General features: G+C 42.6%; 2 protein-coding genes and 1 non-coding gene across 13 annotated transcripts; 1 reads left to right on the top strand and 2 right to left on the bottom strand.

Moving 5' to 3' along the window:
• Nucleotides 1-29,576: 29,576 nt before the first annotated feature.
• Nucleotides 29,577-81,903, bottom strand: nubpl (nucleotide binding protein-like). Of its 10 annotated transcripts, XR_013500014.1 has the most exons (12): nucleotides 81,657-81,897; nucleotides 76,021-76,168; nucleotides 71,913-71,947; nucleotides 66,163-66,247; nucleotides 64,585-64,624; nucleotides 64,361-64,451; nucleotides 61,867-61,960; nucleotides 50,965-51,050; nucleotides 36,678-36,798; nucleotides 35,692-35,774; nucleotides 31,140-31,709; nucleotides 29,577-31,058 (listed from the first exon to the last, which is right to left on the bottom strand). XR_013500014.1 is itself a non-coding variant. In XM_078233712.1 (11 exons), the coding sequence occupies exons 1-11, from the start codon at nucleotides 81,718-81,720 to the stop codon at nucleotides 31,647-31,649; spliced, it is 903 nt and encodes a 300-aa protein (XP_078089838.1). In that variant the 5' UTR covers nucleotides 81,721-81,903; the 3' UTR covers nucleotides 30,628-31,646. The 10 variants fall into 10 exon arrangements, 9 of the variants coding, with proteins under 9 accessions (XP_078089838.1, XP_078089836.1, XP_078089842.1 ...); XM_078233712.1 differs by having other exon boundaries at nucleotides 30,628-31,709; nucleotides 76,021-76,161; nucleotides 81,657-81,903; XM_078233710.1 differs by having other exon boundaries at nucleotides 30,628-31,709.
• On the bottom strand, nucleotides 40,659-40,857 carry LOC144507372 (U2 spliceosomal RNA). Its single transcript, XR_013500075.1, has one exon. It is a non-coding gene; the product is annotated as a U2 spliceosomal RNA (small nuclear RNA).
• Nucleotides 81,904-82,058: 155 nt separating the features above from the next.
• LOC144507060 (myb/SANT-like DNA-binding domain-containing protein 2) lies at nucleotides 82,059-114,754 on the top strand. 2 transcript variants are annotated; one of them, XM_078233722.1, is made up of 3 exons: nucleotides 82,059-82,694; nucleotides 105,714-105,774; nucleotides 110,946-111,201. In XM_078233722.1, exons 1-3 carry the CDS (start codon nucleotides 82,166-82,168, stop codon nucleotides 111,061-111,063), a joined length of 708 nt encoding a protein of 235 aa, XP_078089848.1. In that variant the 5' UTR covers nucleotides 82,059-82,165; the 3' UTR covers nucleotides 111,064-111,201. The 2 variants fall into 2 exon arrangements, with proteins under 2 accessions (XP_078089848.1, XP_078089846.1); XM_078233720.1 differs by lacking the exon at nucleotides 105,714-105,774 and having other exon boundaries at nucleotides 110,946-114,754.
• The last annotated feature ends 756 nt before the right edge of the window (nucleotides 114,755-115,510 follow it).

The following is a 115,510-nucleotide window of genomic DNA, read 5'->3' as shown; positions in this document are numbered from 1 at the left end:
TATTTTAATATATAAAATGTATTGTTCATCACAGTCAAAAAGAGCAAATGCTGCAAAGTATAATGGTAAGATCAAAAGGTTAGAGCTGTAAGCTGGGAATCCATTACTCTGCAAAGTAAGCATTAGAAAGTTACAAGTTTTTGGGACAAATGTTGTAATGTTATAGCGGCATTGTCCAGACATAAGATAATGCATTTCTCGGGCCCAGAAATCACGTATCTTTCTGTCTTTTTTTAAATCCAGTTCAATCAAATCAAGTCCAATTCGGAGTCTCAACAAGTTGAGACATTCCCGATCCAAGCTGACAAGACAGGGCTCTCACCTCCTGTCTTGGGCTTGATCTACATGATCCAAGCTGATTGGAGTAGGCATTGCACCTCCTCCAAGGCTTGATCTCATTTGCATCTTAGCCAAAAGACCAAGATGCCGCTTTTAAAAGTTGCTTCAAATGAAGCTAAAATGTAACCTAATGACTTCAACCAAGTACAGCATGTCGATACTACACTTGATCTTAGCCAAAAGGCCGAATATCTTTCTGTCTTGGCAGTGTGCCTGTGGGAAAGGTTCATCTATGGAAAGTGCCCAGTTACATAGCAACCAGGAAGTGGGTTTAGCCAAAATGGGAAGATGTCCGGATTGAATGGACCAATGAGACATCATTGTACTGAGTGACAGATTGCAATTGACTGAGGTACTTGTCAAAAACTGGACTGACATGTGAACACTAAATGAAATTGATTTTAAGCTAAGGAAGAGGCGTATTTTAGATAACACAAGTTATAATTATTCTGTATTTTGGGTGAGTGCCTCAGATCTTTGGAGAGGTTTCACAGCCCTAAAGCAGCTGTTTAACCCTTTAGAACATAGAACATAGAAAAGCTACAGCACAAACAGGCCCTTCGGCCCACACGTTGCGCCGAACATGTCCCACCTACTAGGCGTACCAATAACCCTCTATCTTACTAACTTCCATGAACTTATCCAAAAGTCTCTTAAAAGACCCTATCGAATCCGCCTCCACCACCACTACCGGCAGCCGATTCCATGCACCCACCACCCTCTGAGTGAAAAACTTTCCCCTAACATCTCCTCTGTACCTACTCCCCAGCACCCTAAACCTGTGACCTCTTATGGCAACCATTTCAGCCCTGGGTAAAAGCCTCTGAGAATCCACTCTATCAATACCTGTCAACATCTTATACACCTCTATCAGGTCACCTCTCATCCTTCGCCTCTCCAAGGAGAAAAGACCGAGCTCTCTCAACCTATCCTCATAAGGCATGCCACCTAATCCAGGCAACATCCTTGTAAATCTCCTCTGCACCCTTTGTATGGCTTCCACATCCTTTCTGTAATGAGGCAACCAGAACTGGGCACAGTACTCCAGGTGGGGTCTGACCAGGTCGTATACAGCTGCAGCATTATCTCCCGATTTCTAAACTCAATTCCTCTATTGATGAAGGCCAGCATTCCATACGCCTTCTGAACCACAGCCTCTAGCTGCGATGCTGCTTTGAGCGTCCTATGAACCCGGACTCCAAGATCCTTCTGATCTTCCACACTGCCAAGCGTCTTACCCTTAATATTAGATTCTTCCATCCTATTCGACCTGCCAAAATGAACCACCACACACTTATCTGGGTTGAAGTCCATCTGCCACTTCTCCACCCAGTCTTGCATCTTATCTATGTCTCGTTGCAATTGCTGACATCCCTCTACACTATCCACAACACCACCAACCTTTGTGTCATCAGCATACTTGCCAACCCATCCTTCCACTTCCTCATCCAGGTCATTTATAAAAATCACAAAGAGCAAGGGTCCCAGAACAGATCCCTGGGGCACTCCACTGGTGACCGACCTCCATGCTGAAAAAGACCCATCTACAACCACTCTTTGCCTTCTGTGGGCAAGCCAGTTCTGAATCCACAAAGCAATGTCCCCTTGTATCCCATGCCCCTTCACTTTCTCAATAAGCCTTGCATGGAGCACCTTATCAAACGCCTTGCTGAAATCCATATAAACTACATCTACCGCTCTTCCCGCATCTATGTGTCTAGTTACATCTTTAAAAAATTCAATTAGGCTCGTAAGGCATGATCTGCCTTGGACAAAGCCGTGCTGGCTATTTCTGATCATACTATTCCTCTCCAGATGTTCATAAATCCTGCCTCTCAGGATCTTCTCCATCAACTTACCAACCACTGAGGTTAGACTCACTGGTCTATAATTTCCCGGGCTATCGTGGGCCGAAGGGCCTGTTCTGTGCTGTACTGTTCTATGTTCTATCTCTTCTCCCTTTCTTGAATAATGGAACCACATCCGCAATCCTCCAATCCTCCGGTACCTCTCCCGTCTCCATTGATGACGCAAAGATCATCGCCAGAGGCTCAGCAATCTCTTCCCTCGCCTCCCATAGTAACCTGGGGTACATCCCATCCAGTCCCGGCGATTTACCTAACTTGATGCTTTTCAAAAGCTCCAACACATCCTCTTTCCTAATGTCCACATGCTCAATCTTCTCAGTCCACTGCAAGTCTGCACTGCAACTACCAAGATCCTTTTCCACTGTGAATACTGAAGCAAAGTATTCAGTGAGTACCTCTGCCATTTCTACCGGTTTTATACAGACTTTCCCACTGTCACATTTGATAGGTCCTACTCCTTCACATCTTATCTTGCTCTCAACATACTTGTAGAATGCCTTGGGGTTTTCTTTTATCCTGTCTGCCAAGGCCTTCTCATGACCCCTTCTTGCTCTTCTAATTTCCCTTTTAAGTTCCTTCCTACTAGTCGTATACTCTTCTAGATTTCTAACATTACCTAACTCCCTGAGCCTTCTGTAGGCTTTTCTTTTCTTCTTGACTAAGTTCGTTACAGCTTTCATGCACCATGGTTCCTGCAACCTTTGGAGATCTCTAAATGGCCGTACATTAATGTATTGTTTGTCCTGTTTGATTTTTGTGTTTTTAAATTTTGTACGTCTTTTGAACAGAGATTTTGCCTTTTGCAAGTTTTCGAGTAGAATCTAAGTTGTTAGACATTGGCCACTTTTTAAAAAAATACCCCACTACACGGGGATCTGGCCTTGGTGGGATTGTGGTCGGTGCAGACTCGATATGTCAAATGGCCTCCTTCTGCACTGTAGGGATTCTATGATAACTCATCTGCCTTGATCATCAGACTCCTTGCATTAAAATCAATACCATCCAATCTTGCCACCTTTCTTGTGCCTTAACTGGCCTCTAAGCTTAATGCCTCACTGACTCACTTGCTGTCTCTTCTAATTTTGGCTGCTCATCTCCCTCTGCCAAGTTAGTTTAAACCCTCCCCAACAGCACTAGCAAACCTCCATGCAAAGTCCCATTTCAATTCAGTTGTAACCCGTCTGCCTTGTTCAGGTCCCACTGTCTCAGAAATCCAAAGCCCACCGTTCTGCACCATCTCTCCAGCCATGCATTCATCTGGAGTAACCCTTCTAATTCTAAACTCACCAGCACGTTGCACTGGAAGTAATTACTACCGACTGGATCCTGTTTTTTTAATCTATTTCCTCGCTCCCTAAATTCTGCTTGCCAAACCTTGTGCCTTTTTCTACCTATATCATTGATACCAATATGTACCATGATCTCTGTTTGCTTGCCCTCCCTCTTCAGAATGCCGAGCAGCCATTCAATGATATCCCTGGCCCTGGCACCAAAGAGGCAACATGCCACCTTGGAGTCTCTTTTGCAGCTGCAGAAATGCCTGTCAGTTTGCCTTACAATTGAATCCCCTACCACTATAGCCCTGCTGTTTTTCCTCCTCCCCTCTTGTGCAACACACTCACCCATAGTGCATGAAATTGGTTGCCTCTGCTTTTCCCTGCAGAGTCATCTCCCACAAGAGTATCCATATCTGTTAGAAAGGGGGATGGCCATAGGGTCTCCTGCACTACTTGTCTTCTTGAACTACTTGTTCATGTGGTCACCCATGAACTTTCTGCCTGTTCAGTCTTCACCTGCGGTGTGACTACCTCAGATAATGTGTTGTCCATGATATGCTCAGTATTGCAGATGCTCCATAGTGAATCCACCCTCAGCTCCAGCTCTGAAATGTGGTTAGCCAGTAGCTTCAGTTGGACATACTTCCTGCACACATGGTCACCAGAACAACTGAAGCTTCCATGGTTTGCCACATAGCACAGGAGGAGCATATCATAGGTTGGAGCTCTCCTACCATGGAGGCACAATGGTTAGCACTGCTGCCTCACAGCGCCAGGGACCTGGGATCGATTCCCGGCTTGGTCACTGTCTGCGCGGAGTTGGCACATTCTCCCCATGTCTGTGTGGGTTTCCTCTGGCCGCCCCAGTTTCCTCCCACAGTCTGAAAGATGTGTTGGTTAGGAGCATTGGCCATGCTAAATTTTCCCTCTGTACCTGAACAGGCGCCGAAGTGTGGTGACTAGGGGATTTTCACAGTAACTTCATTGCAGTATTAATGTAAACCTACTTGCGACAGTATTAAATAAACTTTAAAAGTTTACTCTTAAGCCCCTTTTTTAAAACAAAAATAAATGCTTATTTAAGAATGCTATCAATTTACCTCCCTTAGACTAACTTTACTTCCCTTGCCCTATTTGCTTACTCATATTACTTTATTATAATGACCCTGACTTTACTTACTTGTGTTGTTTCTCAGTTAATCCCTCCTTCCAAAAAAGAAAAACACACCTCCCTCCTCTCTTCACATAACTCCCACACTTACCAAGCTGCCACTCTCTTTGCTCATAGCACTCTTTGTCCAGGTCTTGCTGACCTTATGATGGAAGGAAGTTCATTGATGAAGCAGCTGAAGATGGTTGGGCCAAAGACACATTTGTTCCCTGAGGAACTCTTGCAGGGAGTTCCCTGAGGAACTCCTGCACGGTAGCACAGTGGTTAGCACTGCTGCTTCGCAGCTCCAGGGACCTGGGTTCAATTCCCTGCTTGGGTCACTGTCTGTGTGGAGTTTGCACATTCTCCTCGTGTCTGCGTGGGTTTCCTCCGGGTGCTCCAGTTTCCTCCCACAGTCCAAAGATGTGTGGGTTAGGTTGATTGGCCATGCTAAAATTGCCTCTTAGTGTCCTAAGATGAGTAGGTTAGAGGGATTAGTGGGTAAATATGTAGGGATATGGGGGTAAAGCCTGGGTGGGATTGTGGTCGGTGCAGACTCGATGGGCCGAATGGCCTCTTTCTGTACTGTAGGGTTTCTATGATTTCTATGAGGGATGTCCTGGAACTGAGATTAGTGACCTCCAACAACCACAGCCATCTTTTTTGCTAGGTATGACTCCAACTAGCAGAGAGATTCCCCCCGCAATTCCCAATGACTCCAGTTTTGCGAGGGCTCCTTAAAACTACACTCAGTCAACTGCTGACTTGATGTCAAGGGCAGTCACTCTCACCTCACCTCTGGAGTTCAGCTCTCTTGTCCGTGTTTGAAACAAAGTTGTAATGAGGTCAGGAACGAGTGACCTTGGCAGAACCCAAACTGAATGTCAGTGAGCAGGTTATTGCTAAGCAAGTGCCACATGATAACGTAGATGAGCCTGTAATTAGCTGGGTTTATTTGTGTTCATATTATGTGTACAGGACATACTTGGGCAATCTTCCACATTGCCAGGTGGATGCCCGCGTAATAGTATATAATAATAGCAAACCTAAGGATTGGGAGGATTTTAGAATACAGCAAAGGAGGACCAAGAAACTGGAAAAACAATGGATGATAGGACATGAATGTAAACTGGCAAAAACACATAAAAATGAACTGTACAAACTTCTATACATATGTTAAAAGGCACATTAAATGGAAATGTTTGGCTAAGACAAATTACAGGCAGAGTCAGGAGAATTCATAGTGGGGAGTAGAGAAATGGCAGAGAAGTTAAATGATTACTTTCTGTCTGTCTTCACTGAGGGAAGATACAAGAAATCTCGCAGAATTAGAGATTCAGAGGATGAGAGAGAATGAGGAATTGAAGGAAATTAGTATTCGTGAGAAGGTTGGATTGGAAAAGGTAATGGGACTGAATGTTGATAAGCCTCCTGGACCAATATTCTACATCCCAGAGTGTTGAAAGAGGCAACTATGGATGCATTGGTGATCATCTTTCAAAATTCTATAGCTTCTATAGATGGTCCCTGCAGATTGTAAGTTGGCAAATATCACCCCACTATTTAAGTGAGGAAAAGAGTAAACAGGGAACTACAGACCCTGTGGTCGTTCCCCTTAGCAACAAGTATTCCGCCTTGGATACGGTTGGGGGGGATGACATACTAGTGGTGAGCCGCAGTGAGAGGATCTCCAGCACTGTGTCCGTCTCTGTGGCTCGGGAGGGTAAGGGGGAGAGCGGGAGGGCAATAGTTATTGGGGACTCGTTAGTTAGAGGGATAGATAGGAGGTTCTGTGGCAGCAAAAGAGACTCGAGGATGGTATGTTGCCTACCGGATGCCAGGGTCTGTGACATCTCGGACCGTGTCTTCCAGATTCTTAAGGGGGAGGGGAAACAGTCACAAGTCGTGGTACACATTGGTAGCAACGACATAGGTAAGAGAAGGGACAGGGATTTAAAACAGGAATTTCAGGAGCTGGACTGGAAGCTGAGAGCCAAGACAAAACATGTGGTCATCTCTGGTACGTTACCGGTGCCACGTGATAGCGAGTTGAGGAACAGGGAGAGAGTGCAGTTAAACATGTGGTTGCAGGGATGGGGTAGGAGGGAGGGTTTCAGATACGTGGATAATTGGAACACATTCTGGGGAAGGTGGGACCTGTACAAACAGGATGGGGTGCACCTGAACCAGAGGGGCACCAATATCCTGGGAGGGAAATTTGCTACGGCTCTTCAGGGGGGTTTAAACTAATTTGTCAGGGGAGTAGGAAAAGGAGTTGTAGTCCAGAAGTCAGTGTTGAGGGTGGTGAGGTATTGGGGAAGGTATCAAGGTCAAGGGTGGGTACCGGTAGACAGGAAGGTGGGTTGAAGTGTGTCTACTTCAATGCAAGGAGCATCCGGAACAAAGTAGATGAACTTGGGGCGTGGATTGGTACTTGGGACTACGATGTTGTGGCCATTACGGAGACGTGGGTAGAACAAGGACAGGAATGGTTGTTGGACATTCCGGGGTATAGATGTTTCAGTAAGTGTAGGGAAGCTGGTAAAAGAGGTGGAGGAGTGGCATTGTTAATCAAGGATAGTCTAACGGCTGCGGAAAGGCACTTCGAGGGGGATCTGCACACTGAGGTAATATGGGCTGAAGTTAGAAATAGGAAAGGAGCAGTCACGTTGTTAGGAGTTTACTATAGGCCCCCAAATAGTAATAGAGATGTGGAGGAAGAAATTGCTAAGCAGATTATGGATATGTGTGGGGGTCACAGGGTAGTTGTCATGGGGGACTTTAACTTTCCAAATATTGATTGGAACCTTTGTAGGTCGAATAGTTCGGATGGGGCAGTTTTTGTGCAGTGTGTGCAGGAGGGTTTCCTGACACAATATGTGGATAGGCCGACAAGAGGTGAGGCCACATTGGATTTGGTACTGGGAAATGAACCGGGCCAAGTGTTAGATTTGGTTGTGGGAGAGCACTTTGGAGATAGTGACCACAATTCGGTGTCTTTTGTTATTGCAATGGAGAGGGATAGGGCCGTACGGCAGGGCAAGGTTTACAATTGGGGGAGAGGTAATTATGATGCGATTAGGCAAGAATTAGGGGGCATAAGATGGGAACAGAAACTGTCAGGGAAAGGCACTAATGAAAAGTGGAACTTTTTCAAGGAACAAATACTGGGTGTCCTTGATAGGTATGTCCCTGTCAGGCAGGGAGGAAATGGCCGAGTGAGGGAACCATGGTTCACGAAAGAGGTGGAATGTCTTGTGAAAAGGAAGAGGGAAGCTTATGTAGGGATGAGGAAACAAGCTTCAGATGGCTCGATTGAGGGTTACAAGTTAGCAAGGAATGAGCTGAAAAAGGGGCTTAGGAGAGCTAGGAGGGGACATGAGAAGTCCTTGGCGGGTCGGATCAAGGAAAACCCCAAGGCTTTTTACTCTTATGTGAGGAATAAAAGAATGACCAGGGTGAGGTTAGGGCCGGTCAAGGACAGTAGTGGGAACTTGTGTATGGAGTCAGTAGAGATAGGAGAGGTGATGAATGAATACTTTTCTTCAGTGTTCACCAAGGAGAGGGGCCATGTTTTTGAGGAAGAGAAGGTGTTACAGGCTAATAGGCTGGAGGAAATAGTTGTTCCGAGGGAGGATGTACTGGCAGTTTTGAATAAACTGAAGGTCGATAAGTCCCCTGGGCCTGATGAAATATATCCGAGGATTCTTTGGGAGGCAAGGGATGAGATTGCAGAGCTTTGGCTTTGATCTTTGGGTCCTCACTGTCCACGGGGATGGTGCCAGAGGACTGGAGAGTGGCGAATGTTGTTCCTCTGTTTAAGAAAGGGAATAGAAATGACCCTGGTAATTATAGACCGGTTAGTCTTGCTTCGGTGGTTGGAAAATTGATGGAAAAGGTCCTTAGGGATGGGATTTACGACCATTTAGAAAGATGCGGATTAATCCGGGATAGTCAGCACGGATTCATGAAGGGCAAGTCGTGCCTCACAAATTTGATCGAATTTTTTGAGGAGGTAACTAAGTGTGTTGATGAAGGTAGGGCAGTTGATGTCATATACATGGATTTTAGTAAGGCGTTTGATGGTCGGCTTATGATGAAAGTAAGGAGGTGTGGGATAGAGGGAAAGTTGGCAGATTGGATAGGTAATTGGCTATCTGATCGAAGACAGAGGGTGGTGGTGGATGGAAAATTTTCGGACTGGAGGCAGGTTGCTAGCGGAGTGCCACAGGGATCAGTGCTTGGTCCTCTGCTCTTTGTGATTTTTATTAATGACTTGGAGGAGGGGGCTGAAGGGTGGATCAGTAAATTTGCTGATGACACCAAGATTGGTGGAGTAGTGGATGAGGTGGAGGGCTGTTGTAGGCTGCAAAGAGACATAGATAGGATGCAAAGCTGGGCTGAAAAATGGCAAATGGAGTTTAACCCTGATAAATGTGAGGTGATTCATTTTGGTAGGACAAATTTAAATGTGGATTACAGGGTCAAAGGTAGGGTTCTGAAGACTCTGGAGGAACAGAGAGATCTTGGGGTCCATATCCACAGATCTCCAAAGGTTGCCACTCAAGTGGATAGAGCTGTGAAGAAGGCCTATGGTGTGTTGGCTTTTATTAACAGGGGGTTGGAGTTTAAGAGCCGTGGGGTTATGCTGCAACTGTACAGGACATTGGTGAGACCACATTTGGAATATTGTGTGCAGTTCTGGTCACCTCACTATAAGAAGGATGTGGAAGTGCTGGAAAGAGTGCAGAGGAGATTTACCAGGATGTTGCCTGGTTTGGAGGGTAGGTCTTATGAGGAAAGGTTGAGGGAGCTAGGGCTGTTCTCTCTGGAGTGGAGGAGGCTGAGGGGAGACTTAATAGAGGTTTATAAAATGATGAAGGGGACAGATAGAGTGAATGTTCAAAGGCTATTTCCTCGGGTGGATGGAGCTATTACAAGGGGGCATAACTATAGGGTTCATGGTGGGAGATATAGGTAGGATATCAGAGGTAGGTTCTTTACGCAGAGAGTGGTTGGGGTGTGGAATGGACTGCCTGCAGTGATAGTGGAGTCAGACACTTTAGGAACATTTAAGCGGTTATTGGATAGGCACATGGAGCACACCAGGATGATAGGGAGTGGGATAGCTTGATCTTGGTTTCAGATAAAGCTTGGCACAACATCGTGGGCCGAAGGGCCTGTTCTGTGCTGTACTGTTCTATGTTTCTATTCTATGTTAGCCTTGCATCAGTAATAGGGAAATGCTAGAATCTATTCTAAAGGATGTGATAGATAGGCACTTGGATAATAATCTGATTGCACATACTCATTATAGATTAATGAATGGAAAATCACGTTTGACAAATCTGTTGGAGTTTTTTGAGGATGTTACTAATAGCAGTGTTTGTGGATGTACTGTACTTGGATTTTCAGAAGTCTTTTGATAAAGTCCCCCAAAGGAGGTTGATTAGCAAAATTAACACACAAGGGATAGGAGGAAATATTCTGGCATCGATTAAAGATTGGCTAACAGGCAGAAAACTGAGAATAAATGGGTCATTCTCATGTTGGCAATCTGTGACTAGGGTACTAGTAGGACAGCCCCAGCTGGCACAAAGGTGGGAATGTGCATTGTGAGGAAGATGCAAAGCGGCATCAAGGAGATTAGGACAGACTTAGTGAGTGGGCAAAAATATAATGTGGCAAAATACGAGGTTATCCACTTTGGTAGGAACAGATGTGCAGGGTATTTCTTAAATAGAAAGAGATTAGAAAGTATCGATGCACAAAGGGACCTGGGTGTCCTCGTCAATAAGTCACTGAAACCTAACATGCAGGTACAGCAAGGAATCATGAAGGCTAATGGTATGTTAGTCTTTCTCACAAGAGGATTTGAGTACAGAAGTAGTAAAGTCTTGCTTCAATTGTATAGAACTTTGGTTCGACCGCACCTGGGGGATTTTGTGCAGCTTTGGTCCTCTTTAATTTAGGAAGGATATTATTGCGATAGAGGGAGTGCAACAAATGTTCACCACATTGTTTCCGGGATGATGGGACCGTCCTACAAAGGGAGTTTGGTAGATGCAGGTAAGATGCTTCCCCTTAGTGGGGAGTCTCGAACCAGGAGACACAATTTCAAAACAAGCAGGAAGCTATTTGGGACCATATGACAATTTGTTTTACTGGAGAGTTGTGAATTTTTGGAATTCTTTGCTCCAGAGAGCTATGGAATCTCAATCATTCAGAATGTTTAAACAGATTTTTAAATACCAATGACATAAAGAGATATCGGGATAATATGAAGTGGATGATCAGTCATGATCACATTGAATGGGGAAGCAGGCTTGATGAGCTACTCCTGCTCCTTTGTTCTGTGCAAACACAGTTCATATGAATAGGACATGCTTTCACTGGACATGATGTAACTTCACTTCTTCAAATGCTTTCTGATGCTCCACAGACAACTCCAAGCTATCTAATCTTTGAGCAGTTGATGCAATGAAGCAAATGTGTCAACTAAGTCATGGATGAGCTTAGAATAATACACAACAATCCCTATGTTCTAAGGGCGGCACGGTAGCACAGTGGTTAGCACTGCTGCTTCACAGCTCCAGGGTCCTGGGTTCGATTCCCGGCTTGGGTCACTGTCTGTGTGGAGTTTGCACATTCTCCTCGTGTCTGCGTGGGTTTCCTCCGGGTGCTCCGGTTTCCTCCCACAGTCCAAAGATGTGCGGGTTAGGTTGATTGGCCAGGTTAAAAAATTGCCCCTTAGAGTCCTGGGATGTGTAGGTTAGAGGGATTAGCAGGTAAAATATGTGGGGATAGGGCCTGGGTGGGATAGTGGTCGGTGCAGACTCGATGGGCCGAATGGCCTCCTTCTGCACTGTAGGGTTTCTATGATTCTATGATTCTTCTTTGTTCTCTGACCCCTTTTCTTAAAATCCCCTCTACCTTTTCCTGTGTTGGGTGGATAATATCACTATCTATTTGATGATACAGGTGTTTACACTTGACACCATGGGCGGGATTTTCCAGCCGCACTCATCCCAAGACTGAAAAATCCCGCCCGATGTCAATGGACCTTTGCATGGTCCTGTCCTGCTCGCTATGATTCCTGAGCTTTTTAGCTCTCTTGCCATACTTTTGAAGTCCATCTAGAACTTTGTTCAGCCTAACAATGTGTTCTTCCTCAATTACTTCTAATTAGGTTGTCATCTAAGAAGGAGCATACTCTTTTCATTCCACTTAGTATCTGATCCACGATGGTCTAGGACACTGCAGGAGCAGTGAGCACACCAAATGGTGACCTATGAATGACACACAGTCCCTTGCTTTTGCCAGTTAATTCTAATTGCAGATACGCATTTGACAAATTTATCTTGCTGAACAACTTTCCATTGACTAAGTTAGTAAGCAAGGGTAAGAATCAGTCTCAGCCACCTTATTTGTCATTTGCTTACGATCTCTCCAAATGGAAGCATCTGTGCTTTGCACTACCACAATTGATGCAGCCTATTCACTTCCCTTCACCTTCTTAATTGCCCCAGTTCTTTCTAAGCTTTTTAGTTATTTGCTTACTGCTTCTATCTGTGCATAAGACACTGGCCTAGTCTTGCAAAATGTCAACCAAACTTTGATCTTGACTTCAATCTTACGGTGCCGCATTCTATCATTTGGTCCTCCACATTCAGAGACCACTCTACTCTTTCGCCAAGTCAAATATTCTTACTGATCCCATCTATAAATAACTCAGCCTAGTTTAATTGTACTTCGTCAGCCAATTACTTCCCATCAAGGAGAATTTGTTCCCCCCTTCTATTACTAATGGCAAGTAACTTGACATGGCACTGGAATATTGTTATTAGAATAACTAGTCAGTTTCACACCAGTTTTGTGTAATGGCATGTGACCTATACTTTACTCTCCAGGATAACTAACACTTCTGCAGCTGTATCAACCTTGAAAGTGTATTGTCAATCTCCAACTTTCATTTTTACTGTGAACGCTGGATGATATTTTCAGCTCATTTACTTTCATCTTCCTTTTGCTGATTTTCTTGCTTTCTGACTGAGTACAACTCTCCATACTCCTGCTCTGGTTGATCATCTTCTGTTTTCACACCTCTCATATGCACATTTGAGGATTTTCCAGGCTCCTGAACAAGCTTTAGATCTATCACAACCTCAACCTGGTGCATGACTGCGCCTGGTGCTTTACCATGACCTGAAGCATTACTGTTTTCTCTACTACTGGAAAAGATCAACTTTCCCACAGATTAAGCACTTTTGACTGGAAATGAGGGCATTTATAATATTGATCATCACAAGCCTCCTTCCACATCAATTTATTGCCTTTGTTCAAATGCTTGTCCTGGTTTTATTCTTCTTTAGCCCTCCTATGAACATGTCTTTAAGGTTAATTTCTAAGTTCCTATCTTATCCACAGTGACAAGATAGCTTCTTTAATTTGAAAATGTAATCTGCACTAATCTCACTTGGCAACTGCTTTGTTTCACAGAATGCACCTCTGTGTAATATTGTTCTTGATTTTGATGCTGTAATATGAGTCCAGAATTTAATTAAATTTAGCATATTCCATAGTACTTGTGGCTAATACTGGTTTGGCACTACCTCAAAAGCATCTGACCACATCATGGTAAGAACAACATTTACATTATCCTCATCGCCTATTTTATTCACTTTCAGCTAAATGTATAACCTTTCTTTGTAATTGTACCAGTCATCTTCATTATGGTTGAATTCCTCCACTGTGCCTTCAGTACCAATTTCTTTCAGTTACATACCCTGCTGACTCACTGTGTACCTGAACACAATGTGCGAACGTAGAAATCTTTCAAATTGCTCAAACACAATGTTCTTCTGTCCTTCTGTCCAACAGCATTACCCATTTCAAACGAAAATGTCTTTCCTTATGTATCCATTGCTTCTTTGCTAATTACCTTAAATCTATGCCCTCTGGTTCTATGTTCTCCATTCTTCCACCACTGGGAGCAGTTTCTCCCAATCTACTCTTCCCAGACCCATCATGATTTTGAATATTTCTGTCAAATCACCTTTCAATCTTTTCCAAGGAGAACAGTTCCAAATTCTCCAGTCTTGCCTCATCCCTAGAACCAGTTTTGAAACTTTTCTGCACCTATTCCAATGACTTTACATCCTTCCTAAAATGTGGTGTCCAGACTGGATGCAATACTCCAATTGAAGCCAAATTAGTGTTTTATCCTGATTTAACGTAGCTGTCTTGCTTTTACACTCTATGCCCAATTGATAAAGCTCAGGATATCTTATGCATCCCTAAGCAGGCTCTCAATCTGTCCTGTTGACTTCAATGATTTATGCACATATACACATCTCTTGTTCCCCCTTTAGAATTATACCCATTATTTTACAGTTTGTCTCTGCATTCTTCCTACAAAAGTGAATCAGTTCATACTTCTCTGCATTGAATTTCATCTGCCACTTGTCCACCCACTCCATCAACCTGTCTATGCTCTTTTGAAGTTTCACACTATCTTCCTCATGGTTCATAGTATTTGCAAGTTTTGTATTATCCTCAAATTTTGAAATTGTGCCATATACACCAAGATCTAAGTCATCAATATCCATCAGGAAGAGCAGGTGCCCTAACACTGATCCCTGAAGAAGTCCTCTATAATCCTTCTTCCAGTCTGAAGGAAAACTGGTCACCATTACTTTGTTTCCTGAGACTCAGCCAATTTTGTATCCCTGTTGCTACTGTCCCATTTATCCTATGACTTTTCTCACAAGTCAGTTGTGTGACACTTTATCTAATGGCTTTTGCAAGTCCACATACACCAAAGCAACACCATTACCCTCATCAGTACACTCTGTTACTCAAGGAAGTTAGTTAAACACAATTTCCCCTCAACAAATCCATGCTTGCTTTTCTTGGTTTTGGCCCAAATTATAATTTCTAGAAGCTTCCCCATCACCAAGGGAAAACTGGTCAAGATTTGCTAGGCTTATCTTTACACGCTTTTTGAACAAGAGTGTACCATTCACAGTTCTCCAGTCCTTTGGCACCACCCGAGTCCAAAGAAGATTGGAAAATTATGGCCAGTGCTTCTGCAATTTCCACTGTCAATTCCCTCAGTGTCCTTGGATGTATCTCATCTGGTCCTGGTGCCTGATCAACTTTAAGTAGAAACAACCTATTCAGGATAGCCTATCCAATATATCCTCCTTATTAATTGTAAACACGTCAAGTTTTTTTCACCACGGCGTGGGCAGTATTTTGTCCTGAGTAAAGACCGATGCAAAAGATTCAACTAATGCAAAAATAGAAAATTCTGTAAAATCTCAGCAAGTTTTTGATCTGATTTGATTTATTATTGTCAATGTATGAGTATACAGTGAAAAGTATTGTTTCTTGCATGCTACACAAAGCATACTGTTCATAGAGAAGGAAACGAGAGAGTGCAGAAGGTAGTTTTACAGTCATAGCTGGGATGTAGAGAAAGATCAACTTAATATGAGGTAGGTCCATTCAGAAGCCCGATGGCAGCAGGGAAGAAGCTGTTCTTGAGTCGGTTGGTATGTCACCTCAGACTTTTGTACCTTTTCTCAATGGAAGAATGTGGGAGACAGTATGTCCGTGGGTTCCTTGATTATGGTGGTTGCTTTTCCGAGACACCAGAAAATGTAGACATAGAGTCAATGGATAGGAAACTGGTTTGCATGATGGACTGGGCTTTGTTCAACACTTTTTATAGTTTCTTGCAGTCTTGGACAGAGCAGGAACCATACCAAGCTGTGATACATCCGGAAAGGGTGATTTCTATAGTGCATCTGTAAAAGTTGGTAAGAGTCATAGTGGACATGCCGAATTTCCTTAGCCTCCTGAGAAAGTAGAGGCAGTGGTGGACTTTCTTAAATAAAGTGTCGGCATGGAGGGACCAGGATGGGTTATTGGTGATCTGGACACCCAGAAACTTGAAGCTGTTGACCATTTTCACTTCATCCCCGTTGATGTAGACAGGAGCATGTCCTCCACTACACTTCCTGAAGTCGGTCACTATCTCCTTCATTTTACTGACATTGAGGGGCAGATTATTGTTGCTGCACCATTCACCAGATTCTCTATTTCTTTTCTGTACTCCATCTCACCATTGTTTGAGATCCAATCCACTATGGTGGTGTCATTAGCAAACTTGAAAATCGAGTTGGAGGGGAATTTGGCCACACAGTCATATGTGTATAAGGCGTGAGGGTTATTAAGGGGCTGAGGACACAGCCTTGCGGGATACGGGTGTTGAGGATAATCATGGAGGAGGTGTTGTTGCCTATTCTTACTGATCTGACAGCATCTGTGGAGAGAGAACAGAGCTAATGCTTTGGAGTCTGGATGACCCTTCATTGAAACATTTGCAGCATTTTCTGTAGTTATTTCAGATTCCAGCATTTGCAGTAATTTGCTTTTATCTATTCATTTAATAGTTCACCTCTGTTCCCTGTCTGCAGCAACACCATATGCTGCTCAAGATCCAAAGCTCAGGTCTTTTTTGTTATGAAAGATTGCCTTTTGGAATAACATTGCACCAGCCCTATCCCAAAGACCAATGGATCATCAAAACATGGAAACTAGAAGCAGGTGTAGGCTCTTCGAGCTTGCTCCACCGTTAATCTTGATCATGGCTGATCATCGAATTCAATATCTTGATCCCCCCTTCCTTCCATATCCCTTGATCGCTTTAGTCCCAAGAGCTATATCTAATTTCTTCTTGAAATCAGACAACATTTTGGCCTCAACTACTTTCTGTGGTAGTGAACGCCAAAGATTCACCACCCACTGGGTGAAAAAATTTCTCCTCCGGATTTTAAGTGATCTCTCTGGTGTACAATGTTATTTGGATAATATTCTAATTACAGGGTCCAGTGAATAAGAGCAATTGAATAATTTAGATGGAACATTGGAATGTCTTCAAGCACATGGTCTGAATATTGAGAAAGAAAAGTGTGACTTTTTCCAGACATTGATCCAGTATTTGGATCATGTTATGATGGTAAAGACTTACATAAAGCATCAAAAAAGATGGAAACGAATTTACAAGCACCCCGTCAGACAAATGTGGCACAGTTGAGGTCCAACTTTACATTATGGAGATGGGGGGGAGGAGAGGGTGAAGAGGGGAGGGGAGAGAGGCTGGAGAGGGAAGAGGGGGAGGGGGCTGGGCAAATGAGGAAGAGGAGGGGCTGTGTGGAAGGGGTGGGGCACAGGAGGAAGAGGGGGTTGGGAGGAGGATGACACAAAGATTGGAGGAACTGCAGATAGGAGATTTTCCAAAGGATACAGCAGGACATAGTTAGGCTAGAGACTTGGGCAAAGAAATGGCAAATGGAATTTAATCCAGACAAGTGTGAGGTGGTGCATTCTGGACTGTCTAATGCAGGAGGGAAGTGTACAGTAAATGGCAGAACCCTTAACAGCATTAACATACAGAGGGATTAGACATATATGTCCACCGTTACCAAAAAGTGGCAACATAAGTGTATAAGGCAGTCAAAGAGGCGAATGGCATCAGTCAGGGCATCGAGTATAATACAGGCAGTAAAGAAGGCAAATGGTATGTTGGCCTTCAAAGCGAGAGGATTTGAGTATAGGGATAGGGATGTTTTGCTGCAATTGGTGAGGCCACACCTGGAGTACTGTGTGCTGTTTTGGTGTCCTTACCTGATGAAGGATGTCCTTGCTGCAGAGGAAGTACAGTGAAGGTTTACCAGGCTGATTTCCTGGGATGGCAGGTCTGTCATATGAGGAGAGATGAAATTGGTAAGGATTATATTCACTGGAGTTTAGAAGAGTGAGAGGGGATCTCAAAGAAACTTATAAAATTCTAACAGGGTTAGACAGGGTAGATTCAGAAAGAATGTTCCCAATGGTGTAGGAGTCCAGAACTAGGAGTCATAGTTTGGAGATAAGGGGTAAACCTTTTAGAATTGAGGTGAGGAGAAATTTCTTCACCCAGAGGGTGGTGAATGTGTGGAATTCACTACCACAGAATGTAGTTGAAGCCAAAACATTGTCTGATTTCAAGAAGAAATTAGATATAGCTCTTGGGGCTAAAGGGATCAAGGGATATGGGGGGAAGACAGGATCAGGATATTGAATTCGAAGATCAGCTATGATCAAAATGAATGGTGGAGCAGGCTTGAATGGCTGAATGGTCTACTCCTGCGTCTAGTTTCTATGTAACTCATTGTTGGGTCCATTCATTCATTTGAATAGACGAGGGGACAGCACTGATACGAGTTTTTAAATGATTTTCTTTTATTGAACAGAACTCAAAAGAGAAATTAACATGATAAATCGAAAAGAGCGAGCAAAGTTGGAGAATGGCTTCTACTGCCAGCCGCTGTACTTAACTTGAACACATTGACTGGATCTCGAAAACAAGCTGAAACAACACAGACTAAAATCAAACAATATTTCAACCGTTCTCTCGTTATTGAAAATGATTTCCACAGGCTGTCTCCATCTTGGAAAAACAATTCTTGCAGCTGCCGCTATGCTGCTGTATGCCTGCACTGTGTACCCTTCAGGAATGCCGTCAATTTCGAGCTAACCTTTAACCTTCTGATTCTACATGTAGTCAAGTTAGCCGTCAATTATTAAGCTTTGCAGAGTTAGTTGCACAGGCAGCAATATCTTAAAATGAAGTATTTGCATAAACTGAAGCAAACAGGGCTAAGCATACATAGGATCTCTCACTCACCCTCAGCCCATTTATTAGTCTTGGCATATACAGGTGTCCATACTATTGGAGTAAGCAGAAATAACAATTTATGAGGGACATATGCAATGAATGGAACCAAACGAATTGACCTGGCTTGGCGTAACACAATTCGCGCACATCCCTAAATGCAGAGTAGGTAATTTCCCATAGCTGAATAATAATGTTTGTTATTGCAGCATTTGCTCTCTTGAACCAGCTGCAATTGGATTCCAGGCACTTGAGGTGGTAAACTGGAGGGCTACCATGAAAAGACATTCCAATCTGTAGAAAGGAAAGCAAAAGATCCAAAATAGAGCTGCATTGACACTATAATAGCCACATGCCTTCACTTGGTGTGGCGAAACTCATCATGTAGCTGTTAGGTTTGGCAAAACAGATGCGGAGGAATTTCTTCTCTCAGAGTGTTGTGAATCTGTGGAATTCTTTATTGCAGTGGGCAATAGAGGCTGGATTGTTAAGTATGTTCAAGGCTGAGATAGATTTTTAATCAGTAAGGGAATCAAGGGCTATGGGAAAAAGGCAGGAAAGTGGAGTTGAGAATTATCATGAGATCAGTCATGAACTCATTGAATGGCGGGAGCAGACTCAAAGGACCAAATGGCCGCCTTCTGCTCCTATGTTTTATGGTCTAATTTTAATTTACTATGACTTCTCAGCAGATCCAGTAATAATACAAATAATGTATCTTTCTGAGTAAATGAAAAAAAACACCTAACAACTGCATAAGTATCTGCTTATGGGAATAAAAACTGAATTAGCTTTAGCCACACAAGTGCACATAACTATCGCACAAATGGTTTCTTCAAGTGTATAGGATAAATACATAACAAGGGCTAATTAGATGAAATTGTAAACAAATTAAGATAACAGACAGAAGGAAAAAATAAACCCTCCAATGTCTCTAACAAGAAGGGAAACCGCGGGGAAGAATTGGGGAACCTTTAAAAACAAGTGTTCAAAAAAGGCAATGAGACAATTCAAAATGAACATCATTGTAGAAGGCAAATGCAATGTTCAATTTTTCTACAATAAACAGCAAAAGTGTTAGCAAGAATTGAGATGGAAAGTTCATCAGGACTGAAACATGACAATTTGCTCTTTTGACTGTCATCACAAAAGACACCAACAATCACTGGAAGATCTACAATTAACCTAAATAACAGATACCAAGGACTCAAACCAAAAGCCACAAGAATAAATACCAGGGGCTTGTTTTGCAAATCAGGATCAGGAACCCAATGGCTGGATAATATTTGGCTCCCAGGGTGGAAGAGTCAATTACTAGGGGGCATAGGTTGAAGGTGCAAGGGGCAAGGTTTAAAGGAGATGTACAAGGCAAGTCTTTTTACAGAGGGTGGTGGATGCCTGGAACCTGCTGCTGGGGGAGGTGGTGGAAGCAGATACGTTAGTGACTTTTAAAGGGCGTCTGGACAAATACATGAATAGGATGGGAATGGAGGGATACCGTCTCCAGCAGGGTAGGGGGTTTTAGTTCAGTCGGGCAGCATGGTCGGTGCAGGCTTGGAGGACTGAAGGGCCGGTTCCTGTGCTGACATTTTCTTTGTTCTTTGTTCATACCACAACTGCATTGCTCAGACAAAGCAGTCTTAATGTAAATGCCCTAATTGGGCAGAGTGAGTTCAGCACCCAATTAGTAGTGCCGGGTGTAACCTGGACTAACATGCACTAGGAATGTTCGAGGTCAGTGATTTCAACCTTGACAACTCCCTTCTTGCCCTGCCCAGCCTATTACCAATGGGCCATTAATTGGAGGTGAACCTATTCCCTGTTCTGCAACCTCCCTTTAGAAACTGTGTTTTGGAGGCTGCAGAATTTAATGCCACCCTATGGGAACATGATTTTCAAATTGTGCCCACTAGGCAACTGAAAATCTCAGCCTATATATCCAGCCTATATATGCTAAGCCAACAAACAAAATCTATGATTATGGTAGCAATTCTCAGGGTAGTCAATTGAATATGGGTGGGTCCCACTGAACTGCAAACAAGTGAAAAATCCATGTATTTTAAAGGCAATAAAACAAACAATGGTAAATACATAGCCAGCTATTCATCTTGCATTGGTAGACATTCCTTCACTGTCTTCATTCTGAACTTTTGCTCTGACGAAGGGTCATCCAGACTTGAAATGTCAACTCTGTTCTCTCTCCAGATGGTGTCAGACCTGCAAAGATTTTCCAGCATTTTCTGTTTTCGTTCCTTCTCTGTAGCTGGGTCAAAATCCTGGAATTCCCTAATAGCACTGATTTGATTTATTATTGTCACATATATTAGTATACAATGAAAAGTATTGTTTCTTGTGCGCTATACCGACAAAGCCTACATACATACATACATACAGAAGGAAAGGAGAGAGAGTGCAGAATATAGTGTTACAGTCATAGCTCGGGTGTAGAGAAAAATCAACTTAACATAAGGTAGGTCCATTCAAAAGTCTGATGGCAGCAAGGAAGGAGCTGTTCTTGAGTCAGTTGGTACGTGGTCTCAGACTTTTGTATCTTTTTCCCAAAAAAAGGTGAGAGTATGTCCGAGGTGGGTGGGGTCCTTAATTATGCTGGCTGCTTTTCTGAGGCAGCGGGAAATGAAGACAATGGCAATGGGTGGGAGGCTGGTTTGAGTGATGAACTGGGCTTCATTCATTCATTCACAACCCATTGTAGTTTCTTGCGATCTTGAACAGAGCAGGAGCTGTACCAAGCTGTGATACATGGTGCATCTGTAAAAGTTGGTGAGAGTTGTAGCTGACATGCCAAATTTCCTTAGTCTTCTGAGAAGACTTCTGGTGGGCTTTCCTAACGATAGCATTGGCATGAAGGGAGCAGGGCAGGTTGTTGGTGATCTGGACACGTAAAAACTTGAAGCTCTCATTTCTACTTCGTCCCCGTTGATGTAGAGAGGGGCAGGTCCTATGCTTCCTGAAGTTAATGACTATCTCCTTCGTTTTGTTGACATTGAGGGATGAGATTATTGTCTTCGCACCAGTCCACCAGATTCTCTGTCTGTTTCCGGTACTCGATCTCATCATTGTTTGAGATCCGACCCACTACGGTTGTGTCATCAGCAAACTTGAAAATCGAGTTGGAGAGGAATTTGGCCACACAGTCATAGGTGTATAAGGAGTATAGTCGTAAGGGGCTGAGGACACAGCCTTGTGGGGCACCGGTGATGAGGAACTATGCGGGAACAAGATTCTGTCAACGGTATCTAAAATTGCAAGGATATCCAGGAAAGAAGGATAGGTTGACATATTCTAGGACTTTGCAGACAAAAAGATGTGAAATCACTAACTGCTTGGGGAGTCAAGGGAAGACGTTTAAGGGTAGATATGCCTGATAGAGTCATAGAGGTTTACAGCATGAAAACAGGCCTTTTGGCCCAACTTGTCCATGCCATCCCCTTTTTTTTAAACCACTAAGCTAGTCCCAATTGCTCGTGTTTGGCCAATATTCCTCTTTCCCCATCTTACCTATGCAACTGTCTAAACACTTTTTAAAAGGCAAAATTGTACCTGCCTCTACTACTACCTCTGGCAGCTTGTTCCAGAGACTTACCACCGTGTGTGGAAAAAATTGTCCCCCTGGACCTTTTCGTATCTCTCTCCTCTCACCTTAAACCTATGCCCTCTAGTTTTAGACTCCCCAACCTTTGTGAAAAGATATTGACGAGCTGATTTATGCCCCTCATTTTACAGACCTCTATAAGATCACCCCTCAGCCTTCTACGCTCCAGAGAAAAAAAGTCCCAGTCTATCCAGCCTCTCCTTATAACTCAAACCATCAAGTCCGAGAAGTATCCTAGTAAATATTTTCTGCACTCTTTCTAGTTTAATAATATCCTTTCTATAATAGGGTGACCAGAGCTGTACACAGTATTTCAAGTGTGGCCTTACCAATGTCTTGTACAACTTCAACAAGACATCCCAACTCCTGCATTCAATGTTCTTACCAATGAAACCAAGCATGTCGAATGCTTTCTTCACCACTTTGTTCACCTATGACTCCACTTTCAAGGAGCTATGAACCTGTACCCCTAGATCTCTTTGTTCTCTAACTCTCCCCAATGCCCTACCATTAACTGAGTAAGTCCTGCCCTGGTTCGATCTACCAAAATGCATCACCTCACATTTATCTAAATTAAACTCCATCTGCCATTCGTCAGCCCGCTTGCCCAATTGATCAAGATCCTAGATAACCTTCTTCGCTGTCCACTATGCCACCAATCTTGATGTCATCTGCAAACTTACTAACCATGCTTCCTAAATTCTCATCCAAATCATTAATATAAATGACATAACAGTGGACCCAGCACCAATCCTTGAGGCACACTGCTAGTCACAGGCCTCCCGTTTGAAAAACAACCCTCTACAATCACTCTCTGTCTTCTGTCATCATAGAAATCATAGAAATCCTACAGTACAGAAAGAGGCCATTCGGCCCATCGAGTCTGCACCAACCACAATCCCACCCAGGCCCTACCCCCATATCCCTACATATTTTACCCGCTAATCCCTCTAATCTACACATCCCAGGACACTAAGGGACAATTTTAGCATGGCCAATCAACCGAACCCGCACATCTTTGGACTGTGGGAGGAAACCGGAGCACCCGGAGGAAACCCACGCAGACACGAGGAGAATGTGCAAACTGAGAGACTGAAATCCCACTCACCTGATGAAGGAGCAGCGCTCCGAAAGCGAGTGGCTTGTGCTACCAAATAAACCTGTTGGACTTTAACCTGGTGTTGTGAGACTTCTTAATGTGTCAGCAAGCCAATTTTGTATCCATTTGGCTACCTCACCCTGGATCCTGAGAGATTGAACCTTATGCAACATGTGGTACCTTGTCAAAGACCTTGCTAAAACCCATGTAGACAACATCAACTGCACTGCCCTCATCTACTTTCTTGGTTACCCCTTCAGAAAACTCAATCAAATTTGAGAGACACAAGTTTCCACTCACAAAGCTATGCTGACTGTCCCCAATCAATCCTTGCCTCTCTAATTGCCTGCAGATCTTCTCTCAGAATACCTTACAACAACTAACCCAGTACAGATGTGAGGCTCACTGGCCAGTTGTTCCCAGGCTTTTCCCTGCTGCCCTTTTTAAACAAAGGCGCAACATTTGCCACTCTTCAATCTTCAGGCACCTCTCCTGTGGCTGTTGATGATTCAAATATCTCCGTTAGGGGACTCGCAATTTTCTCCCTAGCCTCCCACGACGTCCTGGGGTACACTTCATCAGGTCCCAGGGATTTATCTACCTTGATGCGCTTTAACACTTCCAGCACCTCCTTCTCTGTTATATGTACACTCAAGACATGGCTATTTATTTCCCCACGTTCCCTAACATCTATGCCTCTCTCAACAGTAAATACTGATGAGAAATATTCATTTAGGATCTCACCCACCTCTTCTGGATGTGCACATAGATGACCTTGTTGATTTTTAAGAGGTCCTACTCTCTCCCTCGTTACTCTTTTGCCCTTTATGATATTGGAAAGCACTGAGCAGTAATAATTTAGTGATAAGTATCTGGATTTTGAGAGGTAGTAGTTAAACGAAGTGCTTGCCTTTATAGGACGGGGCATAGAGTATAAAAGTTGGGGTCTGATGTTGCAGATGTATAGAACGTTGGTTCAGCCGCATTTGGAATACTGCGTCCAGTTCTGGTCGCCACACTACCAGAAGGACGTGGAGGCTTTGGAGAGAGTACAGAGGAGGTTTACCAGGATGTTGCCTGGTATGGAGGGGCTTGGTTATGAGGAGAGATTGGGGAAACTGGGGTTGTTCTCCTTGGAAAGACGGAGGATGAGGGGAGACTTAATAGAGGTGTATAAAATTATGAAAGGCATAGATAGGGTGAACGGTGGGAAGCTTTTCCCCAGTTCGGTGGTGACGTTCACGAGGGGTCATAGGTTCAAGGTGAAGGGGGGGAGGTTTAACACAGATACCAGAAGGACATATTTTACACAGAGGGTTGTGGGGGCCTGGAATGTGTTGCCGGGCAAGGTGGTGGAGGCAGACACACTGGGAACGTTTAAGACTTATCTAGACAGCTATATGAACGGAGTGGGAATGGAGGGATACAAAAGAGTGGTCTAGTTTGGACCAGGGAGCGGCGCGGGCTAATTGTTCTTTGCCTCTCGTTTCAAGGCTTCATTCTATGATCATCTTGCTGGTGCCAGTACAGAGCGAGACTGCGATAGTTGGGAACCTGTCTCGGGGGCAGGGAATTCAGATGGTGTTCGTAAAGCAGAAGTGAAAATGAATAGGGTTGGGAAGCATTTTCTGATCAGGGCCAGTGTGATCTCCTGGACTCGTTTCGATCGCCACAGGGGGTCGGAGAGGAATTTCCCAGATTTTTTTTTCCCCCATATTGGCCCTGGGGTTTTCACTCTGGGTTTTCGCCTCTCCCTGGAGATCACATGGTCTGGAATGGGGGGGGGGTGGGGGTGAGTTAATAGGTTGTGATGAACAAAGCATCGTAGCTGTGAGGGACAGCTCGGTGGATAGGATATTAGGATGTAGATAGGCTGAAAATTGGGCGGGGATCCTGGATTCAGGATTCAATCCTGGACCGGGGAGCGGCGCGGGCTTGGAGGGCCGAAGGGCCTGTTCCTGTGCTGTATTGTTCTTTGTTTGTTGTTTCAAAATAAAAATAAATCAGGTGAAGTCTGGAGCTGTTGAATTATCGGTTGAAACTGTGGATAGTGTCTCCAAATGGGGATTGGACTGAGTGGCTGGAGTGATTTGAGGCCAAGGCAGCTCATTGAAAAAGAGCCTCAATTTCTGAGACTAAGACTTCAATCAGGTGTCAGAGGCAACAGGAAAAGAAGTAAATTGCAAGAGGCAGTTTTTAAACAAGGAAGGAGTTTGAGATGAAGACAGTCTGGAGTACTAGGATGTTTGTTTGTGTTAAAATTATCACCACACTCTTGACAAGATACCTCTGAGACACTGTGTCCAATATAATGAACTTGTATTTATTTATTTTTCATACTTTCATGCCATTCCAAAGTATTTTTAACTAATTACTTTTGAAGTGTTGCTTACAACTTTGCTCCCTTCCTGCTACTCCATCCTCACTTACTTTGATAATCTTAATCTTTTCCCCAGACTTTGCCAAATTTATTTCATCCTGATATTTAGGGAAACTGGAGCCAATTTGCACACAACCAGTTAGTTATGTTTTCCATGGTATTTGTCGAGAGAAGAATGTTGACCAGACACTGAAAATCCAGTTACTATCTTGGGAGCTCATCTTCACCTGAAAGACGAGAGCTTTGATTCAAATTTTTTTGAAAAATATTGCACTTTTTCGAAAAATATTGCACTTTTTCAACAGTCCACTGAAATGTGAGCTTTGATTGTATGCCCAAGTTCTGGAATGAAACCGGAATCCACAACATTGCAAAGAATGTAAAACAAGTATGATAACTATAGCATAGATTCGTAACACCAAAACCATTGTCTTAATCCATGTAAATTTAGTGGAATAAAGGGACATGGTATTATTCAATTTTGGTCAATTATAATGACAAATGAAAATCAACTACACAGCTTGGTTTTGTGAAGGGAAGGTCATGCCTCACTAGATCGAGTTTTTCGAGGAAGTGACGAAGATGATAGATGAGGGAAAGGCAGTGGACGTTGTCTCCATGAACTTCAGTAAAGCCTATGGTCGACTGGTACGAAAGATGAAGTCACATGAGATCAGAGGAGAGCTGGGAAGGTGGATACAGAACTGGCTTGGCCATAGAAGACAGAGGGTAGCAGTAGAGGGATGCTTTTCAGAATGGAAGGCTGTGACGAGCGGTGTTCCACAGGAATCAGTTCTGGGACCTTTGTTGTTCGTAGAATATATAAGTGATTTGGAGGAAAATGTAGCCGGTCTCATTAGTAAGTTTGCAGACAACACAAAAATTGGAGTTGTTTCAGATAGTGAAGAGGATTGTCAGAGGATACAGCAAGATAGAGACCGGTTGGAGACTTGGGCAGGGAAATGGCAGATGAAGTTTAATCCGGACAAGTGTGAGGTAATGCATTTTTGGAAGGTCCAATGCATGTAGGAATTATACAGTAAATTATTTCATTTACTTTATTCGTCACAAGTAAGGCTTACATTAACACTGCAATGAAGTTACTGTGAAATTCCCTTAATCGCCACACGAGGGCGCCTGTTTAGGTCAATGCACCTAACCTGCATGTCTTTCAGACTGTGGGAGGAAACCCATGCAGACACGGGGAGAATTCCCCACAGAGAGCGACCCAAGCCGGGAATCAAACCTAGGACCCTGGCGCTGTGAGGCAGCAGCGCTAACCACTGTGCCACCGTGAACCCTGAGGAGAGATCTGGGCGTACGTGTCCACCGATCACTGAAAGTGGCAACGCAGGTGAATAAGGTAGTCAAGAAGACATACAGCATGCTTGCCTTCATCAGTTGCGGCACTGAGTATAAAATTCGCAGGTCATGCTGCAGCTGTACAGAACCTTAATTAGGCCTCATTTAGAATATTGCATACAATTCTGTTCACCACACTACCAGAAGGATGTGGATGCTTTGGGGAGGATACAGAAGAGGTTTACCAGGATGTTGCCTGGTCTGGAGGCTATTAGCTCTGAGGAGAGGTTGGATAAACTCGGTTTGTTCTCATTGGAATGACGGAGGTTGAGGGTGACCTGATAGAGGTTTATAAGATTATGAGTGACACGGACAGAGTGGATAGTCAGATGCTCTTTCCAAGGATAGAAAAGTCAAGTACTATGGGACATAGGTTTAAGATGTGTGGGGAAACGTTTACAGGAATGTGAGATGCAAGGTTTTTTTTTACACAGAGGGTGGTGTGTCTGGAACGCATTGCCCGAGGAGGAGGTGGGAGCAGGTACGATTGCGACATTTAAGGGGCAATGAGACGAATACATGAATAGGATGGGAACGGAAGGATATGGACTCAGTAAGTGCATACGGTTTTAGTTTAGGTAGGCATCATGATTGGTGCGAGCTTGTTCCTGTGCTGCACTGTTAAACTTGGGTTTATTCTCAATTCTGCTGCAACGGACCTGGGATGTTTTTGCCCTCTCCCATCTCCAAAATTCAAAGAACAAAGAAAATTTCAGCACAGGAACAGGCCCTTCGACCCTCCACCGACCATGCTGCCCGACTTAACTAAAACCCCCGACCCTTCCGGGGACCATATCCCTCTATTCCCATCTCATTCATGTACTTGTCAAGACGCCCCTTAAAAGTCACTACCGTATCCGCTTCCACTACCTCCCCCGGCAACGAGTTCCAGGCACCCACCACCCTCTGTGTAAAATATCTGCCTCGTACATTTCTTTTAAAACTTGCCCCTTGCACCTTAAACCTGTGCCCCCTAGTAATTGACTCTTCCACCCTGGGAAAAAGCTTCTGACTATCCACTCTGTCCATGCCTCTCATAATCTTGTAGACTTCTATCAGGTCTCCCCTCAACCTCCGTCACTCCAGTGAGAACAAACCAAGTTTCTCCAATCACTCCTCATAGCAAATGCCCTCCATACCAGGCAACATCCTGGTAAATCTTTTCTGTACCCTCTCCAAAGCCTCCACATCCTTCTGGTAGTGCGGCGACCAGAATTGAACACTATATTCCAAGTGCAGTCTCACTAAGGTTCTATAAAGCGTCAAAATGACTTGCCAATTTTTAAACTCAATGCCCCGGCCAATGAAGGCAAGCATGCCGTATGCCTTCTTGATTACCTTCTCCACCTGCATTGCCACTTTTAGTGATCTGTGTCCCTGTACACCCAGATCCCTTTGCCTATCAATACTCCTAAGGGTTCTGCCATTTACTGTATATTTCCTATCTGTATTAGATCTTCCAAAATGCATTACCTCACATTTGTACCGAGTTTTAAAAATGTTGTAGATTCAACTTATATCGGAAATTGTTTGGAGTTTGAAGGCAATCAAAAATGGTGTACAAATACAGCATATGGTGTTTCTTTTAAAATTCAAGTACTGAAGTCACATGATTGTGACTTGAAATTTAAAATGACAGACAAAAGCACCCTGGAACATGGTGGGGCTAGAACCAAAAATTTTATTTTAAAACTTAAATTCACTGTTTATTGGTTCAAGGTTTCCCAGGATATGTCAGAATCAAAGGACTATAAAAGGGACCTGAAGAATAATCATACGGACTCTTCGAACCATTAATCAGAATCAGGATCAGAAGGACCTTGGGGTCCGGGTCCATAGGACTCTGAAATTGGCCCCGCAGGTGGAGGAGGTGGTTAAGAAGGCGTATGGTGTGCTGGCCTTTATCAATCGAGGGATTGAGTTTAGGAGTCCGGGGATAATGATGCAGCTATATAAGACCCTCGTCAGACCCCACTTGGAGTACTGTGCTCAGTTCTGGTCGCCTCACTATAGGAAGGATGTGGAAAAGATTGAAAGGGTGCAGAGGAGATTTACAAGGATGTTGCCTGGATTGAGTGGCATGCCTTATGAGGATAGGCTGAGGGAGCTCGGTCTTTTCTCCTTGGAGACATGAAGGATGAGAGGAGACCTAATAGAGGTGTATAAGATGTTGAGAGGCATAGATCGAGTGGACTCTCAGAGGCTTTTTCCCAGGGTGGAAATGTCTGCTACGAGAGGACACAGGTTTAAGGTGCTGGGGGGTAGGTACAGGGGAGATGTTAGGGGTAAGTTTTTCACACACAGGGTGGTGGGCGAGTGGAATCGGCTGCAGTCAGGGGTGGTGGAGGCGAACTCAATAGGGTCTTTTAAGAGACTCCTGGATGCGTACATGGAGCTTAATAGGATGGAGGGTTATAGGTAGGTCTAGAAGGTAGTGTAGTGGGATCCCTCTTTTTAACTCCACTGGGCTTATTTTAGGTTTGGTTCTCCGTTACCCAAACCCCACCAATGCCCGAGTGATTTTCTCTCTCGCCGATGGAACAACAGCCACCTTGAGTCTACTTCACTCGAGTCGCGCTCCCAAGAGAGAGAAAAGGAAACTGCTGCCTATCCACTATCTGGCAGCCTTTCCTGAGTGGGCGGTTTCGAAGCTCCCAGGGTACCCTCAGTTCTAGACTCCGGAATTATGGTACGGAATATTTAATATTGTGACTTAGTCAGAGATCGTTGGTGAGAAATTGAAAAGATCAAAACGGACTCCAATGGAAGTCAAAGATATATATATATTAAAACATCAAGGTCAAAGGTCACCAAACACCAGGAAAACAACACACAATGCCTTATGCTCTATAAGACTATAGCTATGGAAGGAATACTAAAACGGACACAACGGAATTCTTACTTTATACAAGTTTACCACGTCTTAAACTATGAAAGGTACATGCAAAACCCCCCCCCCCTTTCCCCAAAGCCTTATCCACTATGATGATCTCGGGAACTTCCCGAATTACCGGAGAGTACTCACAATCCTAGTTTAAATTGCTCAGTGGGCTTCAGGCTGCATGCTGGAGACGACCGAGAGGCAGGAACAGGAGGAGAGTGGAGAGTGCTGTCATGCTGGTCCGAAGAAAAAAGAGAGAAATGGCCGGCCTGACCATCCTTTTATATTGTAAAACTTGAATTCTTTTCCTGCCAACTCCCCCCCTTCCAACCGGCAGTTCCACAGACAAAGGCTTGCTAGTGTTATCTGCAGCTGCGATCTTACAGTCCATAGAGACCAGATGGTCCCATCCCAGGTGATAGGTCTCTTGCTGTCCTTTATTGTTCCATCGGAGATCGTTTAATTGTTTTCTCATTAGGGAAATGGGCTTCTCCTCGCTCTGGGACCTGTATCACCTGTTCATTAGACCAGGTGTATTGTCTTGCTGCCGGCCTAGGCTGGTGAGGTCGTCAGGTCCGTTTTGTGCTGCTGATAACCTAATCAGCAGTCTGTCTGGTTTCTGGCAAGACTGGGCCCTCTCTCACACACACACACCACACACACACACCACACACACACACACCACACACACATATGCTGCGCTCCCTGGGACATTTTTGGTCAAGTCCTGCAGCCAAGTGTGGCCACTTTCACAGTTCTTTAGGGTTCAAGTCCTTTTCCCAGCTCATAAAAAAGGCCTGAGTTGCCCGAAAAACTTACAGTAGGGATGTGTTCGGCACAACTTGTGGGCCGAAGGGCCTGTTTGTGCTGTAGTTTTTCTATGTTTCTATGTTTCTTAACTCTGTTCATCGCTCCACAGATATTCCAGACCTGCTGAGCTTTTCCAACATTTGTTTTTATTTAAAAAGCATCATATGTTGTTCATGAAAAATATTTTCAAAACCTTTAATAATTAAACCACTGGAAAAATGTAATAGCTCAGGTTACATAAGAACATAAGAACTAGGAGCAGGAGTAGGCCATCTGGCCCCTCGAGTCTGCTCTGCCATTCAGTAAGATCATGGCTGATCTTTTCGTGGACTCAGCTCCACTTACGCGCCTGCTCACCATAATCCTGAATTCCTTTACTGTTCAAAAAATCTATCTTTGCCTTAAAATCATTCAACGAGGTAGCCTCAACTGCTTCACTGGGAAGGAGGGTTGTAGTGTCAAAGTTATTAAAGGCATAAAAAAAAACAGTTGGATCAAAACAGAAAACGCTGGAAAATCTCAGTAGGTCTGCCTCATCTGTGGAGAGAGAACAGAGCTAATGCTTTGAATCTGGATGACTCTTTGAATCCAGACTCAAAGCGTTGGCTCTGTTCTCTCTCCATCGATGCTGTCAGACCTGTTGAGATTTTCCAGCATTTCCTGTTTCTGTTTCAGATTCCAGCATCTGCGGTAATTTGCTTTTAAAAACAGTTGGATGTTTGGCTGAGTGCCGCAATAGAAGGTTTAGTGGAATGAAGTGACTTTTCCTATCCTTTCTTCATCAGTTCTGGATAACAGAAAACAAAATACTGCAAATATACAGGAATGACTTGCATTTGATCACTGCAAAACTGCACCCTTTGTATATCTGGTTGCCTTTTATTATCAATACAACAAAATACAAGTTCAATATCAGTCAGTAAATACTTCTCACCACATTACAAAGAGCAGTTCACCTTCTTGATGCCAAATATAAAATCAGATATTTCTCCATACGATCATAACGTTTTCCACAGTCATCATATGTTCCATCTAAATGTTCTGCTTCAGCAGCTTTTTTCACAGTGAGTCTTGAAACTGCCTACTCGAGGCGAAGTATAATTGCAAACAGACCTGGATGCTGTATATTGGAACTACCCTCTGCTCATCCATGAGGTGCTGGCAGTCTTTTCATCACCTCTGCAGTAAGTCTCAGGTAGGCCTTAGCCTGTAATACAAACAGAAAAGCTACAAAGATAACTTATCTGGTCCAGTTAGGAAATGTTGAGGAGATTCATACACCTTTTAAACAAAAAAGGCAAAATGTAAATCTTACATCTTATAGAGATGAACTAAATGGTAGTTCCCAGCGAAACAGTTTTAGTGAGGCTTTAGTTGCAGATAAATACTTTTGTCATTGGGGAAATGTTCCTAAAATTTACTCCCTCTGATAAGATTTGTTTTTTTATTTCCTATGATAATAGTTGGTCACTCGTCAGTTATAAAGATAGTAAAGCAGAAAATACAGTAAAAGACATATGTTGGATTGTTGTAACGTAGTTTCTCTCAGGAAATTCAATTCTCATTTCTTTTTCTGCAACTGATATTCATTTAATGTTGAAATCTAGTAAATTTTGCAGAGGAATAAAACTGATAGCATATAGTTAAATCACCGTACATCACTCAGCTCATGACAAACTCAAGAGTCCTGTATCCAATTTCTTACATTTACATTACTAATTATCCTGAAGGATAAACAGGATTATAATTGCATCTTTAAGACATAGCTAACTTAAACATAGTCCCACATTCAGCCCGAGATATTAAGCATCCACGTGCTTGTGGTCAGGTGAATATTATGTACTTAAGTTTCTTAATAGACTGCACTATCCGGGCATGATGGAACACTGAAAGGGAAGATGTAACTTTAAGATCAAGCAAGACCAAATCTTTTGAGACGGTAAAAATGTCCCAAAGGCTTTTGCCTCAGACTTCAAAGTGGCTGTTTTAACATTCCTAACTTTAGATTATTGAAAAAGAATTTTCATTTATACCGCATCCCTTCACTCCTTATGGTATTGACACCTTGAGGAAATAGTTTCATAGACATCAACGATCTTAATGATGTAACTAAATTTATGAAAAGGCTTGGGCATTCAATGGCAGAAGACCATTTTTGTTTATTCATTCGTGGTATATGGGTGCTCGCTGGTCAGCATTTATTGCCCATCCCTAATTGCCCGAGAGTCAAGCACATTGCTTTGGCTCTGGAGTCACATGTTGGCCAGATCAGGTAAGGGTGGAAGATTTCCAACAATTGACAATGGTTTCATGGTCATCAGTAAATTCTTAATTCCAGATTTGTTTTGTTGAATTCTAATTCCAGCATCTGCTGTGGCAGGATTTGAATCCAGGTCCCCAGAACATTCGCTGAATTTCTTGATTAATAGTCTAGCAATAATACCAGTAGGACATCGCTTCCCCACAGGCAGTATCACAACCCTGTCTTCACCAGGCATACATATATTTTCCAGATCTAATTTGAATCAATCGCTAAATGGCATCAAAACATATTTTTCAATAAACCATTTTATGAAAAATTGAAATTCAAGCACAAAAGGACTAAAAGCTATTCCACACACCTGACAAGCAATTCTTTCATATTTCAGGGACAGAAGCCAACTGAAGTGCTCCAATTTCTAACCAAGGTGGAATTAACTAACTCAGTGCAGAAATTGGTTTTGGCTTTCCAAAATTTCCTGGATTCAGTGAAGGTGCCACGAGATTGGAAAATAAGAAATGTAATTCCTTTATTCAAAAAGGGTGAGAGGCAGAAAGCAGGAAACTTGCGGCCACTTAGCTTAACATCTGTATGACGATACTGTGGAATTGAGATATTTTATGTTTAAAAGTTCAATTTTTTCCTGCAGGCAGTGTGTCTGGAAAACAGACAGCTGAGAGGCTGGGAAAGCAGGATAATTACTCATTTTAGCCATGTAGTGTTTACTCAGGAGAGGGCTAACAAGAAGGCTCTTGTTTCAAAAGAAAAGGTCCCCTGAGAGTTCTTTGATTAAAGAAATGCAAGGTGGGTTTAGGTATATAGGATCATGTGATGATGTGGTTAATGGGAGGAGCTATGTCTGCAGCAAGGATTTTTGTGCTGGTTTAGTTTAGTTTAGAGTTCCGTTTCGGCTGGGGTTGTTTAAAGACAGAGCAACCTGCTCTGAAAATCAAAAGCCTCAGGATATTCTCTGAAAGCCTTAAGGCTGTTAATGCAATTTACAGCAAGTATGCCTGGGTTTGCTGACTGTATTTAAAGTGTCTAAGATGATTGATGTTTATTTAGAACTGAAGTTAGAAATTAGAGTGGTTTCCTTTCATTTTTTAACTATTATTCAACCGTTAAACGTTAAGCTGCTTCATTTTGTTAGTTATATTTAACTTGTGTTAAGAATAAAGCTTGTTTTGATAAAAGATTCTTAATTTGTCAGTAGAATTGTTCCTGATGAAGCATCCTATCCACACATATGACAAAATAGAAAAAATGTTGGGGTCAGGTCTGGCTTCATAGTATACCTTTGGGTTCAGGTCCAGGATCCTAACATCTATCATAGGGAAAATGTTGGAAGCTATCATTAAAGTTTTTGTGACAGGGCACTTAGAATAAAATTCACGGCAATCAAGCAGAGTCAACATGGCTTTAACCAATTTATCGGAGTTCTTTGGATATACATGTGCTGTGGATAAAGGGGACAGGTGTGGATGTACTGTACCTAGATTTCCAGAATGCATTTAATAAGGTGTCATATCAAAGGTTATCGTGGAAAATAAAAGCACATGGTGTCAGGGGTAACATATTGGCATGGATGGAAGATTGGCAAGCTAGCAGGAAATAGGGTAACAGAGGGTCCTTTGCTGGTTGGTGTGGAAATGAGTGGTGTGCCACTGCGATCAGTGCTGAGGCTTCAACCTTTTGCAATTTATAAAAATATCTTGAATGAAGGAGCCAAAGATGAAATTTATGGACATGACAAAAATATGTTGTGACGAGGACATAAGGAGGCTGCAGTGACATTGATAGATTAAGTGAGTGGACAAAGATCTGGCAAATGAAGTATAGTATGGGCAAATGTGAAACTGTCCATTTTGGCAGCCAGGAAAAAAAAAAAGATCTAAATGGTGAGATTGCAGAGCTCAGTTTCAGAAGGATCTGTGTGACCTAGTGTATGAATCACAAAAGGCTAGCATGCAGTTACAGCAAGCAATTAGGAAAGTTAATAGAATGTTGTATTTTGTGAGGAGAACTGATTACAAAAGTAGGGAGGTCAGGCTTCAGTTATACAGGGCACTGGTGAGACCAAATCTGGAGTTCTGTATACAGTATTCATCTCCTTATTTAAGAAAAGATGTAATTATGTTACGAGCAGTTCAGGGATTTATTCAACTAATACCAGGAAAGGGCAAGTTGTCTCATGAGGAAAGGTTGAACAGGTGAGGTTTGTATACATTGGAGTTTAGAAGAGTGAGAGGTGACTTGATTGAAACCTTTAAGATCCTGAGAGTCATGACAGGATGGATATGGAAAAGATGTTTCCCATTACAGGTGAAGCTGAAATTAGGGGTCACGGTTTAAAAATAGATTGTTGCCCATTTAAGACAAAGATTAGGAGAATATTTTTCTCTCAAAGGGTCATGAGTCTTTGGAACTCTCTTCCTCAAAAGGCAGTGGAAGCAGAGTTTTTAAACATTTTTAAGACAGAGCTACATAGACTCTTTAGAAATAAGCAGGTGAAATCAGGGGTAGGCGGGAGGTTACAGCCAGATCAACCATGATCTTACTGAATGGTGGAGCAGGGCTTGAGGGGCTGAGTCTACTCCTACTCCTTACGTTTGTATGTAATTCAATCTGGAGCTTTACTGATTGATACAGATCAGGACCACTCCAAACCAGTCAAAAGTTTAAAAGACTGGAGCTGTTTTTACATTTCCTTAAAACATTCGCTCTTTTGTGTTAGCTTTCAGTTTTTAAAGATATATTGAAGTGCATTAAATGACATATTCCGTCCAGTGCGATGTTTGCCTACTTTAAAAACACTATGCAGACATTATATTAAGTACGGAGTTAATTGTTAGCATCTATTAGATAAGGAGGAACTAAAATCTGAAAATGATTTAAAAAACCAATTGTCAAAAGTCAAAACGCAACATACCTCTGGACTGTCTGGATGAGATACAACAATTGGTTGGCCTTTATCTGATGTTTCTCTTATATTTAAATGTAATGGGATATCACCTATAAAAGATAAATCAGAATGGTTTTTCCAGTTTTACAGTCTGACAACAAAAATAAACCATTTTATTCTTTCATGGGATGTGGACATCGCTTGGACCAGGTTTTATTTCTATAGACTTTGTATTAGTTTGATACAGTTTAACTCAGTGCCTTGCTAGGCCATTTCCGAGGGCATTTAAGAGTTGGCCACATTGCTGTGGGCCTTAAGAACCATGTAGGCCAGACCAGTAAAAAACATAGAAACATAGTTAATAGGAGCAGGAGTAGGCCATTTAGCCCTTGGAGCCTGCTCTGTCATTCAACATGATCATGGCTCAATCTCAACACTATACTCCTGTTCCAGAACTCTCCCCTACTTGAGACCTTTAGAGTCTATAACTATTTCCTTCTTAAATATATTCAGTGATTTGGCCTCCACTACCTTCTGTGGCAGAGAATTCCATAGCTTCACCACCCTCTGAGTGAAGAAATCTCTCCTCATCTCGGTCCTAACTGGCATACCCCATACCCTGAGACTGTGACCCATTGTTGTGCAAACTCTAGCCAAATAAAACAACAGGACAGTAGATTTCTTTCCCCAAATTGCATTAGTGAAACTGATGAGTTTTTATGACAATCGTTTCATGGTCACTATTACCAAGACTAGCTTTTTAGTTACAGGTTTCTAAACTGAATTTAAATTCCACGAGCTGCAATTATGGGATTTGAACCCATGTTCCCAAAGCATTGGCCTGGGCCTCTGGATTACTAGTCCAATGACATTACCACTATACTACAGCCTCCCCCAACCTACAGACAAAATAAGGTTACATTGTATTGTTGCAACAAAAAATATATAAAAGTTAGTATATTACTTTCAATATACAGTCAACTTAATAAAGATCTCTCAAGTTTGATCCCTACCTAGGACATCTAGTCCAAGTTTTGTTGCCAACGCTATTGCTCCATCAGCCCCAAAGATGTGAATCTCATATTTGCACTTGGGGCACTGGAAGACGCTCATGTTTTGAACAATGCCGAGAACCTGCCAAAAGAGAGCTGTTAAGTTCAAAGATGGAAACATACCAAGAAAAAATGTAGTTCAAGCACAAAAAGGGAAGATAATTGAATCAGAGTTGTCAATTTCCACACGTTTATCAATTAAAGTTTGGCACTAGAAATAGACATATAGTTATGTTCATTTGTAGCCAAGTTAACACTTTTAGTTGGGTCTATTGACATTGTGGCAAAATTATTTAGATATTAGATATTATTTAGATATTTAGATATACCTGACAAATCAGATTACAGTAAATCATTTATAGTTACTGCAAGCTCTCTTTCAACTTCTATGGGGATCTATTGCAATTTTCAATTGCACTTGGAATTAAATAAAATGTTTTCTCACAGCTTTCAAGTTACAATCTAGCTTAGTGTCCTTTCTTGGACAGCTGTTTCCTCTCATTACCATAAACAGAAATGTTGTAAGTAAATTTAAAAATCCGTACAGTAAGATAGTTGGGGAAACAGGAAAAGCTTTGTGAAGAAACAAAATTGTTTTACTGTTTTATGACCTAGTTCATTTGAACCTTGAGCTGAAGCTGTCTTAACGGCCAAAATACAATTAGGTGTTTGTTATCAAATTAGTTCGAAGGAAAAGCAGCCTGAACTTAAGATGACATTGGCCAGAATTTTATCGGCAGGTCCGCCCCAGAGGCGGACGAGGCAGTAAAATTCTGGCTACTATGTTTAAACAAACCATGCATTACTTTAATTGATCTGTACCAGAGAGAAAACCTTTATTCTCTGATATTATAATAGGAAGTGGTCTTAACCATTAATTTTAACAGTTTTAAAAGTTTTAGTGTGGGGCTTGGGTTAAGATACGTTGGCAAGAGAATGTGACATTTATGGCTTCGCTCAATCTCGGAGGAAATGGGCATTTGTTTGTGATGGAAAATAAACTTCTGGAGTTAATGACCCATAAAGCAAGAGTTGTTGCAGAGGTGGGATGACACTGGATGATTTGCATCCTACAGACAATAGGAGAAGTGAACTTAGACCATCTCCAAGAAAGGAAGGTGGAATGGGAGATTTGGGGATAAAGTTGAGAAACTGTAATTCTTGTTGGCACAGTGATACCATAGCTTCTGGGGTTTGACTCTTCTGGACCCTGTTCGACATCACTTCAGAGACATTGTGCTGACAACATCAAGAGCTCCTGGGACCTTGAGAGATGAGAAACCTCTATGTTGTCTTTACTGCTTGTTAAGTACATGTAAAATTTTGATTAATACATTCTACTTACTTTATAAATACTAGTTATTTATAATCTTGTCGGCCAAACACAACTAAGGAATTAAAAATTCAGACCTTGGAGTTTTTTTTTAAATTAGAAGGGTTTTATGACTCAAAACCCCAAACCTTACACGAATGACAGACTACTTAATATCTTGGGCAACCAGCCTCCATCTTGGATAATACAGAAAATAGATTAACATGCTAAATTCAGTCCAGGTTAGAGTCAGTTTAGATGATCTTACAAAAAATCCACACTGTTTGCATAGTCTCAATCCTCTGCCTGCCAACACCACTCTTGCAGCCAATTTCATGTGCCAAGAGTTCCGATTTTTTTTGTCTCCGAGATAGAGAATACATTTGAAGCTACTGCTGTCAAATCTATCGCTGTCAACTGCTGAGGAACAATCTTTTGAAGCATCTCCTCACTTTATTTCACTCACCTTTCAGGAGATCAATTCATTTTGTGACTGCCAAACCACCGAATTTCCACTTCATTCTAACAGACTCTTAATGATTCTCTCCTCAGGTGCTGGCCTTCTCCTTTTCAAAACCATGACCACTCCCACCCTCCACCCCCAATCTCACTCGTAATCCATCCACGCTCACCGCTGTTAAAAGAACAAATAAAATTACAGCACAGGAACAGGCCCTTCAGCCCTCCAAGCCTGCACCGATCAAGCTGCTTGACTGAACTAAAACCCCCGAGCTTTCCCGGGATCATATCCCTCCATTCCCATCCTATTCATGTATTTGTCAAGACACCCCTTAAAAGTCACCATCGTATCTGCTTCCTCTACCTCCCCCGGCAACAAGTTCCAGGCACCCACCACCTTCTGTGTAAAACACTTGCCTCGTACATCTCTTTTAAACCTTGCCCCTCGTACCTTAATCCTATGCCCCCGAGTAATTGACTCTTCCACCCTGGGAAAAAACTTCTGACAATCCACTCTATTCATGCCGCCCATAATCTTGTAGACTTCTATCAGGTCGGCCCTCAACCTCTGTCGTTCCAGTGAGAACAAACCAAGTTTCTCCAACCTCTCCTCATTGCTAATGCCCTCCATACCAGACAACATACTGGTAAATCTTTTCTGTACCCTTTAAAAAGCCTCCACATCCTTCTGGTAATGTGGCGACCAGAATTGAACACTATATTCCAAGTGCAGCCTAACTAAGGTTCTATAAAGCTGCAACATGACTTGCCAATTTTTAAATTCAATGCTCTGGCCGATGAAGGCAAGCATATGCCGCCTTGACTACCTTCTCCATCTGCGTTGCCATTTTCAGTACCTGTACACCCAGATCCCTTTGCCTATCAATACTCTTAAGGGTTCTGCCATTTACTGTATATTTCCTATCTGTATTAGACCTTCCAAAATGCATTACCTTACATTTGTGCAGATTAAACTCCATCTGCCAGCTTTCCGCCCAAGTCTCCAACTGATCTATATCCTGCTGTATCCTCTGGTGGTCCTCATCGCTATCCGCAAATCCACCAACCTTTGTGTCGTCCACAAACTTACTAATCAAACCATTTACATTTTCCTCCAAATCATTTATATATATTACAAACAGCAAAGGTCCCAGCACTGATCCCTGAGGAACACCACTTGTCACAGCCCTCCATTCAGAAACACACCCTTCCACTGCTACCCTCTGTCTTCTATGACCGAGCCAGTTCTGTATCCATCTTGCCAGCTCACCTCTGATCCCGTGCGACTTCACCTTCTGCACTAGTCTGCCATGAGACACCTTGTCAAAGGCCTTACTAAAGTCCATGTAGGACATCTACTGTCCTACCTTCATCAATCATCTTCGTAACCTCGTTGAAAAATTCGATCAAGTTAGTGAAACACAACCTCCCCATCATAAAACCATGTTGCCTCTTGCTAATACGTCCACTTTATTTCCAAGTGGGAGTAAATGCTGTCTCGAAGAATCCTCTCCAATAATTTCCCGACCACTGACCTAAGGCTCACCGGTTTATAATTACTTGGATTATCCTTGCTCCCCTTCTTATACAAAGGAACAACATTGGCCATTCTCCAATCTTCTGGGACCTCCCCTTTAGCCAGTAAGGATGTACCCTTTCTCTCAAGGCCCCAGCAATTTCTTCCCTTGCTTCTTTCAGTATTCTGAGGTATATCCCATCAGGTCCTGCGGACTTGTCTACCTTAATGTTTCTCAAGAATCCCAATACCTCCTCCTTTTTGATCTCAATATGATCAAAACTATCAACACACCCTTCCCCAGATTCATCATCCACCAATTCCTTCGCTTTGATGAATACTGACGCAAAGTACTCATTTAATACCTTGCCCATTTCCTCTGTCCTTGAGTGGACTAACCCTCTCCCTGGCTACTCTTTATATATGTATAAAAAGCCTTGGGATTTGACTTAATCCTGCTGGCCAATAACTTTTCGTGACCTCTTTTAGCCTTCCTTACTCCTTGCTTAAGTTTCTTTCTACTTTCTTTGTATTCCACGCTTTTTTTTGTTTATATATCCAATTCAATCCAATCAAAGTCCAATTCAGAGTCTCAGCAAGTGAGACATTCCAGATCCAAGCTGACAAGACAGGCCTCTCACTTCCTGTCTTGGGCTTGATCTACATGATCCAAGCTGATTGGAGCAGGCATTTAACCTCCTCCAAGGCTTGATCTCATTTGCATCTTAGCCAAAAGGCCAAGATGCCGCTTTAAAAAATTGCTTCAAATGAAACCTCAGTGTAACCTCATGACTTCAAACAAGTGCAGCACATCGATACTACACTGGATCTTAGCCAAAAGACCGAGAAGCTTTGTGTGTTTCCAGCCTCCTAGCCTTGACAAATGCTTCCTTTTCACTCCTTGATACCAGTTCTTCCGCTTCCCACTTCTTAGTAGATGTTGCTGGGCCGACTTCTCTCAGAATGCACCAGTGAAGTCCCTCAGCCCTCTCTACCAGATGTCCAATGTTGCCCAATCTTGAACTGTCTTTACTGTATAAAAGACATGAGACGTGAGCACTCGGGTAGTGCACTAGAAAGCTTTAGATTGGCTAAGAGGGAGTTGAAGAGCGAGCTTAGAAGGGCTAAAAGGGGACATGAGAAGACTTTGGCGGATAGGGTTAAAGAGAATCCTAAGGCGTTCTATAGGTATGTCAAGAACAGAAGGTTGGTTAGGGCAAGTTTAGGGCCAGTTATAGATGGCAGAGGGAAGTTATGTGTGGAACCGGAGGAGATTGGTGAAGCATTGAACCAATATTTCTCTTCGGTGTTCACGCAAGGGGACATGAATATAGCTGAGGAGGACACTGGGTTGCAAGGGAGTAGAATAGACAGTATTACAGTTGATAAGGAGGATGTGCAGGATATTCTGGAGGGTCTGAAAATAGATAAATCCCCTGGTCCGGATGGGATTTATCCAAGGATTCTCTGGGAGGCAAGAGAAGTGATTGCAGAGCCTCTGGCTCTGATCTTCAGGTCGTCGTTGGCCTCTGGTATAGTACCAGAAGATTGGAGGTTAGCGAATGTTGTCCCATTGTTTAAGAAGGGGAACAGAGACTTCCCCGGGAATTATAGACCGGTGAGTCTCACTTCTGTTGTCGGCAAGATGTTGGAAAAAATTATAAGGGATAGGATTTATAGTTATTTGGAGAGTAATGAATTGATAGGTGATAGTCAGCATGGTTTTGTGGCAGGTAGGTCGTGCCTTACTAACCTTATTGAGTTTTTTGAGAAAGTGACCAAGGAGGTGGATGGGGGCAAGGCAGTGGACGTGGTATATATGGATTTTAGTAAGGCGTTTGATAAGGTTCACCATGGTAGGCTTCTGCAGAAAATGCAGATGTATGGGATTGGGGGTGATCTAGGAAATTGGATCAGGAATTGGCTAGCGGATAGGAAACAGAGGGTGGTGGTTGATAGTAAATATTCATCATGGAGTGCGGTTACAAGTGGTGTACCTCAGGGATCTGTTTTGGGGCCACTGCTGTTTGTAATATTTATTAATGATCTGGATGAGGGTATAGTTGGGTGGATTAGCAAATTTGCTGATGACACCAAAGTCGGTGGTGTGGTAGACAGTGAGGAAGGGTGTCGTAGTTTGCAGGAAGACTTAGACAGGTTGCAAAGTTGGGCCGAGAGGTGGCGGATGGAGTTTAATGCGGAGAAGTGTGAGGTAATTCACTTTGGTAGGAATAACAGATGTGTTGAGTATAGGGCTAACGGGAGGACTTTGAATAGTGTGGAGGAGCAGAGGGATCTAGGTGTATGTGTGCATAGATCCCTGAAAGTTGGGAATCAAGTAGATAAGGTTGTTAAGAAGGCATATGGTGTCTTGGCGTTTATTGGTAGGGGGATTGAATTTAGGAGTCGTAGCGTTATGTTGCAACTGTACACAACTCTGGTGCGGCCGCACTTGGAGTACTGTGTGCAGTTCTGGTCCCCACATTACAGGAAGGATGTGGAGGCTTTGGAGAGGGTGCAGAGGAGGTTTACCAGGATGTTGCCTGGTATGGAGGGGAGATCCTATGAGGAGAGGCTGAGGGATTTGGGATTGTTTTCGCTGGAAAGGCGGCGGCTAAGAGGGGATCTTATTGAAACATATAAGATGATTAGAGGTTTAGATAGGGTGGATAGTGATAGCCTTTTTCCTCTGATGGAGAAATCCAGCACGAGGGGGCATGGCTTTAAATTGAGGGGGGGTAGTTATAGAACCGATGTCAGGGGTAGGTTCTTTACCCAGAGGGTGGTGAGGGATTGGAATGCCCTGCCAGCATCAGTAGTAAATGCGCCTAGTTTGGGGGCGTTTAAGAGATCCGTAGATAGGTTCATGGACGAAAAGAAATTGGTTTAGGTTGGAGGGTCACAGTTTTTTTTTAACTGGTCGGTGCAACATCGTGGGCCGAAGGGCCTGTTCTGCGCTGTAATGTTCTATGTTCTATGTTCTAAGGTCGAGAAGCATTGTTGCCTCTCAGCTCCATGCCTATTTCTTTATTCAAATCCCTGTAACCTAGCTTCTGCCTTGGCCATAGAACAGAGTCCAAGGCAAAAATCATAAACTGCATTCTTGATGATTGTTACAAAAGTATTTTCTCCATCCTTGAGCTCTGCACATCACCACCACTCCTATCCCCCACCTAGCAACATATCATCCTCTCTATCAACCTTCCTCTGCTGGGGTCACAAGAATATCTTCGAAAGGTTTTATTCATAGAATCTAAAAGTTCTTCAAGCATCTTCAGCAATCTGAATGCCAAATTCCATCAATACTCCAGAATCCCTTCAAGGATCGAAATTTGGTGGTCACTATTAAAGAAATGGCTGTATAAAATCTTAAGAAATGTATTGGATATTATAGAAGTCTTATGAAGGAACTTCCAAAGAAGTTTGCTGGCTTCAAAACACAGGACAGGCCTGTTATCTCTGCCAAGATGTGGAGATGCCGGGGTTGGACTGGGGTAAACACAGTAAGGATTCTAACAACACCAAGTTAAAGTCCAACAGGTTTATTTGGTAGCAAACGCCACTAGCTTTCGGAGCGCTGCTCCTTCGTCCGGGTCTGCCAAGGGCAAGCTTCTAGCACAGATCCTGATAAAATTGGACTTCATGACCCATACATAAACCCTATATAAGCCCCACCTATGTGTAAACCCAGAGAAAAAAGGTTAAAATCAGCTCTCCAGTGGCAAAAAAAAATCACTTCAGACAGAATTTTTCAAAGTGATCGATGCTGGCCAATTTTCTTTAAATGGAGGAAGATTGAGAGGGAGAGCTTCCTAGCACCTTGGGATTAGCTCAAGAAGACAGAATAAAAAGGAATGATGGCTGCAAACAGAACAGAGGGGGACTGCCCTCCCCAGCTGCAGAAATCAGTTTCATCCATTTGTTCACCTTTCTGATGTGGAGATGCCGGCGTTGGACTGGGGTAAACACAGTAAGAAGTTTAACAACACCAGGTTAAAGTCCAACAGGTTTATTTGGTAGCAAAAGCCACACAAGCTTTCGAGGCTCTGAGCCCCTTCTTCAGGTGAGTGGGAATTCTGTTCACAAACAGAACTTATAAAGACACAGACTCAATTTACATGAATAATGGTTGGAATGCGAATACTTACAACTAATCCAGTCTTTAAGAAACAAAACAATGGGAGTGGAGAGAGCATCAAGACAGGCTAAAAAGATGTGTATTGTCTCCAGACAAGACAGCCAGTGAGACTCTGCAGGTCCAGGCAACTGTGGGAGTTACAAATAGTGTGACATAAACCCAATATCCCGGTTGAGGCCGTCCTTGTGTGTGCGGAACTTGGCTATCAGTTTCTGCTCAGCGACTCTGCGCTGTCGTGTGTCGCGAAGGCCGCCTTGGAGAACGCTTACCCGAATATCAGAGGCCGAATGCCCGTGACCGCTGAAGTGCTCCCCAACAGGAAGAGAACAGTCTTGCCTGGTGATTGTCGAGCGGTGTTCATTCATCCGTTGTCGCAGCGTCTGCATAGTTTCCCCAATGTACCATGCCTCGGGACATCCTTTCTTGCAGCGTATCAGGTAGACAACGTTGGCCGAGTTGCAAGAGTATGTACCGTGTACCTGGTGGATGGTGTTCTCACGTGAGATGATGGCATCTGTGTCGATGATCCGGCACGTCTTGCAGAGGTTGCTGTGGCAGGGTTGTGTGGTGTCTTGGTCACTGTTCTCCTGAAGGCTGGGTAGTTTGCTGCGGACAATGGTCTGTTTGAGGTTGTGCGGTTGTTTGAAGGCAAGAAGTGGGGGTGTGGGGATGGCCTTGGCGAGATGTTCGTCTTCAGCAATGACATGTTGAAGGCTCCGGAGGAGATGCCGTAGCTTCTCTGCTCCGGGGAAGTACTGGACAACGAAGGGTACTCTGTCCACTGTGTCCCGTGTTTGTCTTCTGAGGAGGTCGGTGCGGTTTTTCGCTGTGGCGCATTGGAACTGTTGATCAATGAGTCTAGCGCCATATCCTGTTCTTATGAGGGCATCTTTCAGCGTCTGGAGGTGTCTGTTGCGATCCTCCTCATCCGAGCAGATCCTGTGTATACGGAGGGCTTGTCCGTAGGGGATGGCTTCTTTAACGTGTTTAGGGTGGAAGCTGGAGAAGTGGAGCATCGTGAGGTTATTCGTGGGCTTGCGGTACAGTGAGGTGCTGAGGTGACCATCCTTAATGGAGATGTGCGTGTCCAAGAATGCAACCGATTCCGGAGAGTAGTCTATGGTGAGCCTGATGGTGGGATGGAACTTGTTGATGTCATCATAGAGTTGTTTCAGTGATTGTTCACCATGAGTCCAAAGGAAGAAAATGTCATCGATGTATCTAGTGTATAGCATCGGTTGAAGGTCCCGTGCGGTGAAGAAGTCTTGTTCGAACCTGTGCATGAAGATGTTGGCATATTGAGGTGCAAATTTGGTCCCCATGGCTGTTCCGTGTGTCTGGATGAAGAACTGGTTGTTGAAGGTGAAGATATTGTGGTCCAGGATGAAGCGGATGAGATGTAAAATTGCATCTGGAAACTGGCAGTTGTTGGCGCTGAGCACTGAGGCCGTTGCAGCAATGCCATCGTCATGGGGGATGCTGGTGTAGAGTGCTGAGACATCCATTGTGACGAGGAGCGCTCCTGGTTCAACTGCTCCATGTGTGCCGAGTTTCTGTAGGAAGTCCGTCGTGTCGCGACAAAAGCTGGGGGTTCTTTGTACAATGGGTTTCAGAATGCCCTCGACATAGCCGGAGAGGTTCTCGCACAGGGTCCCATTGCCCGATACGATGGGACGGCCGGGTGTGTTTGCCTTGTGTATCTTCGGGAGGCAGTAGAGATCTCCAACGCGGGGAGTACGTGGGATGAGAGCACGGAGGGTGTTCTGAAGGTCCGGATCAAAGGTCTTGATCAGAGTGTTGAGTTGACGGGTGTGTTCTTTGGTCGGATCTGCAGGTAACTGTCTGTAGTGTTCCTCGTTGTTGAGTTGTCGGTACACTTCTTTGCAGTAATCCGTTCTGTTCAGTATGACGATGGCCCCTCCTTTGTCTGCTGGTTTGATGACAATGTTGCGGTTGGTCTTGAGAGCGTGGATGGCGTTACGTTGTGCTTGGGTGATGTTCGGGGCTGTCTTGTGAGTGCGGCTGATGAATTTGGTGTTGACGCACCTCCTGACGGCTTGGGCATACATGTCGCTGAGCAGAAACTGATAGCCAAGTTCCGCACACACAAGGACGGCCTCAACCGGGATATTGGGTTTATGTCACACTATTTGTAACTCCCACAGTTGCGTGGACCTGCAGAGTTTCACTGGCTGTCTTGTCTGGAGACAATACACATCTTTTTAGCCTGTCTTGATGCTCTCTCCACTCCCATTGTTTTGTTTCTTAAAGACTGGATTAGTTGTAAGTATTCGCATTCCAACCATTATTCATGTAAATTGAGTCTGTGTCTTTATAAGTTCTGTTTGTGAACAGAATTCCCACTCACCTGAAGAAGGGGCTCAGAGCCTCGAAAACTTCTTACCACCTTTCTGATCCCATGGCCACTGCAAAGCTGTCAGACAATTACTCTCCCATCAAGTTAAATTTGTCAACTTCCTTCAACTGAACACCAGGAAGTCCAAAGCCATCGTAAGCAACCAGCACTATCAAGTCTACTGCTCTGACACCAACTCCAGTTGCTTAGGTGACCCAGTTTGTGAAACACTGGCATCCTTTAAATCAAAAACAGAGTTCCAAATCCAACATCTCGGCTAAGGCTTCTTGCAAACAACTTTGCAAATATATCCAAGAAACTCTATTCCAGACTCATCACCACAAACCTTTACAAAAATGTTGATCATTTCTCAATTTCACAGTCTACGAGAATGCAATTTGTAATTTTTTTGCCTAGGACTCTATTCGAGGACCAGGGCAGAAGTTGGATCACAGCAAACTGAACACAGAAGTTTGATAACTTGTTAAAAACTCAACAGCCTATATCTCATCCTGGACTGAAGTCCACCTCAGCAAGTACTCATTCTCACCAAAATACTAAACTCTATGTCGCCCAATACACACAATTTTCAATTCAAAATCCTTCCACTAACTCCACTCTCCTCAGCAGCTTCCATCGATTCCTATCCCCTCTCATTCTAATTCACTCCCATTAGTATTAAATGCTCTGGCCCTGATCTCAAGTGCTCCACATAAAGCACCTTCTCATTTATCTCCCTCGTGGTCTTTTATATAGAAACAAAACTATTCAAAACTTAGCTTTTCAATCAGGCTTTTGGTTAGAGTTCTTAAATTCTCCCTCATAGCTTGGCATCTAGCCCATTGTATATTTGAAGCAGTTGAAAGAAAGCTTAATGTGCTACATAAATGCGCATATTGTTCTCGGCATGAACACAGCTCAAAATTAGCTTTAATGTGGAATTATTTGTCATCTTACTGGAGAATGCACAGGGAAGCTGGTATAAAATGTTATGATGTGGAGATGTGGCATTGGACTGGGGTAAACACAGTAAGAAGTCTCACAACACCAGGTTAAAATCCAACAGGTTTATTTGGTAGCAAAAGCCACGAGCTTTCGGAGCGCTGCTCCTTCGTCAGGTAAGTGGGAGTTCTGTTCACAAACAGGGCATATAAAGACACAAACTCAATTTACAAAATAATGGTTGGAATGTGAGTCTTTACCGGACCTGTAAAGACTCCCACTCACCTGATGAAGGGGCAGCGCACCGAAAGCGAGTGGCTTTTGCTACCAAATAAACCTGTTGGACTTTAACCTGGTGTTGTTAGACTTCTTACCATAAAATGTTATACCAGTGATTTTTTTAAAAAGACCTGCATTTACATAGCACTTTTCACAACCACTGAACATTCCAAAACCTTTACAATCAATTTGTGTACAGCAAGCCCCACAGACAGCAAGGACCAGTTTTGTATTCTTGATTGAAGACACTGGGGACAACACCGCTCCTCTGGGAAAATAGCGCCATAGGATCTTTTACATACACCTGCCTGAGGGGGCAGACAAGGCCTCTGTTTAATGTCTCAGAGGAAAGATGACACCTCTTGGGTGCAGCACTCCTCAGTACTTTACTGACTGTCAGCTTTAATTTTTGTGCTAAAGTCTTGGAGTGGGACTTGAACCCACAACCTTCTGATCGAGAGGTGAGCATGCTACCAAATGAGTCATAGTTGACACTTGACAATTGTTGCAGTAATGGACGTTGTTCTGTGGTAGAGTAAAAGGGCATTTTATGATGTTATAACATGTTAAAATTGACTAGAATGTGTTCCATGCTGATGCAGGGTGTTTAAAATGGAAATCATTCTATCCCACAGCACCAACGTCACTGTTTGATAAGCTCAAGTAAACGAACAGTATTTAGTGCAATGTTTTTAAAATCAAAGGCTCATGTATTCAGCAAGATAGACAAACACACTGGAGATTAATGATGGAATAGCTTGCTCACTGCACAACAAAAATACATGCCTTGTGTGTATGATGAATCAGTCCAAAAAAGCATGTTTAGCATATGAATGAAGTAGACATCCACAACTAGTTTAAATAATAGACTACTCCTATTCAGTCAAATATCCTGATTCTAACATTTTTAAAAAGAAAATGTTGTTCTATTTTTGCATACATTACTGCAATATTCTTACTCAAACAGATCTACTGGCAAATAACTTTGCTGGCCGCAGATCTGCATCACAGTGTGGAATAACAAGCACACTTTATCAGCTCTCAAAATTTGCAGAATTACCCAGTGGTTACGCTCCATTCAGCCTACTGTTTGTTTAGAAAACTGACCTTTGCATAAACTAGTGGTCTGAAATCAAGAACTCACTGGAGTGGGAGAAAATCAGTGTTGTTACCTTTGTGCAGTCTTTAAAATTTTAGAAAGCCAGTTTATTTTTTTGCTGCGTGCCACAGAACAGTACAGAATATGCCTCATAACAGCAAGATAAATTATTGCATTTTTACATTCTACAATAATGATTGAACCAATATATAAATGCAGTAATATATCTCCCTCAGTCAGCAAATCCAACGACATGCTTACGACAAAGACATTGAAACAAACTCTTTTTTCTTGTAATACACAATACCCTAAGTGTCACAGGTACTGGATGCTTGAACATTCATGATGTGGAGATGCCGGCATTGGACTGGGGTAAGCACAGTAATAAGTCTCAACACCAGGTTAAAGTCCAACAGGTTTATTTGGTAGCACAAGCTTTCGGAGCGTTGCTCCTTCTTCAGGTGAGCTGAAGCTGTTGGACTTTAACCTGGTGTTGTGAGATTTCTTCCTGTGCTTGAACATTCCCCAGTACGGCTCACTCCCCTAATACTGCCACGTTTACTTCCAGCTGCATCTCAGAAAATATAGGTAATTTTTATAGTCTGTCTACACTTAAATAGAAGATAAAGTATTTTTAAACCCGACTGCAACTGATTCTATCTATAATATAGTTACAATAGTCTCATCACCACTGGGCTTTGATTAATCAGCTAAAGAAGCTTTTTGAAAGAGTTTTCAGCCAAAGGACAATTTTCCTTCAGACAGTACTCTGACATCTGACGTATTGTCACAAGACAAATGGGCAAGCTCATTTTTTGAAAATGAGAGCTTTCCTGATTTAGTGAGTTTTTCAGCTATAGAAACCGGAAATGTTCCAGGTTTAATCTGTGGAGATAGCTGGTTGGTGGAAATACAAGCCAAAGCAGTTCATTTAATCTACCCAAATGCTGGCTCCAAATAGAAAGAGATCATGTTAAATTTGTATAGAACACTGGTTCAGCCTCAGCTTTTTTTTCTTTATTCTATCATGGAATGTTGGCAATGACTGCATCTGTTGCCCACCCCCATTTGTCCGAGTGGCATACTAGGCCATTTCAGAGTGCAATTTAGAGTCAACCATATTGCTGTGGATCTAGAGTCACATATAGGCCAAACCAGGTAAGGACAACAGATTTCCTTCTCTAAAGGGCATTAGTGAACCAGATGAGTTTTTATGACAATCAATAATAGTTTCATCGTCATCATTACAGAGACTAGCTTTATATTTCAGGTTTAACTTCTACCATCTGCCATGTTATGTATTGTGTTCAATTCTGGGTACCACACATCAGGAAAGATATGAAGGCATGAGACAAAGTGAGGAAAAGATTCATGAGACTAGTTCTAGGGATGAGTAACTTCAATTATATAGACAGATTAGAGAAGTTGAGACTGTTTTCCTTGGAGAAGAGAAGGTTGAAAGGAGATGAGATCGAGGTATTTAAAACCATGAGGGATCTGGTTAAGAACAAAGGAAAAAGGAAAGTATAGCACAGGAACAGGCTCTTCGGTCCTCCAAGCCTATGCCGATCATGATGCCATACTCAGTTCGTTTCCCTCTATTCCCTTCCTATTCATGTACCCATCCAAATGCCTTTTAAATTAGAGAATTAACTCAGAGAAGATAGGGAAAAACTATTCCCATTGGTGGAAAGATCATGAACAAGATGAGCGCACAGACATAAGTTAATTGACAAAAGAAGCAATGGCGACATGAGGAGGAGCAAGTGGTTAAGATCTGGAATGCACTGCCTGAGTGTGCGGAGGCAGGTTCAATTGAGGCATTGAAGAGGGAATTGAAGGGGGCGGGGGGGGGGGGGGGGGGGGGGGGGGGTGAAATGGCACTAAGTGCACTGTTAATTCAGAGAGCCAGTGCAGACACAAAGGCCTGAATGGCCTTCTTTGTACGGTAACAGTTCTCGGATTCTTTGAGTTAGTAACAGAGAATTCCCCATTGTAACTATTCTCTACGAAAATAAATAATTCAATTTTTTATTGCTGCAGGAAACCAACATCATTGTGTAGTAGTACGAGTATAGTTTACTCCTGTCTCCATTTCATTTTATATCATTAAGAGACAAAGCATTACTTCTATGAATTGTACTCACAGGAACATTAACTTTTCGAAACATTTCTGCTGCTCTCTGCGCATCCAACAAAGCAATGTCCTGGGGAGTAGAAACAATAACTGCTCCTAGAGGAAAGTACAATCAACTACCATTAGAGCACCATCTTTTTGGAGCCATCTGAAAAACATGTTTGAAAATGCAGCCAATGAGTGATGTACCAGTAAGCATGAGTTTTGCATCATATCCATGAAGTGCATCAATTCCAGTTATCCCTTGTGATTAATTACTGAATCTGAAAAGTGAGGTTTGTTTCATTTACATTGCTTTAAAAAGTAAGTTTGAGAGTCTCATTCACTTATTTCATCCCAGCCTCCTCTATCTCCATTCCCTCCCTTGCATTCTCTCTCTCTTTCACCTCTTCCCCATTGCTATAAACTCCCTTGTCCACAATTCCTCCCCAATTTGATATACTTTTATCTCCATTTCCACCTCATTCCCTCCTCCTCTATAGCCCGTATTCTTTTACATTAGTTTGTGGATGGCGCAGTAGCACAGTGGTTAGCACTGCTGCCTCAAAGTGCCAGGGACCCGGGTTCAATTCTGGCCTTGAGTGACTGACTGTGTAGAATCTGCATGTTCTCCCGTGCCTGCATGGGTTTCCTCCAGATGTTCCAGTTTCCTCCCACAGCCCAAAGATGCGCAGGTTAGGTTGATTGGCCATGCTAAATTGCCCCTTAAGTGTCCGAAGGTTTGGGCGGATTATTGGGGTAAATATGTGGGATTATGGGAATACAGCCTAGGTGGCATGCTGTAGGAGAGTCGGTGCAGACTCGAGGGGCTGAAAGGCCTCCATCTGCACTGTAGGAATTCTATGATTCATGGGATGGTACCATCACTGGCTAAACCAGCAATTTTGCCCATCCCCAGTTGTCCTTCAGAAGGTGGTTGTGAGCTGCCTTCTTGAACCGCGGCAGTCCCTGAGGTGTAGGTATATCCACCATGCTGCTAGAGAGAGTGTGCCTGGATTTTGACCCAGCGAAAATGAAGGAACAGCAATATATTTCCAAGTCAGGGTGATGAGTGACTTGGGGGAAGAACCTCCAGGTGGTGGTGTTCCCACGTATCTGCTGTTCATGTCCTTCTCAATGGTATGAATTTTTAAAAAAAGAAAATTACAGCACAGGAACAGTCTCTTCAGCCCTCCAAGCTGGCATCGACCATGCTGCCCAACTGAACTGAAACCCCCTACCCTTCCAGGGACCAGTGGTTGTGGGTTTGGAAGGTGCTCTCTAAGGAAGCTTGTGAGTTCCTGCAGGGCATTTTATAGAGCGTACACACTGCCACTGTCCGTTGGTGGAGGAGGGATTGAATGTTTGTGGAAGGGGTAGCAATCAAGCTGTCCGCTTTGTCCTGGATGGTACCAAGCTTGAGTGTTGTTGGAGCTGCACTCATTCAGGCAAGTGGGGAGTATTCCTTTACATTGGTGACGTGTGCTTTGTAGATGAAGGACAGGCTTTGGGGAGTCAGGTGGCGAGTTACTCGCTGCGGTTACTCCTTTGACCTGCTCTGATAGCCACTGTATTTATATTCAGAGTCCAGTTCAATTTCTAGTGAATGGTAACCCCCAGGATGTTGATAGTGGGGAATTCAGCGATGATAATGCCATTGAATGTCAAGGGGCGTGGTTATATCCTCACTTGTTGGGGATAGTTATTCTCTGGCATTTATGAGACATGAATGTTACTTGTCATTTGTCAGTTCAAGCCTGGATATTGTCCAGGTCTTGCTACATTTGGACATGGATTGCTTCAGTATCCAAGAAGTCGAGAATGATTCTGAACATTATGACTCTATGACTGCACAGGGGTTTACAGCATGGAAACAGGCCCTTCGGCCCAACTTGTCTATGCCGCCCAGTTTTTTAACCCCTTAGCTAGTCCCAATTGCCCACGTTTGGCACATATCCCTCTATACCCATCTTACCCATGTAACTGTCCAAAGCTTTTTAAAAGACAAAATTGTATCTGCCTCTACGACTATCTCTGGCAGCTTGTTCCAGACACTCACCAATCTGTCTGTGAAAAAATTGCCCCTCTGGACCCTTTTGTATCTCTCTCCTCTCATCTTCAACCTATGTCCTAGTTTTAGACTCCCCACTTCTGACCTTATGATGGAAGGTCATTGATGAAGCGGCTGAAGATGGTTGGGCCTAGGACACTACATTGAGATACTCAATGTAGTGTCCAAAGATGTGCGGGTTAGGTTGATTGGCTGTGCTAAAAAAAAATTGCCCCTTAGTGTCTTGAGATGCGTAGGTTAGAGGGATTAGCGGGTAAATATGTAGGGATATGGGGGTTGGGCCTGGGTGGGATTGTGGTCGGTGTAGACTCGATGGGCCGAATGGCCTCTTTCTACACTGTAGGGTTTCTATGATTCTTTCTATGATACTCCTTTGGTGACATCCTGGAGCGGAGATGATTGACCTCCAATCACAACCATCGTCCTTTGAGCCAGGTATGATTCCAAACAGTGGAGGATTTCACCCCTCCCACAGATTCCCAGTAACTCCAGTTTTGCTAGGGCTCCTTGATGCCATACTCAGTCAAATGCTGCCTTGTTGTCATGCGCAGTCACTTGCCTCTGACATTCAGCTCTTTTGTCCATGTTTGAACCAAGGCTGCAATGAGGTCAGGAGCCAAGTGACCCTGGCAGAACCCAAACTGACCATCTGTGAGTAGGTTGTTACTAAGTGCCACTTGATAGTGCTGTTGACCCCTTCCATCACTTAATTTGATTTATTTTTGTCACATGTATTAGTATACAGTGAGATGTATTGTTTCTTGCGCACTATACAGGCAAAGCATACTGTTCATGAAGGAGGAAAGGAGAGGGTGCAAAATGTAGTGTTACAGTCATAGCTAGGGTGTAGAGAAAGATCAATTTAATAAGGTAGGTCCATTCAAAAGTCTAATGGTAGCAGGGAAGGAGCTGTTCTTGAGTCGGTTGGTACATGTTGTCAGAGCTTTTTACCGACAGAAGGTGGAAGAGAGTACATCTGGGGTGTGTAGGGTCTTTGATTATGCTGGCTACCTTTCTGAGCAATGGGAAGTGATGATCAAGAGTAGACTGATGGGGCTGTAACTGGCCGGGTTAGATTTGTCTTGTTTCTTGTGTACAGGACAAATGTGGGCAATTTTCACATTGCTGGGTAGATGCCAGTGTTATAGCTATACTAAACAGCTCAGCTATGAGTGTGGAAAGTTCTGGAGCACAAGCCTTCAGTACTATTATTGGAATATTATTAGGGCCAATAGAATTTGCAGTAACCAATGCCTTCAGCCACTTCTTGATGTCACGTGGAGTGAATCGAATTTGCTAGAGACTGACATCTGTGATGCTGGGGACCTCCGGAGGAGCCCGAGATGGATCATGCAACAATCTTCAGCCAGAAATGCTGAGTGTAAGTGTTGCACTGATGTGCTGGGCTCCTCCATCATAAAGGATGGGGATAGTTGTGGAGCCTCCTCCTCCAGTGAGTTGTTTAATTGTCCACTACTATTCATGCTGGTGGTGGCAGGACTGCAGAGCTTAGATCTGATCTGTTAGTTATGGGATTGCTTAGCTCTATCAATTACTTGCTGCTTATGCTGTTTGGCATGCAAGTAGTGCGTTGTAGCTTCACCAGGTTGACACTTCATTTTAAGTATGCGCAGTTTTGAGTTGCGAGATCTGTTTGAAGTCTATCCCATTAGATAGTGCCACACAACACAAAAGGAGAATTGATACAAATACTTTGAAAAACAGAATCCTTACAGTGCAGGAGCCATATGGCCCATCAAGTGTGCGCTAGCTATCTAGTCCCACTCTCTGCCCTATGCCTGTAACCTTGCACCTTCTTTCTTTTCAGATGCCACTGCTAACCATTCTCTGCTATTTATGTTTAGGGATGGCACAGTGTTTAGCACTGCTGCCTCAGTGCCAGGGACCTGGGTTCGATTCCTGGCTTGGGTCATTGTCTGTGGAGCCCGCATAGAGTCATATAGCATGTTCTCCCAGTGTCTGTGTGGATTTCCTCCAGGTGTTATGGTTTCGTCCGACAGTCTGAAAGATGTGCTGGTTAGGTGCATTGGCTATGCTAAATTCTCCCTCAGTGTACCTGAACAAGTGCCAAAGTGTGGTGACTAGGGGATTTTCAAAGTAACTTCATTGCAGTGTTAATATAAGTCGACTGTGATTCTCATAAATAAATTTAAAACAATCCCCTGCCTCCAAATGCTCACAGGAAGTTCTTTCCAGAATACAACCACCCTCTGAGTGAAAAAACATTTCTTCACATCACTTCCACTTTTGCCAATTACTATCAATCTGTGCCCTCCAGTTCATGATGCTCGAGTGGAAACAGTTTCTCCATATTTATCCTGTCCATACCCCGTGGGATCTTGAATACCTCCATCGAGTCTCCTCTCAGTCTTCTTTTCTACATGGAAAATAGTACCAAATTCTCCTATCTATCCTCATAGCTACTGTTCTTTATTCTGGAATCATTCTTGTGAATCTGCTCTGTACTCCGTCCAATGCTTTCACATCTGTAACTCTGACCTCCCCCGGGACATAGGCAAAAGAATCAGAGACGTCATGTGGAAGAACATTTTTACACAACGAGTGGTTAGGATTTGGAATACATGGCTCAATTGGGTGGCGGATATGGATTTAATATTAGCTTAAAAAGGATTTGGATAAAATCTTGAAAATGTTTTTGGGGATATGGGGAGTGGGGAATTCTTTAAAAGAGCTGATTCAGACTTGCTGGGATAAATGGCCTTCTGTGTTGTGTTATTCTATGAACTAACTTATCAATATATCTTTTGTATCCATGTACCAAAGAACCATAGGGTTCCTACAGTACTGAAGGAGGCCATTTGGCTCATCGACCCTGCACCCCCCACTCTCCAAAAGAACATCTTACCCAGGCCCACCCCGTACCCAATCCCCATAACCCTGTGCATTTTCCATGGCTAATCCACCTAACACGCGCACCTTTGGACTGTGGAAAGAAACCAGAGCACCCGGAGGAAACCCACGCAAACTCAGGGAGAACGTGCAAACTCCACACAGTCACCCAAGGCCGGAATTGAACTGGGGCCCCTGGCACTGAGGCAGCAGTTCTAACCACTGCGCCACCCATAGGAGACACAAAGAATAAAAGAGAAATTGTAGGAAACCAATGGTCCAGTTACAGGGAGGAATTAATATTAGAGAATTAGTAGGATTAAAAGCCAAAAATTCCATCGGCCTGATGGTTTACATCTTCCTTTTAAAAGAGGTGGCTACGGAGGTAGGGAATGCATTGGTTTTAATCTTCCAGTATTTCAAAGATTCTACAATAGTCCCCGTCGATTGGAAGGTAGCCAATGGAGATTTTTTTCATTCATTTTTGGGACAAGGGTTTCACTGGCTGGCCAGCATTTATTGCCCATCCCTAGTTGCCCTTGAGACGGTGGCGGTAAGCTGCCATCGTGAATCGTTGCAGTCCACATGCTGTGGGTTGACCTACAATGCTGTTAGGGAGGGAATTCCAGGATTTTGACCCAGCGACTGCGAAGGAACGGCAATATATTTCTAAGTCAGGATGGTGAGTGGCTTGGAGAGGAACTGGCAGGTGGTGGTGTTCCCATGTATCTGCTGTCCTTGTCCTTCTAGATGGAAATGGTCAAGGGTTTAAAAGGTGCTGTCCAAGGATCTTTGGTGAATTGCTGCAGTGCATCTTGTAGATAGTCCACACTGCTGCCACTGAGCGTCGGTGGTAGAGAGATTGAATGTTTGTAGATATGGTGCCAATCAAGCAGGCTGCTTTGTTCTGGATGGTGTCAAGCTTCTTGAGTGTTTTTGGAACTGCACCCACCCAAGCAAGTGGAGAGTATTCCATCACACTCCTGACTTGTGCCTTGTAGATGGTGGATAGGCTTTGGGAGTCAGGAGGTGAGTTACTTTGCAGTATTCCTAGCCTCTGACTTGCTCTTGTAGCCAGTGTTTATGTGGTGAGTCCAGTTGAGTTTCTGGTCAATGATAACCCCATTGACTGACAGTGGGGGATTCAGTGATGGTAACACCATTGAATGTCAAAGGGCAGTGGTTAAAATGTCTCTTCTTAATGGTCATTGCCTGGCATTTGTGGGGCACGAATGTTACATGCCACTTGTCAGCCCAAGCCTGGATATTGTCCAGATCTTGTTGCATTTGAATATGGACTGCTTCAGTATCTGAGGAGTCATGAATGGTCCTGAACATTGTGCAATCATCAGCGAACATCCCGACTTCTAACCTTATGATGGAGGGAAGTTCATTGATGAAGCAACTGAAGATTGTTGGGCCTAGGACACTATCCTGAGGAACTCCTGCAGAGATGTCTGACCTTCCACAACCACCTTCCTATGTACCAGGTATGACTAACCAGCAGAGAGTTTGCCCCGATACCCACCGATTCCAGTTTGGCTAGGGCTCCTTGATGCCACATTCAGTCAAATCCAGCCTTGATGTCAAGCGCTGTCACTCTTACCTCATCTCTGGAATTCAGCTCTTTCGTCCATGTTTGAACCAAGGCCGGGTTAGAGGTCAGGAGCTGAGTGACCCTGGCAAAACCTAAACTGGGCGTCACTGAGCAGGTGCTGCTTGATAGCATTGTCAACCACCCCTTCCATCACTTTGCTGATGATCGAGAGTTGACTGATGGGGTGGTAATTGGCTGGGTTGGAATTGTCCTGCTTTTTGTGTACACAGGACATACCTGAGCAATTTTCCACATTGTTGGATAGATGCCAGTGTTGTAACTGTACTGGAAGAGCCTGGCTCAGGGAGTGGCAAGTTCTGGAGCACAAGTCTTCAGTACTATTGCCGGAATGTTATCTGGGCCCATTGCCTTTGCAGTATCCAGTGCCTCCAACCATTCCTTGATATCACGAAGAGTGAATTGAATTGGTTGGAGACTGGCATCTGAGATGCTGGGGACCACTGGAGGAGGCAGAGATGGATCATCCACTCGGCACTTCTGGCTGAAGATTGCCGCAAATACTTCAGCCTTATCTTTTGCACTGGTGTGCTGGGCTCCTCCATCATTGAGAATGGGGATACATGTGGAGCCTCCTCCTCCAGTGAGTTGTTTAATTGTCCACCACCATTTACGACTGGATGTGGAAGGGCTGCAGAGCTTGGATCTGATCTGTTGGTTGTGGGATCATCTATCACTTGTTGTTTTTGCTATTTGACAGCTTCACCAGGTTGACACCTCATTTTTCGGTATGCCTGGTGCTACTCCTGACATGCCCTCCTGCACTCTTCATTCAAACAGGGTTGAGTGGGGATATGTTGGGCCATTGTTTTTGAACGCGCATTAGCTGGCATAAGGGGGAACCCACGGATGTTATAGATTTAGATTTACAGGAAGCATCTGATAAGGTTCCACATTGCGCCTAGTTTGGGGGCGTTTAAGAGATCCGTAGATAGGTTCATGGACGAAAAGAAATTGGTTTAGGTTGGAGGGTCACAGTTTTTTTTTTAACTGGTCGGTGCAACATCGTGGGCCGAAGGGCCTGTTCTGCGCTGTAATGTTCTATGTTCTATGTTCTACATTCTGACACAAGAAGAGGCTATGGGATCTCTTTGCGTGGACTGAGGTTTCATTAGTAGACAGAAATCATAAAGTAGGAATAAACTGATAATTTCTGGAATGGCAGGGTACAACTAATAGAACACCACAAGGTCATTGATATGGAATGCTGAGATCCAAGCAATGACATGAATGCACAGATTGAGTATAATGTATCAATTTTTGCCAACAATGCAAAGCGAATTAGAAAAGTTAGCTGTGAGGACACAAGGGTGCAGTACAATATGATGGAGATGTGAAATTATCCACTTCAGTAGAAAGAATAGGAAAGCAGAATAATTTTTAAAAGGCAAGAGACTAATAAATGTTGGTATGCACAGGAATGTGTGCGTCTTTGTACATAAATCACAAAGTAATTGGAAATGTAAATTATGTATTAGCCTTCATTGCAAGTGGGTCCGAGTATAAGAATAAGTCTTGCAGCAATTATATTATCCTTTGGTGGGAAAAAACCTGGAGTACTGTGTATAATTTTGGTCTATTGACCCAAAGGAGGAGGAACTTGCCTTAGACGGGGGTGGAAGAAAGTCTAAGTGGATTTGCGGTAGTTAGGTTTTAGTTGATCTTGACCATTTTTATGCTCCTTTCATTGGAATAATTTGTAAAGTCAAAAAAGCCATTTTAACAGTAATGGTGGTTGAGAAGTCATTTTCATCCTGTAGCACTTTCTTCATTATCGATGTGGAGATGCTGGTGTTGGACTGAGGTGGGCACAGTAAAAAGTCTTACAACACTAGGTTAAAATCCAACAGGTTTAACTGAAATCACGAGCTTTCGGAGCGCTGCTCCTTCATCAGGTGAATGCAGAGGGAGGTTTCACAAACATGGCATAGAAGACAAAGACACAATTGCAAGATAATGGTTGGAATGCGAGTCTTTTCAGGTAATCAAGTCTTTACAGGTAGACAGTGCGAGTGGAAAGAGGGATAATCCACAGGTTAGAGGCATGAATTGTCTCAAGCCAGGGCAGTTAGTAGGATTTTGCAAGTCCAGGCCAAATGGTGAGGGTTACATGAAGTGTGACATGAACCCAAGATCCCGGATGAGGTCATCCTCATGCTTGCGGAACTTGGCTATAAGTTTCTGCTCGGCGATTCTGCGTTGAAGACTTCACCTGATGAAGGAGCAGCACTCTGAAGGCTTCAAATAAACCTGTTGCACTATAACCTGGTGCCATGTGACCTCTCATCTTGTCCACCCCAGTCCAACACTGGCACCTCCACATCATGGCTACAATTGTTGATATAGAGGTTTAGCTAGGATCTTAATTGAATGAATAAGACATGCTTGAGGGGCAGTATGGTCTAATCCTGCTCCTATTTATCATCCAAAAACAAATTAAACCTTGAAGTTTAAGAAGTGATTGCAGCAGAGACCTAGTTGTTTTGTATGTGCAAATACCAGTTAGCAGTACTAACAACAAATCCTTGAATTGGGAGCAGTTGAACTCAGACAACCCATTGAATGGAGGTCAGATGGAAAAGTCACTAACGTTTGGTTTTATTCCTCCAAATACCAGTTACAATGCTTTAGTGCCAGATTTATTGAATCACGTTGCACATCTGTGCTCATGGCCCTGCCAGGATACAGGAGAATGCCACATTTGATTTCAATTTTAACTTGCAATACTATTTAGCAATAACGAAAACAGAAAATGCTGGAAAATCTCAGCAGATCTGACTGTGGGGAGAGAATAGAGCCAACGTTGAGATTCTAGATGACCCTTTATCAGAACTAAGAGAATCAGCAGAGATTTATACTATTGGGGTGGAGGTGGGGAGAGGGGGTGTGGAATTGGAAAAAGGGAATGTAAATGAGGATACAGAAGGCTCAGAGGATGCTAAAAGTGTCCATTAAGTGTTCAGAATGCGAGAATGGCAGAACAGATTATTAAAGGACTGCCTGAGGAATGTGGCAGTTTTGGTACTATTTAGCAATGACTGATCAAGTGAGGATAATTTTGTTCATCTGCTAAAGTAAACAGATCTTATTAGATTTTATTAATTGGGTATTAATGTATCAAACTACAATGACTTTGTTAAGGAGAAGAATGCTTTCAACCTTTCCGCTCTAGAAAATACTAAGTGAGTAATGCAAATTTATACATTACAACTCCACACCACATTATATTGGTGCAGCTGTGCTGAGCTAACCTCAAGCCCACCGAAAACACAAACTGGAGTGGTTCAAAAAGTGGCTCATCACTACCAACTTTTCCAAGGAAATCTGGATGGACAATAAATGCTGGCCTTACTAGTGACACTCGCATCCTAGGCTAAAAGTGGAAACAAAAAGTTGTGTTCAATTGGGTTGCAGCTTACTAATGCCTGAAACTTAATATGTTTGTTCACAATGTTTACAAAAGGAATAAGATCTTGTGCTTGGTAGAGTTCCTGCCTCTGAGCCAGAAGCTCTGGGTTCAAGTCCCATTCCAGGGCTTGGCGGTCACCAAAGAAGCATTCATGATGCAGTTCAACAGGCTGATAATCAACCAGCCTTCCAACATTTGCCACGATCCCATAAAGGAAAGAAAGTGTCGGAAGACACAAAACAAACAAAATTAATGTCAACAGTATTGCCAGATTTAAACCTGAAAATACATGCCAAATTCCTGGATGACTGTTAGATGACCCTTTATTTCTATTTTGTACTTTTCAATTCATTCACCTGAAGAAAAAGGCATGTCAAATGGAGGTTCGTGGAGGACAGCAAAAATCAGATTACCGATGACTTGTTGTACTTCTAACTATAAATTGATTTTGACCTTTTCCTCTCCTTCATAGATTCTCTGCCACCTGCATGGTCAATGGATGTATGAGGTAAACCATATTTCACCAATGCCATATTCATATTTTTTTTCTTTTGAAGTGGGGAAAAAACACCAAAATGCAAATAATAGATATATACTGACAGTGTCTGGGAAACAAAGTCCCATTTTAGAAGTTCCAAACATCAACACCAATAGAGCTGCAAGTATTGATAGAAACAATAAAAAGGGCATTCTCAAAATAACTTTCAAACCAAAATGGTGTAAACAGACCATTCACGAGAATCAAAGTGAAAAGTGCCCACAACATGTAATAGTTCAAGTGGCCCAGCAATACCTTCTAAAGTGAAAGGAGGACTTTATTAAATTTGGCTTTCTAATGTTGTTGGTTGTGTGGAAAGACTAAACCCAATAGAGAGAAAAACAGATCAGACTGAGCAGCTGACAAGCAATATTAATTGGATGCAACATTGGAAGGTATAGACAAGAATATTAAACAACTTAAACCTACCTGAAATAGGAACGTTTTGAGAGATGGAAAGCTGCACATCCCCTGTGCCAGGAGGCAAGTCTATCACAAGGTAATCGAGATTACCCCAGTCAACCTATGGAATAGAAAATATTCATAGCAGTGTGGTCAGAGAATATTTACAGTTGCACATAAATCACAGAATCAGTAGTGCAAAAGGAGGCTATTCAGCCCATCGGTCCACACCGGCTCTCCAAATGAATAGCGTTGTGGCACAGTGGTTAGCACTGCTTCCACACAGCACCAGGGACCCAAGTTTGATTTTGGCCTTGGGCAATTGTGTGGAGTTTGCACGTTCTCCCCATGTCTATGTGGAATTCCTCCAGGTGCCCCGGCTTCCTCCATGAGTCCAAAGATGCATAGATTAGGTAGATTATTCATGGTAAGTGCACAGGGTTACAGGGAAAGGGCGGGGGGGGTGGCCTGGGTAAGATGCTCTTTCAGAGAATGGGTGCAGACTCAATGAGCCGAATGGCCTCCTGTGCATGGTAGGGATTCTATTGTTCTAGACTCTGTCATTCTCCTGCTTTTCCCCATATCCCCTGCACATTATTTGAATAGAAATAATCATCTGATGCCTTCTTGAATGCCTCAAATGAACTTAGAGGCAGTGCGTTCCAGACCCGAACCACTCGCTGTGTGAAAATGTTTACCCTCACATCATATTTGCTTCTTTCGCAAATCACTTTACATCTGTGCTCTCTCATTCTTGATCCTTTTACAAGTAGCAATAGTTTGTCCCTTTCTACTCCGTCCAGCCCCCTCGAGTTTGAACACCTCTATTAAGTCACCTCTTAGTCTTCTTCTCTTCAAGGAGAAAAGTTCCAACCTTTCCGATCTCTCCGCATAACTGAAGTTTCTCATTCCTGAAACCATTCTTGTAAACCTCTTCTGCAAGCTCTCCAATGTATTCACATCCTTCCTGTAGTGTGGCGCCCAGAACTGTACATAATATTCCAGCTGAGGTCTAACTAATGTCTTGTACAAGTTCAGCATAGCCTCCTTGCTTTTTGTACTCTATGCCTGTAATAATAATGCCCTGGATACTGTATGCTTCTCTCCACCTGTCCTGCTACCCTCAATAACCTATGCATACAGAGCTAGGTTCCTCTGCTTCTGCACCCCCTTAAAAGTTTACATTGTTTGTCCATGTTCTTCCCACCAAAATGATCGCCGCACTCTTCTCCACATTGAACTTAATCTGCCAGTTATCTGCCGACTCCATCAATTTGCCTCTGTCCTTTTGAAGTTCCACAATGTCCTCTTCACAGTTAACAATACTTCCAAAACAGAAAATGCTGTAAAATCTCACCAGGTCTGGCAGCATTTGTAATGAGAGAAAAGAGCTGACGTTTCGAGTCCAGATGACCCTTTATCAAAACATTTTCTCTTTTGGTTTCAGATTCCAGCATCTGCAGTAATTTGCTTTTATTACAATAGTTCCAAGTTTAATGTCATCCATAAACTTTGAAACTGCTGCCTGAATACCAAGATCTAGATCATATATCAGGAAAAACAAGGGTTCCAATTCCGATCCCCGAGGAACCAACAAAACTTCCTCCTGTCCGAAAAATATCCATTGACCATTACTCTCTGCTTCCTATTATTCTGCCAATTTTGTATTCACATTAATACTGTCCCTTCTATTCCATAAGCTGAAGCTTTTCCCACAAGTCTGTTGTGAGGCACTGAATGCCTTTTGAAAGTTTATGGATAAAATAACAGTATTACCTTCATCATTCCTTTCTGTATCTCCTCAAAAAAAGCCCAGCAAGTTAGATCTCCCCTTTAGAAATTCAAGAAAATCCCTTCAAGAAATCCTTAATAGATATACAATAATTGAAGTGCAAATGAAATCAATAGCAAAGCTGCATTTGGTATGCTAAGTTGGGCAAGAAAATCCTTGTTGAAAGCAGAACTCCAATTACAATAAGTAAGCAATATTCATGAAACTACTTCGGTTTCAAGAAGTGGTAGCAAACAGATGCAAATTCAATCATAACTTTTAAAAAAACCATGCCAGTTTCTGGGGATATTTAAGCACAGGACAGAAATATGATCCTCCTATGAACGGACTCGATTGGTTAGGACGCCAACATCCCATTCTGTACTGAGCTTCTTCATGTTGAAAACTCCTGATCTCAGAGCATCTGCAAGGTGCTGAGCACAAGATAAACTTCTTAGGTATTTGGAAAAAAGATTAGCCGATGGCATTCTAATATGTTTAATCAGTCAGGAAAAAAAAAGCAGCTTTGATAGAACTTGGGAGTATAGAGGGGGATGAGAACCATATCAGCCATTATTGAATGGTGGAACAGACTTGATGGGCCGAATGGCCCAATCCTGCTCCTATGTCTTATGGTCTTGGAATTCTGTTCACACATCTCAATAAGTACTTGTGCATTATAGTTTAAATATAATTTCTGAACCAATTATTCTGTTCTTCAAAAAGATCCATACGGAGAGCTTTCCTCACCTTTCTCAATAGCCTTTCTATTGCTGACATCACCATGAGACCTCGCCAAACAATTGGTGCTGCTTCCTCTATCAGAAAGCCTATTGACATGCTGAAAAAAGACAAATAAGACAGTAAAGTCAAAGCTCATTTATGAAGCATCATCAGATAACATTTTGTTACTGACATATTTAATTGAATTACTTCAAAGAAAGTTGGGATGCCATTGAATGGAAAAACCTTACCAGGCAATCCCGAAATTTACCAAGGGTCTCATCAAGTTGCCTTTGAGAGAAAATGTTTTTATATTATATTGCAAATATTTCATAAGAATAATTGTAAACAACAGCTGCAGCCCCTTATTCATTGAGGGAAGCCTCAATGCCATTCCACCAAATATAAGCATGTTTGCAGCATGATCCTATCCAAATTCTTTAATGCCATCATGTAGCAGACACATTCTATTACAGAAACATAAAAAGGGCAGGGAAAGATAATTACAGGGTGGAAAGATTACTTGGACAGCTTTCTGGCATAAATTAACATAGGAATTCCTAACAGAAATGTTGACAAGAAATGGATCCCCCGTTTTCACATTCTGCTACACATCTGATTGGAGGCGACTACTGTAGATGTTAAACAATCTAAATTGCTAGGTGAGAAATGTGATATACTAGGATCCACAAATTAATGGGGGGTGTATACTTGCAGGAAGTGCCTATTAATGGACTGTTTCTCAAGATGGGGCCAACAAACGGGGGGATGGGAGGATGCTGTCTTGTAGATATTCACAGGATATCTGCAAAACAGTTAGTTGGTACAGGAGTGAGGAATAACTGGATTCAGGCTTGGTGTGAGCTGAATATGGAGTGCAGTTACATGCACACTACAGAGTGGGCTGGCTGCCTTAGCTTGGAGGGGCTGTGCATTGAGGAATGCCGAGAGATACAATTAGATCACCAGGTAGACCTTGGTTACCAAGGTTGGTAATGGGTGTGCAGCAAGTTCAGCCTTGTTCAGCACAGGGGAGATTTAAAAAAATATTAACTTAAAAGAAAAGATTGCCAAAGTTTACTTCATACTCTAGACGGATAAAGTAAAGTTTATTTCTTAATCACAAGTAAGGCTTACATTCACACTCCAATGAAGTTACTGTGAAATTCCCCTAGTCACCACATCCGGCGCCTCTTCGGGTCAATGTACCTAACGAGCACGTCTTTCAGAATATGGGAGGAAACCAGAACACCCGGAGGAAACCCACGCAGACACGGGGAGAATGTGCAAACTTCAGACAGACAATCACTCGAGGCCAGAATTGAACCGGGGTCCCTGATGCTGTGAAGCACTGTGCCACCATATTTATTTTCAAAATGTTTCTATTTCCCTCATTCGCACACCACTCACTAAGTAAGAGTTCCTTAAGGGAGTGGCTTGTTGAAGGAGAAGCCAATGCCATACAAACAACTTAGAAATAAAGTAAATCTCAAAACTAAAGTCGTTGTATGTTATAAAATAAAAATAAATCTGATAAGGATCTCCTTACAGCATGTCCATGCAGAAAACCAAGTCTTGTTAGCGAAACCCTTGCCAACCACAAAGTATTACATATCTAGACAGTATTCCAACACCCAAATACTGTGAAACATACAAACTTCCTTTTACTACTTCCATCATTTTCAATAACATTCTCAAAATTCAGCAGAACACATCAGGATTTGTCTGAAATAGATGTAACATTCTTAAATTGTTCATCTAACTGTCTTCAATACTTCATAGAACTTAGTGCAACCTTAATTTATAATACCTCAAATTAAGAAACTTACTGTCTGTTAACTCTGGGTTTCCCCTTAAATTCATCATACGTGGTATAGACGGACCATACACATCTGCATCCAGCAGCCCCACGACCTTAATCAGAGGAAAAAGGACTGATTTATGATACAATTTAGGTCAACATTGTTGGATATATTCTGCTCTACATTTTAACACAACTGAAGACAGCTTTGCAACAAAGTAAACATCTGATTCTCCAAAAGAACTCAGCCCAAAATGACACCCCCAAATGAGATTTACAAATAAAACAGAAATTGCATAGGTATCTTTGGTTCTGATCGTGTCCTGCCCAAATTGTTTAGTTATTCTCCTTTCATGTGTTTTTTGTAGTCCATTTGCAAAATTTTCTATTTTGCAGTTTCAAGGCTCTAGTTTTTTTTCAATCTTGTCTTAATTAGCATGGTTATGAAAACAGATTTAAAAAGAGTTGCACATCAATTATGCTATCTTCTCTTCAAACCCATGAGATGAGAAAAACAATTATATGCTCACCCTATCGAATTCAATTCAGCACTTTGAGTTCTGATCAGGAATTACATTGTTAAGTTTTGTAAATAGCTTGCCCCACATAACCCCTCACCCAGAACTGGGCAAGTGGTGGGTAGTTGCAAGCAATGCTCATGGAGAGGAAAAAGCATCTTGTATCACATGAATTTCACAATGGCAAGCATATATATATATATACACAAATACTATATTCCCTTTTACTGCAGTATAATTTATATGCATTACAATAAGGTCTGGCTATTCATGACTTGCTCTTTCGTGAATTCACTTATCCGCTCAAAAGTCTTTGTACACCAGTTCACCCACTGCAGGCCCAAATAAACTTATCTGCATTAAAAAAATAAAAAATAGAAATCCCGACCACCTCCAATCACAAGTACTCTAAGTAACAGAAATTTTACATTTTTCTTGTTTTGAATAATTTCAGGATGGCAGGGTAGCAGTGGTTAGCACTTCTGCTTCACAGTGCCAGGGACCTGGGTTCAACTCCAGCCTTGGGTGACTGTCTGTGTGGAGTTTGCACTTTCTCTCCGTAGGTCTCCTTCCACACTCCAAAGATATGTGGGTTAGGTTGATTGGCCATGCTCAACAGCCCCTTAGTGTTAAGGAGATTAGCGGGGTAAATACATGGGGTTATGAGGATAGGGCCTGGGTGGGATTGTTGCCGATGGGCCAAATGGCCTCTTTCTGCAATGTCAGGGTTCTATGATTCTGATACCTCGAGTGAAAGTCTCTTTAAATTTATTAAAAATGTTTTTTATTGCCTTTGATCCTTCATACACGTAAAGCTGTCGGATGGCTGGAACCTACCTAATTGACTCCCATTGTAAAGTACGTTTGTTGTTTGTGATTTTGTCATTTGAGAGGTTTTGAGGGAAAGTAACCTCCATGAACAGCAGGACTTTACTGAATAAACAAAAAATGAATTCAGTTCAAGCAAACTGATTACACCACTACCCCACACTTTAAGAAATCTTTCACAGTAATTACTATTTCACGATTGTAAAAGGGCCTGAATAAACTTGTAAAATGTTAAGATATGAAACTGTTAACATTTCACAATGATCTGATTTTTAAAATAGAGGACAATGAGCAAAGAGTAAGAGAAGAATAAAGGAAAAAAAACCTTAAAAATACTATGAACAACATAACCAGCACTGGTTTTCAATCTAGTTGAGACAAAGCGTAACAAGATATTGACATTCATAGAGGTTTAAAGCATGGAAACAGGCCCTTCGGCCCGACTTGTCCATGCCACCCTTTTTTTAAAATCTCAAAGCTAGTCCCAATTGCCCGCATTTGGCCCATATCCCTTTATACCCAATTTACCCATGTAACTGTCCAAATGCTTTTTAAAAGACAAAATTGTACCCGCCTCTACTACTACCTCTGGCAGCTTGTTCCAGACACTCACCACGCTCTGTGTGAAACAATAGCCCCTCTGGACACTTCTGTATCTCTCCTCTCTCACCTTAAACCTATGCCCTCTAGTTTTAGACTCCCCTACCTTTGGGAAAAGATATTGACTATCTAGCTGATCTATGCCCCTCATTATTTTATGGGAATTCTATAAGATCACCGCTCAGCCTTCCAGGCTCCAGAGTAAAAAGTCCCAGTCTATCCAGCCTTTCCTTATAACTCAAACCATCAAGTCCCGGTAGCATCCTAGTAAATTGTACCAATGGGTACCACTATCACAGGAGCCAGTTCCCGAGACCAGTACAATACAAAGCATAGAGGCTCGCTTAGAAGTAGAGTCCTCACAGTTCTACTCCCTCCCCCACCACTACACCATTGCCATTGGTTTTACTGTCAGATACTGATGGACAACATTGTTGATGGTGAATGATGTAATGGCAGATGTGTTTGTGCAATGCCTCACATATTGAAGAGCTGTGAGATGTGTCAGAGGTGTGAGTACTGTCTGTGAAGGATGCAAGTGTGGGTTGTAAGATTGTCAGTATATTGTGAGATGATGGATAAGTGTGTTGATGTTATGATGCTGGTGATGATGATGCAGTAATTTGTGTGTTTGTATTTTTACCTTGAGCTCTCACAACAAATCTCATTAGTGTGCCACAGCTTTTAATTAAATGATGTGATCAAATGTCCAACAATTACTCTTCTGTAGAGCTGCTGGAAAAAAAATTATTCAATCATCTTAAGCACAAACACAATAAATATTTCAAGGGAGATGTTATTTCTCATGTATTCAGGTGGAAATGTTCTACTTTTCCAACGATCATATAATCATACAGTGCAGAAGAGACCCTTTGGCACATCGAGTCTGCGCCAACATATTAGAAACACCTGAACTCCCACCTAATCTCATCTGCCAGCACTTGGCCCATACCCCGAATGTTATATCATGCCAAGTGCCCATCCAAATACTTTTTAAAGGATGTGAGGCAACCCGCCACTACCATCCTCCCAGGCTGCGTATTCCAGACTGTCACCACCCTATGAGTAAAAATGTTTTTTCTCACATCCCAGCTAGAACACCTGACCCTCACCTTAGACCTATCTCCCCTCGTGATTGACCCTTCAACTAAGAGAAACAGATGCTCCTTATCCACCCTGTCCACGCCCCTCATAATCATGTACACCTCGATCAGGTTGCCCTTCAGTCTTCTCTGCTCCAGTGAAAACATGACGTGGAGATGCTGGCGTTGGACTGGGGTAAGTGAAAACAACCCAACCTCTCTTCATAAGTTAAATGTTCCACTCCAGGCAGCATCCTGGCGAATCTCCTCTGCACCCCCTCCAGTGCAATCACATCCTTCCTATAATGTGACTAGAACTGCACTCAGTACTCTAACTGTGGCCTCACCAAAGTTGTAAACAACTTCAACAGGACTTCCCTGCTTTTGTAATCTATGCCTCGATTGATAAAGGCAAGTGTGACATATGCCTTTTTCACCACCCTACTAACATGCCCTCAAGAGATCTGTCGACAAACATGTCAGGGTCCCTTTGTTCCACAGAACCTGCTAGTGTCCTGCCATTCATGGAGTACTTTCTTGTCAAATTACTCCTTCCAAAGTGCATCACCTCACACCTTGCAGGATTAAATTCCAGCTGCCACTTATCTGCCCATTTGACCATTCCGTCTATATCTTCTTATAGCCCAAGACACGCCACTTCACTGTAAACCACCCAGCAAATCTTTGTCTCATCTATAAATTTACTAATCCTACCCCCAACATAGTCATCTATATAAAATGACAAATGATAGGCGGCCAAACGCAGATCCCTGTGGTACGCCATAGGATAGTGGCTTCCAGTCACGAAAGCAGCCTTTTGTCACCACCCTCTGTCTCCTACAACTGAGCCAATTTTGAATCCACTTTATCAAATTACCCTGTATTCCATCTGCATTTATCTTCTTCACAAGCCTCAATTAGATAATGTTTGCCTGGACTTCATGTTCAACAGCTTGCAATTATCTACGAACTTTGTGGGTTTTCATACTACGATTCCCAGTTTTTAAAGTTAAAGTTTATTTATTAGTCACAAGCAAGGCTCACATTAACACTGCAATTAAATTATGAAATTCCCCTCGTTATCAGATAGTAAAAGCAGTTTGGCGCTTTCCCCAGTCAATCAGAGACCTGCGTGATTAAGCCAAGCAATAACATGTCTCCTCAAGCAGATTGAAAATCCTTGCTAAGTCACAGGATGTTTACACTACACTAGGATGTTTAAGAGTATTTAATTCAATGTAAAATCATGCAGAGAAAGCAAGTGAAAGGTTGGGATTGAGTGTGCTTAAAGGCAGAAAGAAAAAGTTTAAAAACTTATTTTTGACCATTTCCAATAATTAAAAGCTAATGAAATTGCATACACACAAAAATAAATTTTCAATGCCAGTGAGGTGGTTTGCACTAATTAAGAGTCATTGAACCGTTAAAAATTCAATTACATTTAAATGGACAAGCCCTAATATTTCTTTAATGGCAAGTGCTGCAAGCCACATTCTTGTCACAAAAATCCAGGCTATTCACAATCCCTGCTCTAAACCAGTCTTTGGTTTCTGTTGTGTTTAAGCATGATGTGGAGATGCCGGCATTGGACTGGGGTAAACACAGTAAGAAGTTTAACAACACCAGGTTAAAGTCCAACAGGTTTATTTCGTAGCAACAGCGACACAAGCTTTCGGAGCTCCAAGCCCCTTCTTCAGGTGAGTCACCTGAAAAAGGGGCTTGGAGTTCCGAAAGCTTTTGTGGCTTTTGCTACCAAATAAACCTGTTGGACTTTAACCTGGTGTTGTTAAACTTCTTACTGTGTTTAAGCATGTCATACCCACACAACTACTTGTTAATATATCTTCTTCGCTTTCCTCTATGCTGCAGCTCTCCATGGTCTGTGACTATCATTTGTGTCTGCCAACTTTAATCACCTCTCTATAGACACTGCTTCCAGTTCAAGGGTCATCAGGTTACGTGGGCCAGTACTTCTTAGTACCCGAGAAAATCAGAATTGATCCCAACTCTTAAGTGTCCTTGCCAAACATTCTTAACAATTACAGGTTTCTTTTGTACTTTATTGCTTCTGGATCTAAGTGCATCACAACATGGGAGTTTGCCGTAAATAAATTGTATTAAGACAAATTACCATTAACTTGTTAAGTGTTGACAAAACAGTTTACAATAAGAATTGTATCAGTACAAATAGTAATATATTTACCTTTAAATGTCATTGTTAACTTACACACAAAAGTCACAGAATCATAGAATTCCTGCAGTGCAGGTGGTGGCCATTCAATCCATCGAGTCTGCACCAACCATAATCCCACCCAGGCACTATTCCTGTAACCCCTTATATAGACCATAGATCATAGAAAGATCATAGAAACCCTACAGTGCAGAAGGAGGCCATTCGGCCCATCGAGTCCGCACCGACCACAATCCCACCCAGGCCCTACCCCCACATATTTTACCCGCTAATCCCTCTAACCTACACATCCCAGGACTCTAAGGGGCAATTTTTTAACCTGGCCAATCAACCTAACCTGCACATCTTTGGACTGTGGGAGGAAACCGGAGCACCCGGAGGAAACCCACGCAGACACGAGGAGAATGTGCAAACTCCACACAGACAGTGACCCGAGCCGGGAATCGAACCCGGGATCCTGGAGCTGTGAAGCAGCAGTGCTAACCACTGTGCTACCGTGCCGCCCCACATCTCATTCAATGCTTTAACAAAATTCGACTGCAAAAGCACACCCACTTACCAAATTGTTAGCAGCTAGTCCCAGAGCCAAATTCACTGAAATTAAAGTAAATTTAGATGAGTACAAAACACCATAACAACATATCAGAACTTAAAATTAACATAAGTCTATCAGCTTGAAAATGTTAAAAAGTCGACAATACACCAGCCATCACCTCTTCCCCATTCTCAAAATTTGGAAAAGATATTTCACAAAGTGATTCATCTCAAGTACCTCTGATCTACATTTTTATACCAATTGCCAAACATGATGGCTTTTGTTGAGAAATGCAAAAAAGTAGAAAATGCAGTATAAGACTGTAATCCGATTTGTCATTAATACATCCCAACAAGGTCTGACATACATGGCTGAAAAAGAGAGAGATGCTGCCGAAGACAGAGATGTTGCTTCAGTGAGAAGCTGGGAATTTGATTCAGATGGGAATTCAACGCTTTGCCTGTCTGATGTCAGGATTCTGGATAGATGCTCAGGGCTGGAGAGGACATTTGAGTGGGAAGTGGAAGAGGATCCAGTGGTCATGGTCCCAACTTGGTACCAATGATGTAGGTGAGACGAGGAAAGTTTCTACATGGAGAGTATGAGGAGCTAAGCACTAAATTAAAAATAAACAGAAGCTCAAAAGGTAATAATATCTAGATTATTACCTGACCCACATGTAAATTGGCAGAGAGCAAATAACATTAGAGAGATGAATATGTGGCAAAAAGACTGGTATGAGAGAAATGAGTTCCAGTTTGAGGGACACTGGCAACAACACTGGGAAAATGGAAGCTGGAATAGTCTATACCTGAACCATGCTGGTACACGAGTACTAGTTCTAGCAGGCGGCATAACCGGGAAAGTAGAGAGGATTTTAAACTAAATAATGGGGGCAAGGGATAAAATTTGATACGGTATGATAAACTAAAGAGTAGAGACAAGACAAGAGAAACAACAAACATACCATGACAGGAAAGGACAGAGTGCAAATCTAAGAGTAAATCAGCAGATAAGGTTACAAAAAAATCAAAAGGATAAAATTAAAAGCTCTGCATCCGAATGCATGTAGCATTCGAAATAAAACATGTGACCTGACAGCTCAAGTAGAAATAAACATGATCTGATAGCCATTACAGAGATGGCTGCAGGATGATTTAGACTGGGATCTGAACATGGCATTTATCAAGGAGAGAAAGCTCGGAAAAGGTGGAGGGATAGCTCTGTTAATTAATTATGTCATTAGACATGTTCAGGAAATCAGAATGTAGAAACGGTTTGAGTAGAGATGAGAAATGATAAAAAGAAGTCACTTGTGGGAGTCATGTACAGGCCCCTTAACAGTACCCACACAGTGGGAGAGTATAAAGGAATAAATAATGGAAGCTTCTCAAAGGTACAGCAATAATCATTTTACATATAGACTGTAAAAATCAGAGGGGTAAAGGTAGTTTAGATGAGGAGTTCATGTAATGTCTTAGAACAACATGCGCAGGAGCCAACTAGAGGGCCGGCTCTACTAGATCTGGTATTGTGTAATGAGATAGGACTAATTAATGACCTCATAGTGAAGGTACCCCCAGGTAGCAGTGATCATAATACCTTTGAATTTTAGACCCACTCCTGATTTCAAAATACTGGTCTTACACTTAAATTGGGGCAATTATGAAGGCAGAGCTAGCTGACGTAAACTGGTAAATTAGATTCAAGGCATTGGGCAGAACTTGCTTAACGATCCTGAGTATGCCAAGTGCTACACCAACAATCAATTTAAGATAGGTAACATAAAAAAACACTGCAGATGCTGGAATCTGAAACAAAATAACGAATGCTGGAAAAGCTCAGCAGGTCTGGCAGCATCTGTAGGGAGAGAAAAGAGTAACATTCATTTGAAACCCTACAGTGCAGGAGGAAGCCATTCGGCTCATCAGGTCTGCACTGACACTCTGAAAGAGCAGTTTACCCAGGCCCTATCTGTATACCCCCACGGATTTACCTTGCTAATCCCCCTAACCTACATCTTGGGACACTAAGGTGGAATTTAACATGGCCACTCCATCGAATCTGCACATCTTTGGACTGTGGGAGGAAACCGGAGCAACCAAAAGAAACCCACACAGACACAGGGACAATGTGCAAACTTCACAGAGAAGTCACCCAAGGCTGGAATCGAACGCTGTGAGGCAGCAGTGTGAACCAGTGCCAAGTCTGTTTAATACTTCTTCAGAATTAAAGAGAAGGAAGATGTGTTAGATATGAAACCATAGCTGGGAGAGATTGTAACAAAAATGTAGCAAACTTATGATAATCATAGAATCCCAGAATCCACAGTGCAGAAGGAGGCCATCAGTCCATCGAGCCTGCACCGACAAGTATCCCACCCAGGCCCTATCCCCATAACCCCACGTATTGCCCGGTTAATCCCTCTGACATCAAGGGGTAATTTACCATGATCAATCAACCTAATCTGCACATCTTTGGCGTGTGGACAAGAGACAGAAGGCCCGATGTGGAATGGATGGGGGCAGGGGCAGTTTGCATGGAGACAAAAAAATGTACGGGATATTTAAAATGGCAAACAACGGGAAAGTTGGGGGTCACAATTATGAGCTGAGCAAAGGTGTTCTGCAAAGCAGTCACCCATTCTGCTTTAAGTCTCCCCCAGTGTAAAGGAGACCACATTGGGACAGTGAATAAAGTAGACCAAATTGAAGATGGTCCAAGTGAAATGCTGCTTAACCTGAGTGTTTGGGGCTTTGAAAGGCGAGGAGGGAGATGAAGGGACAGGAGCTGCGAGAAGGGGATGAGAAGTTGGGCATGAAGGAGGAGTGAACCAGGATATCAGAGAGGGAGCAGACCCTGTACAGTTCCAATGGGGGCTGATGAGGGGAAGATGTGTTTCGTGATGGCATCATGCTGGGGCTGGCAGAAATGGCGGAGGATGATTTTTTGAATTCAGAGGCCAATGGGATGGAAAGTGAGGACAAAGGGATCCTCTATTATGGTTCTGTGAGGGAGTGGAAGGGGCGAGGGCAGAGGTGCCGGAAGTGGGTCAAATCCGCTTGAGTGCCCTGTCAACATTGGGGGTGGAGGGGTGCAGAACCTCTTAAGGAAAACGAAAAAATGTCAGAACCACTATTTTTGAAGGTGGCATTGGCAGAACTGATGTGACGGAGGCGGAGAAACTGGGAGAATGGGATGGAGTCCTGACAGTAAACAGGTTTGAGGACCTATAGTCGAGGTAGTTGGTGGGCTTTTAATGAATATCGGTGGCAGTATATCACCGGAAATGGAGACAGAGAGATCAAGGAAAGGAAGTGTCGGAGATCGACCATGTGATGAGGTGGGAAGAGGGGAGGAAGTCAGATGGGAAGAAACAAGTTCTGTGGTGCAGAAACTGGCTGATATGATGTGTCTACCGGAGCAGTCTAGTGGTAGAGTCATGGCCTAGGGGGAGGTAGGAGGAAATGAAAGTTAGCACTCAGATCCACGAGGTAGAGGTCAATACAACAGTACAAGCTTTGTCAGCAGGTTTAATCACAAGGTCAGAGTTGGACCTAAGAGAACGGAGTGCAGCAAGTTCAGAGGGAGACAGGCTGGAGTGGGTGACAAGGGCAGAGAAATCGAAATGGACAATATTGTGCTGATGGTTCTCAATGAAAAGATCAAGAGCAGATAGGTGGCCAGAGGGTGGGGTCCAGGTAGAGGGAGAATACTGCAGGGGGGTGAAAAGATCCACTTAACAGAAGAAATTTAAGATAAGCAGTTGAGTGCATAATGTGACTTATTTATGCTTCCTATATTCATACACCGGGATCTCTGGAAACAAAAAGGATATGTTCAAGCCTTGCACCCTTTTGAAATACCTGGGAGCCTATATTTACTTTTGCATTCTCCATGGTAACGCCTCAGGCAGAGTTGATTTACCAACCAATTGGCACCCTTTCTCCTGTAGTGTAAATTGTAGCAATCATTCGAAACTCAGCATTCTTGCATTTGCCCTGAATGCAAGATAAAAAGCTTCGGCAACATGTCTCTTTTTTTAAGCTATATTCAAGAATGCTAGTCATGCATAACATTTCAGAATTCTTAAACACTTGCGCACAAATTAAACAGTCACTAGCTTTTGTACCTGCAGTCGTTGATTTTCCAACACCTCCTTTTCCTGAGGCTACAACGATAATCTGCTTCACTCCTGGAATCACTTGTTGCTTTGGAAGTCCCCGAGCCATCAACCGTCTTTGTCTGTCCTGTACCGACTCAACACTGGATCCTGAAGACTTAAATCATTGACACAATAGGAGAGTGTATTTCTTAATTAAAACAAAAGCTTTTAAAAAAAATTATTTTGGGATGCGAGAGTCACGAGCTTGGATGTGTTGTTGACTATTCACCTTCTTGAGCATCTGGAATCCACGTTGCATAGATACACCCACACTGCTGTCAGAGGGGGAGTTCCAGAGTTGTGACCAAGTGATAGCAAAGGAACTGCAATATAGTTCTAAGTCAGGATGGTGTGCCACTTGGATAGGAATTTGCAGGTGGTGTTGATCCCATGCATCTGCTGCCCTTGTCCTTCCAGGTGGTGTACGTCATGTGTCTGGAAGGGTACTCGAGGGAGCTGTGACACATTGCTGCAGTGCATTTGGTCAATGGTATTTACTGCTGCCACTGTGCACTGCTGGTGGATGTTTAAGGTGATGGATCGGGTGCTATCAAATGGGCTACTTTGTCCTGCACGGTGTTAAGTATTTTTTTTGAGTGAATTTAGAGCTGCACTCATGCAGGCAAGTGGAGAGTATTCCATCACATACCAGACTTGTGTCCCGTCAATAGTGGACTGCCTTTGGGGATTCATGAGGCAAACTATTTGTCACAGAATTTCCAGCCTCTGACCTGCTCTTACAGTCAAAGTACGTTTATGGCTGATCCAGTTCAGTTACTGGTCGATGGCAACCCCCCACCAACCCAACCCCCATGTCGATGGTAAAGCCATTCAATGACATGGGGAGATGGTTTGATTCTCTCTTGTTGGAGATGATTATTGCCTGGCACTTGTGTGGTGCAAATGTTACTTACCACTTAACAACCCAAGCTTGAATGTTGTCTTGGTCTTATTGCATGAGCACAGATTACTACAGCACCTGAGGAATTGTAAATGGCATTTAACACGGCACAGTGAAATTTGTCACTTCTGACCTTACGTTGGGGGGGAAGGTTATTGATAAAGCAACTGAAGAACACCTGCGGCAATGCACTGCAGCTGAGAGGATTGACCTTCAACAACCGCAAACATCTTACTTTCTACTAAGCATGACTTCAATGAGTGCAGAGCTCCCATGTCATCCCACCCACCCTCCACGATTAGCACAGACACCTGTTTTCCTAGGTTTCCTTGATGCCCCACACAGTTCAATATTGCCTTCATGTCATGGCAGTCACACTCACCTCACTTCTGAAATTTAACTCTTTTGTCCATGCCCAAGCCCTGAATTTGCATCTTTCTCTAGTTTTTCTCCTAACGCCACTAAATTCCTCTGAGCTCATTCTTGCCAGTGACGCTCATCTCCTGCTCCCTTGATCAGGTTCAACTTCCTCTCCTGGCAGTCATGATATGAGAGGGATTGTCCAGCATTAGTTATAATATGGCATACTTAATACTTCATGGGGTCACCTGAGCTGGGGGTCAGATAACACATGTGGGAAGTCAGTGTTTTATTATATAACATTTTCTACGGTATATTTTTATTAACACTTGCACACGGGATAAACCCTGCCAAAAGCTTATCGTGTTACATATACTGCTCTGCTCGTCACATACTCACTGTGATTTAGCTAACGTTGGCAGAAGATCACTAACCCATGCACAATGCACGATCAGATGTCTGGACTAAACAGTGTTGACCACCTTATGTGATGTGTTTAATTAATCAATTATTGGAAATGAATGTTCTCTGGAGTAATTAATAATAATACTGGGTAAGAACAATAGAAATGAGAGAGAGAGAGAACGCGCAAGAATGAGAAGCTGGTGTACATCTTGAATGAACTCCTAATAAACTTGTCCAAGACCTACGAGGTGTCAGTGAATTCTTGAACCTAACACACATATAAATGCAAGTTGTAACCAGGCTGCAGGCCTGCAATCGTCGGCTTATTCTGCTCTTAATAAAGTTAGTTTATACTTAGTGGTTCCCAAAGGGTGCGGCACGCCACACTGGCGTGGCGAGAGAGGCTGGCAAGTGTGGCGGGAAGATTAAAGTAGTTGTGTTCTATGTTATGAATCAAGCAGTGCGAGGAGTTGTTTTTTTTTGTTTTTGAATGTATTTATCATCAATAAAAAATTCGGTGTGGCGCGAGCAAATTTTTATTCCGAAAGTGCAGCCCAGTGAAAAACATTTGGGAACCACTGGTTTATAATAATGATATTGGTCATCCTGCAACATAAAAACAAGACACCGCACCCCCAGCTGGTTAGCCAATATTGTAAACTGTTCTCTCTCTTCAGGTATTGTCTCTCTTTCTTTTAAATCTGCTGTCATCACCCCTCTCCCAAAAAAAAACTTATCCCAACCATCCTTGCAACTACTGCAAGTCTCTAACCTTCCTTTCTTTTCAAAAGTCCTTGAACATGATGTTGCCTCCAATCCATTCCCATCTTTCCTGACTCACAATGTTGGTGTCAGTATTTGTCCCAAGATGAGCTTCTAGCCTCATATTCATGCCATCACCTGCAGTCCTTACCCAGTCTGGCTTACACATGACTCCAGACCCACAGCAATGTGGCATCCCCTGAACTAAATAGAGCCCTGCCACCCACAGATTTTCAGTTATCCAAAAGTCTCATTCATCATCTATGTTCATCTGAACTTCTTCAGCTCCTAGTTCATCAGCAACACATCAATTTTAAAATTTTCACCTTAATTTTCAAATCCTTCCCATGAACGTGCCCCCTCAATATCAGCCATGGCTCAGCTGATTCAAATGATGAATCATTTGAGCACAGAAATCAAGACTAAAACTCCAGTGCCATACTGAGGGAATGCTGCACTGTCAGTGGTGCTGCCTTTTGTCTAAGACATTAAACCAAGCCTCTCAGATAAACATTACAAGTCTCAAGGCATTATTTCAAAAAGCACCAGAACTATTCCCAGTGTTCTGGCTAATATTATCCCTTAACCAATAGGAGAAAAACAGGTCATTATCACATTGTTGTCTGTGGGATCTCTCTGTCTCCAAAGTGGCTGCCATGTTTGCTATACTTAAAAGATACTTCAAGAACTGTAAATGTTTTTGGGATATCCTTTTGCCATGGAAGTTGCCAAATCAACAGAAGTTTTTATTTCTATTTCTGTCTCTAATGTTATGGTTCAGGTCAGAAATGCCAAAGTGTTTAATGGATCCCATCTGGATCATAAATTTTACATCTTGAATTTGGCTAGGATAAGCATGTTTCACTTCTGGGGGGTTATGATTCAAATGACCCACGAGGGAGCTTTTATTGAACAAAGTTTATTTAAGAATATAGTTAACATGTATGGAAAATGTAGCAACAACTTTTATCAATTACAAACAAAAACAAAACAACACAATGTATAACTGTCAACAAATATATCTAAGATGTTCCAATCAAACCAATCCCATAGACAAAAGACCTTTTTCACAGGTTTAACACAGCAAAGAGTAATGCTCACGCAATACTGGACTTCAGTCCTTTGGATGAATGCTGTGGGTCTCCTGACACTCAGAACAGTCTGAAGTCAGAACAACAGGGAAAGACTCTGGTCAAACCACCAATAACAGAATTTCCCCTTCAGAAATGCAAGACCCTGCTTTCAGATAACCAGCAGAATTTCCAAACAAAACAGAGAGAGAGAGAGAGAGAGAAAAACACCTCTTTTCAGCTTGCTGTCCCTTCTAATACCCAACTCTAACTGCAGTCAAACAGAAAATGAAATCTTAAACTCACTGGAAAGGAAAAAAAACTGTCCAAAAACACATGACTGTCCTCCTAATAATGCAGGATCATAACAGACCCCATTTAAGCTTTTAAAGTAGAAATAAAGTACCCTTCAGCATAGACAACTCAGTTGCAATGAAACCAAACTGAAAAAAGGTCTGCTTACGACTGCAGAGAACAAGATTTTTAAAAAAAAAACTTTCTTAAAGGTACACTCCATCACTCTAATGACTGACAGTCCTCTCATCCCTGCATTCTATTTCTAGTCTCTTGGAGTATCCCTGATTTTAATCACTGTCTAATTCCCTCCTGAAACCTCTCTTTCTTCAAGATGCTCATTAAAATCAATCTTTTTAGTCAATATCTTCTTATGTGGCTCAATGTCAAATTTTATTTTAAAACACTCTATTAATCACCTTAGGATGTTTAACAGCATTATGTAAATACAAGGTGCTGTTCTACATAGAACATTGAACAGTACAGCACAGAACAGGCCCTTCGGCCCACGATGTTGTGCGGAGCTTTATCTGAAACCAAGATCAAGCTATCCCACTCCCTATCATCCTGGTGTGCTCCATGTGCCTATCCAATAACCGCTTAAATGTTCCTAAAGTGTCTGACTCCACTATCACTGCAGGCAGTCCATTCCACGCCCCAACCACTCTCTGCGTAAAGAACCTACCTCTGATATCCTTCCTATATCTCCCACCACGAACCCTATAGTTATGCCCCCTTGTAATAGCTCCATCCACCCGAGGAAATAGTCTTTGAACGTTCACTCTATCTATCCCCTTCATCATTTTACAAACCTCTATTAAGTCTCCCCTCAGCCTCCTCCGCTCCAGAGAGAACAGCCCCAGCTCCCTCAACCTTTCCTCATAAGACCTACCCTCCAAACCAGGCAGCATCCTGGTAAATCTCCTCTGCACTCTTTCCAGCACTTCCACATCCTTCTTATAGTGAGGTGACCAGAACTGCACACAATATTCCAAATGTGGTCTCACCAAGGTCCTGTACAGTTGCAGCATAACCCCACGGCTCTTAAACTCCAACCCCCTGTTAATAAAAGCTAACACACTATAGGCCTTCTTCACAGCTCTATCCACTTGAGTGGCAACCTTTAGCGCTGTTCTTTGCTGTTCTTATCAGCAAACTCCACACCAATGTTGCTGTTCTTATCAGCAAACTCCACACCAATGTTCTCTTCATAGTTCAACTGCTCATTGGATAAATGATTATAAGTCAGTTACTCAGCAGATCAAGAAACATCGGTGGAATTTAACAGAGCTCACAGGTATTAAAGACCTCTTCAGAGTTTAAAAGGCAAACGACCAAAAACGTGAGTGTGCCCAGTATTTACGATAACTCAGATTTTCAACAGCTGCAGTATTTTGCTTTTGTATTTAATACTTCCATTCAGAATAATTTAAATAACTGATGTCAAATATATTTTCACCAAATAATGTCCTGCACATTGCATTTAGACTTTCACAAGATTCTTACCAATCGAGTAAGACTACATAGTGTAATAATTCCTGACAAAATGTTATTGAAATTGTTGCATATTCTCACAACTGACGTTAACCACGCACTTCAGCCTACTCCGTAAAGTTTACTCCGCAAGGGCAATGCCGAACTTGTATGTGAAATTTATCCGCATGAAGATGAATGCATTTGTGTCCTAGGTATTGGCGCTCACCGATGCGATTTAAGTGCTGCCCGTTTACATACACGACTCAGAGCTGAGGGAGAAGCCACAGGTAGGAGCCGGTTAATTTGCCGGGGGGGGCGGGTTCGCTGGTACTCACCCAGGCTCTCTGCACTAATGTGAGCTGGGCCGGAACGTGCAGAATGTGACGCAGTGTCGCCCATCGCCCCCGGGCTACATTAGGCAGCTGGGCCATCCAAGCTCCACCGGAGCGGCATTTCTTCAGCACGAGACCAGCCCGCGCCAACCCAAAACAATAAGCTCGGGGCGCCGTGACCAACATGTCCCTGACCCTCCCAGCACAATCCCCCGACTCCCCAGCATCATCCGTTCCCCGCGCCGGCAATGACGCAACGACGCCCGGAAGTGGTCATGAAGCCGGCGTTTACCCATGGTTCTCAGAGGGGGCAAATTTGAAGGGGCCTTTCATGGGAGCCGTTTGTTCCAGTCTCGGGGCTTTTCTTTTGGGTTTTGTTTTCCTTTCTTTTTTGCAGTTGAATTGGAACCGGCCGCAGCGCCGCCGCCTTGGAGGTGCTGGTGGAAGGAGTTGGGCGATTTGAGGTGTTTTTTTTTTAAATGGTCTCCGGGCGCTGGTAGCTTGGCTTTCCAATGATGTCAGAGGTGAGATCTGAACGCGGTGCCCTGTGGTCTGATGCGGAGACCCTGGCGCTGATCGCCGTCTGGAGCGAGGAGAATGTGCAGACGGCGCTGGACGAGCAGCTCCGGAACAGCCACGTTTTCAAGTTCATCTCCTCGCAGCTGCTGGACCAGGGTTACATCCGCACCCCGGAGCAGTGCCGCATCCGTATCAAGGGGCTGAAGAGGAAATACACCCTGGCCAAGGACAGCATTAAGAGGGGCTGCAGCGCCAGCGGTAGGAAAATATGCCGCTTCTATGAGCAGCTCGATGTGGTGCTCGGTTCCCGGGTCGCCAGCGAGCGGCCCGTACTAATGGACGCGATCCCGACAATGGGTGAGTCGCAGGATATCAAAGAGGAGCACAGCAGTCCGCACTCCGATATCAGTCAACGGGTTGAATGCCGGAATGGCCATTGTTCTTCCGAGGAGCCCGATCACTCGTTGGGGGAGACCAGCAACCGGCAGTTTGAACCTCAACCCTCGACCAGTGCTTTCTGCAGTGAGTATTTCTTTTCGCCTTTCATTGGTCCAAAACGTAAAGAATTATCTTTCGTACAGCAAGTGAGAAATCCTGGCATGTCCAGATCATGCAACTGTCAAAGAACAAATAGATGATCGAGCTGCAATTCCCTATGTGACAAAAAATTCAAGCCGGGTAAATATAAACAATGCTCTGATATAACGGAACTTGTGTGTAAACGCTTTCGCTTTGCAATACCTTTCTCGGTTTGTTCTGCATTTCCGAATTTCACTACTCACGTAGACACACGCTCGCGTCGCAAAGTAAAACTCTAATTTAAAAGCAAATTACTGCAGATGCTGTAATCTAAAACAGAAAATGCTGGAAAATCTCAGCAGGTGTGACAACATTCGTGAAGAGAGAACAGAGCCTCTGGACGACCCTTCGTCAGATCAAAAATCTAGCTTTATTACACGTTTAGTAGTTTCCGCGCCCAAAACTCTTGGATCAGTGGTCTATTCTACAAATCTTATAGTTAATAACTAACTCGTGTTTGTTTACATTTCTGATAGACACGTTTCCTGTAAGTCAGCATTAAAATACCGGTAGAGGATGGATAATTGCTTGGGACATGCTGAGGTTGTAAAAATCATCCTGTTCTTTCTCTTATAAATCCAGAGATTTAATGGAAAATTTAGCTGTGCTATTTTCAGGATTTAGTGGCATTTATTTCCAGTGTTATTTCACTCATACAAAATCTACAAATTGGAGGGAAAAGTTCAACCAAGTATAATGTTTTTTGGAAATGTCTTTAGTCATGTTGCTGTCTACTTTAATGTTCTTTAATAATAAAGAACAAAGAGTAGGAATTAATGGGTGCTTTTCAAATTGGCAGGCAGTGGGGTATCACAGGGATCGGTGCTGGAACTCCAACTACTCACAATATATATCAATGGCTTGGATGAGGGAGCAAAATGTAACATCTCAAAGTTTGCAGATGATACCAAGTTGGGTGGGAGGGTGAACTGTGACGAGGATGCAGAGATCCTTCAGAATGATCTGGATAGGTTGAGTGAGCAAATCAATGGCAGATGCAGTATAATTTGGATAAATGTGAGGTTATTCACTTTGGAGGCAAAAACAAGAAGGCAGATTACTACCTGAATGGCTGTAGATTAGGAGAGAGGTGTGTGCAGCAGGACCTGGGTACCCTTGTGCACCAGTCACTGAAGGTAAGCATACAGGTGCAACAGCCAGTAAAGAAGGCAAATGGCATGTTGGCCTTCATTGCGAGAGGTTTCGAGTACAGGAATAGGGATGTGTTGTTGCAATTACACAGGGCCTTGGTGAGGCCACACCTAGAATATTGTGTGCAGTTTTGGTCTCCTTTTCTGAGACCAAACCTTCGCTGCACTCTTGAGGGAGTGCAGCGAAGGTTTACCAGGCTGATTCCGGGGATGGCGGGACTGACGTATGAGGAGAGATTGACTAGATTAGGATTGTTTTCACTGGAGTTCAGACAAATGAGGGGGGAATCTCATAGAGTTTTATAAAATTTTAACAGGCCTAGACAGGGTAGATGCAGGGAGGATATTTCCGATGGTGGGGGAGTCCAGAACCAGGGGTCACAATCTGAGGATTCAGGGTAGACCATTTAGGACGGAGGTCAGACATTTCTTCACCCAAAGAGTGGTGAGCCTGTGTAATTCATTACCACAGGATGTAATTGATGCCAAAATATTGAATGTATTCAAGAGGCAGCTGGATAGAGCACTTGGGGCGATTGGGATCAAAGGTTATGTGAAAAAAGCAGGATTCGGCTATTGAGTTGGACGATCGGTATGATCATAATGAATGGCGGAGCAGGCTCGAAGGGCCGAATGGCCTCCTTCTGATCCTATCTTCGATGTTTAAAAGAAAAACAAGTCGTAAATCACTTTATAGACAAAGTATATTATCAATTTTAATGCTGTCTTTGTAAAATGGGGACAAAGCAATACTTTTGTCTGAAGCGGTCAGTATTTTTTTATCCTTCAGCTTTCTACAAATCAGAAAGCATAAATGAGTTGGCAAAAATCAGAAGAGGATAGATTCGTATATCTGCATGGCTTGACACTAGTATCTTATTTATTCTGGGCCTGGTATGAAATCCAGGTTCTGATTTTACAGTATTTTTTGTGTGCGTAGTACACGCACTTTATCTCTGTACTGCCTTCAGTGGCAATTTCAGTGTGATTACTGCAAGAGCGAAGACAGAAGTGCAGAGGCATTCAATAAACCCAACACAACATGTACAGCCAATTCTGTATAAATCAACGGAGCCAGTAGAATGTTGAAATATAAACAGAAAATGCCGGAAAGATTCAGCAAGAACTGTTCCGAAGAAGTCACAGTGAACTCAAAATCTTAACTCTGTTTCTCTCTCCATGGATGCTGACAGACTTGCTGAGTTTTTCCAGCACTTTCTGTTTTTATTCAATGTCAGAGCAAGCAACTGAGACACTTCTCTTGCACTATGGTTTAAAATAAACTTAATCTTTGAAACACACTTGCTTTATATCATAGAAATCATAGAAACCCTGCAGTGCAGAAGGAGGCCATTCGGCCCATCGAGTCAGCACCGACCACAATCCCACCCAGGCCCTACCCCCACATATTTACCCGCTAATCCCTCTAACCTACGCATCTCAGGGGCAATTTTAACCTGGCCAATCAACCTAACCCGCACATCTTTAGACTGTGGGAGGAAACCGGAGCACCCGGAGGAAACCCACGCAAACACGAGGAGAATGTACAAACTCCACACAGACAGTGACCCAAGCCGGGAATCGAACTCGGGACCCTGGAGCTGTGAAGCAGCAGTGCTAACCACTGTGCTACCGTGCCGCCCTATGTCACCATAAACCCCCTCATTTAGTTTATGACTCTGCTGGCTTCACACTTACTGCTGACTAGCAAAAAGTCAGCAGTAACTATATTGCACAAAATGCTTTATGAGACATACTGAACTAAATCACATGAAGACGAAGTATGTCTCATTCACAGACTGACAATGCAAGGGATGTGTCTCCACAAAGCCAGTCCATCTGTGCGAAGTCAAAAAGCCACAGCAGCTAAATTCAAACAATGATAACTCAGCCGAGAAAGTGTCGATAAATACTTCTGAGGAATAATGTAGCTGAAGTGATTCATTTCACCCTACACAATATAGGATGTTCGAGCAGCTTGCAAGTTGCATGATAGCCAGCAAGAAAAAGATCAATACATAAACCATCATATAATTTATTGAGTTCTTTGTTTTGTCACGGTATGATTTGGTTGAGGAAAATAGATAAAATCTGGATTGGTGGGATTGGGAAAGAGGAGAGGAGGTTTCAACTTCCTTGATTGCAATGTAAATATAAATACTCAATCCATGTGAACTTTTATTTTTCATATGTAATAAATGTGGGTTCCAAATGCTTACATTTTCCAAAATTTGACAAGCTAGGACATTTAAAGTATTGCTAACATGGGTGCAATTCGTGACTAGAATATCAATGTGATGAAGATCCGAGACAGGCTGCAAGAGATAAATGATACTTATCCCGAACGTCCTAAGACCGAGACCAAAGGTAAACTGAGGGATTGGTGCCAGTTGAAATGACAAGGAAATATAGGGCAGCACAGTGACTGAATGGTTAGCACTGCTACCTCACAGCATCAGTGACCCGTGTTCAAGTCCAGCCTCGTGTGACTCTGTGTGGAGTTTGCACATTCTCCGCGTGTCTGCATGAGTTTCTTCAAAGTGCTCCGGTTTCCTCCAACAATCCTAAAATGTGCAGGTTAGGTGGATTGGCCATGCAAAATTTCCCCTTAGTGTCCAAAGATGTGTAGGTTATGGGATTAGCAGGGTAAATATGTGTGGTTACGGGATTAGGGCCTGAGTAAAATGTTCTGGCAGAGAGTTGGTGCAGACTCAGTGGGCTGAATGGCCTCCTTCTGCAATGTAGGGATTCTATAATCTTCTATGATTTCTATGAAATATCTGTAAATCTGTAAATGGAAAGCAGGGGGGAACTCAGAAAAATTAGTCACTAGGGAGGAGATATTGAGTAAATTGTTGGAACTGCGGGCTGATAATCATCTGGTCAGATGGACGACATGGAATCATCGAAAGCTTTCAATGCAGAAGCACGACATTTGGTCATTGAGTCTGCACCGACTCTCCGATGAAGCATCCCACCTGGACCCTATTCCCATAACTCCACATAGCCCTCTACTCCCCACGAACCTACAACATCTTGGGACCCTAAGAGCCAAGTTTAGCATGGCCAATCAACTTAACTTAACCTGCACATCTTTGGACTGAAACCAGAGCACCGGAGGAAACCCCCACAGACACAGGGAGAATGTGCAAACCCCACATAGACAGTCACCCAAGGCTGGAATTGAACCTGGGTCCCTGGTGCTGTGAGGAAATGGTGCTAACCACTGTATCACCTGAAACATGCTAGGGTCTTGAAAGAAGTGGCTCTGAGATAGTTGATGTGTCAGTTTTAATTTTCCAAAATTCCCTAGATTTGGGAGATGTGCCATTAGATTGGAAAATAGCAAATGTAACTCTTTTATTCAAAAAGTGTGGGAGCTAGAAAGCTGAAAACTACATGTGGGAAAATGTAAAATGGTCCATTTTGGCAGCAAAAATTAAAAATAAACTTATCTAAATGGTGAAAGATTGCAGAGCTCTGAGACTTGGAAGCATCTGGGTGTCCTAGTGCAGGAATCACAAAAGTATGCAGGTTCAACAAGTAATTAGGAAAGCTAATAGAAAGTTTTTGTTTATTGTAAGGGGAATCGATTTCAAAAGATTATACAAAGAACAGTACAGCGCAGGATCATAAGAACTAGAAGCAGGAGTAGGCCATCTGACCCCTCGAGCCTGCTCCGCCATTCAATAAGATCATGGCTGATCTTTTTGTGGACTCAGCTTCACTTACCTGCCCGCCCACCATAACCCTTAATTTCTTTACTGTTCAAAAATGTATCTATCCTTGCCTTAAAAACATTCAATGAGGTAGCCTCAACTGCTTCACTGGGCAGGGAATTCCACAGATTCACAACCCTTTGTGTGAAGAAGATCCTCCTCAACTCAGTCCTAAATCTGATTCCCCTTATTTTGAGGCGATGCCCCCTAGTTCTAGTTTCACCCGCCAGTGGAAACAACTTCCCTGCTTCTATCTTATCTATTCCCTTCATAATCTTATATGTTTCTATAAGATCTCCCCTCATTCTTCTGAATTCCAATGAGTATAGCCCCAGTCTACTCAGTCTCTCCTCATAAGCCAACCCTCTCAACTCCGGAATCAACCTAGTGAAACTCCTCTGCACCCCCTCCAGCGCCAGTATATCCTTTCTCAAGTAAGGAGACCAAAACTGTGCACAGTACTCTAGGTGTGGCCTCACCAGCACCTTATACAGCTGCAACATAACCTCGCTGTTTTTAAACCCCCTCCCTCCAGCAATAAAGGACAAAATTCCATTTGCCTTCTTAATCACCTGCTGCACCTGCAAACCAACTCCTTGTGATTCCTGCACAAGGACACCCAGGTCCCTCTGCACAGCAGCATGCTGCAATTTTTTACCATTTAAATAATAGTCCATTTTGCTGTTATTCCTACCAAAATGGATGACCTCACATTTACCAACATTGTACTCCATTTGCCAGACCCTCGCCCACTCACTTAGATTATCTATATCCCTTGCAGACTTTCAGCGTCCTCTGCACATTTTGCTCTGCCTCCCATCTGCGAATTTTGACACACTACACTTGATCCCCAACTCCAAATCACTTATGTAAATCGTAAACAATTGCGGTCCCAACACTGATCCCTGAGGCACACCACTAGTCACTGATCACAACCAGAAAAACACCCATTTACCCCCACTCTTTGCTTTCTGTTAGTTAACCAGTGGAAACAACTCCCAATTTTGAAAAACCTGAGGGTTGATAAGTCCCCTGGGCCAGATGGGATATATCCTAGGATTCTTTGGGAGGCAAGGGATGAGATTGCAGAGCCTTTGGCTTTGATCTTTGGGTCCTCACTGTCCACGGGGATAGTGCCAGAGGACTGGAGAGTGGCGAATGTTGTTCCTCTGTTCAAGAAAGGAAATAGGAATGACCCTGGTAATTATAGGCCGGTTAGTCTTACTTCGGTGGTCGGTAAGTTAATGGAAAAGGTCCTGAGGGATAGGATTTAGGAAAGATGCAGCTTAATCCGTGATAGTCAGCACGGATTCGTGAAGGGTAAGTCTTGCCTCACAAATTTGATTGAATTCTTTGAGGAGGTGACTAAGTGTGTAGATGAAGGTAGAGCAGTTGATGTCGTATACATGGATTTTAGGAAGGCGTTTGATAAGGTTCCCCATGGTAGGCTCATGAAGAAAGTAAGGAGGTGTGGGATAGAGGGAAATTTGGCCGATTGGATAAGTAACTGGCTATCTCATAGAAAGAAGTTTAACAACACCAGGTTAAAGTCCAACAGGTTTATTTGGTAGCAAAAGCCACACAAGCTTTCGGAGCTCCAAGCCCCTTCTTCAGGTGAGTGGGAATTCTGTTCACAAACAGAGCATATAAAGACACAAACTCAATTTACATGAATAATGGTTGGAATGCGAATACTTACAACTCATCAAGTCTTTAAGAAACAAAACAACGTGAGTGGAGAGAGCATCAAGACAAGCTAAAAAGATGTGTATTGTCTCCAGACAAGACAGCCAGTGAAACTCTGCAGGTCCACGCAACTGTGGGCGTTACAAATAGTGTGACATGAACCCAATATCCCGGTTGAGGCCGTTGTCATGTTTGCGGAACTTGGCTATCAGTTTCTGCTCAGTGACTCTGCGCCGTCGTGTGTCGCGAAGGCCGCCTTGGAGAACGCTTACCCGAATATCAGAGGCCGAATGCCCGTGACCGCTGAAGTGCTCCCCAACAGGAAGAGAACTGTCTTGCCTGGTGATTGTCGAGCGGTGTTCATTCATCCGTTGTCGCAGCGTCTGCATAGTTTCCCCAATGTACCATGCCTCGGGGCATCCTTTCTTGCAACGTATCAGGTCGACAACGTTGGCCGAGTTGCAAGAGTATGTACCGTGTACCTGGTGGATGGTGTTCTCACGTGAGATGATGGCACCTGTGTCGATGATCCGGCACGTCTTGCAGAGGTTGCTGTGGCAGGGTTGTGTGGTGTCATGGTCACTGTTCTCCTGAAGGCTGGGTAGTTTGCAGCAGACAATGGTCTGTTTGAGGTTGTGCGGTTGTTTGAAGGCAAGAAGTGGGGGTGTGGGGATGGCCTTGGTGAGATGTTCGTCTTCATCGTCTTCATTTTCGTCTTCATTTTTGCTACCAAATAAACCTGTTGGACTTTAACCTGGTGTTGTTAAACTTCTTACTGTGTTTACCCCAGTCCAACGCCGGCATCTCCACATCATATCTCATAGAAGACAGAGGGTGGTGGTGGATGGAAAATTTTCAGACTGGAGACCAGTTACCAGCGGTGTACCACAGGGATCAGTGCTGGGTCCTCTGCTATTTGTGATTTTTATCAATGACTTGGAGGAGGGGGCTGAAGGGTGGGTCAGTAAATTTGCTGATGACACCAAGATTGGTGGAGTAGTGGATGAGGTGGAGGGCTGTTGTAGGCTGCAAAGAGACATTGATAGGATACAGAGCTGGGCCGAAAAATGGCAGATGGAGTTTAACACTGATAAGTGCGAGGTGATTCATTTTGGGAGGACAAATTTTATGCGGATTACAGGGTCAACGGCAGGGTTCTGAGGAATATGGAGGAACAGAGAGATCTTGGGGTTCATATCCACAGATCTTTGAAGGTTGCCACTCAAGTGGATAGAGCCGTGAAGAAGGCCTATAGTGTGTTAGTGTTTATTGGTACATTGGGGAAACTATGCAGACGCTGCGACAACGGATGAATGAACACCGCTCGACAATCACCAGGCAAGACTGTTCTCTTCCTGTTGGGGAGCACTTCAGCGGTCACGGGCATTCGGCCTCTGATATTCGGGTAAGCGTTCTCCAAGGCGGCCTTCGCGACACACGACAGCGCAGAGTCGCTGAGCAGAAACTGATAGCCAAGTTCCGCACACACGCGGACGGCCTCAACCGGGATATTGGGTTCATGTCACACTATTTGTAACGCCCACAGTTGCGTGGACCTGCAGAGTTTCACTGGCTGTCTTGTCTGGAGACAATACACATCTTTTTAGCCTGTCTTGATGCTCTCTCCACTCCCATTGTTTTGTTTCTTAAAGACTTGATTCGTTGTAAGTATTCGCATTCCAACCATTATTCATGTAAATTGAGTCTGTGTCTTTATAAACTCTGTTTGTGAACAGAATTCCCACTCACCTGAAGAAGGGGCTTAGAGCTTCGAAAGCTTGTGTGGCTTTTGCTACCAAATAAACCTGTTGGACTTTAACCTGGTGTTGTTAAACTTCTTACTGTGTTTACCCCAGTCCAACGCCGGCATCTCCACATCGAGAGTGTTTATTAACAGGGGGTTTGAGTTTAAGAGCCGTGGGGTTATGCTGCAACTGTACAGGACTTTGGTGAGACCACATTTGGAATATTGTGTGCAGTTCTGGTCACCTCACTATAAGAAGGATGTGAAAGCATTGGAGAGAGTGCAGAGGAGATTTACCAGGATGCTGCCTGGTTTGGAGGGTAGGTCTTATGAGGAAAGGTTGAGGGTGCTAGGGCTTTTCTCTTTAGAGCGGAGGAGGATGAGAGGCGACTTAATAGAGGTTTATAAGCTGATGAGGGGGATAGATAGAGTGGACGTTCAGAGGCTCTTTCCTCGGGTGGATGTAGCTGTTACTAGGGGGCATAACTATAAAGTTCATAGTGGGAGATATAGGAGGGATGTCCGAGGTAGGTTCTTTACTCAGAGTGGTTGGGGTCTGGAATGGACTGCCTGCTGTGATAGTGGAGTTGGACATTTTAGGAACTTTCAAGCGGTTATTAGATAGGCACATGGAGCACACCAGAATGATAGGGAGTGGGATAGCTTGATCTTGGTTTTGGACAAAGCTCGGCACAACATTGAGGGCCGAAGGGCCTGTACTGTGCTGTACTGTTCTATGTTCTATAACCAATGCTCTATCCATGCCAATACATTACCCGTAACACCATGCACTTTTACCTTATGAAGCAGTCTTTCGTGCAGCACCTCGTCAAATGCCTTCTGGAAACCCAGATACGCCACAGCCACAGGTTCCCCATTGTCCACTGCACATGTAATGTTCTCAAAGAATTCCACCAAATTAGTCAAAAGGGAACAGACCCTTCGGCCCACCAAGCCTGTGACGACCAATGACACCTTTCTAAACTAAAGATCTTTTGCCTCTACGCAGTCCTTATCCCTCTTTTCCCTACCTATTCATATATTTGTCAAGATGCTTCTTAAACATTGCTATTGTATCTGCTTCTACCACTGCCTCCTGCAGCACATTCCACCCTGTGTAAAAAAAAACTTGTCTCTCGCATCTCCTTTAAACTTCCCCCTTTTGCCTTGAGCGTACTTCCTAATTGACATTTCAACCCTAGGAAAAAGACCCTGACTATCCGTTCTATCCATGCCTCCCATAATTTTGTAAACTTCTGTCAGGTCGCCGCTCAGCCTCCGACATCCAGGTGAAAACAACCCAAGCTTGTCCACTCTCTCCTCGTAGCTAATACCCTCCAAACCAAGCAACATCCTGGTAAACCTTTTCTGTACCCTCTCCAAAGTCATCCTTCTGATAGTGTGGCGACTAGAACTGTATGCAGTATTCCAAATGTGGCCTAACTAAAGTTCTATACAGCTGCAACTTGACTTGCCAATTTTTATACTCTGTGCCCTGACTGATGAAGACAAGCATGCCATGTGCCTTCTAAACCACCGTATCCACTTTGTTGCCACTTTCAGGGAACTGTGAACCTGTACACTCAGATTCTCTGCTTCTAAGGGTTTTGCAACTTACTGTATATTTCCCTCCTGCATTAGACCTTCCAAACTGCATCATCTTGCATTTGTCTGGATTAAATTCCATCAGCCATTTCTCCATCCAAGTCTCCAGTCTATCTATATCCTGTTGTGTTCTCTGGCAATCCTCCTCACCACCTGCAGCACACCCAATCTTTGTGTCATCCACAAACTTACTAATCAGACCACCTACATTCTTCTCCAAATTATATATATATATATATATAATATATATATTACAAACAGCAGGGGTCCTCGCACTGATCCCTACGGAACACCACTGGTCGCAGATCTCTAGTCGGGAAAACGCCCTTCCACCGCTACTCTTTATCTTCTATGATCAAGCCAGTTCTGCATCCATCTTACCAGCTCATCACGCATGGATTCCATGTGACTTCACCTTCTATATCAGCTTGCCATGAGGGACCTTGTCAAAGGCCTTACTAAAGTCTATGTAGATAAAATTCACTGCCCTCATCAATCATCTTTGTCTCTTCCTCAAAAACTCAATCAAGCTTGAGACATGACCTCCCATGTACAAAGCCACTATTAAGTCCATATTTTTCTAAATCTTCTCCAATAATTTCCCCACCACTGATTTAAGGCTCACCAGCCTGTAATTTCCCAGATTACCTCTTTGATTTATTATTGTCACATGTATTAGTTACAGTGAAAAGTATTGTTTCTTACGCACTATACAGACAAAGCATCCCATTCATAGAGAAGGAAATGAGAGAGTGCAGAATGTAGTGTTACAATCATAGCTAGGGTGTGGAGAAAGATCAACTTAATGCAAGGTAGATTCATTCAAACATCTGATGACAGCAGGGAAGAAGCCGTTCTTAACGGCACTGTTGCCGTTCTTAAACAAAGGAGCTAATTGGCTATTCTCCAGTTCTCTGGGACCTCTCCCATATCTAAGAGGCTACGAAGATTTCATACAAGGCCCCAGCAATTTCTTCCCTCAGTATTCTGGGATAGATCCCATCAGGTCCCGGGGACATGTTTACCTTAATGCTTTTCAAAACACCCAACACCTCCACCTTTTTTATGTTAGTACAGGACACCAGTGAGACCACGTCTGGAGTGCTGTGCACGGTATTGGTCTCCTTATTTAAGGAAAAAATGTAAGTAACTTAGAAGCTGTTCAGAGAAGCTTCACTGGACTAATTCCTGAAATTAGTTGTCTTATGAGAAAAGGTTGGACAGTTTATGCTTGAATCCACTGGAGTTGAGAAAAAAATGATTGAAACCTTTAATATCGTAAGGAACCTTGACAGGTTGCATATGGAGTGCATATTTCCTCTTGTGGAAGAATCTAGAAGTAGAGACCACTGTTTGAAAAGAGAGATTGCTCATTTAAGACAGATGAGGATTATTTTTTTTAATCGCTGCAGGTCATGAGTCTCAGGAATACTCTTCCTTAAAATGCAGTGGAAACTGAATCTTTGAATATTTTTAAGGCAGATCTGGATAGAGTCTTGATTAACAAGGGGGTGAAAGGTTATTTGGGGTAGGCAGGAATGTGGGATTCAGGTTACAGTCAGATCAGCCATTATCTTATTGAATGGCAGAACAGGCCTGAGGGACCTCGTCTTAATTCATACATTTGTTTGTATGTTTTGATGTAAAAACATACAAAACTAAACAATATAAATCAGAAGATGGTATGCTAGTCAGACCACAGCTTGAAAATTCTGGTCACCAAGACCCAAGACAGATATGAAATCACTGGAGGCCATATGAACCATAAATAACGATAAGGCCTGAAGTGTTGAAGATCAAAAGAGCCAAGTTATGAGGAAAGACTGTTGAATCATGAAATTTGCATCCTTGAAAGAGGTGGAGCGTACATTTATTTCTGGATAGATGTACTCTGGGCCAAACTTTTTTTTTTGTTATCTTGCAGATCAAGACTGTATTTATGGGTACATATATAAAGGTGGCTGGGATCAAGCATTATAATTCTTAAGAGAAGAGCAATATGACTGAAAACTAGGTAAATATTAAACGGTGGTAGAAACAGTAAAGACAAATCAGCATTAATAAAGATTCTGTTGAAGGAAACAAATACCTAAGTACGAAGTTACTTTATTAAACAAGAAACTGGATTCTTAACCCAACCATATTCTAAACGGGGCGGCATGGTGGAACAGTGGTTAGCACTGCAACCTCAAAGCGCCAGGGACCAGGGTTCGATTCCCCGCTTGGGTCACTGTGTGGAGTATGCACGTTCTCCCCATGTCTGCCTGGGTTTCCTCCAGGTGCTCCCATTTTCTCCCACAGTCGGAAAGATGTGTTGGTTAGGTGCGTTGACCATGCTAAATTCTTCTTCAGTGTACCCGTACAGGTGCCGGAATGTGGCGACTGGGGATTTTCACAGTAACTTCATTGCAGTGTTAATGTAAGCCTACTTGTGACAATATTAAATACACTTAAACAATGTGATGGAGAATAAAGCAAGCCTGAATTGGCTGAATTCTGTTTCTCTGCAAATGTTACTTTTCTTGCTGAATATTTCCAATATTTTTACCTTCTCCTCTTAAGGTGGGCAGAGGTAATGTTTTTGCCCCCATTGGTCGGTTTCCTCTTCTTCTGTTCTCTGCCCAAAGGCAGATTCTATCCACAGCAGCAGAACTCCCACCACAGATAGGGCAAGAAGGCAGATCCCAAACCCACCTAAATGGAACATGGATCCGTTCCAGCCAACTGAGCCAACCAACCACCCAGTGAATTCAAGTTGCTGTGGCAACATACACTTTTGCATACACCATGTAGCCTGACGCGATGGATAGTGAGGGGAGAGGATCCAATTTCTTTCCATCACGTGGCTGACCAGGAATCTCTCCCATTCTTTTTGCCTGCCATTGGCATATATTAGAAGGATTTACAAATTGATACGCAACCTGTTGTCACAGAGTCTTAGTGATATACAGCACGGAAACAGGTCTTACGGCCCAACTCGTCCATGCCGACCAGGTTTCCTAAACTCAACTAGTCCCACCTTCCTGTGTTTGGCCTATATCCCTCTAAACCTTTCTCATCTATGTACCTGTCCAAATGTCTTTTAAATGTTGTAATTGTGCACACTTCAACCAGCTCTTCTGGCAGCTCATTCCATATACGCACCACCCTCAGATCCCTTTTAAATCTTTCCCTTCTCATCTTAAAACTATGCCATCTAGCTTTGGACTCCCCTACCCTGGGAAAAAGAACTTGTCAGTTGAACCCAGAGCTTCTTAGAGGTAGAGGTAATACCATCGTGCCACAGACCTGTTGGTCTATTTGACTGTAAACAATATACCTCAAAAACTAATGGATGGATTTCAGTGAAACTTGGTACACAGGGTACCATGGAAGAACTGATTAGATTTTGGAAAAGGTGTGCATCCTTGAATTGTTTAAAGGATCCATTTAAGATGGAAGATAGGGCAAACTGACTTTAGAATGTTATAGGCTGTTTTATTTACAATGTTGGTGATTGTTTGAGAATATTGTGGATTGTCTCAGCTACCGTGGTGCAATGTGTGACAGCTGTCGAAATGTGAGCAGAGTTTTCAGAGCAGTTTGTTGGTTGTGGATTAGCCTCAGTAGCATGGAAGTTCTTCATAAAAAGATTTCTCTTTTCAGCTTTGCAGTTAGAAAGCATCAACGAGGCAGGGAAAAGCCTCAAGGAAGAGCTGGCAAAGTTGGTATGCGCTCTACTGAGTGTCCACTTCACTTGTCTGTTTTTGTTTTTGGAGTTGTTCAAGATTTCTCAATTTGAAATCTATGGATAAATTTCTACCACAAAGGGAAGTATGAGATTACTACACAAAATACTGCTGACCTCAGTGACCTTTGCCGCAGAATTTTGGCAGTCGTCTAATATTCAGTTGTTTTGCTGTTAAGTGATTCTGATTGGTTTGTAATTGCCATTTATAGTTGTACCTTTTTACTAGTTATTTTAGTTCAAGAGAAATTGAGTTTGAGGGTGATATGGAGTTGTTCCAGGCCTATTTTTGTGTTGGATAAGGGATACAATTATCTGTATCTTGATTATTTTGTTTGGATTTGGATCTGTTACTCCAGTGGTAAGAATTTTCATACCTATTTTTAGCGGTAGAAGATCTGCCATGATCTCGTTGAATGATGGAGCAGGCTCAAGACACTGAATGACATTCCTATTTCCTGTGTCCTCGGAATAAAATTTCATCTGCCACTTGCCTGCCTTTTCCACCAAGTTCTCCTACTTCCTTTTGAAGTTGTGCATAATCCTTCTCACAGTTCACAATGTTTCCAAGTTTTTTTCATCAACAAATTTTGAAATTGGTTGTGGGATTGATAACTCTGTCTATCACTTGCTGTTTTTGCCATTTGGCATACAAGTAGTCCTCTTCGGTAGCTTCACCAGGTTGACATCTCATTCTCAGGTATGCCTTGTGCTGCTCCTGACATGCCCTCCTGCACTCTCCATTGAAATAGGGTTGAGTGGGGATATGTTGGGCCAAGAGGTTGCAGATTGTGCTGGAGTACAGTTCCGCTGCTGTTGATGGCCCACAGCGCCTCATGGATGCCCAGTCTTGAGTTGCTAGGTTGAAGTCTGTCCCATTTAGCACGGTGATAGTGCCACACAACACGATGGAGGTTATTCTCAATGTGAAGGCGGGACTTCGTCTTCACAAGGACTGTGCAGTGGTCACTATTACCGATACTGTCATGGACAGATGCATCTGCAGCCGGCAGATTGGTAAGGATGAGATCAAGAATGTTATTTCCTCTTGTTGGTTCCTTCACCGCCTGCTGCAGACCCAGTCTCGCAGTTATATCCTTTAGGACCCGACCAGCTCGATCAGTAGTGCTGCTGCCGAGTCTTGGTGGTGGACATTGAAATCCCCCACCCAGAGTACATTTTGTGCCCTTGCCACCCTCCGTGCTTCCTCCAAGTGTTGTTCAACATGGAGGAGTGCAGATTCATCAGCCAAAGGAGGTAACCAGTCAGAGATTTCCTTGCCCATGTTTAACTTGAAGCCATGAAACTTCGTGGGGTCTGGAGTCGATTTTAAGGACTGTCTAGGGCAACTCCCTCCCCGACTGTATACCACTGTGCCGCCACCTCTGCTGGGTCTGTCTTGCCGGTGGGACAGGACATATCCAGGGATGGTAATGGTGGTGTCTGGGATGTTATCAGTAAGATATGATTCCGTGAGAATGATTATGTCAGGCTGGTGCTTAACCAGTGAGACAGCTTTTCCAATTTTGGCATGAGCCCCCAGATGGTGGTAAGGAGGACTTTGCAAGGTCGATAGGGCCGTTTGTTTTGCCGTTGTCTTTTCTGATGCCAGGTAGTCCGTCCGGTTTCATTTCTTTATTGAGACTTTGTAGCGATTGATACAACTGAGTGGCTTGGTAGGCCATTTCAGAGGGCAGTTGAGAGTCAACCACATTGCTGTGGCTCTGGAGTCACAGTAAGTAGTCTCACAACACCGGGTTAAAGTCCAATAGGTTTATCTGGTAGCACGAGCTTTCGGAGCACTGCCCCTTCATCAAGTGACTCACCTGATGAAGGGGCAGTGCTCTGAAAGCTCATGCTACCAAATAAACCTGTTGGACTTTAACCTGGTGTTGTGAGACTACTTACTGTGTCTACCCCAGTCCAACGCCGGCAACTCCACATTTGGAGTGACATGTAAGCCAGGCCAGGTAAGGACAACAGATATCCTACCCTCAAGGACATTAGTAAACCAGATGAGTTTTTCTGACAGTCGACAATGGTTTCATGGTCATCGGTAGATTCTTAATTCCAGATATTTTTTATTGAATTCACATTCCACCACCTGCCATGGTGGGATTTAAACCCAGGTCCCCAGAACATTATCTAGGTTTCTGGATTAATAGTTGAGCGATAATACCACTCGGCCATCGCCTCCCCACGATAATATAATATCTAGCCTCCAACAATCTTCAACACTTTGCAATTGTGGATTCACCAGCGCAAGCATGGGCCTCATCACATTCTTGCTGAGTGACTTCAAATCAGAAAATACCCTCAGTTTCTGAAGTCCGCTGCTACTGGTTCTAGGTGCTTTACAGCGCCAGACCCAGACCTCAACTGACTACCCAGATGATTTCTCACAGCAACCAAGTCCAAAACAAAAAAGAAAACCTCCCCATAATCTATCCTGGGATGTCCCAGATAGAAATTTAAACTAATTATCCCAACTCCACACTCCCCTTTTGTAATGGAAACTGGATGAATATTTTAATTCTCTTACTGAGACAGCTGTGTATGTTCTATTTTGGACTATCTCAGAGTAGCTCATTGTTTAATTTCCAATACTCTTCCCGTGGCCTTATAAAATACACCTAGACAACCCTCTGATTTGCAATTACTTTAGGTCTGTTTAATTTGTAAGATGTTGACTTTTTTTTTCAAGCCATATTGGATGTCCCTAATGTACCCCTGTACAGCCAAATAATCATATATAGCATCCTTAAACATTCCGTCAAACCTCTTTCCTATTACTGATGCCAAACTAATGGAGGTCTTATTACCTGAATCCACTTTGCCTCTTTTTAAAAGCCTCCTTCCTCTGTCCAAGAATGCAGAGAGCTGTTAAAAATACACACATTCCATCTCTCTAAAGACCCTCTGGTAGATATCATCCTGTCTGCTTTCAGATTCTTAATTGTCACTAAAACTGTGTTCATTTAATGTCACAATTAGTTGTTTTATGGCAACGTCATCAGTAAATTCTAACCATCAAATATTTGTTTTCATGTGTGAAGATCTTGGCAAAATACTCAACTTAACATTTCTACCACCCAGTGAATCCTCCATGACCTGCCCTTCAGCATCTTTCAATGGCCCAATACAATCTTTGACAAATGGGCGGCGGCACAGTGGTTAGTATTGCAGCCTCACAGCATCAGGGACCTAGGTTCAATTCCCGGCTTGGGTCACTGTCTTTGTGGAGTCTGCACTTTCTCCCCATGTTTGCGTGGATTTCCTCCAGGTGCTCCGGTTTCCTCCCACAGTCCGAAAGACGTTAGGTGCATTGCCCATGCTAAATTCTCCCTCAGTGTACCCGAACGGTGCTGGAGTGTGATGACTAGGGGACTTTCACAGTAACTTAATTGCAGTGTTAATGTAAGCCTACTTGTGACGCTCATAAATAAACTTAAACTTAAATCTCTGACTTTCCACATAACTGAAAAGCTTTTCCAATTCCACAATTGCCTGCAAATCACTTTTCCATTATCCTTTTCACACTCCTTCTCAGCTGTTCCTTGTATTCAGTTCTCAACAGAAACATTTCTGTTTACATCTTGCATGATATATGACTTTTATAAGTTTGATAGGTAAACCAATGAGGATACAACCAGTGAATATTGCTGTATGTAAATCAAAATCTCCCAAATAAATGGATATGAGCAATTTAAGTGTGAACCAGACACATGACTCTGAATCTCTGTTCAGTTCATTTAAGTGCAAAACGAGTTGGGATTTGATGAGAACAGGAAACTCTTACCTGAAATTGGTAAAAACTTAATTTTAATATGTTAATACTATCCAATGACCAACAATTGATTTAAATGTTCACAAAATTCCTTTAAGTTCATATGTATTTCACAGAGACTCATCTCCCCTCTCATATAAAATGTGTCCAAACCTTTAGGGACTGGGTTGTTTACAATAATTAATTTAGAGACATTTTCCAAATTTGTTTGGACTCTGGAATGGTTCCTACAAATTGGCGGGTAGCTAATGTAAGCCCACGATTCAAATGGGGAGGTAGAGGGAAAACAGGGAACGATAGATCAATGAGCCGAACATCAGTCGTAGGGAAGTTGCTGGAGTCAATTATCAAGGATTTCATAGCACAGCATTTGGAAAGTCAATCCGACAAAGTCAGTACAGATTTACAAAGGGGAAGTCATACCAGATCAATCCACTGGAATACTTTGAGAACGCAACAAGTAGAGTTGACCAGGGAGAACCGATGAATGTGGTTTATTTAGACTTTCAGAAGGCTTTCAACAAGGTTTCACATAGCAGACTACAATGTAAAGTTAAAACGCATTGGATTGTGGGTAGTGTCTTGAGAAGGATGGAAAGCTGGTTAGCATACAGGAAGCTGAGAGTTGGAATGAATGGGTCTTTTTCCAATTGGCAGGCAGTGACTCATGGGGTATCACAGGGATCTGTGCTAGGACCCCAACTGTTCACATTATATATCAATGATTTGGATGTATTATCTCCAGATTTGCAGATGATACAAAGTTGGATGGAAGGGTGAGGTGTGAGGAGGCTTCTGCCTGATTTGGATAGGCTGAGTGAGTCGGCATCTGCAGATGCAGCATAATGTGAATAAATGTGAGGTAGCAAAAATAGGAAGGCAGATTATTATTCAGATGGGTGTAAATTGAGAGAGGTGGATACACAGTGAGACCTTGATGTCCTCGTGCATCAGTCACTGAAGCATGCAGGTACAGCAGGCAGTAAAGGAGGCAAATGGTATGTTGGCCTTCATAGCGAGAGGATTTGAATATAGGGATAGGGATGTATTACTGCAATTGTAAAGGGTGTTGGTAAGGCCACACCAGGAGTATTGTGTGCAATTTTAGCGTCCTTTTCTGAGGAAGGATGTTCTCGCTACAGAAGGAGTGCAGCAAAGGTTTACCAAGCTGATTCCTGAGAAGGCAGGACTGTCATATGAGGAGAGACTAAATCGGTTACGGTTATATTCATTGACGTTTAAAAGAGTGAGTGAGGACCTCACAGAAACTGATAAAAAATTCTAACAGGATTAGACAGGGTAGATTCAGAAAGAATGTTCCTGATGGTAGGGGAGTCCAGAATTCCCCCACCATCGTATAAAAGCAAATTACTGTGTTTGCTGGAATCTGAAACCAAAAGAGAAAATGCTGGAAAATCTCAGCAGTCTGGCAGCATCTGTAAGGAGAGATGTTTCGAGTCCAGATGACCCTTTGTCAAAGCTAAAAGGCATAGAAAGTGGATGATATTTGGTCTCTCCGATGTAGAGGACCCTGACCTTCCGGTTGTTTGCCATTTTAACACACGATTCTGCTCCCATGCCCACATGTCTGTCCTTGGCTTGCTGCAATGTTCCAGTGAAGCTCAACGCAAACTGGAGGAACAGCATCTCATCTTCTGGCTTGGCACTTTACAGCCTTCCAGTCTCAAAATCGAGTTCAACAACTTCAGATGATTTGCTCTATCCCACCTCGGCCCCCTTCGTTTTCTTTCTATTTTATTTAATTTTTTACTGTTCTCTACCTTTTATTTCTTTATTGTCTTTCTTCATTTCTCTTCCCCCCTCCACTCTTTCCCCCTACTTCATCCCCTTCCCTGACCTTTTCTTCCCCCATGCTTCCCCTTTTCTACATTCTACCTCTGTCCCATTTCCACCTCCCACAAACATCTTCATCTGTCACAGCTTACAGCTTCTCTGCCGTTTGGCCATTCACACCCTTTATTCTCTCTGTGGACAGCTATTAGCCATCTTTTCCTCTGGTTTCTATGGCATCTTTCATTTCCTCCCCCTGCAGTAAAAAATTAAATAAAATAGAAAGAAAACGAAGGGGGCCGAGGTGGGATAGAGCAAATCATCTGAAGTTGTTGAACTCGATTTTGAGACTGGAAGGCTGTAAAGTGCCAAGCCAGAAGATGAGATGCTGTTCCTCCAGTTTGCGTTGAGCTTCACTGGAACATTGCAGCAAGCCAAGGACAGACATGTGGGCATGGGAGCAGAATCGTGTGTTAAAATGGCAAACAACCGGAAGGTCAGGGTCCTCTACATCGGAGAGACCAAGCGTAGATCAGGTGATCACTTTGCTGAGCACCTTCGGTCTGTGCGCTATCAGGACCCTGACCACCTGGTTGCTTGCCAACCCTAACCCCACCTCAATCCCCTTTGTTTTCATTCTATTTTATTTAATTTTTTACTGTTCGCTACCTTTTATTTCTTTATTGTCTTTCTTCATATCTCTTCCCGCCCCCCTCCCCTACTTCATCCCCCTTCCCTTCCCTTTTCTCCCCCTGCTTCCCCTTTTTTACATTCTACCTCTGTCCCATTTCTACCCCCCCACCCCCAACATCTTCATCTGTCACAACTTACAGCTTCTCTGCCGTTTGGCCATTCACGCCCTTTATTCTCTCTGTGGACAGCTATTAGCAGTCTTTTCCCGTGGTTTCTATGGCTATGATTCATCTTTCATTCCCTCCCTCTGCAGTATAAATATCTCCCACTTTCTATGCCTTTTAGCTTTGACAAAGGGTCATTTGGACTCAAAATGTCAGCTCTTTTCTCTCCTTACAAATGCCGCCAGACCTGCTGAGATTTTCCAGCATTTTCTCTTTTGGCCCCCACACCATCGTAGTTTGAGGATAAGGGGTAAACCTTTTAGGACTGAGGTGAGGAGAAATGTTTTCACCCAGAGAGTGGTGAATCTATGGAATTCACTACCATAGAAAGTAGTTGAGCCAAAACACACTGAGTTCAAGAAGGGATCAAGGGATATGGGAGGGAAGGCGGGATCAGGTTATTGAATTGATGATTAGTCATGATCACAATGAATGGCAGAGCAGGCTCGAAGGGCTGAATGGCTTGCTCCTGCTTCTATTTTCTATGTAGTCCTACAAAAAAAGATTTTCCCTGCACCATTTTCGGGTTCACTTCTCAATTTTATTTTGCTGTGGTCACTTTGGATTTCAGGTGCTTTTGTGGCAATTGTGATCTAACTATTTTGCCCCAAAATAGTAAAGGTGTTTCTCCATGGGAAGTTCCCTGAATATGGCTTTGTTGAAGTTGAAATGGGCTAACAGGGTTATATGGCAGATATGGCTACATAAGGGAACGCTGTCTAAGAACTGGTACCCTCACACTCGCTTGCACTTGCAGATAGATGTATAACTACCAGAAGAAGTATATCCCTACAATCAATTGGGAGCCTATGGAAATGATATTTCATCTGCAGCAAAGTTAGCTATAGCCACACCTGTCTAAAGGCATTGCACTTTTGGATCCAAAAGTTACACTGATGATATACCCCATGGCCATTAATCTACAGTGCATAAATGTATAAAGGCAAATGCCTTGTCCTCACTAGTTTCATCTTCTTGTAGACTGCTCGCAGCATTATACAATGATTGTGAAATTGTATCAATAGTTGAAGCTCTGGTTTATTATGGTACCTTCCTTAGTGCTCCACTGCACAAAGACTACTAAATATAAGAAATGGAAAATATTTCATTTTCTGTTCATTCATTTATAGCAATAGGACCAGATTACACAAATCAGTGAACATGCGCTCACTCAAAAAATTTAAGCTCCTGTGTTTTATTGGCCCACAGGTGTACACGGTTGTTTTTTTGAAAAAGGAGTTTTTTTGTGAATCATTCCTATTGATTTGAAGCCACAAATTTAGTGGAACTTTTATTTATACTAGCTGAGTTTGGCAAAACCATTATTGTTGAAATTGGCTGTGAATAGTAGCGGGAGCTGACATCCCGCGCTCTGTACCCCGTAACCAACACTGACACAACACTGTTACCAGGGGGCACAACTATAAGGTTCATGGTGGGAGATATAGGAGGGATGTCCGAGGTAGGTTCTTTACTCAGAGAGTGGTTGGGGTGTGGAATGGACTGCCTGCTGTGATAGTGGAGTCGGACACTTTAGGAACTTTCAAGCGGTTATTGGATAGGCACATGGAGCACACCAGAATGATAGGGAGTGGGAGAACTTGATCTTGGTTTTGGACAAAGCTCGGCACAACATCGAGGGCCGAAGGGCCTGTACTGTGCTGTACTGTTCTATGTTCTAATAATGTCTCTAACCTCCAAGATTAACTTGTTAATAATTTGTTTAGCCCTGAAGCCTGTATTTTGTGATGCCCTCCCATAACACCCTGATCCACTCCTCAGTCACCACCAACAGCATCTCCCCTTCCCAAAGCACTGTCAATGCAAATGCAAAAGATACGGCACCGTTTCCCTCTTCTCCCTTCACTGTCCAAGGCCCTGCATACTCCTGAATGAAACAACGATTTCCACATGCCTCTTTCAATTTAGCCTACTGTATTTTCCACTCTCAATGTGGTCTGTTCGGCACTGGGAAAACAAAATTTTGGTTGGATATCTACATTGTGGAACACCTCTGTAAAGTCCAGTTGCCTGTTATTGTAATTTCATCATGCTCTCACCCTGACTTCTCATGTACTTGGCCTTCTGCACTGTTCCACTGAAGCTCCATATAAGCTGAAGGAATAGTGCCACATCATTTAATTAGGCACTCAACAACCTTCCAGTCTTGATATGAGTGCAGTACTCTCAGGCTGTAATCTATGCTCCAATTTTGATTGCTTTTTCTTTGCTGGATTTAACTTTTTAGAATCATAGAATAGTTACAGCATAACACTTCTGGTCCATTGTGTTAATGCTGGCTTCCTGTAAGATGTCTCAGCTAGTCTCACTCCCCTGCCCTTTGCCTGCAGAGCTGCAAATTCTTTTCTCTTCGGGAGCTTATCCAATTCCCTTTTGAACAACCGGATTGTATCTGCATCTGCCAAACTTTGGGTGCATTTCAGGTCCTAACCAGGGGCTGGGTAAAAAGGTTTTTCCTCATGTTGCTGTTGTAAACATATTAAATTGATGTCCTCTGGATCGCAAACTTTCCATTAATGGGAATGATTTTTCTCTGTCTTGGTCTTAGGATTTTGAACACCTTGATCAAATCTCCTCTCAACCATCTATTCTCGAAGGAGACAGCCTCAGCTTCTCGTTTAGTATTATTTTCCACTTTTATTTACATTCATGGGAACTTGCTTTTGTTCCTTGTCTCATCACCATGCTCTTTAGCCTTACACCACCACATATGTTTTATTTAATCTCTCCTACCTTCCACCCTTTTGTAGTCCTTTTTGTTTACCCCCCACCCTCGTTTTACTTGTTATTACAATTATCTATTATATTTCTAACTTTTCCCTGTTCTGATGAAAAGTCATCGACCTGAATTGTTAACTGTTTCTCTCTCCACAGATGCTGCGCGACCTGCTGAATATTTCTGGCATTTGCTTTTGATAATTGTGATGCAATACTGGTAAATCGTTTTTCATATAGATCTGTAAAATCCAGTAATCATCTATCTTAATTGATCAGTGAGTGCATTTTGTCTCTGAGTGCTTTTATGCCTATCCAGTTGCCAGCAGACAATGCAAAATTTAGTATGAAAATGTAAATGTGTAAATGAAAGTAAAATTGCATTTATTTCACCTTTTGAAATGAAGGCTACAATGATTCTGCTTTTTTGTAACTATTAATGCAAATCAAGAGAGCAGACTTTGACAAAAATGCATTGGCCATTATTTAGTCTTGAAGCTCATCTGTTCAGGTGAATCAACCCTTTACAATCATGTTAAAATCTGAGCCCTTCAGAGGTCAACTTCTTAATTATTCATTGCATTAAATGATACTTTTTACATTCCCCTTCCAAAAAGGCAGGGAGTAGAAAACAAAATCCAATCTTTATAGGAATTTTTATATCTCATGGTCAAATGAAAATATCAGTTTTTTTGCTGTGCAAGATGTGTTGGAAAATTCAGATGTTTGTGAGATCTCTACGTATTTTGACTTCAGTCTAAGGGTACAGTTTTCAATGGAAATTGAATAAAACGAAATTGAAACAGACCAGTATATTTTAATAGTAATCTGCTTTGTTATTTAATTTTATAGCAGTCCAAGTCTTGCACAAAAATTATTGTTGACAGCACAGGATGAAACTGGCCAGAAAATCTTTCAAAGAGCTGGCAGTGGGCCAAATGACCTTCTCGTGTACTGTATCCATTCTGATTCCAGAAGCATTAGTTAATAACATTCCATAAGAATTAAAAACAACATAGAATGATGAATCTGCTATTGTGGAAACAAAATTGGAAACTAGAATATTTTATTTTGGAGTAGATACAATCCTCTTGGAGACCATTAACATTTAAAGAAGAAATCCATACACCCAGCAATTAATTGACAATAATACCCCATGAAATTTCTTGTTTTTAAACAACACTTTATTGTATATCAGAAAAATTAAACAAAGTAAGCACTATTAACATAACACTATAGTTTACAACTACGTATATTGTGAACTCAGTTTTATTTTTTACTTCCCCTCACCAAGAATTCCCATATACGTTATAACAACCCTGAGGGTGCATTCACTTCTCGAGAAACCAACCCAAAGGTATGCCACAGCCCTTCGGAATTCACTTTACTTCTCCTCAGTGTTCCAGCTGTGCTCTGAGGTAAGAGGGTCCTTCCATTAGCTTTTTTTGTCTACGCAGTCCTGCACCTTTTCTTTATAAATATTACAACTGTGGATGCCTCAGCTCCTTGTTCAGGTTGCCGGCAACTGTCCAACTGCCTTCCCACAGATTTCCACCTTACTCTGCTGACTGCTTTCTACCACAAGGCTGTGAGGACTACACCAGCTCAAACTGGAGCAGATCTTCCAGGTGCTTTTCCCTCAAAATCCCAACTGAAATAAAGCCCTCTCCAAATTCCACACAACAGATGATGAAGTTAGTATTTCTCCTGCTTGAAGAACTGGCCTGACTATCATCTTGTGTTGGCCCTCTCAATCGGTGAGATGTAATTTACACCAAAGCAAAGCTGTAGTGGCCTCTGTCTGATCCCCAAACTGCACTGTTTGCTTTTGTTGATAAACACACAAATGAATCAAACAAAAGAACCTTCCAACCAAGACTCCACCCTGAATCACGATGGCAATGTGAAATGCATTGGGATGGTTCAAACTGAAATGCAAACAAATAATTTTACTTTCAAAATAACGCTTTGATTCTGCAGCCCGTGTGAATAACTTATATTGCCAATTGACTTTTATAATCCTCTTTTCCAGATTGTTAGTTTTTAGATCTTTTTATGGAGATAACAATAGAACTCCAGCCCTACCAAGAGGTCCATTATTTAAGTTTTTCTTCACGATCAACTTTGACCTTGTAAGATAAACACAGGTTAAACTTAGGCTTGTTTGATATGCCTTCACATTTGGCTTGTTTATCTGTTTCTTAACCAGCCTTTTCCATTTACCTTGTATTTATCATATTAATCTCCAACCTATAAGTTATATTCCTAAAGCTAAAAGTCATATTCTGAAATACATGAATTATGACCTAGATAATTTCGATGTGGAGATGCCGGCTTTGGACTGGGATAAACACAGTAAAAGTTTTAACAACACCAGTTAAAGTCCGACAGGTTTATTTGGCACGACAGTGCAGAATCGCTGAGCAGAAACTGATAGCCAAGTTCTGCACACATGAGGACGGCCTAAACCGGGATGTTGGGTTTATGTCACACTATCAGTAACCCCCACAGCTTGCCTCCTGGACTTGCAGAATCTCACTGGCTGTCCTGTCTGGAGACAATACACAGCTCTTTAACCTGTGCTTAATGCTCCCTCCACTCACATTGTCTGTATCTTTAAGACCTGGTTGGCTGTAGAGATTCGCATTCTAATCAGTATTCTGTAACTTGATTTTGTGTCTCTGTATGCCCTGTTTGAGAGCAGATATCCACTCCATCTGACAAAGGAGCAGCGCTCCGAAAGCTAATGGCATTTGCTACCAAATAAACCTGTTGGACTTTAACCTGGTGTCGTTAAAACTCTTACTCGATAATTTCAACAGAGTTGACAATTTATTTTTATGGCACTTTGTTAGGAATTGGCAATGATGCATTTGAAGTGTCTGAACTCTAACCAAGTTGAAAGAAAGTTGTTTTTTTTACTCTCTTTATTGAGATCATGTTCTGAATTATGTTAAGATACTCCTCAAACTACTAAAAACAATTAGAATGACCTCTTGCAGAAATGGCTTTTCAAGCCTTAAGTTTTGTAATCCACAATTAGGGAATTGATTAATACTTTTCAGTTAGCTGATTAGATCAATGGTGTTTACATTGGTGACCTCTTACTATTGGACCATTTTGCATGGTGGATATCTTTGCGTCCGAAGAATCTACGTGTAGCCACATCCCAAAATGTAAACAAGAGGGGAATTGGGAGGCAATCAAGTTTATGTATTCACACATGAGTCAATTTGAATGACTTTTGAGAAAGCACTAAGATGGTCCTAAAAGTTAATCTTCAAACAACAGTGTTTCTATGTTCAGATAAGTGGTGGCACCCTTTGGTAATTTACGTTTGTTTGTTGATACACCTCCAAGAAGACACTGCTACACACACAATGACTAAGTACTAAGTGATGAGTTATTTAATGATGGACTTTTAAACATGTTCAGGGATCTAAAGAGCATCCATATGTACCATTTTTATTACTTTTTCATGGAACAAATTCTTTAAAACTAATAGACAATAGGGTAAGGAAAGGAGGACATAGCTCTTCTATAAAAGTATTGAGGGGAATTTTTTTTAAACGCATCCTCGTGACTTGGGTGAAATTTAATTAACATGTTGGCTGTTTACTGCAGTCAAATGATATGCACAACATCATGTGATATATTGTCACATAGTCTCCTGTGAAATGTCTGTAATAGATGTTCTCTTGTTTTCCAATCCCTCCATGGCTCTCCTGTCCCCATCTCTGTCATCTTTTGCCCCACAACCCTCAGAAACATTGACCATCCCTGGTTTTAATTGCTTCACTTTGGTGACTATGATTTCAGCTGCCAAAGCCCTAAGCTCTGAAATTTCTTCCCTACATTTCTTCACTTCTCATAGAATCCCTACACTGCAGGAGGAGGCCATTCGGCCCCTTGAGCCTGCACCAACAACATCCCACCCAGGCTGTATCCCCTTTACCCCATGTATTTACCTTACTAGTTCCCCATGGCCAATCCACCTAACCTGCACATCTTTGGACTGTGGGAGGAAAACGGAGCACCCGGTGGAAACCCATGCAGACACAGGGAGAATGTGCAAACTCCACACAGAGAGTCACCTGAGGCTGGAATTGAACCCAGGTCCCTAGAGCTGTGAGGCAGCAGTGCTAACCACTGTGCCACAGTGCCATCCTTACAGTTCTCAGTCACATTGTCCCAAATTATTCCCTATCTCTGTTCCTCTTTCAAGACACTTCTTAAAACCTACCTCTTGTTTTTAAAAGACTGCTTTAAAAACTCATTTTAACTGAAAGGTTGTGGAACATAGTGGCTGAACATCAGATGTGCATTTTTTCAATTGCCAAGTTGATTGCTATAAATTGGAAAAAAGCTTCTTTAGTATGGTTAATATTTGACACAATCAAGACACTTCTTAAAGCCTACTCATCTGCCCAAATATTTTCTTAAATGACTTGGTGCCAAATTTTGCTTAACAATACTCTGATGAAACACCTTGGGATGTTTTATTAGCTTAAAATGCTATATAAATATAAGTTATTGTTTAATTAGACCATTCAAAATTTATAGATTGAATTTGAGAATACAGCTAAAATCCTATTTAAAGGCAGCTAGCTATCCTTTGAATGACAACTATTCTTTGGAAACTTTATAAATTGACAAATTATTTTAAAAGGCAGGTGTTTAGTTTGTAATTTAGCAAATGTACATCTTTTTTTAATTTGAGATGCAGCACAGTGGTTAGCACTGCTGCTTCACCGTGTTTGATTCCTGGCTTGGGTGACTGTGTGGAGTTTGCACATTCTCACCGTGTCTGTGTGGGTTTCCTCCGGGTGCTCCGGTTTCTTCTCACAATCCAAAGATTGGCAGGTTAGGTGGATTGGCCATATTAAATTGCCCCTTAGTGTCAGAGGGATTAGCTAGGGTAAATGCATGGGGTTGTGGGGTAATGGGGAGAGGGCCTGAGTGGGATTGTGGTCGGTGTAGATCGATGGGTCAAATGGCCTCCTTCTGCACGGTAGGATTCTATGATCAAATTATTGTTTCGATAGTTTATTTCAGCAGAACTACTAAGAAGGTAGGTGGGTACTGGAGGATGTGACTCCCAGCTACCATGGTGTCCTGGAACTTGATTGATTGCCTTTTGAAATCAGAGGATGTTCCCAGAGTGGCCTAATTTCTTTCATCTCTCCTCGGAGATTGTGGAGTTCTGCATGAAGAGGCCCTGCTGTATAGAAGTATATGTTGTGACAATTAGAACAGGCTTTATAGAACAGCTGGTCTTTTCCAGACCTTTGTTTTGTATCATGAACAAAAAAAGACTAGTTAGGTTTGCATAGCCCATTTGGTTCAGTGGGATATGTTTCAAATTTGTTGGGATTTTTTTTTTGCCCCTAGCTCCCCGTGTGCGGCGTGCCCATTCATCTGTGCCACTTACACCTCAGCCCAAGAAAACAAAGAAACACTCACTGGAGGACATAATGGATGGTATGATGGAGAAGTTCATTCGTTATAGTGAAGCTGCTGATGAAAAATTTCTTCGTTACATGGAGGCATCAGAAGAACGGTTTGCTCGCCTTGAGCAACTCCGTATGGAAATGGAGGAAAGGATGAGACAAAGTGACAGAGAACATGAAGCTCGTGTTTTATTCATGTTGGGACAGATGATGGGCCATAACATGGCTGACTTTCCCTCCACGTCGTCAAATGCTGAGGGTGAAATAACTGAAAGGAAAGTATTTTAGGTCACGGCTAAATTCACTATCCAACTTATTCACTTAAAAATGAAGTTGTATCTTTGTAGCGCATTTTTATTTTATATACAGTGTGTTTTCTGATGTGATACAGGTTCATAACCAAAATATTTTTTAATTGTTGGTAAACTTGCATGTTGAGTGGTAAACAATTTTGTTTGGAAAAACTATTTAGAGAAATAGCTCAACAGTAAACCAGCCATCTCTTTGTTGGCTAATTTCTGGGATGAGGGGACTGCAGGTGAATGGTTTTAGTGAAACAATTGAGTTAATTATTAAATCAACATGAAGTCAGGAGGAAATATTTGTAGCAATGCTACGATAAGACAAAAGTTAGGACTTCAAAAATAAGATAACTATAAAATCAATCACTAATGTTCTTTCATATAACCCTAAGTAAGAGACTGTGGAGATGACCCAGTGTGATATTTCCATGAAGGAAAATGTTGCATTAAGTCTACTGCCAGGCCATCGTTTTTTCCATTTATTTCACAGCACTATTAGAAGTGGTTTACTGCAGCTTAGCCAGTCATTCATTCTATTGTTTCCCTCACAGCAGTTACTATCAGTATGTAATGCACTTAGCAGTTCTTCAAAAAAAGGAAATGTTACAACACTATATGATAGAACAATGTTCCATATTGAGTAATATGGCATTTGGTACAGTATTTTGTATAACTGAATCTTAACACCAATGAATTGTGAGCGAGTGAATGTGTTTTTTATCAAATGTGTTATCTGTTCCCTTTGGCATTTCAGTTTTAGCAAATGCACTCAACGTGGCCTTAATGGGACCTTTTCCCTTGCTGTGTTGAATGGCATTTGCTCAGACCAGTATGTTCACAAATTGCCATTACCTTAACAGAGGATCCAGCCTTCTGTTATCTACAGAGCAATAGCTATTTGTTTCTATTTTTAAGAAATGTATTTCCTAACATTTTTAAGTATCACTTTTACAGAGTCACCTTACTTTTGATCTTTAATTTTCAGATGATGTCAGAAGTTCTGATAATTGAGTTTGAATTTATGTTGTAATAGCCACAGATAATGATGTGCATTTTCTTTGAGATACATGCGTTTCAACGTTCGCCATTGTGAAATTAAATCGAGCCAATTTTGTTTTAAAAAATAATTAGTAACTCCCAGGGACTTGTAATGAAAAGTTTAAATCTTTTACCCCAAAAAACAAATACAACTATGTGTAAATATGTTTCTTGACAAGATAGAATTGTCTCACTAACTGTTGTAAAAAAGAATAACAGCTGAGCTGTTCTGTCCAAATTGAGATACTCTTGACAGGAAACCTAAAAGCCTTAAACATGATTGGTCGATAGTGATTTCTCACACAGACATCATTTGTAAATGAATCTGTCAGCGTTGGGATGTGAATCACAGGTGCTAGTTAATGAACTTTATTTTCTTATCATTTACTCTTCGTAAATATTACTAGATTAAGGTGCTGAATACAATTAAACTGAAAAAGGTTATGGTAATGATTGTTGGGAAAGGACAATGTGATTGATTATTAAGCCCTCCTGAGAAAGTATGCTTCATTTGTTGAAAGACGCAAATGTTGAAAGATGCTGAATACTGGTAATTACAAAAAACTTGCGTGCAGAAGTAGGTGCATATTTTCAGAGAGTTTCTGTTTATAGGTTGTTTTAGTTTGTTTACTTAGTAACTGTAACTTAATGCCAGTAGGTTTCAGTCTGTATAGAATCGTAGAATCCTACAGTGCAGAAGGAGGCCATTCGGCCCCTTGAGTCTGCACCAACCACAATCCCACCCAGGACCGTTCCCCATAACCCCATGCATTTACCCTAGCTAATCCCCCTGACACTAAGGAGCAATGTAGTATGGCCAATCCACCTAACCCGCACATCTTTGGACTGTGGGAGGAAATCAGAGCACCCGGAGGAAACCCACGCAGCTACGAGGAGAATGTGCAAACTCCACACAGACAGTGACCCAAGCCAGGAATCGAACCCAGGTCCCTGGAGCTGTGAGGCAGCAGTCCTAACCACTGTGCCACCATGCTGGCCCTTAACTTGTGCTTAATTTATATCCTTCTCTAAATAGATATTTTCGACCTGCAAGCTCTCTTGTTTACTCGCAGAATACATTAACCAAAGAGAAGTGTTACAATTTCCGTCAGGACCGTTAACTTTTAAAAAGAAATTTGAACTTGCAGTTAATAGCTGAAAAGGTGGCGCAACATGATTATCGCATTTTAAGATACTTACTGTAACAAACAGACTAAAAGCACTAGTAACTACACACTTTTTATTGCAGACAACCTATACTTTAAACTATAGAACAGAACTTTAAACACAATCAAAAATCACACCTCACAGACACATTTTACTTTGTCCTTTAAATAGGTAGTCAATTCTCCTGGAAATAGTGATTCTTACCTCCCAAGTTGTTCTTGCCCTTTCTCAGCATGGGAGCTGTTAATCTCTTTCAAAGCAGAGAGTGACCTCTAGCACAAGATAGACAAATTTTCCAGCCTTGCTTTAACTCCTTGTGAATTTTGTTTGTTCAATCAGAGCGACATTTCTCTTCCACATTACTACGTGGTGAACCCACAGTATCTTGCCGCTTATATCTGCTCTCCAATTCCCAGATCCTGGCAGATTTGGTAATCTTGTCTGTGAGTTTTCAAGGATATCTTAAATCCTTTCTCTCTCAAAGCCATCTCCATGGCAACATGAATCACATGGGCCTTGTAGAACTGCTGATTAGCTATCCTTGAAACCCACCAACTCTCTTTAATCTTGGAAATAAATGCAAGGTTTATGCAAGGTTGATGACAGCCTGATGGTGTCAACATTTTTTCTGAGACTTTTGAGACTATCTATCTTACTAACTATTCAGTGTTAGTTTACCATCTGCTGCCATTGTTTCCCAGCGCAAATCTTCCACCTTCTTTCCCGAACAATCAAACCACCGAGGCTTGCTGTCAGGCATTACATGTTTTGAAAAACATTACATGTTTTGAAGTCCGCCTGACATTACATGTTCATTTTACTTTATATTGAAAATACAGTCCCAAAACAGAAGTCTTGTGAACTTCATAATTGCAAAGCCATTTTTGTTTGCTATCTTTAACCATACAAATCATTGATTAGCTCCCCCAAGGAAGAATTTATATTTTTCATTGACAAAATAGCCACTGCAATGTTCAGTGTAGGGTTGGAACAGATCCAGGTGTCTGAATTATAAATATAATCCAATTATCGTTCAAGAAAAAGCAAGTCCCTGTGAGTGTGTTGAGTGCACAATTCATTTGAACTTTGAACAACTGAAATGAATTATCTAACCCACAAACTGTGAAAAGACCTGCTCTTCCCACAGTGGGAGAGGAATCCTTTCTCTTTCACCTTGAAGTATTTTTACAATTTTGTACTGTAGAATAGATTGTTACTGAAGTAAAATAAAAGCTTGCTGTTGAAATTTGGTTTCACAGTGTGATCCATTTTCAGAATGTCGAGATCATGCAAAGGGTTAACGTCCAACTTAGAGAGGAATAAAAAGAAAGGGGAAACAAATGTTTTTCCTAGTGTGTGCGTTAATCTTACTAAAGTGAAAGAGATACAGTGCATAATGTTTTATGCCGTTATTCTGGGAGTAAAGAATTAGATTATTTGGGAGAGCAACAATTCCAGTTCCAAACATGTAAGGGACAGGAGATCTGAGCTATTATTAGCAAAATGTTTACTTGTTTGTGACTTTTGTTTCTTCATTTGCATAATCCCATGGATCTAATTTTTTTGTGTCTGAATTGTGTTCAATCGACAGTACAAACAAAATAATGAGTGGGAAGTGACCTGATTTCAGGCCCTTGCTAACTTTGTTGAGTGGTTCTCCAGAAATTAGTGTGGGTTGACTCTAACTTCAAGGCAGCTCAGCTGAGATAGTTATCTGTTTGTTAAAAAAACAACGTATATGCTAATTGCCCAAATTACAGGTAAGATGCCTCGAACAAGCTATGCACTTGTTTTATTTTATTTGTTTATATTCACATAATTTCTTACCTGTTTTTCTCACTTGAGTTCCTTTTTTCTGTTCTTTTCCTATTGTTTATCTTCTCCAATACATATGAGCTCCTGAGAACAGAAATTCAGAATTCAACAGAGATTATGCGGGGGAGAAAGCAGCGTTACCCACAGAGTAGTGGTGAATGCAGTTGGACTGGCGAGTATGTTG

This window comes from Mustelus asterias, chromosome 18 (genome assembly GCF_964213995.1).
Source record: "Mustelus asterias chromosome 18, sMusAst1.hap1.1, whole genome shotgun sequence".
NCBI lineage: Eukaryota > Metazoa > Chordata > Chondrichthyes > Carcharhiniformes > Triakidae > Mustelus > Mustelus asterias.
The sequence above is the reverse complement of the archived record's forward strand: the minus strand, read 5'-3'. Positions and strand labels throughout refer to the sequence as shown.

Bases quoted from the DNA above. Each gene is read 5' to 3' on its own strand.
- nubpl (XM_078233710.1), bottom strand. From the start codon at position 81,839: ATGTTGGTCACGGCGCCCCGAGCTTATTGTTTTGGGTTGGCGCGGGCT. The intron at 66,248-71,912 runs GTAAGTGGGTGT...CCTCTGATTAAG, and splicing joins GACTAGCTGCTAACAATTTG to GTCGTGGGGCTGCTGGATGC. The intron at 64,452-64,584 runs GTAAGGTTTTTC...GTCTTTTTTCAG, and splicing joins GTAAATTTCGGGATTGCCTG to CATGTCAATAGGCTTTCTGA.
- LOC144507060 (XM_078233720.1), top strand. From the start codon at position 82,166: ATGATGTCAGAGGTGAGATCTGAACGCGGTGCCCTGTGGTCTGATGCG. The intron at 82,695-110,945 runs GTGAGTATTTCT...TTTTGCCCCTAG, and splicing joins CTCGACCAGTGCTTTCTGCA to CTCCCCGTGTGCGGCGTGCC.